General features: G+C 45.5%; 1 protein-coding gene across 1 annotated transcript; it reads left to right on the top strand.

Annotated features, from left to right (window-relative positions):
* The first annotated feature begins 26,214 nt into the window (after positions 1 to 26,214).
* Positions 26,215 to 128,985, top strand: STX1B (syntaxin 1B). Its single transcript, XM_077447228.1, has 10 exons — positions 26,215 to 26,545; positions 108,538 to 108,612; positions 111,196 to 111,295; positions 114,363 to 114,437; positions 119,639 to 119,712; positions 119,819 to 119,927; positions 120,604 to 120,677; positions 125,342 to 125,479; positions 125,561 to 125,671; positions 128,578 to 128,985. The coding sequence occupies exons 1-10, from the start codon at positions 26,516 to 26,518 to the stop codon at positions 128,656 to 128,658; spliced, it is 867 nt and encodes a 288-aa protein (XP_077303354.1). The 5' UTR covers positions 26,215 to 26,515; the 3' UTR covers positions 128,659 to 128,985.
* The last annotated feature ends 3,348 nt before the right edge of the window (positions 128,986 to 132,333 follow it).

Here is a 132,333-nt window from a genome sequence, read left to right as displayed (position 1 = left end):
CATACTGTATAACACACAGAGCACTGAAATCATAATAATACATAGATAATGGCAGGTGAAGGCAAACCTCCACATTCTACAGTGGAGGAGGGTGGGGCTGCCAGGGATATTATTGCTATAAATGTCCCCTGGAGGAAATGTCCCCTCACTTCCTGTCCTACCTAGAACAGGAAGTGAGGGGACACAGACAAGAACAATAGATGTCCCAGTACAGCAGGGAGGGTCAGAAACTCTCAGTTTATATTGGTGTTGGTGTCTCCATGAGGAGCTTTCCTCTCACTTTCTGACCCCTCTGTATCTATCTCTGTACAGCAGGGGAGGGTTTAGAATCCCTCAGCTCATGTATTGCTGTCAGTGACCCCATGAAGACATTTCCCCTCACTTCCTGTCCTAGTTCTGACCTCTCCCTGCCCCCAGGACAGGAAGTGAGGGGACCTAGGAGTAACAAATATCTCTGTACAGCAGGGGAGGGGTTAGAAACCCTCAGCTCATGTATTGCTGTCAGTGTCCCTGTGAAGAGATTTCCCCCCACTTCCTGCCCTACCTAGAACAGGAAGTGAGGGGATATAGGCAGGAATAATAGAAGTTCCAGTACATAAGGGAGGGTCAGAAACTCAAGCGGTTGTATGGGTGTTGATGTCCCTATGAATGGCTTCCCCCTCACTTCCTGACCCTCTGACCCCTCCCTTCCCCCAGGACAGGAAGTGAGGGGTCACAGGAATAACAAATATGTCTGTACAGCAGGGGAGGGGTTAGAAACCCTCAGCTCATGTATTGCTGTCAGTGTCCCAATGTAGATATTTCCCCTTGCTTCCTGCCCCACATAGAACAGAAAGCCCCCCTACCTAGAACAGGAAGTGAGGGGATACAGGCAGGAATAATAGATGTTCCAGTACAGCAGGGAGAGTTAGAAACTCTCAAGAGTTTGTATGGGTGTTGATGTCCCTATGAATTGCTTTCCCCTCACTTCCTGTCCCTCTGACTCCTCCATACCCCCAGGTCAGGAAGTGAGGGGACGCAGGAGTAACAAATGTCCCTGCACACTACAGTGGGGGAGTGTTAGAAACTCTTAGGTCATGTATTGCTGTTGGTGTCCCCATGAAGAGACCCCCCCCCCCTCACTTCCTGTCCTACCTAGAACAGGAATTGAGGTGGCACAGGCAAGAATGATAGATGTTCCAGTACATCAGGGAGGGTCGAAAAATCAGAGTTTGAATTGGTGTGGTGTCCCCTTGATGAGCTTTCACCTCACTTCCTGTCCCTCTGACCCCTCACTGCCCCCCAGGACAAGAAGCAAAGAATATCCCTGTACAGTGGGGGAGGGGTTATTAGAAACCCTCAGGTCATGTTTTACTGTCAGTGTCACCATGCAGAGATTTCCCCTCACTTCTTGTCCTGGATGTGGTGGGGGGTCACTGGGACAGAAAGTGAGGTGACAAAGCCAGGAATAATGTTACAGTACAGCGGGGGAAGGTTAGATACTCTCTAAGTGTTTGTATTGGTGTTGCTGTACCCAGGAATCGATTTCCTCTCACTTCCTGTCTTGACAGGAAGTGAGGTAACACTGTCAAAGATAATGTTCCAGTACAGCGGGGAAGGGGTTGGAAACTCTTTGAGGGATTTTAATGGTGTTGGTGTCCCCATGAGGAGATTTCCCCTCACTTCCTGTCCTGGCGGGATTGGTTGGAGAGGAAGTGAGAGAAGTATCTCTGGAGCCTTACCGCACTTTACCACAACACGAAAGTGTAAATGGACCCTTAGGGGGTTTTAAATGCTGTCAGTGTCCCCCGTGAAGAGGTTTTCCCTCACTTCCTGTCCCAATGGGGGAGGGAGTAGGATAAAAAGTGAGGAGACAGAGCCAGGAATAGCGAATATTCTAGAACAATGGGGGATCTGTTTGTTTGTTTTTTATCATGGAGGGTACTCCTGGTCAATGGAGAGGGGGTGGTTACTCTTTGGCAGCTCTCTGGAGATCTAGCTCCCACATCATGGTGAGTGTTTCCAGGTAGATCAATGTACGGGGAATGGTTATTGTGGCAGCTCTCTCGGGATCTTATATCACAGTGGGTGTTCCTTGTCAGGTAGAGGGCATAGTCATCCTTGGGTACCTCTCCCAGGATCCTAATTTCATATCATTGGTTATTGTCCCAGTCAGGTCAATGTAGAGGGATGGTTACCCTTTGGCAGGTCTCCCAAGATCTGGATCTCATATCATGGTTGGTATTCCTTGGTCAGGAAGAGGGGTTGGCTACCCTTTGGCAGGTCTCCCGAGATCTGGGTCTCATATCATGGTTGGTATTCCTTGGTCAGGAAGAGGGGTTGGCTACCCTTTGGCAGGTCTCCAGAGATCTGGGTCTCATATCATGGTTGGTATTCCTTGGTCAGGAAGAGGGGTTGGCTACCCTTTGGCAGGTCTCCCGAGATCTGGATCTCATATCATGGTTGGTATTCCTTGGTCAGGAAGAGGGGTTGGCTACCCTTTGGCAGATCTCCCGAGATCTGGGTCTCATATCATGGTTGGTATTCCTTGGTCAGATAGAGGGGTTGGCTACCCTTTGGCAGGTCTCCCGAGATCTGGATCTCATATCATGGTTGGTATTCCTTGGTCAGGAAGAGGGGTTTGCTACCCTTTGGCAGATCTCCCGAGATCTGGGTCTCATATCATGGTTGGTATTCCTTGGTCAGATAGAGGGGTTGGCTACCCTTTGGCAGGTCTCCCGAGATCTGGATCTCATATCATGGTTGGTATTCCTTGGTCAGGAAGAGGGGTTGGCTACCCTTTGGCAGGTCTCCCGAGATCTGGGTCTCATATCATGGTTGGTATTCCTTGGTCAGATAGAGGGGTTGGCTACCCTTTGGCAGGTCTCCCGAGATCTGGGTCTCATATCATGGTTGGTATTTCTGGTCCAGTAGAGGAGATAAATACTCTTTGGCAGGTCTCCCAAGATCTGGATCTCATATCATGGTTGGTATTCCTTGGTCAGGAAGAGGGGTTGGCTACCCTTTGGCAGGTCTCCAGAGATCTGGATCTCATATCATGGTTGGTATTTCTGGTCCAGTAGAGGGGATAAATACTCTTTGGCAGGTCTCCAGAGATCTGGATCTCATATTATGGTTTGTGTGACGGGAGTCACTTTTGGCGAGGGGACCATGGAACCCAGAATCCCTTGGGGAGGTTGGGAAACCCTTGCTCCCCATGCACCTCCTATGTTTAAGTCACCCTGTGTCTCTAATGGGACACAGGGTGACAGAGAACCCCAGTCTGATCTGTACTAATCGGACTCGTACAGCCACACTGGAATGTTGTGTGTGTGTGTGTGTGTATATATATATATATATATATATATATATATATATATATATATATATATATATTGTATATTGTTTCATACTATGGTGTGCTCTGTGTTGGATCGTTTGGGGTGTGGCTGTATTCCATTGGCCTATTGTGTCTGTCTGCCTTGGGTATTATGGGATGTGTATTTAGATTAGCTGTGAGAGGGGAGGGGGCAAATTCATCCAACAGCTCTCCTTGCTAATTGGACAGTCTAACTGAAGTTTGAATATCTCTGTGTGCCTGTGTTTCAATAAACAGTTCCATGTGGCAGTTTTGTAACTGAGCTAATTTTGCTTGGTTCTTACAATATATGGGCTGTAATATCTGAAGTTCCAGGCTGGAGGAAGCAGTGTGAGGACGAAAGCACGCAAGCGGAGGGTGGGACCTTCCGTTACATTGGTGGCAAGTAGTGGGACGCTTCCTGCAGTCTGGGACATCCAAACCTCCACCTGGATCCAAGATCAGGATAGAAGACTTGGGTCACCACCGCGGAGATATGAATCTGGCATCAGAGTTCCCGGGGCTGGTGATGATCGTCCTTTTGGCATACTCCAGGACCGTGTCTGTGGATGAATACCTGGAGCTCAGGCAGCAGATTTGGGTGGAGCTCTGGATTGGAGCCCTCCAGGTTCGCTGGTATGTAACAAGGCAGAGCTCTGCTAACCTCTGCCCAGCACCGTTAACATCTTCTGAGTTCTACGGACATGGTGAACCTCTATGCCCAGACACCAGTTCCAGAGGGTTTTAATAGACTTCTCTGCTGAAGAAGGACAACCTGGTGAGCGTCCAGCAGGAGAGCTGGCATCAGGGCCAAACACCACTGAGCTCTCCCCAGCACCAACAGCAGCATCTGTGGAGTTACCAGAAACTTCTCCAGCTGAAGCGCTGACAACTGGACAGAGGGTCCAAGACCTCTGCCCCACACCTACAGCAGTGCCGGAGGCCCAGGATGAGAAGGAGATGGTCACTTCCCAACAGCAGATTAAGATCCAGGGGGAGAAGGGAGAGGAGGTGTTCATCCTCCCTTCCAAACAGTCGGCCAGGGTGGAGGAAGCGATCTTTCTTCCCCAGCAAAGATCAGTGCACCTGGGAGACAGTACCAGAGACATGTTGTTCCAGCAGCTAGATGAAGGTAAGGGGGATGGAGCAGCCAGCTCCCCTTCCCAGCAGCAGACAGCACCCCAGAATGATACCACCAACCCAGCAAAAGAACTGGCAACAGAGCAGAGTGCTGCTGGCCTCTGCCCTCAACTAACAAAAGATGCGGTATCCACCTGTATACTCCAGGGATGCTGGGCGGTCGGCCCAGATCCCCAAAAGCATGATGAAGTGAACCCAGCCACCTTGTTTTCTTTCCAGCGGCTGAAAGGACTCCAGGGAGAAGGGCCAGTCTGCACTTCTCCCCAGCGGGTGGGTATGTTCTCTGAGAGAGGCAGAGGTTGGCTGGTTGAGTAATGCTATGTTTGGGACAATTTATTTGGGGTACTGTGTGGATACCGGCATTGGGGGGACTGGAACTACTAACTAACTTCGGAGTCAACCCGTCTGGGGTTTCCTCCTTTGTTAGTCTGCTGCCGAAAGCGGAGAGATGTGACGGGAATCACTTTGGGCGAGGGGGCGGGGGGCCCGTGGACCCCAGAATCCCTTGGGGAGGTTGGGAAACCCTTGTTTCAGCTCCCCATGCACCTCCAATGTCTAAGTCACCCTGTGTTTCTAATAGGGGCACAGCATGACCGAGAACCCCAGTCTGATCTGTACTAATCGGACTCACTGTACAGCCACACTGGAATGTTATATATATATATATATATATATATATATATATATATATATATATATATATATATATATTATATTGTCTCATGCCATGGTGTGCTCTGTGTTGGCACGTTTGAGGTGTGGCTGTATTCCATTGTTCTATTTTGTCTGTCCGCCTTGGGTATTTTGGGATGTGTATGTGGATTAGCTGTGAAGGGGGAGGGGGCGAATTCCTCCAACAGCTCTCCCTACTGATTGGACAGTCTCCTGATGAGAAGTTTGAATATCCCTGTGTACCTGCGTTTCAATAAACAGTTCCATGTGTCAGTTTTGTAACTGAGCTAATCTCACCTGGTTCTTACAATATATGGGTTGTAATATCTGATATCTGAAGTTCCAGACTGGAGGAATCACAGTGGGTGTTCCTTGTCAGGTAGAGGGAATAGTCATCCTTGGGCACCTCTCCCAGGATCCTAATTTCATATCATTGGTTATTGTCCCAGTCAGGTCAATGTAGAGGGATGGTTACACTTTAGCAGGTCTCCCAAGATCTGGATCTCATATCATGGTTGGTATTCCTTGGTCAGGAAGAGGGGTTGGCTACCCTTTGGCAGGTCTCCCGAGATCTGGGTCTCTTATCATGGTTGGTATTCCTTGGTCAGATAGAGGGGATGGTTACCCTTTGGCGGGTCTCCTGATAACTGGATCTCATATCATGGTTAGTATTTCTGGTCAGGTACTGTAGAGAGGAGGGTTACCCTTTGGCAGGTCTCCCGAGATCTGGATCTCATATCATGGTTCGTATTCCTGGTCAGGTACAGGGAATGGTTACCCTTTGGCAGGTCTCCTGAGATCTGGGTCTCATATCATGGTTGGCATTTCTGGTTCAGTAAAGGCGACGATTACACTTTCCTGGTCTCCCAAGATCTGGATCGCTTATCATGGTTGGTATTTCTGGTCAGTTAGAGGGGATGGTTACAATTTGGCAGGTCTCCCAAGATCTGGATCTCAAACCGTGGTTGGTACTTTTGGTCAGATAAAGGGGATGGTTGCCCTTTGGCAGGTCTCCCGATATCTGGATCACATATCATGGTTGGTAATTCAGGTCAGGGGTAGGGGATGATTACCGTTTGGTAAGTCTTCCAAGATCCAGATCTCATCATGGTTGGTATTCATAGTCAGGTAGAGGTAATGATTACTGTTTGGTAAGCCTCCCAAAATCTAGATCTCATATCATGGCTGGTATTCCTGGTCAGGTAGAGGTGATGGTTACACTTTGGCAGGTCTCCTGAGATCTGGATCTCAAATAATGGTTGGTATTTCTGGTCAGGTAGAGGGGATGGTTTCCCTTTGGCGGGTCTCCTGAGATCTGGATCTCATATCATAGTTGGTAATTCTGGTTGGGTTAAAGGGATGATTATCATTTGACAAGTCTCCCAAGATCTGGATCTCATATCATGGTTGGTATTCCTGGTAAGGTAGAGAGAATGATTACCATTTGGTTGGTCTCCCTAGAGCGGGATCTTATATTATGATTAGTATTGTTGGTCAGGTAGGGGGGATGATTACCTTTTGGCAGGTCGTCCAAGATCTGTATCTCATATCATAGTTGATATTTCTGGTTAGGTAGAGGGGATAGTTACCCTTTGGCAGGTTTCACGTGATCCAGATCTCATATCATGGTTGGCATATCTGGTCAGGTAGAGGGCATTGTTAATCTTTGGCAAGTCTCCTGAAATCCAGATTTAATATCATGGTTGGTATTTTTAGTCAGGTAGAGGGGATGGTTACCCTTTGGCAGGTCTCCTGAGATCTGGATCTCATATGACATTTGGTATTACTGGTCAGGTAGAGTGGTTGATTACCCTTTGGCAGGTCTCCTGAGATTTGTATCTAATATCACAGTTGATATTCCTGGTCAGGTACCCTTTGGCAGGTCTCCTGAGATCTGTATCTCATGTCATGGTTGATATTCCTGGTCAGGTACAGAGGATAATTACCCTTTGGCAGGTCTCCTGGAATCTGAATCTGATATCATGGTTGGTATTTTTGGTCAGGTAGAGAGGATGATTACCTTTTGGCAGGTCTCCCATGACCTTGATCACTTATCACAGTTGGTATTCCTGGTCAAGGCAGCATAGAGGGGATTGTTAACTCTTTTGCAGCTCTTTTGCCGAAATATGGTTCATGTGGAATGATGTGCTTTCTTAGTCAAGGCAGACTAGAGGTGATGCTACCCTTTGGCAACTCTCCTGGGATCTGGATCTCCTATCGTGGTCAGCACTCCTGCTCAGGTAAAGGGGATGGTTATGCTTTGGTGGCTTTCCTGGGATCTGTTAATCATATTGCGGCGGGTATTCTCATTTAGGTCACTGTAGGGGGAAAGGTTTACCCTTTAGTGTCTCTCCAAGGAATGATGAACACAGGTCAGCTCCTAACACAAGCATGGACTGTGCAAAGAAGAAAATCAGCCAGAATACGTAAAGGCCAAATTTAAAGCAGAACTCCAGCCTTTCGACATTACCATTCCTGCCAAGTGTAACTGTTGCAAGGTGGTGTTGACTATTTACCCATGAAATATGACTGCTGTGAGTTAGTTTGACTTTTTTACATAATACTCTTTTCCTTTTGGCCCGGTCTTCATGAGTACTGGAGGCAGAGCTCACTTTTGGACCTTTTGTATCGTTTTTGACATCCATGCGGACTTATGGCCTTTTGGGCAGCTGCAATCTGCAACTGTAGCACTAGAGGTCACTGTTGGCTATCTATGTGTATGCAGCTTTTCCTAGCCAGAACCCTTCTAAGTGATGCTTGTATCAAACAAGTCATGTGACCCTCTCCACCACCAACCAATGTCATCTCAGAGAGAAGAACACAACATATCTTAATTATGGGATCCCCATTCCTTTCATTCAGTCATACACATGTGGAAGAGTTTCAAGAAACATAGGAGGACAGCTGAATGATACCATTATCATAGCTATAACCAGGGGGGACACAGACTTTGCATGACACCCACTAACTTCATGGTGGACATAGACACCTATCCTGGGTCATCTTGGCCCAAAAAATGCTGTTTTCTATCATTTGCAATTGGCTTCTGTGCTCTAAGGGGCAATCATTGTCAACGCAAGAATACATTTTTTTACATTTTAATTTTATTACTGGCTCTTCCATGTCACTATCCTTTTCACTATTAAAGCTGTCAAACCGGACCGGTGCCTTTAAAGATTGTCAGTTACTTAAACCAGACATCTTCCCTATTGTAATGTTTGATAAAAAGAAGGGAAGGGGATAAAAAATGGGCAACGGGACTTTATATGAAACAAATTACTTAGGGTAAATTAATTCAATCAATATAATATATTAAATTACTAATTTATTGGAAACACATCAAGAGGTAGTACAGTGGGTATATTGATAATAATCAAATATATGATATACAGAATTAAATAATATAATAAGTATAATTGTCACATAGTCCAATAAATGCACTGTCAGTTTCCTGTTTTCTATGTCATGTTCATTATTATCATCGTATCATGAATTTTATTGGACTATGCGACAATTATACTTATTATATTATTTAACCACTTGCCGCCCGCCCTATAGGCAATTGACGGCTGCAAAGTGGTTTCATAATCCTGACCGGACGTCATATGACGTGATCAGAATTATGAGCCGCTGCGCGCCCCCGAGGGCGCGCATCGCGGCGATCGTTGTTGCAGGGTGTCAGTCTGACACCCGGCAACTACGATCTCGGTAAAGAGTCTCCGACGGAGACTCTTTACCACGTGATCAGCCGTGTCCAATCATGGCTGATCACAGTGTAAATGGGAAGAGCCGGTGATCGGCTTTCCCTCACTCGCGTCTGTCAGACGCGAGTAGAGGAGAGCCGATCGGCTGCTCCTCTGACAGGGGGGGTCTGTGCTGATCGATTATCAGCACAGCCCCCCCGAGTGCCCTGTATTGAAGTGGTTAATTCTGTATATCATATATTTGATTATTATCAATATACCCACTGTACTACCTCTTGATGTGTTTCCAATAAATTAGTAATTTAATATATTATATTGATTGAATTAATTTACCCTAAGTAATTTGTTTCATATAAAGTCCCGTTGCCCATTTTTTATCCCCTTCCCTTCTTTTTATCAAATATCGGGGATGGAGTCCTGTGTACTGGATGGTCACGGCTCATATAAAGTCCTACTTGTTCTCGCTTTTACTTTTATTTTTTCTATTGTAATGTTTGTCAAGACAACAAGCTTTGACCATATCTACATGGTTCATGTTTGCAGGCCACATAATGTGCCGCTTTTATTTTAGGTCAGCTAAATGTATTCCAGGGGCATCACAGCAAAGACGTTCATTGTTTTATAGTTTTAATGTCTTTTATTTAAGCAGCCACAGCCTGTGGAGGTCCAACACGCTAGAGCTCTCCAGTCCGTTCTCTCCGCTGAATGGAGAGCTCTGACTCTAAATCAGTAGGGGGTGAGTCAGACCTCTGCAAAGAGATCATTGATTCCACACAGAGATCAAGCGTCCTTCTCGGCAGTATGCTGGCAGGGGACAGGCTTTTCTGCTCAGGCTGTGAATTTTTTTCCCTTTTAGAACAAACGTGGACTTTGCACAATTAAGTCCAGGTATCACATGAGTGTTCTTCAAGTTTAGTTTTCCTATGTGTTCTACAACAACGTCTGTGGCAGAGACTTGTTCCTGAGTTAAGCACCTTGTTGGCTGCTATGCCTTGTGAGAGAGGGACCGTCCAACTTGAGTGAACATCCAGTTGCGAATGGCTATTCTCTGGATGCAGTCAAAGTAAACAAGTTCTTCAACATTTGACTTTGCCACTAATGCCACGTACACATGATCAAACTATCAGGCGGACCAGAGTCCGCTGGACAATCCGCCCGTGTGTGGGCTCCGGCTGACTTTTTTTCCCCCAAAAGTCCGGCGGACTTAGAAAGTAATTTTGACTCAAAAATTGTCCACCGGACTGCGAGTCCGGCGGACAATCCAGCCGTGTGTGTGCTAGTCCGCTGGACTTTTGAAATGAACGGACTTTCCCGCACACGGAGGAAAGTCCGTTAATTTTGAACGCAGCTCCAGGTGGACTAGCGAAGGAAGTCAATGTCGCTGCCTTCATCGACGAGATTGACACGTCGCTGGCCCCGTCACCTGGTATGGACTTAAAGGGGAATCCCTCCATCGAAAAAACGGTGTGGGGGTCCCCCCCCCCAAGGTCCATATAAGACCCTTATCCAAGCACGCAGCCTGGCCGGTCAGGAAAGGGAGTGGGGACGATCGAGCGCCCCCCCCTTCCTGAGCTGTACCAGTCCGCGTGCCCTCAACTTGGGGGGGTGCTTTGGGAAAAGGGGGGCCGTGCGCCCCCCCACCCCAAAGCACCTTGTCCCCATGTTGATGAGGACAAGAGCCTCTTCCCGACAACCCTGGCCGTTGGTTATCGGGGTCTGCGGGCGGGGGGCTTATCGGAATACGGGGGCCCCCAGATACCAGCCCCCCACCCTATGTGAATGAGTATGTGGTACAATGTACCCCTACCCATTCACCTGGTGAAAAAAAAAATGTAAAAAAAAACATAACACAAGGGTTTAAAATAATTTATTGCACAGCTCCGGTGGTCTTCTTCCGTCTTGGGGGGGTCTTCTTGCCGGACTCCTCCTCTATCTTCTGCTCTTTTACTAGCTCTTGAAATGAACGGACTTTCCCGCACATGGAGGAAAGTCCGTTCATTTTGAACGCGGCTCCAGGTGGACTAGCGAAGGAAGTCAATGTCACCGCCTTCGGTGCAGAGATTGACACGTCGCTGGTCCCGTCACCTGGTATGGACTTAAAGGGGAAGCCCTACGCCGAAAAAACGGTGTGGGGGTCCCCCCCAAGGTCCATATAAGACCCTTATCCAAGCACGCAGCCCGGCCGGTCAGGAAAGGGGGTGGGGACGATCGAGCGCCCCCCCCTCCTGAGCCGTACCAGTCTGAGTGCCCTCAACATGGGGGGGTGCTTTGGGTAAAGGCGGGCCGTGCGCCCCCCCCCACCCAAAAGCACCTTGTCCCCATGTTGATGAAGACAAGGGCCTCTTCCCGACAACCCTGGCCGTTGGTTGTCGGGGTCTGCGGGCGGGGGGCTTATCGGATTACGGGAGCCCCCTTTAATAAGGGGGCCCCCAGATACCGGCCCCCCCACCCTATGTGAATGAGTATGGGGTACAATGTACCCCTACCCATTCATCTGGTGAAAAAAAATGTAAAAAAAACACAACACAAGGGTTTAAAATAATTTATTGCACAGCTCCGGTGGTCTTCTTCCATCTTGGGGGGGTCTTCTCGCCGGACTCCTCCGCTATCTTCTGCTCTTTTACTATCTCTTTCACTAGTGGAGGAGCCCGGCTTTCTTCTTCGTCACCGTCGCCATCTGGGGGTCTTCTTCTGACTTTGGGGGTCTTGTCCCCCTCTTCAGGGGTCTTGTCCCCCTCTTCGGTTCTTCATGCCGGGCCTCCGCTCCTTCTTCCAGCTCTTTTACTGGCGGTGGCCTGGTCTTCTGTCGCCTTCTCTTCTTCTGTTCTTCTCTTCTTCTTCCTTGAGATATTGACTCAATGCTGTCTCTGGCTGTAATGACAGGGACGTGTTGCGCGGCGACTTTTATAGGGACAATGGGCGGGGTCACGGATGATGTCACAGTCCCAGAGGATGCCGAAGGCGGCGACACTGACTTCCTATGCTAGTCCCGGCTAACTGGAGCCGTGTTCAAAATGAACAGACTTTCCTGTCCAGTCGTGTGTGGGCAGGTCTGCTCATTTGGAAAGTCCGGCGGACTTTCCGGCGGTTTGTCCGCCAGACTAAGTCGGCCGGATAGTCGATCGTGTGTATGCGGCATAGCGTACCTGAACTTTCCTTTCCAACCCTCTGATCCCAATTTAAGAGACTGTTCATTGTCTACGTTTTGCAAATAAAATCCATTCAAGTGGATCTGTTGTCAGTCTCTCGAGTTACTGGGCCATCTATCACGGGACACCCCTAGACGTGAAGTGAGGAGAAAAGAAGGTAACGGTAAGCCCAAATCTAACCAGCAGCTCCTTCAGGGGTTAGTGCTACATGTGGGGGCTCGTCCGGGATTTACCGTTACCCCGCAAAGAACTGTACACGTGATAAAATATAGGACAGAGGGTTGCGTTTTTGAACTGCGCCATCAGCGCCATCTTTACTCAGACGTTCACTGAGGTGCGTAAGCGTGGGAGGAGCCCTTGTCTAAAAGCCAGCAAAGTTACGCAGCCCAAGCAATCAGTGGGTGAAGTCTGCGCTATTCTTTTCCTGCACTAGTCACCACGTGAGAGCGTGTTGCTGAAGGAGAAGAAGCTGGTCTAGTTTTCCTCTTAAAGTGTTGAAGAGAAAATTCCTGAGAATGTACCATGCTTCGGGTGTGCAGTCTGTATCAGGACCCAGGATGCCTACTGAAAGAGGTCCCACAGGCATGCAGATGCCCGGTACCATGTTGACAGACATGGACATTTGCCTGCTGCCGCAGGGGCAGTCTGTGCTATATACCACAGGAGATATTGAGGGCCTCGGCATGTTGTGTGGGAAGTGTGACGGCCTGATTGCCAATCCTCGGCCGTTTGCAAGGTGCAGAATGTGTGGAGAGTACACCTTTAAAGTGGAGCAGCCCACCGAGTTGCCTCGGGCCTACCACATGAACTGGGTCACGGGCATAGCAACTGAGGAGTCGATTGTTTATGCCCTAGCATCATCCATTGGTGCCTGCACTGCAAGAAGGGATGTTGCCCCCTCCGAAGTTCAGGAGACTACCCCAGAGGTTGTGGAAACGACCTCAGCTGTGAGTACTGCAGCTGAGGTACTCATTTGCAAAGAGGGAGAACAACCCAGTGCTCCCCATCGTCGCGGAGGCAAGCCATCCCCATGCCTCCCCAGGCCAAATATATGGAAGAAGGTATCCATGGACAAGCACCGGAAAACTGTGGGTGTCACCATTGGAAACTGTCGGCCCGCAGGGGAGTCGTCACAGAATTCAGGGACTAGTTCTGGCTCCGACGAAGTAGATGACTGGCACTTTGAGCCTAAGCTGCTGTGAGTACTTTTAAACTTTTTGAAAGGCCTTTAAGTTGTTCTGTGATTTTAAAAGAAAAAAAAAATTGCCGATTATGACGAGATCGATCCCGGTCTCAGAGACTTTTGAATAAGTGAGTGGCAACAGAATGTGGGGTTGGAATTCCCCTATGTCGCAAGAGACATTATGAATATTATTGAGGAGAACCGCGTGGTATGGTACGAGGACGATGTTTGGAACTACTTAAAAGTACCAAAGTCACTTCGCAAAAAGGCCTTTTCACCAGAGCTGTATGAATGGTTTGTCGGATGTCTACAGCATTGGAGTTATGGTCGGCACATTTATGGAGACAAAATTGTGATTTGCAGACCGGACAAAAACAGTGCTGTTTATTTCATTACCACTGTGGATGCACAGGGGAAAGATTTAACTTTGCCTGATCCCCGTTTCTACTGGTGAACTGTTCCTGAGTCAAGTCTTTGAATTTGCAAGGAGAGTTTCTCTTGGTCTTTATCTCTTTGCATTTTTCTTTGGAACTACTGAACTATGGGGTAGTTAGACAGGGCCAGTTACAAAGAGAAAGAAACATTCGTCGTGTCAAGATTACTTTACTGGACACAGAACCTGTTCTAATAAGAGACTGCACCTTAGCGGCGCATACCACTAGGTGGCACGAGTCGGCGCAATTAGCACTGTTTTATAAGTAGAGAAAAAAAATAATACGTCTTAAAAGTTTAAGGTTTAGAGGAGAGGGATCCATTGAGATTGGATGGAACCCTGCCTTCTAATAGTCTGTGTACAGTGTATTGTTTACATGTTTTTCTTTTCTTTCAGGATTCGCCAAGGAGCATCTATCAAGCTGCCGGAGAATGGGTGGTTTAGGTAGACAGGTTTGGGTGGATCTTTATGTATGATAATTCTGTGTTTAAACAATGTCTTCACACAATACTGAAAGTTTATTGTTCTCCTTCCCTTTCCCATTCCTACCCCAACGGTCAGGTACTCTAGATTTTTTTTTTGTTAGAGCTAGTTGTTATCTCTGGGTTTCTTTTTCCTGTCTTTCCCAGACTATGAGGACATCATCTAAATAAGCAGGGGGAGTGTGTAGCGGTGGCTCCTGAAGAGCACGCGCTATGCGTTTTTCAAAGTTAAGGTTATGCCTAAACTGCAGTTTGGTTTGGATATTATTGTCTAAATTGGACTTCAGCATCAGTCTGACTGGACTATGAAATGTTCCGCCTGACCACAGGGGACACTGTCTCTTCTGGCAGGTATGGAACTATGGTCTGGTTGGGTGTTTAAGTTACTCTCTCTCTGAGCTCGCCTAGTGGGAATGGAGCTTTTGCTGTGCTTTCTGGGAGAGGGTAATTAAGATGCGGACGTCACGTGGGAAGGTGTTCTGGTCCAGAAGGATTTACTGACTTCATGGTCCTGGTCCTCCTGACCAGCCCCCAGGAAGGCTATGGCCTGGGGTGCGGATCCACCCGATCTTGATGTCTCGGGGCTGGCTAGCCCGAGGCAAGGAAACGAAAGGAGGATTCTGAGGTGGTTGGGTGCTGTCTCCAGTTTGGGAGAGACCCACTGTACTTCAAGCATTCCAGGGTAAGACACTTCAGAAGAAGACCACGTACGGGTTGGTTTCTTAGTAAGAGCCTGAAAGGGCTGCAGTAACTGAAAGAATCCGGTCTCATGGATATCGCCAAGCTGGCTGAAAGATCGAGGTATCACACGAGTGTTCTTCAAATTTAGTTTTCCTACGTGTTCTACAACAACGTCTGTGGCAGAGACATATCTTGCATGTTCTACCACGTCTGTGGCAGAGACTTGTTCCTGAGTTAAGCACCTTGTTGGCTGCTAGGCCTTGTGAGAGAGGGACTATCCAACTTGAGTGATCATCCAGTTGTGAATGGCTATTCTCTGGATGCAGTCAAAGTAAGCAAGTTCTTCAACATTTGACTTTGACACTAAGAGTACCTGAACTTAACCTTTCCAACTCTCTGATCCCAATTTAAGAGACTGTTCATTGTCTACGTTTTGCAAATAAAATCCATTCAAGTGGATCTGTTGTCAGTCTCTCGAGTTACTGGGCCATCTACCACGGGACATCCCCTAGACGTGAAGTGAGGAGAAAAGAAGGTAACGGTAAGCCCAAATCTAACCAGTAGCTCCTTCGGGGGTTAGTGCTACATGTGCTTCCACTGACTCCTTTGTCTTCTTTGATACTTGTGCATTCCTGTGTCTCTAGTGACTTCCATGTCTTCATTGACTTCTGTGCTCCAGTGTGTCTACAGTGACCCCTGTGTTATCCAGTGCCTCCACAAAATCTTCAATGCTCCATACAGTTGTCTAGCTTGCTGTGCTCCACCATCAGTATCCTCTGCTGCTTTTCCCCCTTCAGGTATGCAAGCCTGTGTTTCCAGTGACCCTTGTGTGCTCCTGTGTTTTCAGTGACCCTTGTGCATTCCTGTGCCTACAGTGATTCCTGTGTCTCCAGTACTCCCATTGCGCTTCAGGGCCTCCATTGACTCCTATGTCTCCAATGGCCCCTGTATACTCCTACATCCACAGTGGCTCCTGTGTCTCCAGTGACCACTTTGGGTTCCTGTGCCTCTATCGACTTCTGTGTCTTCAGTGACCCCTGTGCCTCCAGTGACACCTGTGTCTCCAATAAACCCCATTGCTTCCAGTTTCTTCTGTGTCTTCCATGACCCCTGTGTGCTCCTGTGCCACCAGTGACTGCTATGTCTCCACTGACTCCTGTGTGCCCCTACATCTCCAGTAACTCTTGTGTTTCCAGTAACCATTTTGTGCTTCTATGCTTCCACTGAGTCCTGCATCTTCATTGAGCCTTGTGTGCTCCAGTGGCTCCTGTGTCTCCAATAATCCCATTAAGCCCCAGTGACTTCTGTGTTTCCCATGACCCCTGTGTGCTCCTGTACCTTCAGTGACTCCTATGTCTCCAATGGAACCTGTGTGCTCCTACATCCCCAGTGACTCCTGTGTCTTCATTCTCTGGTATGTGCTCCTATGCCTCTATTGACCCTGTGCACTTCTGTGTCTCCAATGACTCTTGTGTGCTCCTGTGACTCCAGAGTCTTCAGTATCCCCATTATGTGGCCGTGCCTTCACTGAATCCTTTGTCTCCAATGACACCTGCATGCTCCTACATCCCCAGTGACTCCTGTATCTCCAGTGCTCTCTTTGTGTTCCTGTGCCTCCACTGACTCCTATGGCTTTATTTAATGACTTTGTTATATGTTTTCAGTGACCCCTATGCCTTTGTTTATCCAGTACACTCCTGTGTTTTAAATAACCCTTGTGAGCTCCTGCTTCTTCAGTGACCCTAGTGACCTCTGTGCACTCCTGTGCCTCCAGTGACTCCTAAATCTTCAGTAATCCGGTTGTGTGCCAGTGCCTCCACTGACTCCTATGTCTCCAATGACACCTGCATGCTCCTATATGACCTGTGACTTATGTATTTCCTTTCCCTGCTTTGTGTTCCTGTGCCTCCACTGGCTTACTGTTTTTTCAGTGACCACTGGTCTCTCCTGTGCCTCCAGTGGCTCTGGTGTCTCCAATAACCCTATTGTGCTCCAGTGACTCCTGTGTCTCTTGTAACCCCTATGTGCTCCTGTGCCTGCAGTGACTATTATGTTTCCAGTGACACCTGTGTGCTCCTACATCCCCAATGACTCCAGTAACCAATTTTTGTTCCTGTGCCCCCACTGACTCCTGTGTCTTCGCTGACCCTTGTGCGATCCAGTGCATACAGTAACACCTGTGTCTCAAATAACTCCACTGTGCTGCAGTGACTCCTGTGTTTAAGGTAACCCCTGTGTGCTTCTATGCTACCAGTGACTCCTATGTGTCCAGTGATTCCTGTGTCTCCCATGAACCCTGTGTGCGCCTGTGCCTCCAGCGATAACTATGTCTTCAATGACACCCGTGTGCTCATACATCTCCATTGACTCCTATGTCTTCATTGACCCTTGCGCACTCCTATGTCTCCCGTGCCTCCTGTGTGTTCCTGTGCCTTCAGTGACTCTAGTGACCCCTGTGCACTCTGGTGCTTCCAGTGACTCCTGTGTCTCAAGTAACCCCATTGTAATTCAGTTACTCCTGTGTCCCCCATGACCCATGTAAGCTCCTTTACCTCCAGAGACTCCTATGTCTCCAATGACACCTATGTCTATATCCCTAGTGCCTCCTATGTCTCAAGTGACACCTGTGTGCTCCTACATGCCCAGTGACCCCTGTGTCTGAAGTGTCTACAGTGATACCTGTGTGCCTTCAGTGATTGCTGTGTCTCCAATAACCCCCATTGTGCTCCAGTGACTCCTGTGTCTCCCATGACTTTTGCGTGCTCCTACATCTCCAGTAACTCCTATATATCTAGTGGCCCCTGTGCGCTCCTACACTCCTGTATCTCAAGAAACCACTTTGTGCTTCTCTGCCTCCACTAACTTCTATGTCTTTAGTGACCCTTGTGTTTCCAATTACTCCATTGTGCTGCAGGGACTGCTGTGTCTTCAGTGGCCCTATGTGCTTAATTGCCTCCAGTAAATCCTATGTTTATGATGACACCTATGTGCTCCTACGTCTCCGATGAGTCCTGTGTTTCCAGGAGCCACTCCTGTGCCCCCACTGACTCCTGTGTCTTCAGTGACCTCCAAACCTGCACTGAGTTCCTAGGTCTGCACTCCTGCTGTGTTCATTATGAAGTGTTCTTATTAACCCTGTGCTGAGTTTCCAGGACTGCACAACTGCTGTGCCCATTATGAGAGGTTCCCACCATCCCTGTGCTATGTTCCCAGGTCTGCACAACCATTGCGCCAATTCTGAGGGGTTCTCACCATTCCTGTGCCAGGTTCCCATGTCTGCAAAACTACTGTGCCCATTATGAGAGGTTCTCACCATTCCTGTGCTAAGTTCCCAGTTCTGTGCACCTTCTGTGCTAATTATAAGGGGTACCTACATCCCACCATTCCTATTCTGAGTTCCCAGCTTTGCACATCTGATGTGCCCATTATGAGGGGTTCCCACCATCCCTGTGCTGAGCTCCCAGGTTTGCACAACTGTTGTACCCACTACGAGTAGTGCCCACCACCCCTTTACTTGAGTTCCTGGTTCTCCACACTTGCTGTGTCCATAATGAAGGGTTCCCACCATCCCTATGCTGAATTCCCAGGTTTACATCCCTGTTGTACCCACAACACCTCTTTGTCAGAGTTCCTGAGTCTGCACATCAGCTTTGACCATTATGAGGGTTTTCCTCAAACCCTGTGCCGAGTTCCCAGCTTGGTACACCTGCTGTGCCCATCATGAAGGGAAATCACCATCCCTGTGCTGAGTTCCGAACTTTACACACCTGTTTTGCCCATTATGAAGGGATCCCACCAACCCTGTGCTTAGTTTTCGTTTCTGCATACCCGTTGTCCCCATTATTGAAGGGTTATCACCATCTCTGATACATTTTAATTGACATTCTAATTTGAAGACTGTAAAAAAGCTGCTGGAAAACACAAAGAGGGTCGGGAACACCCAAAACTCCAAGGTGGACAGTAGAAGAGTCAAGAATTAGGGCAAGAAGATCTTTCAGTTGGGAGTATCCAAGACATAAAATGTCAGAGAACCTCAGGTAGCTGGGGCAACTCTTACTTGAGATGCCTGTATTTTTGCTGATTATGGGAAAATAATATTGTGTTGCTTATAAATATACAGAGGAAAGCCTCCTCTTCACCCCTGGCACCTATCGCCACAGCAAAACCAGCAAACACTGCGCTATCCCAAAAAAATAATGAAAAAAGCTGCTAACACACCACAAGGATATTTAAAAGTGAAAAAATGTAAATTCTATACAATAGTGTAGCGCTAAAGGAAACCTATCAGCACAGGCCTACTCCACGTAGTACTAGATCCAGCCTTGGCTATAAGGCCTTCTTACTATTAAAATGACCCATCCTAGGGACAAGACTCAAACAGCCAGCATGGCTTTTTGGAAGTGACATTGTGAGGGAATACAGCAACGTAAGACATCCTTGGATTCTGTTGTTCTGGAGTTTGAAGATTCGGCATTATGTCTTCACTCTGCAGCCAGAGGGGGGGAATACAAATGCAGAAACATCATTGTGTGTCACATATAGGAACCACTCTGCTGGAATGTGAGACCAGAGGGCAAACACAGCGCTGCAAGTCCATGCATATATATATATATATATATATATATATATATATATATATATATATATATATATATGTATGTGTGTATATATATATATATATATATATATATATATATATATATGTGTGTGTGTGTGTGTGTGTGTATATATATATATATATATATATATATATATATACCAGAAAATATGTGTACTACACCAAACACATCCACACCAAGCATCACTGTGTGCAGATATCAGCAAACTCACCAAATCAACTGAGTGTCTGACACCTAAATATATGCAAAAGAATACAACACTTCAGAACATGTACATCATAATATATACAATGTATCCAACAGAGAGATAGAGATGACACACAGATGAGGGCTACATAGAGAGAGAGATAAATAGATAGATAGATAGATAGATAGATAGATAGATAGATAGATAGATAGATAGATAGATAGATAGATAGATAGATAGATAGATAGATAGATAGATAAATAGTTAGATAGATAGATAGATAGATAGATAGATAGATAGATAGATAGATAGATAGATAGATAGATAGATAGATAGATAGATAGATAGATAGATAGATAGATAGATAGATAGATAGATAGATAGATAGATAAATAGTTAGATAGATAGATAAATAGATAGATAGATAGATAGATAGATAGATAGATAGATAGATAGATAGATAGATAGATAGATAGATAGAAACCAATCATCTTCCAGTCTTTTTTTTTTTTTTTTTTTTTTTTTGTCAAAGCTTAATTGAACAAGCTGAAGTTAGAATCTGATTGGATACCATGCACGGCTGCACCAGATTCTGAGTGGTCCAGTTTTAGTAAAGCAACACCACAGGATAGAAAGATAGATGGATAGATAGATATATAGGTGAACAGATCGATCAATATTAGACATAGATGCGCAGTGACAGGTCAGATGTTTTCTCTTTCTCTGCAATGATTATGGTCAAATGATCCCGACCCCTCCTCATTACTATGTACTATGGATGTCTACTGTCTATGGGATGTCATCATAGGGTCCTGTGACCATCTGACCCTCTCCTCCATCATGTGTCCTATAGATAACCACTGTTCCCACACATGTCCCTGTCACTTTCACATATACAATATAACCCATAGAAGGCGAATCCTAAGATATATTTCCCCACCATCACCATGCAGTGAATATAGGGAATGCTATAGAAGATATATACTATGGAAGATATGTACTGTACATAATATGTACTGTGGATTATGTGTACTATAGATTATATATACTATAAACAATGTGTACTAAGGATTTTATGTACTATAGATGATATACAGTGGTGTGAAAAAGTGTTTGCCCCCTTCCTCATTTCCTGTTCCTTTGCATGTTTGTCACACTTAAGTGTTTCGGAACATCAAACCAATTTAAACAATAGTCAAGGACAACACAAGTAAACACAAAATGCAATTTGTAAATGAAGGTGTTTATTATTAAAGGTGAAAAAAAATCCAAACCATCATGGCCCTATGTGAAAAAGTGATTGCCCCCCTTGTTAAAACATATTATAACTGTGGTTGTCCACACCTGAGTTCAATTTCTCTAGCCACACCCAGGCCTGATTATTGCCACACCTGTTCACAATCAAGGCATCACTTAAATAGGAGCTGCTTGACACAGTAAGGTCCACCAGAAGATCCTTAAAAGCTACACATCATGCCGAGACCCAAAGAAATTCAGGAACAATTGAGAAAGAAAGTAATTGAGATCTATCAGTCTGGAAAGGGTTATAAAGCCATTTCCAAAGCTTTGGAAATCCAGCGAACCACAGTGAGAGCCATTATCCACAAATGGCGAAGACATGGAACAGTGGTGAACCTTCCCAGGAGTGGCCGGCCGCCCAAAATTACCCCAAGAGCGCAGCGACGACTCATCCAAGAGGTCAAAAAAGACCCCACAACAACGTCCAAGGAACTGCAGGCCTCACTTGCCTCAGTTAAGGTCAGCGTTCATGCCTCCACCATCAGGAAAAGACTGGGCAAAAATGGCCTGCATGGCAGAGTTCCAAGGAGAAAACCACTGCTGAGCAAAAAGAACATCAAAGCTCGTCTCAATTTCTCCACAACACATCTTGATGATCCCCAAGACTTTTGGGACAACATTCTGTGGACCGATGAGACAAAAGTGGAACTCTTTGGAAGGTGTGTGTCCAAGTATATCTGGCGTAGAAGGAACACTGCATTTCATAAAAAGAACATTATACCAACAGTAAAATATGGTGGTGGTAGTGTGATGGTCTGGGGCTGTTTTGCTGCTTCAGGACCTGGAAGACTTGCCGTGATAAAAGGAACTATGAATTCTGCTGTCTACCAAGAGATCCTGAAGGAGAATGTCCGACCATCTGTTCGTGTACTCAAGCTGAAACGAACTTGGGTTCTGCAGCAGGACAATGATCCTAAACACACCAGCAAGTCCACCACCGAATGGCTGAAGAAAAACAAAATGAAGACTTTGGAGGGGCCTAGCCAAAGTCCTGACCTGAATCCTATTGAGATGTTGTGGTATGACCTTAAAAAGGCCGTTCATGCTCGAAAACCCTCTAATGTAACTGAATTAGGACAATTCTGCAAAGATGAGTGGGCCAAAATTCCTCCAGGACGCTGTAAAAGCCTCATTGCACGTTATCGCAAACGCTTGGTTGCAGTTGTTGCTGCTAAGGGTGGCCCAACCAGTTATTAGGTTTAGGGGGCAATCACTTTTTCACACAGGGCCATGATGGTTTGGATTTTTTTTCACCTTTAATAATAAACACCTTCATTTACAAATTGCATTTTGTGTTTACTTGTGTTGTCCTTGACTATTGTTTAAATTGGTTTGATGTTCCGAAACACTTAAGTGTGACAAACATGCAAAGGAACAGGAAATGAGGAAGGGGGCAAACACTTTTTCACACCACTGTATGCTATGGGTGATATATGCTATAGATAATATGTACTGTGGATGTTATGTACTATGAATGGCAGGTACTATAGATGATATGTGTTTGACTGATGTGTTCTATGGATGGTGTTTACTATGAAATGAATGGTAGATATTATTATTATTATTATTATACAGGTTTTATATAGCGCCAACAATTTGCTCAGCGCTTTACAACATGAGGGCAGACATTACAGTTACATTACAATTTGGTGCAAGAGGAATCAGAGGGCCCTGCTCGTTAGAGCTTACAATCTAAAAAGGAAGGGGCAATTGATACATATTAGATATTATGTATGGTATGTATTTTGGATGGTATGCACTATGGCGCTATGGCGGGTGTGTATTATAGATGGTGTGTTTTATGGAGGGTATGTACTATGGAGGGTACATAGTATAGATGGTATGTAGTATAGATGGTATGTACTGTAGAAGGTATGTACTGTAGAAGGTATGTACTGTAGAAGGTATGTACTGTAGAAGGTATGTATTATGAATGATATGTAGTATAGATGGTATGAATTATAGATGGTATGTATTACGGATGGTATGTATTATGGAGGCAGGGTTGCCAACCGCCAGTAAACTTACTGCCAGTAAATCTCGGGGGCTGATCATTTAATGCTGTGTTGACGTCTTAGGTGTAAATCAAGCAAATTACTTTGTTATATGTATTGTTAGTGTTTCCATATCATGTTTATACTGTTCAAATATCCACTGTGTTAGTTTTCAATAGGAGTTTTGTAGTTTCTCAGGTTTCCAGTAAAAAATGTGCTCCGCCAGTAAATTTTCCATGTTTTGTCACTAAATAATGCTGCGGGAGGTTGTCAACCCTATATGGAGGGTATGTACTATGGATGGTATGTAGTATAGATGGTATATGGAGGGTATGTAGTATCGAGGGTATGTATTATGGAGGATATGTAGTATAGAGGGTATATGGAGGGTATGTACTACAGATGGTATATGGAGGGTATGTATTATGGAGGATATGAACTATAGAGGGTATATGTATTATGGAGGGTATGTACTATGGATGGAGGGTATGTGCTATGGATGGTATATGGAGGGTATGTACTATGGATGGTATATGGAGGGTATATGGAGGGTATGTACTATGGATGGTATGTATTATGGAGGATATGTACTATAGATGGTATATGGAGGATATGTATTATGGAGGATATGTACTATAGATGGTATATGGAGGGTATGTATTATGGAGGATATGTACTAGAGATGGTACATGGAGGGCATGTACTATGGATGGTATGTATTATGGAGGATATGTACTATAGATGGTATATGGAGGGCATGTACTATGGACATTGGACGGTATGTATTATGGAGGATATGTACTATAGATGGTATATGGAGGGCATGTACTATGGACGGTATGTATTATGGAGGATATGTATGTAGCACTGGCTCCTGAAGAGCATGCGCTATGTGTTTTTGTCATTTAATATTCCTGGAATCGCAGTTTGGTTTTGGGTTCAATTACACTAAATGTTGGCCTCAGTACCAGTCTGGCTGGACTGCATGGTGTTCTGCCTCACCATAGGTGGCGCTGTCATCTCTGGCAGGTGATGGAATGCAGTCCAGTTGGGTGCATTGAGTGCCAGTTCTCTCTCGGAACCAGCCCAGTGGCAGTGTCACTCTTGCTGTGCATTCTGGGAGAGGGTACTTAAGGTGCTGTTGTCACATGTTTCGGGGTTCTGGTCCAGAAGAACTTTCTGTCTGTTTGGTCCTGGTCCTCCTGACCAGCCCCCCAGGGCTCTCATGGCCTGGGGTGCGAATCCATCCAGCTCCAAGTCTCGGGGCTGGCTGGCCTGGGGCAAAGTAACTGAAGGTAGGATTCGAAGGTGGTCTGGTGCCGTCTCGGGTATGTGGAGAAGCCCAGCAACTGGAGAAGCATCCAGGGGAGGATTCTTCGGGAGAAGGCCACGCAAAGGTTGGCTTCTCAGAAAGAGCCTGGAGGCTCAGTTGAAAGACCCCAAGCAAATCTGATCTTGTATGGTATCGTCGGACCGGCTGCAAGATACTGGTACCGTATGAGGGTTCTCTAGGCTGTATGCATCTTTCAGTTACTCAAGTGTTCTACAAGTCTGTGGCAGAGACTTTATTCAAGTGTCCTATAGCAAGTCTGTGGCAGAGACTTCATTTTGTTGAGCACTCTATTGGCTGCTAGGCCTAGTGAGAGAGAAGGTCTGTCCGATAAGAGTGAGGATCCAGTGGTGAATGGCTATTCTCTGGATTTCCTAAGGTGAGAGACTCTCTTTTAATTCACTAAGATTCAAGAGTACCGGGACTTTCTACCTAAACCCTCTAACCCTACTTTGAGAGACTGTGTTTCGTTTACTCTTCTTTGCAAATAAAAATCCCTTAAGCGGATCTGGTGTCAGTCTCTGCACTTCTTGGGCCATCTACCTCGGGAAACCCCTAGACATACACGAGGTCAAGAAGGTAACAGTAAGCCCAATCAAATCAGCTGCTCCTTTGGGGGTAAGTGCTACTTGTACTATAGATGGTGTATGGAGGATATTTACTATAGATGGTATATGGAGGGTATGTACTATGGATGGTATATGGAGGATATGTATTATAGATGGTATGTATTATGGAGGATGTGTACTATAGAAGGTATATGCAGGGTATGTAGTATAGATGGTATGTAGAGGGTATGTATTATGGAGTGTATGTACTATAGATGGTGTATGGAGTGTATGTAGTATAAATGGTATGTATTATGGAGGATATGTACTATAGATGGTATATGGAGGATATGTATTATAGATGGTATATGGAGGATATGTACTATAGATTGTATATGGAGGATATGTATTATAGATGGTATGTGGAGGATATGTACTATAGATGGTATATGGAGGATATGTACTATAGATGGTATATGGAGGATATGTACTATAGGTGGTATGTGGAGGATATGTACTATAGGTGGTATGTGGAGGATATGTACTATAGGTGGTATGTGGAGGATATGTACTATAAATGGTATATGGAGGATATGTACTATAGATGGTATGTATTATGGAGGATATGTACTATAGATGGTATATGGAAGGTATGTATTTTAGAGTGTATGTACTATGGATGGTATGTATTATACAGGGTATTTACTATGGAGGGTATGTATCATGGAGGGTATGTATTATAGATGGTATATGGAGGCTATGTACTATAGATGGTATGTATTATGGAGGGTATGTACTATGGATGGTATATGGAGATTATGGAAGGTATGTACTATAGATGGTATATGGAGGGTATGTACTATAGATGGTATGTATCATGGAGGGTCTGTCGTATGGATGGTATGTATTAAGGATGGTATATGGAGGGTATGTACTATGGAGGGTATGTATTATGGATGGTATATGGAGGGTATGTACTATGGATGGTATATATTATGGAGGGTCTGTAGTATGGATGGCATGTATCATGGAGGGTCTGTAGTATGGATGGTATGTATTAAGGATGGTATATGGAGGGTATGTACTATGGATGGTATGTATTAAGGATTGTATATGGATGGCATGTATCATGGAGGGTATGTATTATGGATTGTAAATGGATGGTATGTACTATGGATGTTATGTATCATGGAGGGTATGTACTATAGATGGTATGTAGTATGGATGGTATTATGGTTGGTCTCCGCCCCCGTGGCCCCAGCAGGTGATGACACATCTATATATATCTATGGCGGTATATCTATAGATAGATGCGGGATATAGATAGCTGTCACTGATCTATTCCTGGCCATATGCTGAGCAGCTGCTCCTCCCTTTGGAGACTACAAGTCCCATCATCCCCCGGGGCAGTCCGGACTCGGCGCCTGCGCACTGCCGCCCCTCTCTGTCTCTTTTTCTCCCGCATCCTCGTCTGCAGCATCAGCACCAGCGAGGAGGACAGCTCCACCACCTCCACCAACCACCTCCTCCTCCTCCTCCTCCTCCACCATCATCATCACCCCCGCCACCGAGGATCGGAGCCCCGCTCCCTGCTCTACCGGGTGCCCCCGATCCTGTCCCCGCCGGGTGTGTGCGGTGTGTCCCCTCTGTCCTCCCTCTCCTCCCCTCCCCGGACTCTGCAGCAATAGGGGGAGTCAGCAGCAGCAGCAGCACAAGCAGCATCAGCAGAGAGCGCCGCATCCCCTCCTGCACCAAGGATGAAGGACCGGACCCAGGAGCTGAGGAGTGTAAGATACCCCCCCCCCCAACATCTACCCTACCCATCCCCCCCACCTCATCCCTACAGGGGACCCCCCTAACCCGGGGTGTGTGTGTGTGCCAGAGTATGGAGGGGGCTGGGTGGGGGGCATGATGGAGGAGGAGAGGAGAGGAGAGGGTGCATTGCGGGTCTGTGTCTGACTGATTTATGAGCTGAGTCTCTCAGTGCTGGAGACCCCCACCCCACCCCCATCATACTATATATATATATATATATACACTGACAGGGGGGCTGCCTGCATGGCTGGGGGGCTTCATACATAGTATAGGAGGTGGGATCTATACATCACATACACTACACTATAGCTGTACAATCACATACATGCCTGGATAGTATAGAGAGAGAGAGAGAGAGAGACATATCTCTATATGTATATATATATATATATATATATATATATATATATATATATATATATATATATATTCTCTAGATATATATCTAGATATATAGATATAGTACTAGTCACTGTATTACTCATAGATGGTCACCTCCATAGTGGGACTGGCTGCATGCTTAGGGGTCTTCATATAGATACATAGTATACATTATATAATCATTACATCCTATACACCAGGTCTACACTACATCTGTATAATCAGATACATACTGTATATGCCGGGATAGTATACATCCCAATTGTGTTCTAGTCACTGTATTATTGATAGGTGGAGATTTCCATAGTGGGACCGGCTGCGTGGCTGGGGGGGCTTCATATAGATACATAGTATAGACTGGAGGTGGGATCTATACATCCTATACACCAAGACTACACTATATCTGTACAATCATATATATATATATATATATATATATATATATATATATATATATATATATATATATGCCTGGATACTCTCTCTTTCTCCCTCTCATATATATATATATATCATACATGTCACTGTACTGCAGATAGATGGGCATTTCTATACTGGGACTGGCTGCATGCTTAGGGGTCTTCATGTAGATACATGGTATAGACTGTAGAATCATTACATCCTATACACCAGCACTACACTATATCTGTACAGTTAGATACATACATGCCTGGATAGTATATATCTAGATAGTATATATCTAAGTATTGTACTAGTCACTGTATTATTGATAGGTGGAGATTTCCATAGTGGGACTGGCTGCATGCCGGGGGGGGGGGGGGGGGGGCTTCATATAGATACATGGTATAGACTGGAGATGGACTCTATACATTCTATACATCAGGACTATACTACATCTGTACAGTCAGATACATATACGCCTGGATAGTAAATATCTAAATATTGTACTAGTCACTGTATTATTGATGATAGGTGGATATTTCCATGGTGGGACTGGCTTGGGGCTCTTCCTATGGATATATATAGTATAGACTACATCAATACACCCTATACAGCAGGACTTTATTTTATCTGTATATATGGATACATACATGCCAGTATATTGTACATAGATTGTACTAGTCACTCTATTACTGATATGGATATTTCCATTGTGGGACTGGCTTTAAGCTTTTCTTATGGATATCTAGTATAGGCTACCTCTGTGCAGCCTATACACCAGGGCTATATTATATCTGTATATATGGATACATACATGCCAGTATATTGTACATACATTGTACTAGTCACTAAGAGATGGATAATTCTTAATGGAACTGACTGCATGCTTGCCAGTCTTTTTATAAATACATAGTATAGACTGTAGATTGAATCTTTACATCCTATACATTCTATATACCAGAGCTATATTATAGCTGTATATATGGATACACATATGTCTGGATATGTATATATATATATATATATATATATATATATATATATATATATATACATATATGTATATATGTCACCCTGTTACTGATAGGTGGAGATATCCATAGTGGGACTGGCTGCATATTGGGAGCTCTTCCTATGGGTATATATAGTATAGATTACATCTGTACACCCTATACACCAGGGCTATATTATATCTGTAAATATGGATACATACATGTTTGTATATAATATGTATATATTATACATGTCACTCTATTACTGATAGGCGGAGATTTCATTATATATGGATACATACACATCTGTATATAATAAGTATGTATTGTATTTTGTTGTATTATAACTGTGTCTCCTTTTTATATTGTAAAGCGCTGCGTAAACTGTTGGCGCTATATAAATCCTGTATAATAATAATAATAGTCATTTCTATAGTGGGACTGGCTGCATACGAGGGCTCTTCCTATGGATATATAGTATAGGGTACATCTATACATCTTATACACTGGGGCTATATTATATCTGTATATATAGATACACGATTGTATATGTGTATATTATACATGTCACTCTATTACTGATAGGTGCAGATTTCCATGGTGGGGGGGCTGGCTGCATACTGGGGGCTCTTCCTATGGATATATAGTATAGGCTACATCTATACATCCTATACAGCTGGGCTATAATATATCTGTATATATAGATACATACATGTTGTATTATACCTAGGTTGTACTAGTCACTAAAAGATGGATATTTCCTAATAGAAATGAATGAATACTTGTGGGTCTTGCTATAGATACATAGTATAGCCTGTAGATTGATTCTCTACATCCTATACCCTGGGGCTATATTATATCTGTGTATATGGATAGACTGTAGATTGAATCTTTACATCTTATACATTCTTTACACCAGGGCTATAGTATATTTGTATATATGGATACATACACGTCTGTATACAATAAGTATATATTGTACAAGTCACTGTATTACTGGAGATGAATATTTCCATAGTGGGACTGGCTGCATGCTGGGGACTCTTCATATACATACATAGTATTGCCTGTAGACTGAATCTATACATCCTACACATCTATACACACTGTACACCATGATTATATTATATCTTTATATACAAATACATACATGCCCCTATATTATACATATACAGTATATTGCACTAGTCACTGTAGTACTGACAGATTGATATTTCCTACTGGAACTGGCTGCATGCTTAGGGGTCTTCCTATAGATACATATTATAGAATAGAAAGTGAATCCATAGATCCTATACATATATGGATACATACATGTCAGTATATTATACATAGATTGTACTAGTTACTAAAATATGGATATTTCTTAAAGGAAATGGCTCATGATTGAGGATAGATACATAGTATAGACTATAGATAGAATCTTTACATCCTTTACACCTATACATTCTATACACCAGGGCTATAGTATATCTGTATATATAGATACATGCATGTCAGTATACTATACATATATATATATATATATATATATATACATACATGTCAGCATATTATACATAGGTTGTACTAGTTACTAAAATATGGATATTGCTTATGGAAACGGCTCATGATTGATGATCTTCCTATAGATACAAAGTATAGCCTGTAGATTGAATCTTTACATCCTATATGCCTATACATGTATACACCAGGGCTATAGTATATCTGTATATATGGATACATACATGTCTGAATATTATACATATAGTATCATTAGATTTGATACATCAAAACTATACAATATATGGATACACAAATGTCAGTATATTATATATAGGTCACTAAAGTCAGGAAACAATTGACATTTTCTGCTGGAACTGTCTGTATACTTGGGATCCTTCATTTAGGTATAATAGTATGGCCTGTAGATACAATCTACACATCCTATACAGCAGGCCTATTCTATGTCTGTATATATATATGGATGCATATATGCCTATATATTCTAAATATATACATTGTACTAGTCCCTAAAGGGTGGACATTTTCTGCTGGGACAGGCTACATGCTTGAGTTTTTTTTTTATATAAGTACTAAAGCATTGTCTGTAGATTGACTTTAAACATCCTATACAGCAGAACTACACTATATATCCATATATATATGGATCCATACATGTCTGTATATGGTACATTTATTTTGTACCAGCCACTGTTATTACTGAAGATGGATCTATCTATAGTGGACCTGGCTGTATGCCTGGGGTTCTTCATATAGATACAAAGACTGTGGACTGAATCTATACATCCCAGGACTTTACTATATATATATATATATATATATATATGTGTCTGATGTATATAAATGCCTGTTTGTTATACACTTGTACTATGTACTGTGAATGCATTACTTCTAGATGAATGTTTCTATAGTGGAGCTCCCTGCATTCTGTATAATGTATCACTGTATATACCTATATAATGTAGGACTGTTAGAATGCCTTATAGCTCTGTCTGTCTATATATTGATTGATTCTAGATAGATATATAGATCTATCTAGGTATATAGAAAAAAAAATCCTGTATAATAATAATAAAAATAATATATATATATATTTATATATCTATATATATATATATATATATATATATATATATATATCTATATATATATATATATCTATATATACTTACTACAAGTGTGTCACATATGGGCATCCCATGGGATGGTATAATGTACATAGAGATAATAGAAATAACTATATATGGTGATATTTGTGTCTAAAAAGATTATAGATATATTATATATATATATATATATATATATATATATATATATATATATGTATATACTGTATTCATACACAGATATATACAGTATGTATTTTATCTATACCTCCCTGGTCCATCAATAGATGTATATCCTACCGGAAGAAATGTATTGCAGAGGATTGTATTGTACATAGTTATATAGTAGAGTTATATAGTAGAGTAGTAAGGTTGGATACATTGTGAGATCATTGTTACATTGTTACATTGTATTTAGGGACGGTTGTTATATGGCCAGAGGGGGCTGCTGCATAATACGTCTCTCTCTCTCTTGCATATTGTATTGATCGGTAGCGCCTGTTGGATAAGATGATATGATCCGTCCTCCTGAGCCGGGGGCGATGGAGTGTGCGCGCGTGTAATGGACAGCAATCTCGTTGTGAATTAGGTGTGAATGTGTGCAATTGTCCAAGCGTGCGTAAAAAAAAAAAAAGCGCCAAACTTGTGAATTTTATTGACCCATCCGAGATGCGATTGCTACCGCCATCGGTGTGAATTACAAATAATGATTATGTAATGAAGGCGCCCTGCGTTGGCCTCGAAATGTTGCCCCCCCCCCGTGCTAATTGCGAATGTGATCGCTTTAATGAATACAATAAGGGATCCGTGGCACGCCGCCGACGTATATATATATATATATATATATATATATATATATATATATATATTCTTGTCTACATCGATACCGGTTCACCAGCTGGTGGTGTGGGCTGCGGCACCCCTTCAGGCTTTTTCCCGGGAAGGAATGTAATGGGGATAAAATGAGTGTCCAGTGATGTGAGATTAGAAAAAGCCGCGTGCGTGGCCCGTTTGCTCGTGCGTGTGCGTGTGCGTGTGTGTGTGTGTGTGTGTGTGTGTGTGTGTGTGTGTGCCCTGCGATCCCGAACGTGTGAGACTGAGTGTGTCTGTCGTGTCTCTCTCTCTCTCTCATTCATGCTGCATGTGTACTACACAGCGCACAATCACACACAGCTGTGCCTCCATTCATGGCGCTGTGTGTGAGTGTGGGGTGAGCCCTCCGTCCAATCCTGTGAGCGAAGGGAAGGGGGGGGGGGGGGTAAGGGCCCTTCGTGTACTGCAGCGCGCACATGCATGACACGGGTGTGTGGGGAAGCTCATTATCATTCACTGCACGTCCCCCATTAGCATGCTATTTGCACAGCTGTGCTGCGTGTGTGTGTGTGTGTGTGTGTGTGTGTGTGTGTGTGTGTGTGTGTGTGTGTGTGTTTTTCCCCCGATGGTTTTTATGAATCATTTTGTAGCCGGTCATGTGCACAGAGACGCGGACACGGCCTTCCATCTTCCCCCTTTTTTTTTTCCTCATTCGGAGGTTTGGGGGACGAGCCTAGATCTGCACCTGAGTTCTGCCATGTAATGCGTTGCAGTATACACGGGCAGGGCGGGATGTCATCACGCTGCGGCTGACGGGTTGCTGCCCTTTACGGTCTGACGGGTTGCTGCCCTTTACGGTCACACGTGGGCGGTTCGCCGCCGGGCGTGAGATTTCGGGAGCGGGCTATCCGCTCTAAGGAACACGGGATTTATCCAAAAGACATCATCTAATTTATTATTAATAAGGAACCCTTATAGATCTAGGGGCGTGTGCGTAGACGTGCGTTTCTTTCTTCTTCCATAGCAGTAGCGTGCGTCTCCTTTATGTGCGTCGGCTTGCGTTATTGATGTGTATTGACGCACACGTCCAATCGTTTTTTTAATTTTTTTTTTTATTGAAGTTAGAAGTTGAGTTGATGGAGTAGTATTTAAAGCTTTATTTATTTATTTATTTTAATGAACGCATGAATAAAATTCTATGAAACATTGCTAGCTCATACGGGCGGTAAAAGCAGACGGTTGAGCTATGGTTTTAATGCCCCCCCCCGGATTGCCCACCTAAACCAAGAAATGCAGGCATTCAGGGAGGTACTCGTCTAGTGGCAAAAATTTTAAAAAGTGGACGGTTGAGCTATGGTTTTACTGTCCGCCCCCCCCCCCCCCCGACTGCCCACCTAAATCAAGAAATGCAAGCATTCAGGGCGGTACTCGTGCCGTGGCAAAAATTTAAAAAAAGCAGACAGTTGAGCTATGGTTTTACTGACCGCCCACCCACCCCGACCCCCCCCCCCCCCCCCGGATTGCCCACCTAAACCAAGAAATGCAGGCACTCAGGGCAGTACTTGTGCCATGGCAAAAATTTCAAAAAAGCGGTTGCACTATGGTTTTACTGCCCTTCTAAACCAAGAAATGCGGGCATTCAGGGCGGTACTCGTGCCGTGGCAAAAATTTTAAAAAGTGGACGGTTGAGCTATGGTTTTACTGTCCGCCCCCGACTGCCCACCTAAAGCAAGAAATGCAGGCATTCAGGGCAGTACTCGTGCCGTGGCAAAAATGTTAAAAAAATGGACGGTTGAGCTATGGTTTTACTGCCCCCCCCCGACTGCCTACATAAACCAAGAAATGCAGGCACTCAGGGCAGTACTCGTGCCAAGCAAAAATTTTAAAAAGCGGATGGTTGAGCTATGGTTTTACTGTCCCTTGCCCCCCCGCCCCGTGGCTGCCCACCTAAACTAAGAAATGCAGGCACTCAGGGCAGTACTCGTGCCGTGGCAAAAAATTTAAAAAAATGGAAGGTTGAGCTATGGTTTTACTGTCCCCCCTCCCCCGACTGCCCACCAAAACCAAGAAATGCAGGCGGTACTCGTGCCGTGGCAAAAATTACAAAAAGCAGTTGCGCTCTGACCATCTTTCGTATCAAGTCGGCAAACCTTGACCATCTCTTGTAACAAGCCTGTAGTCTCTCACCATCTATTGCAGCATGTCTACACTCTCTGACCATCTATTGCAGCATGTCTACACTCTCTGACCATCTCTTGTAACAAGCCTGTAGCCTTTCACCATCTCTTGCATCATATCTTCACTCTCTGATCATCTTTTGTATCAAACCTGAAATCTTTGACCATCTCTTGTAACAAGCCTGTAGTCTCTGACTGTCTCCTGAGGCGTGTTTTCACTCTCTGACCATCTCTTGTATCAAGCCTGCAACCCTTAATTATCTCTTGTAACAAACCTGTAGTCTCTGACCATCTTCTGCAACATGTCTACACTCTCTGACCATCTCATGTAACAAACATGTAGTCTCTGATCATCTGCTGCAGCATGTCTTTACTCTCTGACCATCACTTATAACAAACCAGTTATCTCTGATTATCTCCTGCAGCGTGTCTACACTCTCTGACCAAATTTCGTATTGAGTCTGCAATCCTTGACCATCTCTTGTAACAAGCCTGTAGTCTCTGACAATCCCCTGCAGCATTTTTACACTCTCAGACCAACTATTGTAACAAGCCTGTAGTCTCTGACCATCTCTTGCAGTATGTCTTCACTCTCTGACCATCTCTTGCAGTATGTCTTCACTCTCTGACCATCTCTTGTAACAAGCCTGTAGTCTCTGACCATCTCTTGCAGTATGTCTTCACTCTCTGACCATCTCTTGTAACAATCCTGTAGTCTCTGACCAACTCCTTCAACATTTGTACATTCTCTGACCATTTTTTGTATCAAACCTGAAGTCTTTGACCATCTCTTGTAACAAGCCTGTAGTCTCTGACTGTCTCCTGCGGTGTGTTTTCACTCTCTGACCATCTCTTGTATCAAGCCTGCAACCCTTGATTATCTCTTGTAACAAACCTGTAGTCTCTGATCATCTGCTGCAGCATGTCTTTACTCTCTGACCATCTCTTGTAACAAACCAGTTGTCTCTGACAATCTCCTGCAGTGTGTCTACACTCTCAGACCATCTCTTGTAACAAGCCTGTAGTCTGACTGTCTCCTGCGGTGTGTCTTCACTTTCTGACCATCTCTTGTATCAAGCCTGCAACCTTTGATTATCTCTTGTAACAAGTCTGTAGTCTCTGACCATCTTCTGCAACATGTCTACACTCTCTGACCGTCTATTGTAACAAGCCTGTAGTCTCTCACCATCTTTTGCAGTATGTCTTCACTCTCTGACCATTTTTTTTATCAAACCTGAAATCTTTGACTATCTCTTGTAGCAAGCCTGTAGTCTGACTATCTCCTGCGGCGTGTTTTCACTCTCTGACAATTTCTTGTATCAAGCCTGCAACCCTTGATTATCTCTTGTAACAAGCCTGTAGTCTCTGATCATCTTCTGCAGCGTGTCTACACTCTCTGACCATCTTTTGTATCAAGTCTGCAATCCTTGACCATCTCTTGTAACAAGCCTGTAGTCTCTGACCATCTCTTGTAACAAGCCTGTAGTCTCTGACCATCTCTTGTAACAAGCCTGTAGTCTCTGACCATCTCTTGTAACAAGCCTGTAGTCTCTGACCATCTCTTGCATCGTGTCTACACTCTCTGACCATCTCTTGTGACAAGCCTGTAGTCTCTGACCATCTCCTGCGGTGTGTCTTCACTCTCTGACCATCTCATGTAACAAATCTCCAGTCACTGAATATTATGTGTGCCCCTTTGGTAAAGTCAGGGGCTGCGATTGAGACCCCCCCCCCCCCCACCTTATGAAAAGAGCTGACCACTCATGCTGTACAGGCTCTGAAAACATTGGCTTAGTCAGGGCTATTAAAGACTGACCATACACTATACAATCTCCTTTAGATCTGCCATTACGGCCTGCTGAATTTGATATTCACGGAAAGGATTGTGTAGGTTTGTTGTCACATTACATCGTTTTAGAAAGTCTAAAGGAGATTGTACAATCAGATTGTATAGTGTATGGTCCCCTATAAGAATGACAGATCATCCAGAATGTCTGAGACCTCCTGGTGGTAACAATGTATCGGCTCCTGCTATTGAACACAGTGGAGTTGATACTTTTCTCTTTTTTTTTTTGTCCTAAAAATGAACTGTTGGTGCCAATATATGTATCACAGACAGTATTGCATCACCGTGGCTACAATCTGCATCTGTAAAGGCAATTTTTTAATATAATAACAAAGATGTCTATACTACTTCCCTGCTCTGTTTAATAGTTTTGCACAGAGCAGCCCCAATCCTCCTCTTCTCGGGTCCCCCATCATGTTCTAGGCCCCATCCCCCTTGCTGAGCGGCCCAATAGCAAGCTGCTTGCTGTGGGGGGAGGGGGGGGTGTTCTAGTGCATGCTCCTACAAAAGACAGAGAGCACAGCTAAGGCCCGCCCCCACCCCCTCTTGACTTGGCTGTGATTGACGGCAGGAGAAGCAAATGGCACCTGCTACTGCATCTCAGCCAATGAGGAGGGAAAGGCCTGAGAGAGCCGCTTCTCTCATGCAACATCACTGGATCGAGATGGGGCTCAGGTAAGTATTGGGGGGGGGGGCTGAGGGGGAAGTTGCACACTGAAGGTAAGAAAAAAACCCAAAAAACTTTAAAACCAAAAAAAAGTGGAACAAAACTAAATTCCCCCTTATTTTTTATCATTTTTTTTTTTTTAGAGGGGGGGGGGGGGGCACTTTGTGGGAAACAGTGACACTAATACGGTGATTAGTGCTAAAAAAAAAAAAAAAATGCACTGTCACTGTACTGACGCTGGCTGGGAAGGGGTCAAACACCTAGGGCGATCAAAGGGTTAAATGTGTGCCTAGCCAGCAGGGCCGGACTGGGACAGAAATTTGGCCCTGGACTTCATCCAGACCGGCCCACTTACATTTTGAGTGTCCCATCAGCAGCCCACTTACATGAGAGTGTCCCATTACCAGCCCCCTTACATGAGAGTGTCCCATCAGCAGCCCCCTTACATCAGAGTGTCCCATCAGCAGCCCCCTTACATCAGAGTGTCCCATCAGCAGCCCCCTTACATCAGAGTGTCCCATCACCAGCCCCCTTACATCAGAGTGTCCCATCAGCAGCCCCCTTACATCAGAGTGTCCCATCAGCACTCCCTTACATCAGAGTGTCCCATCACCAGCCCCCTTACATCAGAGTGTCCCATCACCAGCCCCCTTACATCAGAGTGTCCCATCAGCAGCCCCCTTACATCAGAGTGTCCCATCACCAGCCCCCTTACATCAGAGTGTCCCATCACCAGCCCCCTTACATCAGAGTGTCCCACCACCAGCCCCCTTACATCAGAGTGTCCCATCAGCACTCCCTTACATCAGAGTGTCCCATCAGCACCCCCCTTACATCAGAGTGTCCCATCAGCACTCCCTTACATCAGAGTGTCCCATCAGCACTCCCTTACATCAGAGTGTCCCATCAGCACTCCCTTACATCAGAGTGTCCCATCACCAGCCCCCTTACATCAGAGTGTCCCATCAGCAGCCCCCTTACATCAGAGTGTCCCATCACCAGCCCCCTTACATCAGAGTGTCCCATCACCAGCCCCCTTACATCAGAGTGTCCCATCAGCAGCCCCCTTACATCAGAATGTCCCATCACCAGCCCCCTTACATCAGATTGTCCCATCAGCAGCCCCCTTACATCAGAGTGTCCCATCACCCGCCCCCTTACATCAGAGTGTCCCATCAGCAGCCCCCTTACATCAGAGTGTCCCATCACCCGCCCCCTTACATAAGAGTGGCCCACTGAGCCATCGGACCACCGGGAAACTCCCTGTAGTCCCGATGGCCAGTACATGCCTGCTAGCCAGTGTTTATATGTGTACTATGAGGTGCTTTTACTAAGGAATGTGATGGATTTTATTCATAAAAACAATACCCAGCCCATCCCCCACTGACAGGAAAGAGCTCTGCATTGTTTACACTCACAGAGCTCTGTCCTGTCTTCCTACTTACCGATCAGTGGGTCATCCATTGGCTGGCACTGGCTAATCGGCTTGTGCTGTGTCCAACCGCAGCACACCAGGCATTGATTATTAGAAAAATATTGAGAGGGTTACAAGCTTCAAGGGAGGTCACTGGTGATTCCAGATAAGGCAATACAACTAGCAATGAACTTAACGTGATGGCTCATGCAACAGTCCACAATGCCAGGAGTAGGTGGCAGAGTATCTTCTCACATTAGAGACACCCAAGTGGGTGTAGCAGATATGCGAGGGCTTGGGAAACCTCTAGAATCATTAGGTAGACATAGATTGAAGGATAAGTTCACCTTTTCACAAAAAAAATAATAAATGCACAATTTTTTTTGCAGGTAAAAAAAAATGTGCATTTTGTTATTTTTGTGTTGCAGGCGCCTGTAAAGCATTGCACCAGTGATCAGCAGATCGCTGATCCCATACAGGTCTCCTGAAGACCTGTCAGTCTGTCAGCTTGATTGTACCTTCATTGAAAACTATAAGCCAAGAGCCGCAAAGAAGATTTGTGCTAGAAGGAGGGATTTTTGGGGGGGGGGGGGGCATTTGGGCCAGAGGGTAGATTTGGGAGGAGGGGGGATTTATGGAGGAGGGGGTAAGCATGCAGATAAGTGCTAGGAGGGGGATTAAAGGAGAATTTGAAGTGAGGGGGGAGAAAATGTGTACTAGGAAGGGAAATTTTAGGCGTAGAGGATTTGAGCTAGGAAGGGTGCATTTTTTTATTTGGGGGGTGGGTGGGGCAAAGATTTCTGCGGAGAGGAGGGATTTCAGCAAGGGTCTCCCCTCCCTCAGTGATCAGACTAGAACATTGTAACTTTTGTGGGAAGCCAGGAGCTGCGTCAGGGGCTGATCTGCGTCAGATATTTGTGAACACATCCTCCAATTGCACAGGCTCCGTGATTTACATGATTCTATCATCTCTGTGCCAGCATCTCAGTCCAGGGAGTAGACGCCGGAGACCCTGGTTGATGCTTGAACAAATATGGCCCCGTCCTTCCGGAAGAAAAATAAATAAATAAGGCTGGCCGGCAGTGTCAGGGGAGTCCTGTGATCTCTGTGGGGGGGGGGGGGGGGTAATAAAAGCCTGGAAGTGTTACACTGACACAGTGCTGAGCATGCTGCATAGAGCATGCATTACTTTAACTGACAACTGCGCGGTCATGCGACACTACACCCAAATACAATCGACTTCCTTTCTTACACCCCACAAATAGAGCTATATTAGAGGTATTTGATCACCTCTGCTTTTTTTTTTTTTGCTCTATAAACAAGAAAAGGCCGACAATTTTGAAATAAAAAATAAAATAATAAAAAATGTGTTTAATTTCTGCTATAAAACATATCCAATAAAAGAAAAATTAAAAAAAAAATCGAATTTCTTCGTAAATTTAGGCCAATATGTATTCTGATAAATATTTTTGGTGAAAAAAATAAAATCCCAATAAGCGTATATTCATCGGTTTATGCAAAAGTTATCACGTCTACAGACTATACTTTTAGTTTTTTTATTTATGTACCTTTTAAAATTTGTTTTTATTTATTTGTTTTACTAGTAATGGCGGCGATCAGCGGCTTATACTGCGATAGTATGGCGGCCAATCTGACATTAACTGACACATTTGACACTAATACAGTGATCAATGCTAAAAAAAATATGCACTGTCACTGCACTAATGACACTGGCTGGGAAGGGGGTTGACTCTGTGGCTAGCCAGTGTTTTTTGTGTTTAATGTGTGCTGCTTTTACTAAGAGATGTGCTGGATTTTATTCCCTGCTTTGCAGGGAAAGAAGATCCGTCACTTCCCCTTCTGCCAGAACAGAGCTCTGCCTTGTGTACATAGGGAGAGCTCCGCCTTGTGTACATAGGGAGATCTCTGCCTTGTGTACATAGGGAGAGCTCCGCCTTGTGTCCATAGGGAGAGCTCCGCCTTGTGTACATAGGGAGATCTCCGCCTTGTGTACATAGGGAGAGCTCCGCCTTGTGTACATAGGGAGAGCTCCGCCTTGTGTACATAGGGAGAGCTCCGCCTTGTGTACATAGGGAGAGCTCCGCCTTGTGTACATAGGGAGAGCTCCGCCTTGTGTCCATAGGGAGAGCTCCGCCTTGTGTACATAGGAGAGCTCCGCCTTGTGTACATAGGGAGAGCTCCGCCTTGTGTACATAGGGAGAGCTCCGCCTTGTGTACATAGGGAGAGCTCCGCCTTGTGTACATAGGGAGAGCTCCGCCTTGTGTCCATAGGGAGAGCTCCGCCTTGTGTCCATAGGGAGAGCTCCGCCTTGTGTCCATAGGGAGAGCTCCGCCTTGTGTCCATAGGGAGAGCTCCGCCTTGTGTCCATAGGGAGAGCTCCGCCTTGTGTCCATAGGGAGAGCTCCGCCTTGTGTACATAGGGAGAGCTCCGCCTTGTGTACATAGGGAGAGCTCCGCCTTGTGTCCATAGGGAGAGCTCCGCCTTGTGTCCATAGGGAGAGCTCCGCCTTGTGTCCATAGGGAGAGCTCCGCCTTGTGTACATAGGGAGATCTCCGCCTTGTGTACATAGGGAGATCTCCGCCTTGTGTACATAGGGAGAGCTCCGCCTTGTGTCCATAGGGAGAGCTCCGCCTTGTGTACAAAGGGAGAGCTCCGCCTTGTGTACATAGGGAGAGCTCTGCCTTGTCTGACTCCTTGACAATCAGCAGATGCCGGCGGACATCCATTGGCTGGCACCCACGGATCGGATTCTGCTGTGGCTAATCGCAGCAGAAGCAGCGCGCCCCCTACCCAGAAGTGCAGAATCAAAAGTGAGTACACCCCTAAGTGAAAATGTCCAAATTGGGCCCAAAGTGTCAATATTTTGTGTGGCCAACATTATTTTCCAGCACTACCTTAACCCTCTTGGGCATGGAGTTCACCAGAGCTTCACAGGTCACCACCGGAGTCCTCTTCCCCTCCTCCATGATGACATCACAGAGCTGGTGGATGTTGGAGACCTTGCGCTCCTCCACCTTCCGTTTGAGGAGGCCCTACAGATGCTCAATAGGGTTTAGGTCTGGAGACATGCTTGGCCAGTCCATCACCTTCACCCTCAGCTTCTGTAGCAAGGCAGTGGTCATCTTGGAGGTGTGTTTGGGGTCGTTATCATATTGCAATACTGCCCTGCGGCCCAGTCTCTGAAGGAAGGGGATCATGCTGTGCTTCAGTATGTCACAGTACATGTTGGCATTCATGGTTCTCTCAATGATCTGTAGCTCCCCAGTGCTGGCAGCACTCATGCAGCCCCAGACCATGACACTCCCACCACCATACTCGATTGTAGGCAAGACACACTTGTCTTTGTCCTCCTCACCTGGTTGCCCCCACACACGCTTGTCACCATCTGAACCAAATAAGTTTATCTTGGTCTCATCAGACCACAGGACATGGTTCCAGTAATCCATGTCCTCAGTCTGCTTGTCTTCAGCAAACTGTTTGCGGGTTTTCTTGTGCATCATCTTTAGAAGAGGCTTCCTTCTGGGACAACAGCCATACAGACCGATTTGATGCAGTGTGCGGCGTATGGTCTGAGCATTGACAGGCTGACCTCCCACTCCTTCAACTTCTGCAATGCTGGCAGCACTCATACATCTATTTCCCAAAGACAACCTCTGGATATGACGCTGAGCACGTGACCTCAACTTCTTTGGTCGACCATGGCGAGGCCTGTTCTGAGTGGAACCTGTCCTGTATGGTCTTGGCCACCATGCTTCAGCTCAGTTTCAGGGTCTTGGCAATCTTCTTATAGCCTAGGCAGTGATGGAGAACCTTGGCACCCCAGATGTTTTGGAAATACATTTCCCATGATGCTCAACTATAGTAGTTCCAAAACATCTGGGGTGCCAAGGTTCTCCATCACTTGCCTAGGCCATCTTTATGTAGAGCTGCCATGTTGAACTTCCAGTGACCAGTATGAGAGAGTGAGAGCGATAACACCAAATTTAACACACCTGCTGCCCATTCACACCTGAGACCTTGTAACACTAACGAGTCACATGACACCGGCGGAGGGAAAATGGCTAATTGGGCCCAATTTGGACATTTTCACTTAGGGGTGTACTCACTTTTGTTGCCAGCGGTTTAGACATTAATGGCTGTGTGTTGAGTTATTTTGAGGGGACGGCAAATTTACACTGTTATACAATCTGTACACTCACTACTTTACATTGTAGACAAGTGTCATTTCTTCAGTGTTGTCACATGAAAAGATAGAAGAAAATATTTATAGAAATGTGAGGGGTGTACTTACTTTTGTCAGATACTGTATATATACGCGATTCTGCACAGAATCGCCGCCCTCTAGCAGTAAATCTTCTATAGGGCGGTCATTAAAGTGGAGTTTCACCCATTTTGTACATTTTATTAAAAGTCAGCAGCTACAAAAAGTGTAGCTGTTGACTTCTAAAAAACAGACACTCACCAGTCCCGCGGTCCAGCGATGTGGCTCCTGAAGTCTCTCTCCCTCCTCTCCGCGGCGCTGGCATTGTAAGTTTGGGCGCCTGGCTGTGACAGCTTGCAGCTTCACACCTGGGTGCGCATGCGCGAGATGCGCTGCGCTCTCTTAGTGGCCAGGCAATCTTCTGGGACCTGTGACGTGTCCCAGGAGGTTTCAGAGAATGAGGGGGAAAGGAGGAGTCACCTAGGGCGGAGAGGAGGAGTCGTCTAGGGGGGAGAGGAGGAGTCGTCCAGGGGAAGTGGAGGAGTCGCCTAGGGGCAGTGGAGTAGTCGTCTAGGGGGAGAGGAGGAGTCGCCCAGGTGGAGAGGAGGAGTCACCTAGGGGGAGAGGAGGAGTCACCTAGGAGGAGAGGAGGAGTCATCTAGGGTGAGAGGGGAGGGGTCATCTAAGGGGTGAGGAGGAGTCACCCAGGGGGAGAGGAGGAGCCACTCAGGGGGAGAGGAGGAGTTGTCTAGGGGGAGTGGAGGAGTCGCCCAGGGGGGAGAGGGGGAGCCACTCAGGGGGAGAGGAGGAGTCGTCTAGGGGGAGTGGAGGAGTCATCTGGGGAGAGGAGGAGTCACCCAGGAGGATATGAGGAGTCACCCAGGTGGAGAGGAGGAGTCGTCTAGGAGGAGAGGAGGAGTCGCCCAGGGGGAGGAGAGGAGGAGTTGCCATGGGGAAAAGGAGGAGTCACTCAGGGGGAGAGACGGAATTGTCTAGGAGGAGTGGATGAGTCGTCTAGGGGGAGAGGAGGAGTCATCTAAGGGGAGAGGAGGAGTCGCCCAGGGGGAGAGAAGGAGTTATCTACGAGGAGTGGAGAAGTCATCTAGGGGGAGAGGAGAAGTCACTCGGGGAGAGGGGGAGTCGTCTAGGGGGAATGCAGGAGTCATCTGGGGGAGAGGAGGAATCATCTGCGGGAGAGGAGGAGTCGCCCAGGGGGAGATGAGGAGTCACCCAGGGGGAGAGGAGGAGTCGCCAGGGGGGAGAGGAGGAGTCACCCAGGGCAAGAGGAGGAGTGGCCAGGGGGGAGAGGAGGAGTCGCCCAGGGGGAGAGGAGGAGTCGTCTAGGGCGAGAGGAGGAGTAGTCCAGGGGGAGAGGAGGCGTCGCCCAGGGGGAGGAGAGGAGGAGTTGCCTAGGGGAAGAGGAGGAGTCACTCAGGGGGAGAGCAGGAGTTGTCTAGGGGGAGAGGAGGAGTCATCTAGGGGGAGAGGAGGAGTCGCTCAGGAGGAGAGGAGGAGTCGCCCAGGGGGAGAGGAGGAGTCACCCAGGGGAGAAGGAGGAGTCACCCGTGAAGGAGGAAATGTCGTCTGGGGGAGAGGAGGAGTCACCCAGAGGGAGAGGAGGAGTCGACCAGGGGGAGAGGAGGAGTCGCCCAGGGGGAGAGGAGGTGTTGTCTAGGGGGAGAGGAGGAGTCGCCTAGAGGGAGAGGAGGAGTCGCTCAGGGGGAGAGGAGGAGTTGTCTAGGGGGAGAGGAGGAGTCGCTTAGGGGGAGAGGAGGAGTCACTCAGGGGGAGAGGAGGAGGAATTGTCTAGGGGGAGAGGAGGAGTCATATAGGGGAAGAGGAGGAGTCGCCCGGGGAGGAGGAGTCAGCCGGGGAGAGGAGGAGTCGCCCAGGGGAAGAGGAGGAGTCACCTAGGGGGAGAGGAGGAGTAGCCCAGGGGGGAGAGGAGGAGTTGTCCAGAGGGAGAGGAGGAAGTGGGAGCTGGGTACCTGTCAAAACAGTGATCAGTGATAATATGATATACGCTGTCACTGTACTAATGACCCTGGCTGGGAAGGGGTTAACATCTAGGGGTGATCAAGGGGTTAAATGTGTGCATAACAATGTATAATGTTTGCTGCTTTTCTAATTGATCTCTCAGTTTCTCATCCCTTTGCAGGGATGAGAAGCACAGAGATTGTTCTCTGTGTAGAAAGCTCTGTGTTGAATGTCAGCACAGAGCTCTGGGCTGTGATTGCACACAGCTGATCAGCAGGTCCCGGCTGTGAATCATTGGGCGGGACTTGCTGACAGGCTCCGGCTGTGTACAAGTCGATTTGCCTACAGCCGCCGCTCGCCGGCAGTACAGCGCAGCCGGGTGGTTGGCACTCCGGCAGGTGTACCACTCCAATGTTTTGGTTTATATATTGTAAACAATGTAATACAATGTAGCAATGTATACAACATTCTTTTCTGTACACAAAAGGTTACCATTTAAATTTGCAATGAATACTCACATCACCAAAGATAAAACATTGATCAATCAGGGAAAAGCAGTATTATATAACTAGGTTTTCAGCTTCCCAAGTGTTAGGGCCCTTCCTGGTGGGAACCGGCCCTTAAAGCTTATATGTGTACTGTATATTCTTTAAGACATTTGTAAGCAGTAGGTAAGAAGGCGGCCAAACATTCACTGGTGGGCAACCAATCACTATCATTCAAAACACATCTGCCAGGTAGATTCACCTTCAGTGAATGTCAGATTAGCTACTATCCATTTGCCCCTTAGTATGTCTCTTCTGCACTGAAAATAGCAGTTTTTTGTATGTCCTGTAGAGTCAGAAACCCCTCAGGTCTGACTATTGGTGTCCCATAGAGTCAGAGCCCAAAGGCCCCCTCAGGTCTGACTATTGGTGTCCCATAGAGTCAGAGCCCAAAGGCCCCCTCAGGTCTGACTATTGGTGTCCCATAGAGTCAGAGCCCAAAGGCCCCCTCAGGTCTGACTATTGGTGTCCCATAGAGTCAGAGCCCAAAGGCCTCCTCAGGTCTGACTATTGGTGTCCCATAGAGTCAGAGCCCAAAGGCCCCCTCAGGTCTGACTATTGGTGTCCCATAAAGTCAGAGCCCAAAGGCCTCCTCAGGTCTGACTAATGGTGTCCCATAGAGTCAGAGCCCAAAGGCCTCCTCAGGTCTGACTATTGGTGTCCCATAGAGTCAGAGCCCAAAGGCCTCCTCAGGTCTGACCATCACTGTCCCATAGAGTCAGAGCCCAAAGGCCCCCTCAGGTCTGACTATTGGTGTCCCATAGAGTCAGAGCCCAAAGGCCCCCTCAGGTCTGACTATTGGTGTCCCATAGAGTCAGAGCCCAAAGGCCTCCTCAGGTCTGACTATTGGTGTCCCATAGAGTCAGAGCCCAAAGGCCCCCTCAGGTCTGACTATTGGTGTCCCATAAAGTCAGAGCCCAAAGGCCTCCTCAGGTCTGACTAATGGTGTCCCATAGAGTCAGAGCCCAAAGGCCTCCTCAGGTCTGACCATCACTGTCCCATAGAGTCAGAGCCCAAAGGCCCCCTCAGGTCTGACTATTGGTGTCCCATAGAGTCAGAGCCCAAAGGCCTCCTCAGGTCTGACTATTGGTGTCCCATAGAGTCAGAGCCCAAAGGCCTCCTCAGGTCTGACTATTGCTGTCCCGTAGAGTCAGAGCCCAAAGGCCTCCTCAGGTCTGACTATTGCTGTCCCGTAGAGTCAGAACCCAAAGGCCCCCTCAGGTCTGACTATTGCTGTCCCATAGCGTCAGAGCCCAAAGGCCTCCTCAGGTCTGACTATTGGTGTCCCATAGAGTCAGAGCCCAAAGGCCTCCTCAGGTCTGACTATTGGTGTCCCATAGAGTCAGAGCCCAAAGGCCTCCTCAGGTCTGACTATTGCTGTCCCGTAGAGTCAGAGCCCAAAGGCCTCCTCAGGTCTGACTATTGCTGTCCCGTAGAGTCAGAACCCAAAGGCCCCCTCAGGTCTGACTATTGCTGTCCCATAGAGTCAGAGCTCAGAGGCCCCTCAGGTGTGACCATCGCTGTCCTGTAGAGTCAGAGCCCAGAGGCCCCCTTAGGTCTGACGATTGGTGTCCCATAGCGTCAGAGCCCAAAGGCATCCTCAGGTCTGACCATCTCTGTCCTGTAGAGTCAGAGCCCAGAGGCCCCCTTAGGTCTGACCATTGCTGTCCCATAGAGTTAGAGCTCAGAGGCCCTCTCGGGTTTGACCATCACTGTCCCATAGCGTCAGAGCCCTGAGGCCCCCTCAGGTCTGACCATTGGTGTTCCATAGAGTCAGAGTTCATGGGCCACTAAGGTCTGACCACTGCTGTCCAATAGAGTCAGAGCCCAGAGCCCCCCTCAGGTCTGACCACCACTGTCTTGTAGAATCAGAGGCCCCCTCAGGTCTGACTATCGCTGTACAGTAGAGTCAGAGCTCAGAGGCCCCCTCAGGTCTGAGTCTGACCACCACTGTCCTGTAGAGTCAGAGGCCCACTTAGGTCTGACCATCGCTGTCCCATAGAGTCAGAGCCCAGAAGATCCCTCGGGTCTGACCATCGCTGTCCCATAGAGTCAGAGCCCAAAGGCCCTCTCAGGTCTGACCATCGCTGTCCCATAGAGTCAGAGCCCAAAGGCCCTCTCAGGTCTGACCATCACTGTCCCATAGAGTCAGAGCCCAAAGGCCCTCTCAGGTCTAACCATCCCTGTCCCATTACCTGCCTGAAATCAGACTGATAGCACGCTGTCTTCCAGTTCCTGGGGCAGCATAGCAGGATTGGGCAATGGAGCCCTGCAGTTCAGTGTATGCAAACTGATACATCAAATAAAAAGTCACCATTTAAGACAGAATGCTCAGATTCTAGTGTGACCGGTTCTCGTAAAGATCTATAAGTAAATGGTAACCTTGTGGAGCTTCGTAATGGTCTTTAGTAGTCTACGCATTTTGCGGATGTCTGTGAAACGCGTAGTCTACACATGACAGTTACAAGGTAATAGCCGGGTTTGCAATGGCATTTTGAAAACACAAAGTGGATTTATATTCTTGGTGGGTATTGAGGATTATATTTAAGTGAAAGTTCTTGTTCTCGGAGTTCAGCTTTGGTGTACGAATGATGGGAGGACTTGTGATTCATGGCATGAGAAAAGGTCAGAGGATGTTCTAGAATGAGCGGAATCTTCCGGTAATGATCAGGGAGATGAAATGAAACGTCGGCGTTTCGCCTTGTCACCCCCCCCCCCCCCCACCTCCTTCTTGCAGCATATGAGGTCACCCTGATGATGTCATTCTCGGTGCAGTATAACGCACAGGGGGTGTCACATGACATCGATCAGGTTTCATTGCAGATCTTCTCCGTAGATCCTCCGTCACCTTCATAGGAGTCGTCAGATTTACATCTGATCACACAGGTCATCCCTAAGCCGAATTCCCGAATTGTGTAATCGCTTCCTGGGGTGATCTGGAGGGAGACCCGTCAGTGGGCTGCTAATACTAGAAAGCTAGAAAAAAGATTTAGAGATATTATATTGCAGCTAGATTCAGCAGGCTTTTCACAGTGCTTCTAGGAATGTCTTCTTGTCACAGGATCAGGTGTTGCTGTGCAGCCTCCCTCTCTGGGTACTGCACAGGTACAGTTTGTCGCTATCCTTGGATTCAGCACTATTCAGGATACATTGTTGCGATTATATGCTGTAGAGATCACTGCACCTTAGGGATGCGTTCACACAAAGTCGCACGTTTTCCCCCCCCGACCTGCACAGATACGGCACCGCCCTTTAGCAGACGCGGGGCGGTGCCATTTAATGCACAGGCGACCCATTCATTTCGATGGGCTGCCGTACGCACGACTAATGCTGCGTACACGCGATCGAAAATTCGGCCAACAAAAGACCGTTGAGAGCTTTTGGTCGGAAAATGCGATCGTGTGTATGCTCCATCGGACTTTCGGCCTGCAAAATTTTGGCCAGCAAAAGATTGAGAGCAGGTACTCAATTTTTCGGTTGGAAAAAGTTCCTACCCGAAAATGCGTTCGTGTGTATGCAATTCCGACACGCAAAAGCTCACGCATGCTCAGATTCAACTACGAGACGGAAGCTGATGGCTATTGAACTTCCTGTTTCTAGTCCCGTTGTACGTGTTGTACATCACCGCGTTCCTGACAGTCGGAATTAGGTGTGACCGTGTGTATGCAAGACAGCTTGAGTGAAATCCCGTCGGAATTCTGTCGGGAAAACCATCAGAGTTTTTTCCAACCAAAATTCCGATCGTGTGTATGTGGCATAACAGGTTTGCTTCTAAGGCCGCGTACACACGGGCGGACTGTCTGACGGACTTGGTCCGCTGAAACGTGTTTCAGCGGACAGTCCGCTCGTGTGTGGGCTTCAGCGGACTTTTTCAGCGGACAGTCTGGCGGACTAAGTCTTTCGGAATTTCCGTAATATTGTCCGTCCAACTTTGGTTTCAGCGGACAGTCCGCTCGTGTGTAGGCAAGTTCGACGGACTAAGTATGGCGCATGCTCAGAAAGGATTTACACGGCGAAAGGTTGCATTGCAGTGTATTGGACGTCGTATTTCTAGTCCCGTCGTACGTGCCGTACACGTCATCGCGCAAGTTTTCGGCGGACTGTCTGTTCATCGTGTGTGGTCAAGTCCGTTCATTCGAAAGTAGGACGGACTGTCTGTCGGATTGTCTGACGGACTTAGTTGGACGGACAATCCTCTCGTGTGTACGCGGCCTAAGATTGCCCTGTATTTGTCTCCATCCATCTTCCCATCAACTCTGACCAGCTTCTCTGTCCCTGCTGAAGAAAAGCATCCCCACAACATGATGCTGCCACCACCATGTTTCACGGTGGGGATGGTGTGTTCAGGATGATGTGCAGTGTTTTCTGCCACACATAATGTTTTGCTTTCAGGCCAAAATGTTCAATTTTGGTCTCATCTGACCAGAGCACCTTCTTCTACATGTTTGCTGTGTCCTCCACATGGCTTCTCACAAACTGCAAATGGGACTTCTTATGGCTTTTTTCCAACAATGTCTTTCTTCTTGTCACTCTTCCATAAAGGTCAGATTTGTGGAGAGACGACTAATAGTTGTCCTGTGGACAGATTCTCCCCCCTGAGCTGTGGATCTCTGCAGCTCCTCCAGAGTTACCATGGGCCTCTTGGCTCTTCTCTGATGAATGCTCTCCTTGCCCGGCCGGTCAGTTTAGGTGGACGGCCATGTCTTGGTGGGTTTGCAGTTGTGCCATACTCTTTCCTTTTTTTGATGATGGATTGAACAGAGCTGCGTGAGATGTTCAAAGCTTGGGGTCATTTTTTATAACCTAACCCTGCTTTATACTTCTCCAAAACTTCTTCCCTGACCTGTCTGGTGTGTTCCTTGGCCTTCATGATGCTGTTTGTTCACTAAGGTTCTCTAACAAACTTCTGAGGGCTTCACGGAACAGCTGTATTTATACTGAGATTGAATTACACAGGGGGACTCTATTTACTAATTAGGTGACTTCTGAAGGCAATTGGTTCCACTAGATTTTAGTTAGGGGTATCAGAGTAAAGGGGGCTGAATACAAATGCCCCCCCCCCCCCCCAGACTTTTCACATATTTAGTTGTAAAAAAAAAAAAAAATTGAAACCCATTTATAATTTTCCTTCCAATTCACAATTATGTGCCGTTTTGTGTTGGTCTATCACATAAAGCGCTGCGCAAACTGTTGGCGCTATATAAATCCTGAATAATAATAATAATAATAAAATCCCCAAAAAAACATTTACGTTTTTGGTTGTAACATGACAAAATGTGTAAAATTTCAAGGGATATGAATACTTTTTTAAGGCGCTGTACAAAAAACGATTTTTTTTGTAAAATGTGAACGATGATGTTACGCTGATTAAATAGATAGGAAACTTGTTACGCTTTAAAATTGCGCACGCCTGTGGAACAGTGACAAATGCTGTAAGTTTTACTATCCATAGGCAATGCTTTAGAAGCCTTTACAGGTTACTACTTTAGATGTAAAGAGGAGGTCTAGTGTTAGAATTACTGCCCATGATCTGACATTCGCAGTGTGTGGGGCGATCGCTGTTTGCGTGCATGCGTGCTTTTGAACGTGAGCATGGGGGGGACAGATGCACTTTAAATTTTTATTTTTAAATATTATTTATATTTTTTTTTGTTTTGGTTTTTACACTGTTGCTTTAATTTTTTTTTTTTTTTAATCACTTTTTTTGCTGTCGTAAGGAATGTAAAGATCCTCCTGACAGCAATAGGCAGAGACAGGTCCTTTTTATGGAGAGATCCAAATCCCTCCTCTGCCCTTAAAAGCATTCAAAACACCAACATCAGTGTTTTTGAACGCTTTTGTTTTTTTTTAAATGGCGCCGTTGACATCCGCGGGAAACCTGAAGTAATGTCAGGTCATCGCTTTCGGGCTACTATAGCCGAGAGCCGATCAAAGCCAATCCCAGAATTGTTCGGTTGTCGCTCGGCAGCTGCAGGCATCATCCCAGTATAACCACCTGAAGTCCAGTGTTGTACCCATCATCCTGGTATAAGCACCTGAAGTCCAGCAACGTACCCATCATCCCGGGATGACCACCCAAAGTCCATCAATGTACCCATCATCCCAGGGTGACCACCCAGAGTCCAGCAATGTACCCATCATCCCAGGGTGACCACCAAGTCCAGCGACATACCCATCATCCTGGTATAACCACCCAAAGTCCAGCAACGCACCCATCATCTCAGTATAACTACCTAAAGTCCAGCAACATACCCATCATGCTGGTGTAACCACCCGAAGTCCAGCAGCGTACCCATCATCCCGGTATAACCACCTGAAGTCCAGCGATGTACCCATCTTCCCTGGATAACCACCCAAAGATCAGTGACGTACCCATCATCCATGTATAACCACCCAAATTCCAGCGACGTACCCATCATCCCGGTAAAACCACCTAAAGTCTAGCGACATACCCATCATCCCGATATAACCACCTAAAGTCCAGCAACATACCCATAATCCCGGTATAATCACCTAAAGTCCAATGACGTACCCATCATTCCGGTATAACCACCTGAAGTCCAGCAACGTACCCATCATCCCGGTGTAACCACCCAAAGTCCAGCAACATACCCGTTATCCCAGTTTAACCACCCAAAGTCCAGCAATGTACCCACCATCCCGATGTAACCACCTGAAGTCAAGCGGCATACCCATCATACCGGTATAAACACAAAAAGTCCAGCAATGTACCCATCATTCCGGTATAACCACCCAAAGTCCAGCAACGTACCCATCATCCTGTTATAACAACCTGAATTCCAGCAACATACCCATCATCCCGGTATAACTACTCAAAGTCCAGCAATGTACCCATCATCCCGATTTAACCACCTGAAGTCCAGCGACGTACCCATCATCTCGGTATAACTACCTAAAATCCAACAACATACCCATCATTCTGGCGTAACCACCATAAGTCCAGCGGTGTACCCATCATCCCGGTATAACCATCTGAAGCCGAGTGACATTACGGTAGTGGCTACTGTGCATTGCAGCAAGCTGCATTATGTAAAAATATATTCACTTTTTTTGATACGTTAAGCAGCCCATTCAAATGAAGTGGCTGCCCTAACACTACGCATGTTAACACGCATCATAACACACTGCATCAGTATGAATGAGGTCGTGGACGAACATGGCGGATGACAGCGCTGTACCGCACAACAGGCAACCAAGAGCACATCCAGTTGCCCTATTTGGTTCCCTTGAGCTGTGATCTGGAATGTCATGCAGGAGCCTCCAATCACCAGGGGAAAATGGGATTTCTGCTGACAGCTGTCACAGTTGGTGGAGAATGCGGGCGTGAGAATGGCAGATTGTCATGTCCATGTAAAGGGAGCCTAAGAAGACCCGGAATTAGCCAGCAAGATAGCCATGGGCGGAAGGTAACAACCAGGTTGGAAGCTGGAACTGGTTTACAAGCAGAATATTCCGGTTTGGCTGGAGTACCCCTTTAAGGGCTTATTCAGATCTTGGAGTCTCGCTGTGTTGCTTTGGCATGCATTTTATCACGTGTTATAATACGTTGCATTAAGATTAAGGCATTTCACTTTTAAAACTCCGAAATCTCCAAAAAAATAAATAAAAAAAAGGAGATACGTCATGGATGGCGCCACAACACATTAATGTACACAAGTTAGTATAAGGCGTATGCTACCACGGTGCACCCCTAAATGGGCCCTAAAGGTTATATGAGGCACAACTTTTAGGATCCATTCACATTTTTTATTTTCTGGTCACAGAGGCCTCGCTTTCCACTCTGAAGGAGCTTTAGCTCAGCCCCCCCCCCTCTGTTTTTGGCTGCGTCAAAACATGCGATTGAAAACGCCCCTAAAAAGGTACGCAAGCTTCTTTGACACGTTTGTCGCACATTCAGCAGTCCATTCAAATGACTGAGCGAGAGGAGACTGAGGAAATGCTTCCTCCTGCCTGCGGCAGACTCAGCCTAGGTAAAGTCGATGACTGGAGATCAAGATCTGATTTCTAACGATGAAAGGCGGAGCTTTTATTTCAAAATCCTACTGCTGTATATGGTGACGTGTCAGGAATGTAGTCATACAGCCCCCCGTATGTCGATGGAATTATCTGTATATTCACACACCGCGCTCAGACATACAACGCCTTCTGACTTCATTGTAGTAACGTCTGGCTGTGTGAGGTGGTAATGACGGTGTACCATGGGCGGCCATTGTATGGAATAAATGACGATCGCAAATACCCGGCAGTGGGAAGCAATCATTCAGTTATTTATCTTATAATTGCCCCCCTGCAGTCTGGAGTGTAATGTGGAGGGAACGGCTTACTCGTGACTCACATCAACCCAGCATGGCTGTTCTACTACACAGGAACCACATGGACCAGCATGGCCTTTTTATTACACAGGAACCACATGGACCAGCATGGCCATTCTACTACACAGGAACCACATGGACCAGCATGGCCTTTTTATTACACAGGAACCACATGGACCAGCATGGCCATTCTACTACACAGGAACCACATGGACCAGCATGGCCATTCTACTACACAGGAACCACATGGACCAGCATGGCCATTCTACTACACAGGAACCACATGGACCAGCATGGCCTTTTTATTACACAGGAACCACATGGACCAGCATGGCCATTCTACTACACAGGAACCACATGGACCAGCATGGCTGTTCTACTACACAGGAACCACATGGACCAGCATGGCCATTCTACTACACAGGAACCACATGGACCAGCATGGCTGTTCTACTACACAGGAACCACATGGACCAGCATGGCTGTTCTACTACACAGGAACCACATGGACCAGCATGGCCGTTCTACTACACAGGAACCACATGGACCAGAATGGCTGTTCTACTACACAGGAACCACATGGACCAGAATGGCTGTTCTACTACACAGGAACCACATGGACCAGCATGACCTTTCTACTACACAGGAACCACATGGACCAGCATGGCCTTTTTATTACACAGGAACCACATGAGTCAGCATGGCTGTTCTACTACACAGGAACCACATGGACCAGCATGGCCTTTTTATTACACAGGAACCACATGAGTCAGCATGGCTGTTCTACTACACAGGAACCACATGGACCAGCATGGCCGTGCCACTACACATGAACCACATGGACCAACATGGCTGTTCTACTACACAGGAACCACATGGACAAGCATGACCTTTTTATTACACAGGAACCACATGAGTCAGCATGGCCATTCTACTACACAGGAACCACATGGACCAGCATGGCCGTGCCACTACACATGAACCACATGGACCAACATGGCTGTTCTACTACACAGGAACCACATGGACAAGCATGGCTGTTCTACTACACAGGAACCACATGAACCAGCATGGCCTTTCTACTACACAGGAACCACATGGACAAGCATGGCCTTTCTACTACACAGGAACCACATGGACAAGCATGGCCTTTCTACTACACAGGAACCACATGGACAAGCATGGCCTTTCTACTACACAGGAACCACACGAATCAGCATGGCCTTTCTACTATAAAGGAACCACATGGACAAGCATGGCTGTTCTACTACACAGGAACCACACGAATCAGCATGGCCTTTCTACTATACAGGAATCATATGGACCAGCATGGCTGTTCTACTACACAGGAACCACATGGACCAGCATAGCCGTTCTACTACACAGGAACCACATGAGTCAGCATGGCCTTTCTACTATACAGGAACCATATGGACCAGCATGGCTGTTCTACTACACAGGAACCACATGGACCAGCATGGCCATTCTACTACACAGGAACCACATGGACCAGCATGGCCATTCTTCTACACAGAAACCACATGGACCAGTATGGCCGTTCTTCTACATAGGAAACACAGGGGCAACATGGCTGTTCTCCTACACAGGAACCAGGTGATGAGATGTGCAGAATAGTTTGTGATGTATGTGGTGGCGTCTATGCGGAGTTTGTACGCTCCAGTCACCACACACCTTCTCATTATTTCCTGCAGTATACTGGGGGATGGGGCTGATATCAGTTCACATTACATCTTCCTGACCGATATCCTGGAAAGATTATATATGATATAGATAGATCCTTCTATCATTGCCAACGTCTTATCATCTGTCTATCTATCTATCTATCTATCTATCTATCTATCTATCTATCTATCTATCTATCTATCTATCTATCTATCTATCTATCTATTTCTCAGTTGGTTATCTATCTATCCATTTATTTATCTGTCAGTTATTTATCTATCTCTCTACACTATATTACCAATTATTGGGACGCCTGGCTTTACACGCACATGAACTTAACTGGCATCCCAGTCTTAGTCTGTAGGGTTCAATATTGAGTTGGCCCACCCTTTACAGCTATAACAGCTTCAACTCTTCTGGGAAGGCCGTCCACAAGGTTTAGGAGTGTCTATGGGAGTGTTTGACCATTCTTCCAGAAGTGCATTTGTGAGGTCAGGCTCTGATGTTGGATGAGAAGGCCTGGCTCGCAGTCTCCGCTCTAATTCATCCCAAAGGTGTTTTATCGGGTTGAGGTCAAGAAAGCAAGGTCCATTAAGACATGGATGAGCGAGTTTGGGTGAAAGAACTTGACTGGCCTGCACAGAGTCCTGACCTCAACCCGATACAACACCTTTGGGATGAATTAGAGTGGAGACTGCGACTCTCTCTCCTTATCTCTCTTTCTCCTCTCTTTCTCTCTCTCTCCTTCTCTCCTCTCTCTCCTTCTCTCTCTCTCCTTCTCTCCTCTCTCTTTCTCTCTCTCTCCTTCTCTCTCTCTCCTTCTCTCCTCTCTCTTTCTCTCTCTCTCCTTCTCTCTCCTCTCTTCTCTCTCCTTCTCTCCTCTCTCTTTCTCTCTCTCTCCTTCTCTCTCCTCTCTTCTCTCTCCTTCTCCCTCTCTCTCCCTCTCTCTCTCTCCTTCTCTACCTCTCCTTCTCTCTCTCCCCCCTTCTCTCTCTCTCTCTCCCCTTCTCTCTCTTTCATTCCTTCTCCCTTTCTCTCTCTCTCTCCTCTGTCTCTGTCTCTCTCTCCTCTCTCTTTCTCCTTCTCTCCTCTCTCCCCTTCTCTCTCTTTCTCTCCCTCTCTCTCGCTCTCTCTTTCATTCCTTCTCTCTTTCTATCTCTCCTTCTCTCTCTCTCTCCTTCTCTCTTTCTCTATCTCTCTCCTTCTCTCCTCTCTCCTTCTCTCCTCTCTCCCCTTCTCTCTCTCTCTCTCCTTCTATCCTCTCTCTCCTTCTCTCTCTCTCTCTCCCTCCTCTCTCCCCCTCTTTCTCTCTCTCTCTCTCCTTCTCTCTCTCCTTCTCTCTCCTCTCTCTCCTTCTCTCTTTCTCCTTCTCTCTCCCCCCTCTCTCTTTTCTCCTTCTCTCTCTTTCTCTCTCTTCTCCTTCTCTCTCTCTCTTTCTCCCTCCTTCTCTCTCCTCTCTCTCTCCCCTTCTCTCTCTTTCTCTCCCTCACTCTCCTCTCTCTCTTTCATTCCTTCTCCCTTTCTCTCTTTTTATCTCTCTCTCTCCTTGTCTCCTCTCTCTCTCTCTCTCTCCTTCTCTCTCTCTCTCTCTCTCCTCTCTCGCGCTTTCTCTCTCTCCCCTCTCCCCTTCTCTCTCTCTCTCCTTCTCTCTCTTTCTCTCTCTCCCTCTCCCTCTCCCTCTCGCTCTCTCTTTCTTTCCTTCTCCCTTTCTCTCTCTCTCTCTCTTTCTTTCTCTCTCTCTCTCCTTCTCTCTCTTTCTCTCCTCTCTCCCCCCTCTCTCTCTCTTTCTCTCCCTCTCTCTCTCCCTCCCTCTCTCTCCTTCTCTCTCTCTCCCTCTTTCTCTCTCTCTGTCTCTCCCCCCTCTCTCTCCTCTCTCCCCCTCTCTCTCCCCCCTCTCTCCTCTCTCTCTCTCTTTCTCCTCTCTCCTTCTCTCCCTCTCTCTCCCTCTCTCCTCTCTCTCTCTCTCTCCTTCAAATTCAAATAAGCTTTATTGGCAGGACCAAATACATGTTAGCATTGCCTTCTCTCTCTCTCCTCTCTCTCTCTTTCTCTCCTCTCTCCCCTTCTCTCTCTCCTTCTCTCTCTTTCTCTCCTCTCTCTCTTCTCTGTTTCTCCTCTCTCTGTCTCTCCTGTGATCTCTCCGGTGAACATGGCTGATTTGGTGATGAATTCTTTCTGTGGCTCCTCCAGATGTCTTGAAGGTCAGAGGATGGTCAGGAGATGAGTAGGCCTCCTCTCGGTGAAATCCTAGCCTGTGCTGGCGGTGTAATCACCGCCATTGTCTCATACAATCACTTTAAGAGAAGAAAGGTAAAGGAAAGTATAATTGGAGGTCAGGCAGGTCCTGGTTCCTGGAGGGACCGTCATTCCAGAGAAGATTAATGGCAGTCAGCCCATAAGAAGCCCCTTGCGGGTGTTCCGGGGGCCCGGCGCTGTTGCGGGGTTGTCAGGAATATAATAATCAGGGGCTCTCGGGGGTCAGCGGCGTGGGTTTGGGGTAATGACGATTAATTGTCGCACTCTATGTATTGGTGGTTTGTGATTTAAACCGTTGGGGGGGGGGTGGGTGGGTGGTTATACGTCTCCGTGTCAAATGACAGGCCGCGGTGGCGCGCTCCTTGGGAGGACGCGCCGCACAACAGAGGTCGGGGGAGGGGGGAGTTCAATAAAGGTGTTCCTCTAATTAATTGAACGTCATGCTCTAATAGGAGATCCGGTGAAATGAATTCTGCCCTCTCCTTTCTATCGTAGACGGACCCTGAGTTACGAAGCGGAAAATTAATGTGACTATCCACAACCCGCCGCGGTGAAACTTCACAAAGCGAGCGCCATTATCGCCGCGTATCGCGCTCTGCCTGCGTCTGCTAGGAGGAAAAACATTTAAATTACTGATGAAAATGAAGTGAATGGGATGCAGCAAAGTACAGCGGGAGGGAAGGGAGGAAAAGGTTACACTCCTGCATTTGTTACAGAACCCAAGACATAAAGGCCGGCACTTCCCCTGATTCCCCCCCAGAAGGACAGCACCATCTTTGTTCAGGCATCATCCATCTACTTCAATCATTCCCAGCACTGTCTTGCACTGATAGTTATATTGTAAAGCGTTGTGAAAACTTTTGGCGCTAAATAAATCCTGTTTAATAATAATGGGCATCTTAAATTGCTACATTCATTGGAAAATATTGCAGCTAGCATGCGTGCCTGGATCTGACCTAGGAGAAATGGGGCAGTGCTAGGAGAAATGATACTGAAAAGGAACACGCTGACAGGAGGAGAGAGCAGAGGGATGACCTTATCAGTCCTCTACTGCTCCATCACTGTTCAATCACAGCCTGGGAGGCGGGACACACACTGCACATGCCTAAGTCAGGTCAGCAGCCTGCTGTCTAGTAAGGCTGTGAGTGGACAATACTGATAATCCAGTGGCAGTTATTTCTCAGATGTGTAGAGCATACAGGATGCAAGGGTCAGGAGTGCATAACACAGAGTTGCAGGGGTCAGGAGTGCATAACACAGAGTTGCAGGGGTCAGGAGTGCATAACACAGAGTTGCAGGGGTCAGGAGTGCATAACACAGAGTTGCAGGGGTCAGGAGTGCATAGGACAGAGTACAGGGGTCAAGAGTGTATACCATACAGAGTACAGGGGTCAAGAGTGTATACCATACAGAGTACAGGGGTCAAGAGTGTATACCATACAGAGTACAGGGGTCAAGATTGTATAACACAGAGTACAGGGTTCAGGAGTGTATACCATACAGAGTACAGGGTTCAGGAGTGTATACCATACAGAGTACAGGGGTCAAGATTGTATAACACAGAGTACAGGGTTCAGGAGTGTATACCATACAGAGTACAGGGGTCAGGAATGTATACCATACAGAGTACAGGGGTCAGGAATGTATACCATACAGAGTACAGGGTTCAGGAATGTATAACACAGAGTACAGGGTTCAGGAGTGTATACCATACAGAGTACAGGGGTCAGGAATGTATACCATACAGAGTACAGGGGTCAGGAATGTATACCATACAGAGTACAGGGTTCAGGAATGTATAACACAGAGTACAGGGTTCAGGAGTGTATACCATACAGAGTACAGGGGTCAGGAATGTATACCATACAGAGTACAGGGTTCAGGAATGTATAACACAGAGTACAGGGTTCAGGAGTGTATACCATACAGAGTACAGGGGTCAGGAATGTATACCATACAGAGTACAGGGGTCAGCAATGTATACCATACAGAGTACAGGGTTCAGGAATGTATACCATACAGAGTACAGGGGTCAGGATTGTATAACACAGAGTACAGGGTTCAGGAGTGTATACCATACAGAGTACAGGGGTCAGGAATGTATACCATACAGAGTACAGGGGTCAGGATTGTATAACACAGAGTACAGGGTTCAGGAGTGTATACCATACAGAGTACAGGGGTCAGGAATGTATACCATTCAGAGTACAGTGGTCAGGAATGTATACCATACAGAGTACAGCGGTCAGGAGTGTATGCCATACAGAGTACAGGGGTCAGGAATGTATACCATACAGAGTACAGGGTTCAGGAATGTATAACAGAGTACAGGGTTCAGGAGTGTATACCATACAGAGTACAGGGGTCAGGAATGTATAACAGAGTACAGGGTTCAGGAGTGTATACCATACAGAGTACAGGGATCAGGAATGTATACCATACAGAGTACAGGGGTCAGCAATGTATACCATACAGAGTACAGGGTTCAGGAATGTATACCATACAGAGTACAGGGGTCAGGATTGTATAACACAGAGTACAGGGTTCAGGAGTGTATACCATACAGAGTACAGGGGTCAGGAATGTATACCATACAGAGTACAGGGGTCAGGAATGTATACCATACAGAGTACAGGGTTCAGGAATGTATAACACAGAGTACAGGGTTCAGGAGTGTATACCATACAGAGTACAGGGGTCAGGAATGTATACCATACAGAGTACAGGGTTCAGGAATGTATAACACAGAGTACAGGGTTCAGGAGTGTATACCATACAGAGTACAGGGGTCAGGAATGTATACCATACAGAGTACAGGGGTCAGCAATGTATACCATACAGAGTACAGGGTTCAGGAATGTATACCATACAGAGTACAGGGGTCAGGATTGTATAACACAGAGTACAGGGTTCAGGAGTGTATACCATACAGAGTACAGGGGTCAGGAATGTATACATGTATACCATACAGAGTACAGGGGTCAGGATTGTATAACACAGAGTACAGGGTTCAGGAGTGTATACCATACAGAGTACAGGGGTCAGGGATGTATACCATACAGAGTACAGGGGTCAGGAATGTATACCATTCAGAGTACAGTGGTCAGGAATGTATACCATACAGAGTACAGCGGTCAGGAGTGTATGCCATACAGAGTACAGGGGTCAGGAATGTATACCATACAGAGTACAGGGTTCAGGAATGTATAACAGAGTACAGGGTTCAGGAGTGTATACCATACAGAGTACAGGGGTCAGGAATGTATAACAGAGTACAGGGTTCAGGAGTGTATACCATACAGAGTACAGGGATCAGGAATGTATAACACAGAGTACAGGGTTCAGGAGTGTATACCATACAGAGTACAGGGGTCAGGAATGTTTACCATTCAGAGTACAGTGGTCAGGAGTGTATACCATACAGAGTACAGGGGTCAGGAATGTATACCATTCAGAGTACAGTGGTCAGAAATGTATACCATACAGAGTACAGGGTTCAGGAGTGTATACCATACAGAGTACAGGGTTCAGGAATGTATAACACAGAGTACAGGGTTCAGGAGTGTATACCATACAGAGTACAGGGGTCAGGATTGTATAACACAGAGTACAGGGTTCAGGAGTGTATACCATACAGAGTACAGGGGTCAGGAATGTATAACACAGAGTACAGGGGTCAGGAATGTATACCATTCAGAGTACAGTGGTCAGGAATGTATACCATACAGAGTACAGGGGTCAGGAATGTATACCATACAGAGTACAGGGGTCAGGAGTGTATACCATACAGAGTACAGGGGTCAGGGATGTATACCATACAGAGTACAGGGGTCAGGAATGTATACCATACAGAGTACAGGGGTCAGTGATGTATACCATACAGAGTACAGGGGTCAGGAATGTATACCATACAGAGTACAGGGGTCAGGAATGTATACCATTCAGAGTACAGGGGTCAGGAATGTATACCATTCAGAGTACAGGGGTCAGGAATGTATACCATTCAGAGTACAGGGTTCAGGAGTGTATACCATACAGAGTACAGGGTTCAGGAGTGTATACCATACAGAGTACAGGGGTCAGTGATGTATACCATACAGAGTACAGGGGCCAGGAATGTATACCATACAGAGTATAGGGGTCAGGAATGTATACCATACAGAGGACAGGGGTCAGGAATGTATACCATACAGAGTACAGGGGTCAGGAATGTATACCATACAGAGGACAGGGGTCAGGAATCTATACCATACAGAGTACAGGGGTCAGGGATATATACCATACAGAGTACAGGGGTCAGGGTGTGTAACATAAAAAGTGTAAAGGTTAGGAGTATGTTATGTACATTGTGCAGGGGTCAAATGTGTATATCACAAAGTGCAGGGGTCAGGAGTAAATAACACATGGAGTGCAGGGGTCAGGAGCGTGTATTGTACAAAGTACAGGGGTCAGGAGTATGTATTGTACAGAGTGAAGCAGCCAGGAGTGTGTATCTTACAAAGTGCAGGGGCAAGGAGTGTGTATCATAAAAGTGCAGAGTTCAGGAGTGGGTATCATACAAAGTGCAGGGGTCAGGGAATTGTATTTTACTAAAATGCAGGGGTCAGGTGTGTGTAACATAGAGATTGCAGGAGTCAGGAATATGCAATGTACATGAACATGTAATGTGGTTAGATGTGTATAGAAACAATTTGCATGGGTCAGGAGTGCATAAAGCATGGCATACATGGGTCCGGAGTGTATCCTACAAGTTGAAGGGGTCAGGAATGTGGAATATAGAGAGTGCAGGGGTCCAATGTATATATAGCATACAAGATGCAGAGGTCAGGAGGGCAAAATTAAGTACAGGGGTCAAGAGTCTGTAATGTACAAAGTGAAGGGGTCAAGAGTGTGTTTCATACAAAGTGCAGGGATTAGTAGTATGCATTATACAAATTGTAGGGGTTAAGTTTGTAGTGCAGAGTACAGTGGGTTAAGAGTGTGTAAAGTACAAAGTGCAGGGGTCAGGAGTGTGTATCATACAATGTGCAGGGGGTTAGTAGTATGCATTATAGAAATTGTTGGGGTTACGTTTGTTTAAAGTTCCTCTGGATCAATTGTGGGTATAGGATTGGGTATATAATATGATGTTTCTTTTTTATGGTTGAACTAGATGGACTTGTGTCTTTTGAAGATTGTGCACAGTTCAAAGTGCAGGGGGTTACGAGTGTGTAAAGTACAAAGTGCAGGGGTCAGGAGTGTGTATTGTACAAGATGCAGAGGTCAGGAGGGCATAATGAAGTACAGGGGTCAAGAGTGTGTAACATACAAAATTCAGGGGTCAAGAGTGTGTATCATACAAAGTGCAGGGGTTAGTAGCATGTATCAAACAAAGTGCAGGGGTTATGATTGTGTAAAGTAAAAAGTGCAGGTGTTAGTAGCATGCATCAAACAAAGTGCAGGGGTTATGATTGTGTAAAGTACAAAGTGCAGGGGTTAGGATTGTGTAAAGTAAAAAGTGTAGGGGTCAGGAGTATGTAACGTACAGAGTGCAGAGGTTAGGAGTATGTAATGCACAGTGGGGTTATTTACTAAAGGCAAATCCACTTTGCACTTGGAATTGAAGTCGCTGTAGATCCGAGGGGGACATGCATGGAAAATAAAACTTTGTCCGATCGGAATTCTCTACACATGATCGGACAAAGTCCGATCGGATCATGTTGTCAGAAAATTTTATAGACAAGTTGGAAAACTTTGTCGGTCGGATACTCTGATGGAAACAGTCTGATGGAGCCCACACACGGTCGGATTGTGCGACAACACGGTCCGATCGGACATTGTCCATCGGAATATCCGACCGTGTGTACAAGGGCTTAGACATAAAGGGACAATAAGCCTTAAATAAAGTTGCTCATAACTTAAACAATTGGATATAAGTTTGCACACCTATACAAAAAAAATGAAATATTTACCGCCGACGTCACTTTCCAGCGCGGCCGATTGTTCTTTGTTGCCATTTTAGGCTAAAGGAGGCTTAAAAAGCGACAGCTGGCAGTATTAGCCTCTGTGGGATTACCGGACGGGACGGTGGCTGGGTGTTGGGAGAAAATAGATTTACACAATTCAATTTGAAGTATCTTCGGGTCCTGATGGGTTCCTGGAACCTGCCCCCGTTTATCCGCGCGTTGTCACCAAATGCCGTTATAGATATTGAAATACGATTCGTAAAAATAGACGCAGTGAACGCGCTGTGCTGCGCCGTACCTGATGTGTTATCGGAGGGTTATGTTCTCTTTCACGGAATTGTCACAAAGGTTGTACCGGCGGGGCGCTTCTCGTGAGCGCGGCGTTGCGTTACAGCTCGGTCGCAGTTCTGAGGGTGCAGATGGAGCGTGCCCCCCGGGAAATAAGACAGCAATGCATATATTTATTGGACGTTAGAAAGTCTTCTTTTAGCGCCAGTAGGATGATGACATCAGTCTGCTGCAGGCAGGAGGAAGCTTTTCCTTAGTCTCCTCTTCCTCATCGATCAGACTGAAGCATTGTCATTTAGTAGCAAGTCACAAGGTGAGACGCTGCAGAAGGGGGGTGTGGCAATCATTTTGCATCTGTAATTTTTAGTAAAATGAAATATGGCAACCTGTGGGCATTCTGTACCCAAGTATCTCACCAAAACTGAAAAAGTTTGTTGCAGGGGATGCCCAAAATTTGACTTCTGGGAAAATCAGTGAGCCAATCACTGCTTTCCAAGCAGGAAATTACATCTCTGGGGACATCGTACCGTCCCTAGACATGTCATTTCCTGCTTGGAAAGCAGTGATTGGCTCATTGATTTTCCCAGAAGTCAAATTGTGGGTATCGCCTGTAACAAACGTTTCTTTTTTTGGTGAGATACTCCCAAAGTGTTTATAACATCTAAGGGGATTCAGTCTTTCAATGGGGACATATGTTCTGGTGACAACTAAGAGAGGATTTCCCTCACCCTGGAGAGATTTTGTCTCACTTCTTGTGTCTACAGGACGGGGAATGAAGGGGAAAAAATCTGGATGGGGTTTTAACCATTCCCAAAGTATCTATATTTCAAATCTGAATTCCAGGATAACAAATATCATTCTAAATACATTTGTTATGTATTCATCCTGAATCCTGGTGAGCTTTATGTATTTCTCTCCTTGTGCAGGGTGACTGGTCTGGTGACTGGTCTGGTCTCCGCCCCCTCCTGTAGTTTTCTGCAGGAAGCCTGTGGTGGGTGGAGCCTTTTGGACCCCTCCCATGGTGCTGCACTCTGCAAATCCATTGTGTATTTCTTCCTGATGTGTGCAGTCATCCAGCATGAGACTTCCTGTAATAAAGACCGCTCACTGCTGCCCGCTCTCCTTGGGCAGGGTGTCTGGTCTTGCTTCCGCCCCACTGCTGTCATTGTCTGCATGCAGCCTGTAGTGGGTGCAGCCTGTAGTGGGTGGAGCCTTCTGGGCCCCTCCCACAATTCTGCTTTTTGCACAGGCTATGTACAGCACAGTGATGATGTCACTGCTACTTTTACAAGGTAATATCTGGGTACGCAAAAGCATTTAGTGCACACAAAGTGGATTGATCCCCTTTGTAGTTATTCAGGAATATGTTTGAATACATTTTTTTTGTCCCTGGAGGTCAGCTTTAACCACTTGCCGACCGGGCCATAGCCAGAAGACGGCTACACCGCGGTCAGCAGGTTGTTCTGGGTGGGCATCCATGGACATCCACCCGGAATCTTGCTCTCGCATGACCCCCCCGGGGCACGCTCCCGCAAACATCCGTGACCGCCGGGTCCGGAAGACCCGGTGCATCACAGATTGCGGTAAACAGCCGCTGGTAGCGCTCGTTTACCATGTGATCGCTCCGTCAAATGACGGAGCGATCACTTGTAAACAAACCGGCGTCATGTCATGACGCCGGTTCCTCCCTCCCCTCTCTTTACCTCTCTGTACAGTGAGAGGGGAGAGGGGGAGAGATGGCAGCAGCGCTGTGGGCTGGATGTGTAGTGCCCACAGCGCTGCTCTGTGCCAATAATCTGCAATACTCTTCCCATACTGTTCCAATAATCTGCAACACTGTGCAATACTCTGCAACACTGCAATACTCGCCAATACTCGCCAATATTTGCCAATACTCTGCAATAAATTTTAACAGAAACAAAGAATTTTATTTTATTTTTTACAGAATTTTCTGTCTTTTTTGATTCATAGCGCAAAAAATAAAAAACCCAGCAGTTTTTAAATACCACCAAAATAAAGCTCTATTTGTTTGAAAAAAAGGACAAAAATTTCATATGGGTACAGTGTTGCATGACTGAGTAATTGTCATTCAAAATGTGAGAGCGCCGAAAGCTGAAAATTGGTCTGGTTAGGAAGGGGGTTTAAGTTGAAGCTTAGGTATGGATATTTTTGCAAAGTTACATTGGTCCAAGTTGGAGCAATCTAAGTATAGATATTCCATTCCATAGTCCTGACCTCAGCCTGATAGAATGATGGGATGAATTAGAGCGGAGACTGCGAGCCAGGCCTTATCATCCAACATCAGTGTCTAACCTCACAGACGTGCTTCTGGAAGAATGGTGAAACGTTCCCATAGACGCACTCCTAAACCTTGTGCAGATCCTTCCCAGAAGAGGTGAAGCTGTTATAGCTGTAAAGGGTGGGCCAACTCAATATAGAACCCTACTGACTAAGACTGGGATGCCATTTAAGTTCATGTGCATGTAAAGGCAGGTGTCCCAATACTTTTGACAATATAGCGTACATGTATGTGATTTTGCCTGCTTGTGCCGACCTGCTGCAGTATATGTACTGTGGCTGGTTGGCACGTGGTAAATAGTGCCTGTGCCAGGCTGACAGCCTCCTGTGTTCAGAATGCAGCAGGGCGGGCACTTGGCACAGGAGGGACGTGGAAGCCAGTGGAGATCACTGGAGTAGTGGGGTCTTCAAGCTTCCCCAGGCATCGGCCAGGTATTGCACATGCATATGTCTATGGCAGTGCCGGGACAAGGTTATCCAGCGCCCAGGGCAAAGATGCCAAACTGCGCCCCCCTTTCCCTTAGGGTTAGGGTGCCCCCTACCCCTGCAAAAAAACATTGCGCCAGGGGCAGCCGTCCCTCCTGCCCACCCCTTGTCCCGGCTCTGGTCTAGTGGACCAAGCTTGATCAATGTAACTATGCAAAGATATCCATACCTAAACTGAAGAAAGATGGCGCCTCCTTCTGGAGAGGAAAGCGTTGTGGTGGGGAGTCCTGTGATCTGGGTGTGCGGTCATACATACCTGGAAGTGTCACAGTGACACATTACTGAAAAAATAAATAATATGAAAAAAAGAAATACATCTGATGACCGGTCAGCTTTAAGCCAATGACCTTTGCATACACATGTTGTATGAAACATATAAAAAGCGATCGATACGGGTGGCTTTTAGCGGTGCAGATAGGAGGGTGTCGCAGGACTGCGTCTGTTGCGCCCCGCCTGCGGCTCGTCTTCTCGTCTTCTGATAGGTGACGAGAGTCGGGGCGGCTATGCATTTGAAAATCAAGGCTCCCGATCGTTGCGGCGTGGGATTAAGAAATCATGGCGATGTGCACAGAGAGGCACCTTTCCCTCTGATGAGAGCAGTGCCTGTGTATTGATCACTGATCGTCTCAGGATATCCATACAGAGAGAGGGGGGGCGACCCTGGGCCCATCAGCCGCAGGGCTATCGATCCGCTCAGCCATTGTGGCTTGTTAAGGCGGCATTAGAAGACCTCCTGACCTCTGCAGTGGACCAGTGGGGTCTGAAGCTGTGGGGGTATTGGAGACATGGGGGGAAGGGAAGGGTGGTGCGTGGGATGGACAGAAGGACGGCAAAGGACAACAGATGTTCGAGAAATGCTCAGCCGCCGCAGCTAGAGCCGTTCACACTTCTCCTCTCACAGCGTTCATCACCTGTCCATCTGTCCATCTAATTATTCTATAATCTACAAATCTCCTCTCCGCGCCTTTCCCCTGATATGTCATTCAGCGCTCCTTCATTTTGTCCTTAATCTGTCCCTCAGTGGGGACCTGTCACCTCTCTTCTTCCCGACTCCCCCGATAATGGATGGCTCTGCCCTCCGCTCCTCTTATCTCTACCTCTACGAGCCTTCCTTTCTCTCTCCTCTCTTTTCCTTTTATTCTCCTTCTCAATGCCATCCCTCTCTACTTTCTCTTCTCCATCCTTCTCTACCTTCTCCTCTCCATCCCTCTCTACCTTCTCTTCTCCATCCCTCTCTACCTTCTCTTCTCCATCCCTCTCTACCTTCTCTTCTCCATCCCTCTCTACCTTCTCTTCTCCATCCCTCTCTACCTTCTCTTCTCCATCCCTTTCTACTTTCTCATCTCCATCCTTCTCTATCTTCTCCTCTCCATCCTTCTCTACCTTCTCCTCCCCATCCTTCTCTACCTTCTCCTCCCCATCCTTCTCTACCTTCTCCTCTCCATCCCTCTGAACCTTCTCTTCTCCATCCCTCTCTACCTTCTCTTCTCCATCCCTCTCTACCTTCTCTTCTCCATCCCTCTCTACCTTCTTCTCCCCATCCTTCTGTACCTTCTCTTCTCCATCCCTTTCTACCTTCTCATCTCCATCCCTCTCTACCTTCTCATCTCCATCCTTATCTACCTTCTCCTCTCCATTCTTGTCTACCTTCTCCTCCCCATCCTTCTCTACCTTCTCCTCTCCATCCCTCTGTACCTTCTCTTCTCCATCCCTCTCTACCTTTTCTTCTCCATCCCTCTCTACCTTCTCTTCTCCATCCCTCTCTACCTTCTCTTCTCCATCCCTCTCTACCTTCTCTTCTCCATCCCTCTCTACCTTCTCCTCCCCATCCTTCTCTACCTTCTCCTCTCCATCCCTCTCTACCTTCTCTTCTCCATCCCTCTCTACCTTCTCTTCTCCATCCCTCTCTACCTTCTCCTCTCCGTCCCTCTCCACCTTCTCCTCTCCATCCCTTTCTACCTTCTCTGCTCTGTCCTGCTCTACCTTCTCTCTCCATCCATCTCTTCCTTCTCCTCCACATCCCTCTCTACCTTCTCCTCCCCATCCCTCTCTACCGTCTCTTCTCTATCCCTCTCTACCTTCTCTCTCCGTTCTTCTCAATCTTCTCCTATCCATCCCTTCGTAATATCTCCTCTCTGTCCCTCTCTACCTTCTCTCTCCGTCCCTCTCTACCTTCTCTCTCCGTCCCTCTCTACCTTCTCCTCCCCATCCTTCTCTACCTTCTCCTCTCCATCTCTCTCTACCTTCTCTTCTCCATCCCTCTCTACCTTCTCTTCTCCATCCCTCTCTACCTTCTCCTCCCCATCCTTCTCTACCTTCTCCTCTCCATCCCTCTCTACCTTCTCTTCTGCATCCCTCTCTACCTTCTCTTCTCCATCCCTCTCTACCTTCTCTTCTCCATCCCTCTCTACCTTCTCCTCCCCATCCTTCTCTACCTTCTCCTCCCCATCCTTCTCTACCTTCTCCTCCCCATCCCTCTCTACCTTCTCTTCTCCATCCCTCTCTACCTTCTCCTCCCCATCCTTCTCTACCTTCTTCTCCCCATCCTTCTCTACCTTCTCCTCCCCATCCTTCTCTACCTTCTCCTCTCCATCCCTCTCTACCTTCTCTTCTCCATCCCTCTCTACCTTCTCCTCCCCATCCTTCTCTACCTTCTCCTCCCCATCCTTCTCTACCTTCTCCTCTCCATTCCTCTCTACCTTCTCTTCTCCATCCCTCTCTACCTTCTCCTCCCCATCCCTCTCTACCTTCTCCTCCCCATCCTTCTCTACCTTCTCCTCCCCATCCTTCTCTACCTTCTCCTCTCCATCCCTCTCTACCTTCTCTTCTCCATCCCTCTCTACCTTCTCATCTCCATCCTTCTCCTCTCCGTCCCTCTCTACCTTCTCCTCCCCACCCCCTCTACCTTCTCTTCTCCACCCCCCCCCCTCTACCTTCTCCACCCCATCCCTCTCTACCTTCTCCTCTCCGTCCCTCTCCACCTTCTCCTCTCCATCCCTTTCTACCTTCTCTGCTCTGTCCTGCTCTACCTTCTCTCTCCATCCATCTCTTCCTTCTCCTCCACATCCCTCTCTACCTTCTCCTCCCCATCCCTCTCTACCGTCTCTTCTCTATCCCTCTCTACCTTCTCTCTCCGTTCTTCTCAATCTTCTCCTATCCATCCCTTCGTAATATCTCCTCTCTGTCCCTCTCTACCTTCTCTCTCCATCCCTCTCTATCTTCTCCTCTCCATTGCTCTCTACCTTCTTTCTCCATCTTTCTCTACCCTCTCCTCTCCGTCCCTTTCTTACTTTCCCACTGTCTTTCCCCCATCTCTTTCTCTCTCTTCTATCTCTATCTTCCTCATCTGACGCTACTCCTGTCTCTTTTGCTCTCTCTCTCTATCCCTCTCTCTGTCTCTCTCCCCCGGTCTCTCTCCCCAAGTCTCTCTCTCTCTCCTCGTCTCTCCCTCTCTCTCTCTCGCTCTCCTCTCCCCCTGTCTCTGTCTCTCCTTCTGTCCCTCTCTCCTAGACTCTGTGTCTCTCTTCCCCAGTCTCTCTCTATCTCTCTCCCCAGGTCTCACCCCGTCTCTCTCCTCTCTCCTCCCTGTCTCTCCCCCCCTCTCTCTGCCTGTCTCTCTCCTCTCCCCTTGTCTCTCAATCTGTCTTGCTCTCCTCTCCCCCTGTCTGTCTTTCTCTCTCTGTCTCTTTCTTTCTCTTTCTCTGTCTCTCTCTTTCTCTGTCTCTCTCTCTCTCGCTCTCTCTTTCTTTCTCTCCCCGTCTCTCTCTCCCTCTGTCTCTCTCTTTCTCTGTCTCTCTCTTTCTCTGTCTCTCTCTTTCTCTGTCTCTCTCTTTCTCTGTCTCTTTCTCTCTCTCGGTCTCTCTGGCCATCTCCCATGCTGTCAGTCTAGGTTGGTGCAGTGCATACATTGCAGAGCTCTGTACACTGGCAGAATGCAGATATGATGTGGAGAGAGGACTCAGCAAGACAAAGGCAGGCGAGGATCGGGCGGACACCCCGCCACCCTCATCCCTCCGCCGGCCTCGCTCCATGGATGTGTGCGGTGTACTATTTGTCATCATCATCCCTCTGGTGATAGAGGGGACGGCCGGTCGCCATTGTCATTGTACTCTGCTGCAAATACATCAGACTAATGCAGAGACAGAGAGGACAAAAGAGACAGTTATATAATATGGAGGGATCTCCTAACTGGATCTTAATATCAGGACAGGATCAGACAGCCTGGGATGTATAATAGAGATGTGACCGGATCTTATTATCAGGACAGAATCAGACAGTCTGGGATCTATAATAGAGAGATGTGATTGGATCTTATTATCAAGACAGGATCAGACAGTCTGGGATCTATAATAGAGAGATGTGATTGGATCTTATTGTCAGGACAGGATCAGGCAGCCTGGGATCTATAATAGAGAGATGTGAGCGGATCTTATTATCGGGACAGGATTAGAAAGCCCAGGATCTATAATAGAGAGATATGACCGGATCTTATTATCGGGACAGGATCAGACAGCGCGGGATCTATAATAGAGAGATGGGATTGGATCTTATCAGGATAGGATCAGACAGCCCAGGATCTATAATAGAGATGTAACCGGATCCTATTATCAGGACAAGATCAGGCAGCCTGGGATGTATAATAGAGATGTGACCGGATCTTATTATCGGGACAGGATTAGAAAGCCCAGGATCTATAATAGAGAGATGTGACCGGATCTTATTATCGGGACAGGATCAGACAGCGTGGGATCTATAATAGAGAGATGTGACCGGATCTTATTATCGGGACAGGATCAGACAGCGTGGGATCTATAATAGAGAGATGTGATTGGATCTTATCAGGATAGGATCAGACAGCCCAGGATCTATAATATAGATGTAACCGGATCCTATTATCAGGACAAGATCAGGCAGCCTGGGATGTATAATAGAGATGTGACCGGATCTTATTATCAGGACAGGATCAGACAGTCTGGGATCTATAATAGAGACATGTGATTGGATCTTATTATCAAGACAGGATCAGACAGTCTGGGATCTATAATAGAGAGATGTGATTAGATCTTATTGTCAGGACAAGATCAGACAGCGTGGGATCTATAATAGAGAGATGTGATTGGATCTTATCAGGATAGGATCAGACAGCCCAGGATCTATAATAGAGATGTGACCGGATCCTATTATCAGGACAAGATCAGGCAGCCTGGGATCTATAATAGAGATGTGACTGGATATAAGGACAGGATCAGACAGCTGAATATCTATAACAAGGAGATGTGACTGGATTCTATTATCAGGACAGGATCAGACAGCTCTAGGATCTATAATGAGATGTGACCATGTAGCGCCCCCTGGCTGAGGAGTCATGGCCAGGTTCTTCCAGCCAGTGACCCACAGTGAAATATGCACCATTGGCACATGACCACAACCCAAGGCCACCCATAAGCCAGTGCCTACTCAACTTTGCAGGAAAGGAGAGACAAAGCCCAATCCCATCCCACCAGATCTATTACAACCAGAGGTTCCTACCACATCTTCACCATCAGGTCTAATCGGGAGCATATAATACTTCCATACTCAAGGCCTTACATTCTCGGAGATCTGGTCCCTAGGCTTAGCCTTCAACATGTAAGAGGACAGCGTTTCAGTAGCCCAAACATCCGAGTCCATTGGATCTATTTGTTCACTCCACTACCAGACTGCCATTTCCCGACCTGAGCTACTAATCCTAGACATACGTAGACCAAACCGCTCACTCCTGAGAAATAAAGGGAAGACTAAGTCCAACTTTTGTGGTAACATTTATGTTTATGTAAGAAAGGGTCGTCACAATGGTGTTCTTCTATATATGCCGTATTTTTTTGGGAAGGTCCGTAACAAATAGGGGAACAGATTAATTTCACGCAGCAAAGGTCACTCGCTGGTCCTCATTCGATTTTTAGGCCTTTCTCGCTTGGCAAGGTATCCAAAGGCCTCACGGTCCTGACTTGACCCAGAAAGAAAAGCCACAAGTGCAGGTAACCCCCAAGAATCCCCCTTTTATTAAAACTAGTCACTCCTTGCTAGCCCATGCCAGAGAGAGCTTCTGCTCCTCCCCATCCTCCGAAGGGAAGCCCAGGCTAGGGTCTCCACATGCTGCAGATCCCTCATAAGAAGAATAAAATTAGTTACAAGGTGGGTACTCACAAGGCATAAATAGTCCATATTTCAAGGGTCTCTCACATCCCTCCCCTAGGGGGCAGTCACGTGTCTCAGTCTCTAATTTACATGATGGATCTGTTTCCTCAGTCTGTTCCCATGGAAGAGCCCCTATAAGACACACAGCATGTCATATATATATATATATATATATATATCTTGGACACACAAAAATGGCCACCAGAAACGTGACACAGGCTTCTCCAAGATGGTTGCTGTAAGCCCAGTGCAGAGGACAAATTTGTTCTACATTGGGCTCTCCCATTTTGAATTAAAGGGAATTAAGGACAGGTGGAGACATCTAGTGGCAGGGAATATCAATGGAAGACAAATGCCGCGTATACACGACCGGACTTTCTGTCAAACTAGGTCCGGCGGTCTTCCCAGCGGACTTTCGGCAGAGTTACGATGGACTTTCAAAACGAATGGACTTGGCCACACACGAACGGACTAAGTCCATTCGAAAGTCTGTTCGTTTTGAACGTGATGACGTAAACGGGACAAAAAAAAAGGAAGTTCAATAGCCAGTGGCCAATAGCTGCCCTTGCGTCGTATTTGGTCCGTCGGACCAGCACACAGACATGCGGTTTTCACGATTTTTAGCCCGTCGGAAATTGAGTCCGTCGGATAGATTTGAAACATGTTCTATTTCTAGGTCCGTCAAATTATTTTCACCGAAAAACGATCGGATTAGCCCACACACGATCGGATTGTCCGATGGACTAGTCCGGTCGTGTGTACGCGGCATAACTCTCTGCTTCGACCGGATCTTATCATCAGCACCAGAGGGGTAACTTTAGTCATAGCAGTCCATACAGCTTCTATGGGACCTGGGGATTGGAAGGGGCCCATTACGGAGGCTATTAAGGCAAATTTAAGTTCATCTAAACCCAAGAACAAACATGTAATATACAGTATTTACGTAGCAACTTACCACTTAGATGTGGATTCTTCATTCGTTCTCCCTTTTTCAGGCTTTTTTCCCTTTATTATCACCTGGTGATCCTGCCAGCAACACACTTCCTGTTCTAGGGTGACAAGGCTCACTCACCCTCCTTTATCTATGGAGAAGCAGCATGGTCACCCTGAAGAACGTTTGAACTACAGAACACTTCCCTCTCTTCTCATCTCCATAATATGGTGGGGGAGGGGTGTATTCTGTAGTCCACAGAGAGAGCTATGAACAATTGATAAGAGTGCAGCACAGTTGTAAAACAAGGCAGAGCCCCGTTCTGACGGGGTGGGGGTAAGTGATGGACTTTGTGTCCCTTCAAAGCAGAGGATAAAGTCCATCACTTCCCTACATACAGTACACACATAAACACAGGCTAAGTACACATTTAACATTTCATCTTTGATCATCCTAGATGTTTATCCCCTTCCCAGCCAGTGTCATTAGTACAGTGACAGTGCATATTGTTAGTACTGGTCACCGTCTTAGTGTCACTGGTTCCCACAAAGTGGCAGTTAGCGTCCATTTGTCTGCCAGAATATCGCAGTCCCGCTATAAGTCGTTGATCGTCGCCATTACTAGTTTTATTTGGGTACAAAGTCGCACGGCCGCACAATTGTCAAAGTAACGCAGTGCCGTATCGCAAAATAAATGGGCTGGTCATTAAGGGGAGTGGTTCTTCCAGAGGTCACGTGGTCAAATCACAGGCCAAAAGGGAGACAATTAAGAGAAGTTCATGGTTAGGGTTTTATATACACTTAAAAGAGAATGTTTGTGTACATGTAAAGTAGAGGTTGACGTTGATGTTGACCAGTGGCGTCGCTAGGGGGTGGCTTTTGGGGCTATAGTCCCGAATCTGGGGCCCAAAACCCTTAGTCTCTCAGAGATGGCCGTGACCTCTCTGCGGCCAGGCTTGCTAGTGCGGCGGACAGCACCGGAGAGCGGGTAGGCAGCACGGGAGAGCTGGGCAGGGGAGAGAGCAGAGAGATGACATCATCTCTCACTACCCGCCCTCTCTGGTGACCCTGATGCAAGGAGCGGCTCTCTAGGGACTCTGAGGTAAGGAGAGGCTCTCTAGGGACCCTGATGTAAGTGGGGGGCTCTCTGGGATCCTGATGTAAGGGGGGCCTCTCTGGGATCCTGATGTAAGGGGGGCCTCTCTGGGGACCCTGATGTAAGGGGGGGCCTCTCTGGGGACCCTGATGTAAGAAGCGGGGTCTCTGGGGACCCTGATGTAAGGGGGGGCCTCTCTGGGGACCCTGATGTAAGGGGGGGCCTCTCTGGGGACCTTGATGTAAGAGGCGGGCTCTCTGGGAACCCTGCTGTAAGGAGGACCTCTCTGGGGACCCTGATGTAAGGGGGGCCTCTCTGGGAACCCTGATGTAAGGGGGTCTCTCTGGGGACCCTGATGTAAAGGGGGGCTCTCTGGGGACCCTGATGTAAGAGGCGGGCTCTCTGGGGACCCTGATGTAAGGGGGGGCCTCTCTGGGGACCCTGATGTAAGGGGGGCCTCTCTGGGGACCTTGATGTAAGAGGCGGGCTCTCTGGGAATCCTGATGTAAGGGGGACCTCTCTGGGGACCCTGATGTAAGGGGGGCCTCTCTGGGAACCCTGATGTAAGGGGAGCCTCTCTGGGGACCCTGATTTAATGGGGGGGGGTTCTCTGGGGACCCTTATGTAAGGGGAGCCTCTCTGGGGACCCTGATGTAAGGGGGGCCTCTCTGGGAACCCTGATGTAAAGGGGGGCTCTCTGGGGACCCTGATGTAAGGGGGGGCCTCTCTGGGGACCCTGATGTAAGAGGCGGGCTCTCTGGGGACCCTGATGTAAGGGGGGGCCTCTCTGGGGACCCTGATGTAAGGGGGGCCTCTCTGGGGACCTTGATGTAAGAGGCGGGCTCTCTGGGAATCCTGATGTAAGGGGGACCTCTCTGGGGACCCTGATGTAAGGGGGGCCTCTCTGGGAACCCTGATGTAAGGGGAGCCTCTCTGGGGACCCTGATTTAATGGGGGGGGGTTCTCTGGGGACCCTTATGTAAGGGGAGCCTCTCTGGGGACCCTGATGTAAGGGGGGCCTCTCTGGGAACCCTGATGTAAGGGGGGTCTCTCTGGGGACCCTGATGTAAGGGGGGGCCTCTCTGGGGTCCCTGATGTAAGAGGCGGGCTCTCTGGGGACCCTGATTTAAGTGGGGGCCTCTCTGGGGACCCTGATGTAAGGGGGGTCTCTCTGGGGACCCTGATGTAAGGGGGGCCTCTCTGGGGACCTTGATTTAATGGGGGGGGCTCTCCCTGGACCCTGATGTAAGTGGGGGCTCCCTAGGGACCTTGATGTAAAGGGGAGGCTCTTTGGGGACTCAGATGTAAGAAGGTGCTCTCTGGGCACTCTGATGTAAGGGGGAGGGCTCTGTGGGGACCCTGATGTAAGTGGGGGGCTTTCTGGGGACCCTGATGTAATGATTATATATATATATATATATATATATATATATAATTAGACACACGTATATTATATACGTGTGTATGCCCGCCCAAGCGTATGACTTTCTTTACTTCGCTGCTATGGGCTCTAGCCCCCAGATATTTTGTAGACCCAGCAACGCCCCTGATGCTGACACTGACCCCCGTAAAGTCTCCAGCCTTGAAGAGCCGATGTCAAACATACAGGAGGAGTCATCAGGATCACCAATGGTCACAGATCTTCGTTGCTTGCTTGATGCAGCAAGCATTTGCTATGAAGGCTGTTGGGTGTCCTGGCCCTATGGGTGAGGGGCTGGGCTGATTTATTGCCCTCAGAGCTTATGCTCCAGCCCCGCCACTTTCACATTAACCCAGTATGCCTGAAACAATTTACAGGATGTGTGCTCAAAAGCGCCTAGTTCATCTCGCATGGAACTTCACTTAAAATATTAAATAATTAAGAGCATCAAATATAGTCAATACATTTCGGGAGGGGGGGGGCATTCCTCTTCTTCCGGGCATATTACATATTATATTACATATTACATATACATATTACAAAATGGTATGTAATAGAAAGCCTGACTTCAAGGGGAGCTTCACCTTCCCTCCCCCCCAGCTATTGTCTTCCTTACATGCTGCATAAATATTCTACATAAGCCCAGAAGATCCAGCGTTTTCCTCTTCTCCTGTCCCACTCTTCTTCTACATGCCCTGTCCCACACCGCCGTCTTCCTCCTATACAACATCAGGGTGGGGCAGCCACCTTTTTTTAGGGTTCTTGCAGCTGACCTTCTGCTGATGGTCAATGATGCATGCGCATCTGTTGAAGATTGTCCTGAAGCCTCCTGAGATAGTAGACCCGGATATCCCAGGAGGCTACAGGCAGCCGGGAAAGAAAGGCAGAAGCACCAGCTGTTGACGAAAAAAAGGACTTGTTAAAAAGAAAAGAACTTTATAAAGTTTTATACTTTATGTTATGTGTGATTGTGTTAAGGGAAGAAGGAAGCACTAAAATTACTTGAAAAACGAAGGTGAAGGTCAACTTTAAGGCTAGATCATGGTTGGAATCATCAGCATGTCCAGAAAGCAACTTGAGCAGCTGACCGCTCCATTGTTCAGGGTTTAGACGCGCTTTAAAGAAATCAATCTGTTTGCAAGTTAAGTCACAGTTTTCATTGATGCTCAAACTGTCTCCCTGTAAAGTCTCCAGCCTAGAAGAGATAAGTGTCAAACAAACAGGAGGAGTCATCAGGATCATCAATGGTCACAGATCTCCATTGCGTTCTCAGTGCAGTAAGAATTTCCTTAACCACTTGACCTCTGGAAGATTTACCACCCTTCATGACCAGGCCAGTTTTTGGGGTACGGCACTACCTTACCTTAACTGACAATTGCATGGCCATACAACGCTGTACGTAAATTCAATTTATGTCCTTTTTTTTCCCACCACAAATAGAGCTTTCTTCTGGTAGTATTTGATCGCCCCTGCATTTTTTTATTCTTCAGGCTACAAACAAAAAAATACTGACAATTAAAAAAAATATATATATATTTTTTACTTTCTGCTATAAAACATGACCAATAATTTTTTTTTAAGAATCACATTTCTTCAGAAATTTAGGCCAATACGTATTCTGCTACATATTTTTGTTAAAAAAAAAATCCCAATAAGCGTATATTGATTGGTTCACGCAAATGTTATAGCTTCTACAAACTATGGAGTATATACGCAAATGTTTATTTATTTAATATTTTTTTAGTACTAGTAATGGCGCGAGCAGCAACCTATAGGGGGACTGCGATATTGCAGCGACCGATCCGACACTAACTGGCACTTTTGACATTTTGTGGGAACCAGTGACACTAATACAGTGATCAGAGCTAAAAATATGCACTGTCACTGTGCTAATGACACTGGCTGGGAAGGGGTCAAATATCAGGGGGCAATGAAAGAACTGTATGCCTAGCCAGTGTTTATGTGTACTGTGGGAGGTGCTTTTACTAGGGAAAGTAATGGATTTTATTCCCTATCTTGCAGTGACACAAAATCCATCCCTCCCCCCCCCTGTTAGAACAGAAATCTGTCTTGTTTGCAGATCCCCGTTCTGTGTGTTTTTCCAATGATCGGCGGGTGCCGGCAGACATCCAGTGCCCAGCACCCGCAGATTGGCTTTTGCTGTGACTAATCAGAGCAGAAGCGAACCCGTGTGTGCACCCCCTAGACGGAAGTGCAGAATCACGTATATATATATACATGTTCATGGAAATCTGCTATAGGGCATTCTAGAAGTGGTTAAAGAAAACAATCCGTGTGCAAGTGAATTTGCATTTGTCATTGACGCTCAAGCTGACCCCATGTAAAGTCTCCAGTCTAGAAGAGCTGATGTCCACCAAACAGTTTGAGGAGTCATCAGGATCATCAATGGTCACAGATCTCCATTGCTTTCTCTGGGCAGGGAGAATTTGTGTAAAAGACTGTTGGGTGTAGTCGCATGCGTCCCTTGTGTGCCCTAGCCCCCCGCTCATTTTACTATCTGATATGGAGCTGCCCTAACATACAAACCTACTGGATTCAAGTAGTCCGCTTCCTCCATGACAATATGGGCTCCCCAGCGGTCCTTGACCCAAAGCTTTGTCTGCTGGGCTTACTACCAGATGCAGAAGTTGATAAATACCAAGCTATATTTATGTATGAAATGCTATTCCTAGCATGAAAAGTTGTGGCCAAGGCGTGGTTGCAGGCGCTACTAATTATCTATACCCAAATGCCGCATACACACGATCAGAATTCCGGCCAGCAAAAGACCGATCATCGGAAAATGCGACCGTGTGTACGCTCCATCAGAATTTAGCTGGCCGAATTCCCACCAGCAAAAATTTGAGAGCATGTTCTCAATTTTTCCAACGGAAAAGCTTTCTATCGGAAATTCCGATCGTGTGTATGCAATTCAGACGGGCAAAAACTCACGCATGCTCAGATTCAACTACGAGAAGGAAGCTATTGGCTACTGGCTATTGACCTTCCTTCCTTTTTCTGTCATACGTGTTGTGAGTCACCGCATTCTTGACGGTCGGAAATTGGTCTGACCGCGTGTATGCAAGACAGCTTGAGCGGAATCCGGTGGGAATTCCGTCTAGATAACCATCAGAGCTTTTTACGATGAAAATTCAGATGGTGTGTACGTGGCAAAAGAAGTTTTATACAAAAATATTCCAGAGTATGGGATAGATGGCTGGAGGACAGGGAGACAAGTACCCAACCGACCTACACCCAAGTGTGGGGAAAAGATAATGATACTAATATTGTAAAGATCTTATACCTTTCACATACGTTGTATGATTTAGTAAACTCTCATCGGTCTTTTGCTGGCCGTAATTCCGATCGCGTGTACGCGGCATTTGGGTATAGATCAGTTTTCTAAATGGAAGGGTGTCGTTATGCTGCGTACACACGACCATTTTTTTCCATCATAATAAACTCTGACAGTTTTTCTGACCAAGTTCCGACGGAGTTCCGCTGAAATGACCTACACACAATCACACCAAAGTCCGTTTGTTTAGCACAGCCTTTCTCAACCTTTTCAACACAGAGGAACCCTTGAAATAGTTGGTCTCGGGGAACCCCTGCTAAAAATTAGAAATCTACAACTCATGATACATTAGTGTGATGGTCAGTGGGAAGAATGGTCCTTACACTTGTGGTCATTGGGAAGAATTACCTCCTTACAGAGAGCTAAAAAGATCAATAGTGTCGGTGGGAACTTATCTGAGAGGCAGAAATTGCCCAATGCTGAAGGAACCCCTACAACCTCTGGAGGAACCCTGGTTGAGTATCACTGGTTTAGAACGTGATGACGTACGACAGGACTAGAAAAAGGAAGTTCAATAGCCAGTAGCCAATAGCTGCCCTTGCGTTGTTTTTGGTCCGTCGGAATAGCTTACAGACTAACGGTTTTCCCGATAGGAATTGATTCCGTCGGAAAGATTTAAAACATGTTCTGTTTCTAGGTCCGTCAGAATTTTTGAAAAAAAAAAAAAGTCAGATGAGACCCACACAGGATCGGAATGTCCAATGAAATGATTCCGTCTGACCTTTTCTGCAGGAAAGTCCGGTTGTGTGTACGCGGCATTAGGAAAATTTGTACAATTGTCAAAGCATTCAAGCGTCATTCCAATGGTTTTAACATTTGATTGTGGAACGAGTGGACTTCACGGAATGAAAACCACATACACTTTTAGAAATGCGTTCGTTGGAGAAAAAAATGTCCACCTTTGAATTTTCTCATCACTGTGGTTCGAGACCGAATGTCGATTTGACCCCACTAATGATTCGAAAACTGGACAAACTTTCATAGAACTTTCTTTTCCTAAGAATTTTCATTCAAAATTCTACCCATTCTATGGCCAGCTTTAGCTGTACGGGGTGGTAGCTTTATTGCCCTTAGGGCTTCTGTTGTAACCCAACCACTTTAGCATTAAGGCCGGCCATAGGCAGAGCATATTTCTTTCCTGCAACCACTGGGGAATCCCTCCTGTCCAGCCATTGTGTTCTCCCGGCGGGTGGGTGGCAGAAGAAGCTGTCCCCACTGGGAGAACACAGTGATTTATAAAAGCCACTAGCGATCACCACATGTAAAAACGGGCATGCTGGTCTGATCGATCGATCAAGTTGGGTTCATTCAGCTTGCCCTATACATGGTTTGAATCTCGACCGGTTCAGCCAAGATTCAAACCATCTATGGCTGGCTTTATTCTGTATACCTCTGGCTAGCCATGCACTGATAAAATTATCTTGTTCAGCATGTAAATAGGCCCTAAATAAGCAGTAATTCTAACTGTGAAACGCGTCAGCTGCTCAGTACACCCTAGCATTTGTTCAATCTTCTAAAAATTTGTATAACTTCGGTAATTTGTTCCATGACCAACATTATTTTAACCTGTATATTTTTTGCAATAAATACATTTTTAAAATATCCTTTATGGTTGTGCTTACCTCATGACAGATATATGCATCTTTAAAAGTCCCAAACCACCATTAAGGGACAGGTTTTGATCTGATCCCCTTTTTTTCTATTTGTTACTTATCAGGGATGTGGATGCAATGCTCTGTCTCTAGATACTGGCCATAAACATTGCTATATACTCCTGCTAAGAGCCTTTTCACACGGGGGCACTTTTCAGGCATTTTAGCGCTAAAGATAGCGCCTGTAAAATGCCTGAAAAGTGCCTCTCAAGCCAGCCCAGTGTGAAAGCCTGAGTGCCTGCACACTGGGGCGGGGCGCTTGCAGGATGGGGAAAAAAGTTCTGCAAGCAGCATCTTTGGGGGCGTTGGAAGAGCGGCAAATGCACTCCTCCACTGTCCCTGCCCATTTAAATGAATAGGCAGCGCGGCCGAAGCGCCTGCAAAGTGCTTCGGCAGCGTCGCAACGCATGCGCTATTAACCCTTTCTTTGCCTGCCATTGGGGGTTAAAAGCACCCCCCGCTAGTGGGCGAAAAGCACCGATATAACAGCGGTAAAGCGTTACTAAAACTAGCGGCGCTTTACCGCTAGCGCCCACACCGCCCCAGTGTGAAAGTGGTCTATATATAACGAATACCGCCCATGTGGATGGACTCTAACCCAATTCACTGTAATCCCAGAGTGTGTAGGCACAATTTAAAGACGTTCGTATTATGGTTATTTAGCAATTGTGTGCAAAAGTACGAGTACTAAGTAGTAAGAATGATATAACAATATAAAAAGTACATTGATGGTCATTATTATTAATACTATTACTGTCTACGGCAACTCTTAATTCCTGACATTGCTATCCTTCCCTTTTCTATCCACAACCAGGGCTATTGATGGGGGGGGGGGTACTATTGGGCCTCCCGTAGGAGGCAAGGGCACACAGGGGGGGCCCGGACAGCAGGAGGATCGGTGCGGCACGACTGGAGGACAATCAGAGAACAATGGCAGCAGCTGAAAGCTGGCTTTTCCCCTCTCCCTCCTGCTGGCTTTCAGCTGCTGGAGGGAGAGGCACAGGCACAGTGCATTGTTCAGTGATTGTCCTGCTGTCCGGCTGCGACGATCACCCTCCTTGCGTTTCCCCCTCTGTGTGCCTGGGCCCCCCCACCCCGCAGCAGTGCTGGCTTTCCTTCACCGTCGGCTGCTGCAGGTACACAGGCGGTTGGAGAGTAGGGAAAGGGGCCAGTAAATATGTAATTTACCTTCCCCTTCCTTTTCCAAATTGGACACAGTGATCTATCTGTACCAATCGCCCCTGTGTCCATTGATAACTGAGCATACTAAAATGTTTACTATGCTTTAGTTTATGAATGAAAGGGAGCCTTTGTCCCCTGTTCATTCACCTTCAGTGCAGCTGAGGCTACAGAGAATGGAGCTGGAGAATCCGTGTCCTCAATTCCTTTCTCAGTCTCAAAGGTGAGATGTCAGGGGCCTGTATAAAACCCTGATATTTCAGTTAGGACCCTCCCCCTCAACAGCGTTGTAAAAAAAAAAAAAAAAATAGTAAAAAAAATAAAATAAAATTTTTTTAAATTCTCAAAAAAAATATTTTTAATTGGAAAAGAAATAAAAAAATAGTAATTTTTGCGATTCGGGGGGTCCTGTCAGGTAGGCTGTATGGTGGCCCTGTGATTTCTAATGGCAGCCCTGTTCACAGCTCTTGTCCCTTGTTGTGTCCTGACTATATTTACAGTTCTCTGATGCCAGTCCTTGATTTAGGTACACCCTATGTGAAGATCAATGACAGTATTGCCAGGTTCTGTCCCTGATCTGAACAGGATCAAACAGATCTGGGCTCTATGTGACCTCATGATATAGTCAGAACATAATGAGATGCTGAGACCTCCAACAAAGGACTGGATCCCGCTGAGCGTCCTGCAAGGTTTGCAGTTGTTTGGTAGTTATCCTTTTGTGTAGCTGAATATATAAAGTTGATGCATGGCATTACTGGGCGGGCTGGCTGCTAGTTAATGTAATCCATTAGAGGGGGCTCATGGGACTAATGAAATATTTACATGTTCTAATGCACTCGCCATAGTGGGAAGAAAACCATCCGTCAAACCGAAGTCAGGACAGGGCCGAAACATGCAGCTTCTCTCTATTTATAGGTCACGGAGTTTCTTATTTCTTGTCCCGTATTCCACATAAAAAATCAAATTTGTACCGTCTTTTGATGATGTCATCATCTGAGGCCAATGAAACATCAGCCAATAAACGCCAGTGATGCTGTAGAGCAGAGGTCAGCGACCTTCTCCACATTAAAAGTCACTTTACAGGAATTAGATAACCGGCATTCCGGTGAACAGTGCGTGCTGTAGACCTCAGATCAATTCCTGACCTTCACCCCTCAGATCAATTCCAATTCCTGACCTTCACCCCTCAGATCATTTCCAATTCCTGCACCTTCACCCCTCAGATCATTTCCAATTCCTGACCTTCACCCCTCAGATCATTTCCAATTCCTGACCTTCACCCCTCAGATCACCCCCAATTCCTGACCTTCACCCCTCAGATCATGTCCAATTCCTGCACCTTCAGATTTCAGAACAGCTCAATTCCTCCACCATCACCCCTCAGATCATTTCCAATTCCTGACCTTCACCCCTCAGATCAATTCAAATTCCTGACCTTCACCCCTCAGATCAATTCAAATTCCTGACCTTCACCCCTCAGATCAATTCAAATCCCTGACCTTCACCCCTCAGATCAATTCAAATCCCTGACCTTCACCCCTCAGATCAATTCAAATCCCTGACCTTCACCCCTCAGATCAATTCAAATTCCTGCACCTTCAGATTTCAGAACAGCTCAATTCCTGCACCTTCAGACCTCAGATCACCCCAATTTCTCCACCATCACATCTCGGATCACCCCAATTTCTGTACCTTCACCCCTCAGATCACCCCAATTCCAGCACCTTCAACCCCTCAGATCATCCCAATTTCTCCACCATCTCATCTCAGATCACCCCAATTCCTCCACATTCACACTTCAGATCCCCCTAATTCTTGGACTTCCATGCATCAGATCACCCCAATTCCTGCACCTCTACACCTCAGACCATCCTCAATTCATGCACCTTCATACCTCAGATCATCCTCAATTCCTGCACCTTCACCCCTCAGATCATCCCAATTCCTGCACCTTCACCCCTCAGATCATCCCAATTCCTGCACCTTCACCCCTCAGATCATCCCAATTCCTGCACCTTCACCCCTCAGATCAGCCCAATTCCTGCACCTTCACCCCTCAGATCATCCCAATTCCTGCACCTTCACCCCTCAGATCATCCCAATTCCTGCACCTTCACCCCTCAGATCATCCCAATTCCTGCACCTTCACCCCTCAGATCATCCCAATTCCTGCACCTTCACCCCTCAGATCATCCCAATTCCTGCACCTTCACCCCTCAGATCATCCCAATTCCTGCACCTTCACCCCTCAGATCATCCCAATTCCCAAACCTTCACACCTCAGATCACCCCAATTCCCAAACCTTCACCCCTCATCAATTCCAATTCCTAACTTTCACCCCTCAGATCATTTCCAATTCCTGCACCTTCAGATTTCAGAACAGCTCAATTGCTGCACCTTCAGACCTCAGATCACCCCAATTTCTCCACCACCACATCTCGGATCAACCCAATTTCTGTACCTTCACACCTCAGACCATCCTCAATTCCTGCACCTTCACCTCTCAGACCATCCTCTGCTCCTGCACCTTCACCCCTCAGATCACCCCAATTCCAGCACCTTCACCCCTCAGATCACCCCAATTCCAGCACCTTCACCCCTCAGATCACCCCAATTTCTCCACCATCCCATCTCAGATCACCCCAATTCCTCCACATTCACACTTCAGATCCCCCTAATTCTTGGACTTCCATGCATCAGATCACCCCAATTCCAGCACCTCTACACCTCAGACCATCCTCAATTCATGCACCTTCATACCTCAGATCATCCTCAATTCCTGCACTTTCACCCCTCAGATCATCCCAATTCCTGCACCTTCACCCCTCAGATCATCCCAATTCCTGCACCTTCACACCTCAGATCATCCCAATTCCTGCACCTTCACCCCTCAGATCATCCCAATTCCTGCACCTTCACACCTCAGATCATCCCAATTCCTGCACCTTCACCCCTCAGATCATCCCAATTCCTGCACCTTCACTACTCCGATCATCCTCTGGTCCTGCACCTTCACCCCTCCGATCATCCTCTGGTCCTGCACCTTCACACATCAGATCACCCCAATTCCTGCACCATTACACCTCAGATTGCCCCAATTACTACACCTTCACACATCAGATCACACAATTCCTGTACCTTCACCCCTCAGATCACTCCAATTCCTGCACCGTCACACCTCAGACTATCCCCAATTCCTGGACATACTGTACATGTATTCTATTATATTTCTGGTTGGACTGAGGCTGGACCTCCACAACTGCCACAGCTCTAGCACTTAGTCCAGGACACACCCCAGCCTGTAATTGGACGATGAAAGAGCAGGACAAGAGTGATAGTCATTCTTTCTGTTCACTTATCCTATCATTATGTTGTTTCTCAGTACCAATGAAGAGTTGGATTGGTTGTTAACTGTATTCCATCCTCCCCTGAGTTAGAGCCTCAGTCAGGGGTTTATTGCTGTGTTAGCCCCCGCTGGGGAGATTCAGTATAGTCACCTCCAGGTTGGTCATGGTGGTACAAAGCTCAGTCATGTCATAGGACTCTCAAACACATTAGACTCGTTACCATTTGATTGCACGGTCTCCTTTAGATCTAGTAACAACTATGCAATGCAAGGGCAATCAGCAGTACCAGGACAGGGTGATCCAGCACCCAGCGCAAGGATGCAGAATTGCACCCCCTCCCCCACTATTAATACATGCCGTAGAATGGGTGTCCCACCCTGTGGACATTTTTTGCCCCTTTGCTTCACTGTGCCCAGGGCAACTGTCCATCCTGCACACCCCTTGTCCCGGGCCTTGCTCATCGAGAATGCTCACCCTACCAGCTATTCTACATTAGCCCAAAACCGACTTTTACATTTCACCAAAGCCCGGTGACCAAGGTTGTGCCAAAACCTTTCAGTGTACTCCGAAACGACAACTTCCCCTCACCCCCCATCCCCCCCCGTCCCCGAAATCTCCAGTGTTTCCTCAGTCTCCTCCCTCCCCATCTTACCCCTCTCTACTGCTGACCCAATTGCTACCCTTAGACTACATCCCATCCCCAGTACTGGACGTGGGCACTACCTAAAAATGTATTTCTTTTCATTTTCGTTGAAATTGTTTGTTTTGTTCCCTTAACCAGTCATTCATGATGACGGCATCCGTTACTTCGGATCATTCGTAACTTTGGATGCATTCGAATTTGTTCCGCTCCATTCGTTTAGATGCGGCATTCGTAACTTCTGATCATTTATACCTTCGGATGCATTCACTAAAGGCCCATACACACGATCAGACTTTTCGACAACAACGGTCCAACGGACCTGTTTTATTGCACAATCCGACCGTCTGTATGCTCCATCAGACAATTGTTGTTGCTTTTTCAACTGAAAAATGTTCACTGTGCATGCTCTGAAACTTTTCGACAACAAATGTCTGATGGAGGATAATCCGATTGTGTGTACACAAGTCCATCGGACTAAAGTCCAAAGTACAAACACGCATGTTAAGAGCCAATGCTAATCAGCCAACAATAGCAGAAGTTGCTGAAAAGGGTGGTGGTAAAGAGCTGAAAAACCACGTGGCTTGGTGAAAGATGGCTGAAAATGTTCTGCCGTGTGTATGCAGAACAAGTTCACGGCCAACGCCCGTTCGGACACAAATCCATGGAAAAGTCTGATGGAAGTCCGATCGTGTGTATGAGGCTTAACAGTTACTTTAGCCGAACATGAAATTAAATTCCAATAAAAATGTAAATCTAATCTATCCCCAATTAGCTGCTATGGTGTAGAGACACGAATAGAAGAATTACTGACTTCAGCTATTCTACCTATAATTTAATCGGTTTTTAATAATACATAATAATAATTAATAAAAACTATAATAATAGTTAATAATTTTATTATAAAAGAAAAAACAAAAAATTGAATTATCCGAATGTAATCGGTTCGTTAAACTCGTAGGTTGAATCGTTTTTCGTTCGAATGGATTGACCGTTCCATATTCTGTGTTTTCTTTATTGATACTGAGATTGCTAAATAATGAAACAAAAAAAAAGATTGACTGCATAGAATAGATAGATCCCCATATTATATGGTTTTGCTAAATCTAAGCCCTTGTACACACGGTTGGACATTCCAACCCTAAAATCCGTCAGATTTTTTCCGACGGATTTTGGCCTAAACTTGTCTTGCATACACACGGTCGCACAAAGTTGTTGGGAAATTTGATCATTCTGAACGAGGTGATGTCAAACACGTACGTCGGCACTATAAATGGGCCAGTAGCCAATAGCTTTCGTCTCTTAGTTTATTCTGAGCATGCGTGGCACTTTGTCCGTCGGAATTGTCTACACATGATCGGAATTTATGCGATCGGATTTTGTTGTCGGAAAATTTTAGATCCTGCTCTCAAACTTTGTGCGCTGGAAAATCCGATGGAAAAAGTCGGATGGAGCCCACACACGGTCGGATTTTCCAACAACATGATCCGATCGCGCATTTTCTGTCGGAAAATCTGACAGTGTGTACAGGGCATAAAATAGATTTTATAAAGGATATAAGGTCACACTGTAACATGCATAGTGAGCTTTAGTACAGCCAAGTGATTTCTTTGGTAAGCGAGAACTAGATTTTTTTGTATTATTTTTATTTTCTCCATATTTACTGTATATAAACGTGTACTGTCACTTTAATTTGTAACCATTATTTAAAGCGGAACTAAACCCTCCTATCCTTTTCAGCCAAGGAAGCTGCCATCTTAGCCTCTGTTTGATCTGCAACTGGTGCTGCCCATGTGATCAGTTATGACTCCAGACATTTGATGGTTTCTCAGTTTGGTTGAGAGCACAAGCAAATGTGACAGTTAGCAATGGCAGTCAGCCTGGATTGTACAACTGTTTTGTGAAACCATTAAATCGATGGGTTTAGTTCCGCTTGAAAGCGGAGCTCCACCCAATAGGGGAACCTCTGCTTGCCTGCCTCCTCCACCCTCTGCTGCTACATTTGGCGTCTTTTGGGGGGAGGGAGAGCGGGTACCTGGTTTTGACAGGTACCCACTCCCAATTCCAGCCGAACTCAGCCGGAAGTTCGGCCCCCCTTCTCCTTTCCCTACAGCCAGCCCATTCACATTCGCGCTTCGCACATGCACAGTAGGGTACTGGTTGTGAAGCCAAAAGGTTTTACCGCCACTTTCCCTTAGTAGAGATGGCAGCACCCGAGCAGCCAATTGAAAAATCAGCTCCGGGTGAGGTCACTGCTGGATTCCTGCACAGGTAAGTACCCTGATATTAAAAGTCAGCAGCTACAGTCTTTGTAGCTGCTGACTTTTAATTTTTTCTGAAGGAGCCTGGAGCTCCTCTTTATGGTATTATTTTATGGTAATAGATGCACTTTGACCAGTAGACATAAATGAGTCAGTAGTTTGTAAAGGATATCCCTGTTCTCAGTGATGCAAAACTGTCCTGCCGATGGCCAACTACTATTGAACTCGTATTAAGAATTAAATTACTGCAGATATTACAGCAATATCAAACTACCAGCTGCAGGACATTTTAATGAGAAAGAATTGTCCAAAATGTGCTGGAGACAAAGAATGCCGGCATTGATGTAGATCAGTGGTCGCCAACCAGTGGTCCATGGTTCACTGATGGTCTACAAGAAAATGTTGGCAGTCCCCAGGGGTTTTGCCGCAAGTCAACATTGTGGTGGATGTATACCACCCAATGCTGTTTTCAGTGTTGTTCTGAATGCGCGACGACGGTCAATACTGTCAGCACACATTGATACTCCATGCTTCCCCTGTAGTTCAGGCTCCTGTGAACTCAGAGGGAGGCGCCGGGACTAGTGCAGAGAGCAGGAAATGAAGAAGGAGGGGACTTCCAATGGCAGCGCTGATAAGGGTGGGAGCACAGAGCTTGAGCACATAGCTGGATAAGGGGGTGAGATACAGTGATGTCCGTGTAAGGCATCAATGTGATCCAGAGTGTGGGGGGGGGGGGGTGGCAGAGAGTCAGAGCATTGTGTGTATATGGCAACAGTGTGATCCAGGAGAGCCGGAGTATTGTGTGTATAAAACAGCAGTGTGATCCAGGGGGAGGGGGGCCGAAAGCCAGAGCATTGTGTGTATAAGGCATTATTGTAATCCAGATGGAGGGGGGCAGAGAACTAGAGCATTGTGTGTACAAGGCAGTAGTGTAATCCAGGGGGAGGGGGGCAGAGAGCTGGATCATTGTGTGTAAAAAGCAGCAGTGTGATCTGGATGGAGCAGAGAGCCGGAGCATTGTGTGTTCAAGGCAGCAGTGTAATCCAGGAGGAGGGGGGAAAAGAGACCGAGAATCATGTGTATAAGGCAGCAGTGCAATCCAGGGGGAGGTGGGCAGAGAGCCAGAGCATTGAGTGTATAAGGCGTAAGTGTGATCCAGGGGGAAGGGGGCAGAGAGCTGAAGCATTGTGTGTATAAGGCAGCAGTGTGATCCAGGGGGAGGTGGGCAGAGAGCCAGAGCATTGTGTGTATAAGGCAGCAGTGTGATCCAGGGGGAAGGGGGCAGAGAGCATGAGCATTGTGTGTATAAGGCAGCAGTGTGATCCAGGGGGAGGTGGGCAGAGAGCCAGAGCATTGTGTGTATAAGGCAGCAGTGTGATCCAGGGGGAAGGGGGCAGAGAGCATGAGCATTGTGTGTATAAGGCAGCAGTGTGATCCAGGGGGAAGGGGGCAGAGAGCCAGAGCATTGTGTGTATAAGGCAGCAGTGTGATCCAGGGGGAAGGGGGCAGAGAGCATGAGCATTGTGTGTATAAGGCAGCAGTGTGATTTAGGGGGAGGGGGGAAGAGAGACAGAGCATTCTTCAGCAGGGACAGGGAAGCTGGTCAGAGATGATGGGTGGATGGATGGAGCCAAATACAGGGCATTTGTAAAAGAAAACCTGTTAGCCCTTGTACACACAGTCGGACATTCTGACGGAAAATGTCCGATCGGATTGTGTTGTCAGATAATCCGACTGTGTGTTGGCTCCATCGGACTGTTTCCGTTGGAATATCCGATGGACAAAGTTTTAGAGCTGGGCTATAAAACTTTCCGACAACATGTTCCGATCGGACTTTGTCCGATCATGTGTAGAGAATTCCAATTAGACAAAGTGCCACGCATGCTCAGATCAAATTCCTAGACCAAAACTATTGGCTACTAGCCTGAACGTAGTCCCGACGTAACGAAATAACGTCATGAACAATCGGATTTTCTGACAACTTTGTCCGACTGTGTGTATGCAACAGTTTCGGACAAAATCCGACGGATTTGGTTGTCGGAATGTCCGGGCTTAGAGTCTGCAAAAGAATTGAGACGGAGGTTCGCCATCCAGCAGGACAATGACCCTAAACATACAGCCAGAGCTGCAATGGAATGGTTTGGATCAAAGCATATTCATGTGTAAGAATGGCCCAGTCACAGTCCAGACCTAAATCCAATTGAGAATCTGTGGCAAGACTTAAGATTTTCTGTTCACAGACACTCTCCATCCAATCTGACAGAGCTTGAGATATTTTGACAAGAAGAATGGGCAGAAATGTCCCTCTCTAGATGTGCAAAGCTGGTAGAGACATCCCCAAAAAGACTTGCAGCTGTAATTGCAGCGAAAGGGGGTTCTACAAAGTATTGACTCCGGGGGGCGCCATACAAATGCACCCCCCACACTTTTCACATATTTATTAGTAAAACATTTTAAAAACCTTTTATCATTTTTCTTCCACTCCACAATTATGTGACACTTTGTGTTGGTCTATCACATGAAATCCCAATAAAATACATTTATGTTTTTGGTTGTAACATGACAACATGTGGGGAATTTCAAGGGGTATGAATACTTTTTCAAGGCACTGTATGTTGACATGTGACCCGTTGACTGGTGTGAAGCGTAAATTCTGATGGCAGATTAATGACGTCTTTGTAGACCTCTCTGTTTGCAAATAAATAACTCTGTTGAGCAACGTTCTCATTGAGGCAGCTAAACACAATGGCGCTCCTTCTGCCTCGCCGGCTCGGGTATAGAATAACTGGCATTACAATATCACGCCATACATCTTATTTCACGAAGGCAGCCGTGGGGCTCCCTCAGTAGATGCTCGCCTTGGCCGTAAAGCGTCCCCACATCATCTGCTTTGCAAACTTCTACACGACGTATGAGATATGAGACCTTCGTGTGTAAAATGACATTTTGATGCAGCCACTAAGGCGGCAATGACTCAGAGTCTTTGGCATTACCGGGGCCCATTGATGCTGGGAAGAAGTCGTAGTGAATGGCTACGCACGGATATTATCGCTGGGTCCCCCGCCGTTACAGCGGACGTCCTCCTTTGTTCCCGGCCCCCCTACGGCGCCCTCTGATTACAGCCTCTACAACCTGACTCAGTGTAAATTCTGCAGCATTTTCCACCCACTCCGGAAAAATGAAAAAAAAAAAAACGGATCTCGCGCTTTCTCTCCATCGTGTCCAATGTGCAAAGCCATTATTATTACTCTGGACGGCGAACATGAGTAAAAATGTATCAATTTGCTTTTTAATCTCCCTAATTAAATCCCCTCGTTATCTTCTCACCGTTTCCCGTGATCGAACCCACAGCTGCTTAATAATTAAAGGGCCACGCTCATTAAATTTCTTGCATAATTCTCCTTCTGCTTTGCCACAACCTGCATTAAAGCATTGCACGTCTATCTCCTTTTAATGTTGTCTGTAAGACTTAAAAGCTTTGGTTTTTTTAATTATATGTGTGTGTGTGTGTGTGTATATATATATATATATATATATATATACTGTATATACACTATGTTGTCAAAAGTATTGGGACTCCTGCCTTTACATGCACATGAACTGTCCGTAGGGTGCAATATTGAGTTGGCCCACCATTTTGCAGCTATAACAGCTAAATCATCTCAAAGGTGTTCTATTGGGTTGAGGTCAGGATTCTCTGCAGGCTAATGAAGTTCCTCCACCCCAAATGTCTTTATGGACCTTGCTTTGCGGACCTGTTACAGTTGCAAAGTGTGGATCAACTCCATATTGAACCCTACGGACTAAGACTGGGATGCCATTAAAGTTCATGTGTATGCAAAGGCAGGCATCCCAATACTTTTGGTAATATAGTGTGTATGGATACATATATATATATATATATATATATATATATATATATATATATATATATATATATATATGTATATATATATATATATATATATTTATATTTATATATATATATGGTGTATATTTTTGTATTTTATATATATATATATATATATATATATATATATATATATATATATATATACATATATATATATATATATACATTTATATATATATGGTGTATATTATTGTATTATATTATTATTGTTTATATATATATATATATATATATATATATATATATATATATATATATATATATATATATATATATATATATATATATATATATATTTATTTATATATATATGGTGTATATTATTGTATTATATTATTATTGTTTTTATATATACATATATATATATATATATATATATATATATACATTTTTTTAATATATATATATATATATTTATATATATGATGTATATTATTGTATTATATTATTATTGTTTTAGGGAGTTACTGTTACTGGTAGCTAAGACATTCACCTGATACAAAACCATTTTTTTTTCCTTTTGTGGAATTATATTGCAAATGAATGGTTAACTTAATTTTATGTGTACTACTTGAGCGCCGCAAGATTTTACCCCTTTAATGGCTGGGTGGGCCATTTTTTTACTATTTAGCACTGCGCTACATTAACTGAAAATTGATGCAACGCTGTACCAAAATGTAATTTATATAATTTTTTTTCACACACATAGAGCTTTCTTTTGGTGGTATATGATCACCACTGTGTTTTTTTTTTTTTTGCACTATAAATGAAAAAAGACCAAAAATTTTGAAGAAAAAAAATATTTTTACTTTATTTTACTTTGATTTTAAAAATCACATGGTATATATACTGTAACCTTTTTTTTTTGCTAGTAATGGCAGTGATCACTCAACGATGCTGGGGGTGAACTGACTAACTGACATCACCAGTGACACTAACACAGTGATTAGTACTAATAATCTACACTGTCACTGTACTAATGACACTGGAGGGGAAGGGGTTAACATTTAGAGGAAATCAAGGGGCTAACTGTGTGCCTAAAAATGTTTTCTGTGCACCGTGTGCTGTTTCTATTAAGCTATGTGTCGGTTTTTGCTCCCTGCTTTGCAGGGAGAAAAAGATGGCACAACTCTGCTGTCTGTAAAGAGCCCTATGTTGTTTACCAACACAGGGCTCTCTGCTGTCATTCGCTCAGCCGATCAGAAGATTCCAGGAATAAATCATTGGCCGGATCCGCTGATTGGCTTGTGCTGTAGCGAATGACAGCACAGTGTTTTTTCCTTTTGTGGAATTATATTGCAAATTAATAGTTAACTTAATTTTTATGTGTACTACTTGAGCGCCGCAAGATTTTACCCCTTTCATGGCCGGGCCATTTTTTTACTATTTAGCACTGATCAGCAGATTCCAGCCATAAATCATTGGCCGGATCCGCTGATTGGCTTGTGCTGTAGCAAATGACAGCACAGTCGGGGCAGCGAGCGTGCGTGCGCACCACCTACCCAGGACTACAAATTCACATACATACGTACATTATCCAGTGCTGAAGGGTCGCCCTGCCAAAGTATAAGTGCGGTGGGCAGTCCTGAAGTGGTTAAGAAGGAAATTGCCGAGAGCTAGTGGTAGTTAGTCACATTCAACTGGATTGTTCTGTACTGTTGAAAATGTTTTGTAGCTTCTCCAAGCCCCTCCACCAGTTTTAATGAGTGTCAGGAAGATACTCCAGCATTTACTGTATGTCCACACAGGTTGCGTCAACACTTTAGTCCAGTCACCACGGAATGTGCAAATGTTACTTGTCCGAGAACAGAATGGACAACCAACATCTACAAGAACACATCTTGTTCTTGGACAGTGTTTATCGGTATTGAAGATGTTTTGTAGCTTCTTTAAACACCTTCTATAGTTCTAATGAGTAGGGATGGGTGGATTTTTTGCATTAATACATGTCCCCTGGGGCAGGACCCAGGTCCTGAAACACTTTTTATGACAATAACTTGCATATAAGCCTTTAAAATTAGCACTTTTAATTATTCATGTGCGTGTCCCATAGACTTTAACGGTGTTCGTGTGTTCTGCCAAATTTTTTGCCTGTTCGGTATGTTCTGGTGCGAACCGAACTGGGGGTAGATGTTGGTTGTCCAAGAACAGGATAGACAATCAAGACTGTCTGTTCTAAGCCCTTGTACACACGGTCGGACATTCTGACAACTAAATCCGTTGAATTTTGTCCAACGGATTTTGTCCGATGGATTTTGTCTGAAACTGCATACACACGGTCGGACAAAGTTGTAGGAAAATCCGATTGTACATAACGTGATGACGCTATTTCGTTACGACGGGACTACGTTCAGGCTAGTAGCCAATAGCTTTGGTCTAGGAATTTGATCTGAGCATGCGTGGCACTTTGTCCGTCGGAGTAGGCTACACATGATCGGAATATGTCCGATCTGAGCATTTTGTCGGAAAATTTTACGGACAAGTTGGAAAACTTGGTCCGTCGGATACTCCGACGGAAACAGTCTGATGGAGACCACACACAGTCGGATTATCCGACAAAACAGTCCCATAGGACACATTCCGTCGGAATCTCCGACCCGTGTGTACAAGGGCTTAGACAGCGTCGATTTAGATTGAGGATATTTTGTAGTTTATCCAAACCACTTCTTAATTTCCAAACAGTGTCGGGAACATACCCCACTATTTATATTTACACAGAAACCTTAATCCAATGACCATTGCATGTGTAGATGTTGATTGTCCAAGAACAAAGACATGCAGGCAGGTTAATTGGTTTCTGTCCAAAATTGGCCCTAGTATATGAATGGGGACCTTGGATTGTGGGCTCCTTGAGGGTAGGGACCTATGTGAGTGTGCAATGTACAGGGATAGGGACAATTGTAGACACTCACTCAGGTTGAACTGGATGGACTGGTGTCTTTATTCAACCTTACTAACTATGAAACAGGATGGGTCGGTGTGAAAGTTGTGGAACCTTCCTATGTTGTCACATAATCTTATCCTTGGTGGCAGAGTGTCTGCACAAATGTAATTTCTTAAGCCCTTGTACACACGGTCGGACATTCTGACAACCAAATCCGTTGGATTTTGTCCGACGGATTTTGTCCGAAACTGTTGCATACACACGGTCGGACAAAGTTGTCCGAAAATCTGATTGTACATAACGTGATGACGTTATTTCGTTATGACGGGACTACGTTCAGGCTAGTAGCCAATAGCTTTGGTCTAGGAATTTGATCTGAGCATGCGTGGCACTTTGTCCGTCGGAGTAGGCTACACATGATCGGAGTATGTCCGATAGGAGCATTTTGTCGGAAAATTTTACGGACAAGTTGGAAAACTTGGTCCGTCAGATACTCCGATGGAAACAGTCCGATGGAGACCACACACAGTCGGATTATCTGACAAAACGGTCCGATAGGACACAATCCGTCGGAATCTCTGACCGTGTGTACAAGGGCTTAGAGTTATTCCTTTACGTGGCTGTGGGTGTGGATTGTTTTTTAATCACCAGGGTAGAGATGTTAAAACAGCATTATAAATGGAAGAAGTATGGCGCCAAAGGCCCTAAGCTCTGTTCAGGGATTGTTGTTCCTGTCTGAAGTATAGATGGCCTCATTCATACCTGTAGACAAATCACGGGGTAGAGATTTAAAAAAAAATATTATATGTGGGAAAACAGATGGTATCCAAGGCACCCCACCCCTGTTCGGGGATCGTTGTTTCAGTCTGACATACAGTAAAGGGCCTTTTTCAGTTGTACACTCCATCAAAAGCATGCACCTCGCTGTCTTCAGTCGTTTTTATCACTACCAAGATATATTTTCAACTATTTTTTTGCAGTGAATAATAGGTAATATACAATCTGCTTCCCAATAAAGTTTCAAAACTTTGTGCAGGTTACCACCAGAGCCTATACAGGTACAGACCAGGAAAAGCTTCAAATGCATCATGGAAGTTAAAAATGTATTATAACTTTCAAATGTGTTCAACTGCAACTAGGTTTACCATTTTGTTGGTCCTTCACTAGCCCGGTTGTCAATAACAAGCCTTGAAAACAATGTAACAAATGGGATCATAATCTAGAAAAGATGGCCTTTTTAGCTGCATCAGACCCTTGGTGAAGCATTAGTGTCATAATTAAATAAAGCCATGGATGGTTACTATAGGAAAACTATGGTGTAGGTTGATGGAACTTTCCTTAAACATCAACCAAAATGGCTTCTGTCTTTTGATCGATAGAACCTTCCCCAGATGTCAAACCAGGTGGACTTTCACTTCTTGGGTTGATAGAACCACCCTCTGATATCAACCAAAAAATTTCTAAACCCAAATTTGGTAGAATCATTCCCTGATGTCAACTAAATTTGACAATTCCTTGTGAGTTGATAAAACTGTCTCCAAGCATCAACCAAAATAGCTTTCACCTCCTGAGTTGATAGAAAAGTCCCCAGACTTCTGCTTTCTGGGTTAATGAAAATGTCCCCTGAAGGCAGCCAAAATGGTTTCTGTCTCCTGTATAACCGATCCCAGATGTCAACAAAAATGGGCTCTTCCTCCTGGGTTAATAGAAACGTCCACATAAGTCAACCAAAATGGCTTCCACCTCCTGATTTTCTAGAACCATTCCTAGATCATAGAGTTAGACCTCCCAACACATCATGGAATCCACAAATATGTTATCTCTTTTAGACATGTTCAGTTACAAATGTATTTACTAAATTTCTTTCACTAGCCTCACTGTCAAAAAAAGACTTGATGCAAGTGTTATTAATAGGTAAGAGGTGGAAGACAGTTGGTAGAACAGTTCCCAGATGCCAACCAAAATGGCCTCTTCCTTGTAGGTTGGTAAAGCCGTCCCTAAACGTCAACCAAAATTACTTCCCTCTCCTGAATTGATGTTAACCAAAAGGGATTCTGTTTTCTGTGTTGATGCCAAAGTCTCCAGATGTCAACCAAAATGGCTAACCCTCCTGAGTTGATAGGACAGTCCCCAGATATAAAATAAAACAGCTTCCTCTCTCTGGGTTGATAGAAACATCTGCAGACATCAACCAAAATGGCTTATGCCTCCTGATTAGGTGGACTCATCCCTAGATTTATTCCAAAATGGTCTCTTCCTGGGTTGATAAAACAGTCACTGGATGTCACGTAAAATGGCTTCTATCCATCAATTTGGTAGAACCATCCCTAGATGTCATCCGAAATAGCCTCTTCCTTTTAGGTTGATGGAACAGCTACTAGAAGTCACACAAAATGGTTTCCTGTTGGGTTAATAGAAATGTCCCAAAGCATTAACCAAATAGTCTTCCAATTCTGAGTAGATAAAATAGTCCCCAGTTATTAACCAAAACAGCTTCTTCTTTCTGGGTTTATTAAAACATCCATAGATGTCAACCCAATTTTCTTCCACCAATTGATTTGGTGGATCCACCCCTAGATGCCATCTAAAATGGTCTCTTCTTCCTTGGTTGATATAACAATCACTAGAAATCACCCAAAATGGTTCTACCTCCTGATTTGGTAGCACTGCCCCTAGATGGCATCCAAAACAGCCCCTTCCTTCTAGGAGGATGGAACAGTCCCTAGAAGTCTCCCAAATTTCCTGAGTTGATAGAAACGTCCCCAGGTGTCAACCAAATTGGCTTCTACTCCTGAGTAGATAGAGCGATCCTCAATGTCAGCTAAAATGGCTCCTGCTTCCTGGGTTGATAGAACCAGATGCCAACCAAAACATCAAGCATCTTCCTGGGCTGATAGAACATTCCCTAGACCAAAATTGTTCCCATATCCTGTGTATTTCCCTAATTGGATCCTGTGAATTTTTCTTTACATGTTGCAATAGTCACAAAGCATGCTGTTTCACTAATACACTGATTCTGGTTGTATCCAGATTTTATAAAGCAAATAAAATTCTGATGGTTGTGCCACCCTTGAGCCCTCATACTCATCAATGCTCATCCATCATGCTTAAGCCCTGAAGAAGGGGGACATCTTTGAACCCCCAAAATGCATTGGCTGGTTTATGTTGGGTTTTTTTTGTGGACAGATATCAGGTTTAATAGATTTTGGAATGTCAGACCTTTTGTTTGCTGCTCTCATTGAACTTTTTACACATGATGGTAAAGCATGCAGCCATCTTGTTGTGGCCCTGGACATTTTTGCTTGGCGTTTGAGGCTTTACTTGCAGGTTTTACTTGTCAACAAGGCCTGATAGGTGTCAAGCGAATGATAAAACCATCTCACCGACAGACAGCGTCTGTGCAGTGATTGGTGGCTGTCTCACTGTCTCTTAGCGAAGAGGTTTTTGTTACAAGCTGCCGCTGTGACCTTGTCCGTATGGCTGAGGTCTCTGTCCTGTGATGCCTCAGCAAGAGGACTAAATATACCCTCAGAATACTTCAACATGCAACTCCACCTCTGAGCCAAGTTTTCAGGAATAACGCAGTTTCATTTTGGTATACTAGTTCTCGTTTTTTTCCCGTTATCCTTCATTCCACTCCTCCCCATGTGCTTGTAGTCTGCAAATGCATGTATACCAACGGTGAAACCACTTCTTCTGAAACAATTGTTCTGGATCAGTAACTTGCCCAGACAAGGATATTAGAAACTCGTTCACATGTGTTACTTTCTCCGTTTTAGGCTTATTAAGGCATTGCGGTTATAAAGAGGACCTGTAATTGAAAGTCACAGTTCACATGAATCAATACAGCATGTTAGTATTACTTCATTTCAATATTATGTTGGGTTAAAAGTACCTCTGGTCATGGACCGGTGACTTTTGGAACTCATTCTTGTTACCCAAGACCCAAGCAGGCTAGGTCATAGTGTATAAAACTAATAGGGCATTGTGGGTGATTCACTTCATTAGAGACTGCAGGGAGTCTTTGGTTTTACATAAGACAGGCACAGCACTGCAAAGCAGGAAGCAGGGACTGACTATTTAATGAGCAGATATGACTGCCGACATGTAAATAAATAATGACAAACTATATGAAGTACAAAACACACGCATTCACACATACAGTGACATGATATGTGTATATATATATATACATTGTGATATTGGGTGAATATGCTGATGTAGTAGGTGGTTTTCCAATGAGTTATGCCAGTTCAAGCTGCTTGTTTAGGCAAGGCAGACCACTTTTATTAAACAGAATTGAGCGATTCACATAGAAATCTGTTGTCCACACAGGGGTTTCCATCCATCAACACCAACAGTCAACTGAAAATACAGAGCCACCTGGCTCCTTTCACAGCAGCACCGCTGCTCTTCTTCCCAGTCCCTCTGACTGTGTTGCCCAGCTCTCCTGGTTCTCTCAGCTGTCTTATCCCTTAGTCGCAACAGCCTGCTGCACAGCCCACTCCTGGCCTCTGGACGGTGGTTTTCCTGACACCCCGATGGCAGCCTACCTGACTCCTTGGGCAAGACCTCATGTCTCCTGGCTGCTGGCTGGGGTACCTCTGAGACCTGGGTGAGATCTCCTGTCTCTTGGCCACTGACTGGTCCACCTCTGACCCCTGGGGGAGACCTTACTACCGGCTGGAGTACCTCTGACCCCTGCATGAGACCTCCTGTCTCCCGGCCACTGGCTATGGCACCTCTGATCCCTGGATGAGACCTCCTGTCTCCTGGCTGGTGTACCTCTGACCCTTGGGTGAGACTTCCTGTCTCCTTGCTGGGGCATCTCTGAACCCTGGGTGAGACCTCCTGTCTCCTGGCTGGTGTACCTCTGACCCTTGAGTGAAACCTCCTGTCTCCTTGCTGTGGTACCTTTGACCCCTGGGTGAGACCTCCTGTCTCCTGGATGCTGGCTTGGGGCCCCTCTGACCCCTGGGTGAGACCTCCTGTCTCCTGGCTTGGGTACCTTGGACCCCTGGGCAAGACCACCTGTCTCTTGGCCATTGGCTGGGGCACCTCTGACCCCTGGGGGAGAACTTCTGTCTCCTAGCTGGGATACCTCTGACCCCTGGGTGAGACCTCCTGTTTTCCCGGCTGCTGTCTGGGGCACCTCTGATCCCTGGGTGAGACCTCCTGTCTCCTGGCTGGTGTACCTCTGACCCTTGGGTGAGACCTCCTGTCTCCTTGCTGGGGCACCTCTGAGCCCTGGGTGAGACCTTCTGTCTCCTAGCCACAGGCTAGGGCACCTCTGACCCCTCGGTGAGACCTCCTGTCTCCTGGCTGGTGTACCTCTGACCCCCGGGTGAAACCTCCTGTCTCCTTGCTGAGGCACCTCTTACTCCTGGGTGAGACCTCCTGTCTCCTGGCCACAGGCTGGGGCATCTTTGACCCCTGGGTGAGACCTCCTGTCTCCTGGCTGGTGTACCTCTGACCCCTGGGTGAGACCTCCCGTCTCCTTGCTGGTGTACCTCTGACCCCTGGATGAGACCTCCTGTCTCCTGGATGCTGGATTGGGCACCTCTGACCCCTGTGTGAGACCTCCTGGCTAGGGTACCTCGGGATCCTGGGTGAGACAAACTGTCTCTTGGCCACTGGCTGGGGTACCTCTGACCCTTGGGTGAGAACTTCTGTCTCCTACCTGGGCTACCTCTGATCCCTGGGTGAGACCTCCTGTCTCCTGGCTGGTGTACCTCTGACCTCTGGGTGAGACCTCCTGTCTCCTTAATGGGGCACCTCTGACCCCCCTGGTGAGACCTCCTGTCTCCAAACTGGGAGCCCTGAGCTATCCTCAGGCTTCAGTATACAACTACCCTTCACACAGGCTGCAGGCACCCAGTAAAATTCAGACATAGCAAGAGAGGCAATCACTTTATACTGGAAAGAAAAAACCCTTCTCCTCCTTCAATTTGATACTGGCAACAGTTGCTGAATGCCACTTTTCCCCTCTACGAGGATACAAATGCTAACAGAGGTTGTTTGAAGAAACTTGATAAAGCGTGGGCAGGCTGGTTACATAGTGCTTCTACTGCCTGGATGCCTGATTCAGCATTAGTGATGTCTTTTGTAATTCTTTCTTATTGTTAGTACAACCCCATGGCTATATTCCTCCTTGATCTGATCCCGGTTGTTTGACTCAACCAATGGGCTTTGTATGATAATCTTCATCTCTGCTCAGTGTGAACCACACACACTTGCATTGGAAAATTTGTATTTTATTTGTCTTCTCTATTTTTGTTATATTTTTCCCAACTCTGGGTACTGCCCTTTTTTCTTCGTTTCAGCCAGTTGGTACGCCGTGCTAACCAAGTGTTTTTGCGTTTCTTCTAAAATCTTCAATAACGAGAAATATATTTAAAAAATCCAAAGTATTGAAGGTTTGGACCCAACCAAGACACTGTGGAACCTTCAGGCTCCAGGCCCCAATTTGGCACTACAGAATCTGGAGAAAACCAAAAACACAGCTTTCTCCACTCAGAAACGATCGTCTGGAACTTCACATTAAGCCTTAAAGTGGTTGTAAACCCTTACAAACCACTTTGAGCTACAGGTAAGCCTAGATTAAGGCTTACCTGTAGGTCCAAGAAATATCTCCCAAACCTATATGGTTTAGGAGATATTTGCCCGAAGACGGGCACCGCTGTCTACGGCGCACGCACCGCAGACAGTGGTGCGCAGGCGCACTGAGCGTGGCATCGTCGATGACGAAGATGCCGCACAATGCAGCGCGTCTCGGCTCCCGTGCGCATGCGCGGGAGTGACGTCATCGCTGCTCCGGCGAATCACAGCGCCGGAGCAGCGAGACCAATGGAGACCCACCAAGAAGATGGACGCTCGGAACTACAGGGGACAGCGGTGACTTCGCTGGCTCCTGTGTCAGGTAAGTGACACATAATGGGCTACTATGCGATGCATAGTAGTCCATTATGCTTTGCCTTTGCAGGGATTGAAAGAGGAAGTAAACTCATCAGGGTTTACTTCCTCTTTAAAGTGGTTGTAAACCCTCCCCCACATCTTTGTTCCATGTAAATCAGCATAAAAAACCCTAATGATCACTGCTTGTAGATATCGCCTTACTTGCTTAGTATTGTTGTAATCCTTTTTGTTCTTTAGAATGACGTCACTGAGCATGCCCAGATCTCCCCTGATTTACGGCACACTCTCTATGTCTTATCTATCTGTTATCAGGACTTCCTACGGCACACAACACTGAACTCCCAGGAGGCTGCAGAGTCATTCAGAGATTTCTCCTACACACCATGTGACCATGTGACATCACATGCAGTGTAAAGCAGAGCATGGGACAGAAATAACTGCAGTCTTATCAGCTGAAGCTGACAGGACTCATACAGGCAAACACTAGGTAATCAGCACAAGTAAATACTATGAAATAAAACAATCAGCATGAATGAACAGGGAAGCAGGGTTGCCATAGAAACATTGGATTGAGAAGGAGGCTTGGTTAACAGTACAGGAAGTGCTCAATGTAAGGGCGGAAATACACTCCACTGTGGACTCAGAAAACAATACTTAAGATGGCGCTGCCTAACCCCTGGAAACAAGATTTTTAAAGTTTCTTTAAACAGTAAGTAATATGTGATTTGCTCTGGATTACAGTGGCTATAGTCTGATAATTACTTATTATAATGGACTAAATGAAAATAAGCATCAGAGTTGGAGAGTTTACTTCCTCTTTAAAGAGTAACTGCAGGCTGCTCACATAATTTGTAATAAAAACATCTTTGCCATTCTGAAGCTTCTCTCCAGCCACTTTGCATATTATTTTATATATACTGTGATTCTGTACTTGCCAAATATGCTGCAGAAATCTCCCTCCACTGAATCTGGCTGCAGCCATTTTAACTGTGGGCAGCTGAAGCTGCTGCCTGTTCACTTCCTGGATTTACACAGACGCACAAAGGCACACCTCCAGCTCTGCAGCTTTCATTGGCCCCTTTATGACTCATCCCCTCTCCCTTTCTGGCAAACTCTCATGAGAGTTAGAGAGAGATCTGTGCATGATGTCATAAGCCTAGGCTAATGACCAGACAAGAAATAAGAAGTGGACTGTATAACGTATTTACTGGCAGAGAAAAAAAATATTGTTTAGTATCCAATGTTAAAACAAGGGCAGAAGATTTAACAGAGGAAAAAATGACTGAAGGTCTACTTTAATGTGAATCCTACACTTTCACAGTGGCAGGGCCTTGCACTATCAACCAAAAAAAATATATAAATATGAAACATAAAAAAGACTGCAATCATCATCAGATCATCAGGTTTGTTTAGCACCTGGGGCAAGGATGCAGAACTGGGCCCCCTCCACTGTTAATTCATGCCATAGAATGGGTTTTACTGCCCTGTGTCCAATCTCTGCCCCTCCCTGCTTTTCTGTGCCCAGGGCAGCTGCCCCTCTTGGCCACCCCTTGTCCCAGCACTGACAACAGTACTAAGGTTGGGAGAGGGTGGGATCATAGGAGTAGCCAGTCAGGCTCTGCTTCATGCACATGTGGCGGCAGGAGCATACAAGAGGAGAGGGTAGAGGGGGCATGGTTGGTGACTTCATGACTGTCCAATCAGCATGCAGTGGGGGGGGACACCACTGTATTCATTGACTCCGAAAGAAAAGGTGTCACCCTCCTGGCTTTGTCATTTGGTAGTGGTGTATGGATTGTAAAAGTGGTTGGACAAAGTTGCAAACCTCTTGGCAGATAAAACCATTCATGTGTATGAACTTAGCTCTGGGAATTGAGTTTAGTTTGAAAAATAAGTAATAAAGGCACGTGCGTCTTTGAGAACACAGGTATGAATAACCTCCTTGGTATTCTGAAAAGTCTGTGCACTGGAATGACTAGAGTTTTATTACCGTTACCAGAAGATCTGATCCGCAATTAATCTATTTTGTGTTCAGCACCAGCCAATTCGTCATCATCACATGGGGAGCAGATGCAGAATATTGGGCGAGTAATCGTCTAATTCCCAACACCTCCTGCCACCTGGGACTTCCTCCCGTAAGATGGCGCCATGACGGTACAAAGCACCTGCACTGTCGTGGCACTAGAAGGATTTATTTCTAAAAACTGGCTCAGCACAGAGATAATCTCATGGCATTAAGAAAGGACATTAAAATGCAAATTTGTTTAAAGGGAGCCAATAAGGGCAGCTGATATGTGTCAAACCCGAGGCTTCCATCCAGCCCATGGTGACTGCTGTCAGCTGATCTTCCAGAGATGGCTCCACCATTGCACACAGTGAAAACCATGAAAAACTAGCACCAGCCCCTAGATGGGAGCCTGACAAAGGCTGCGTTGACAGGTTCTCTTTAAAATTGGCTCACAGGGAACCAACTGGATTCATGTCCTCAATGGGCTCATGGCCCAGGGACATCTGTTCAAAGGTGGTCCACTATCTCTTTGTCTCAGATTGCAAAGAAATAATGGCAGAAGAGGAAGTATCCATGATGGTTCAGCACTTGTGTTCTTTTGTGCGGTTGTCATGTGACTACGCAGAAGAAAAGTTAGGTTGGGAGTGGCGCTGGATTTCCTAGGACTTTGGAAATTTTGGAGACCAGCAGTTTATTGAGGTCTCGGTGATGTTCCTTGACCATGCTTCTAAAGTGCTTACAGAGCATGGTTGTTTTTGATGAGTAATCTCATGAAAAAAAAACTTTAAGCCAGTGATTCTCAACCAGGGTTCCTCCAGAGGTTGTAGGGGTTCCTTCAGCATTGGGCAATTTCTGCCTCTCAGATAAGTTCCCACCGACACCATTGATCTTTTTAAAAATCTGAAAGGAGATAATTCTTCCCAATGACCACAAGTGTAAAGCCGCGTACACACGGGGCGGACTGTATGGCCAACTTAGTCCGTCAGACAATCCGACGGACAGTCCGTCCTACTTTTGAATGAACGGACTTGACCACACACGGATGCACAAACAGTCCGTCGAAAGCGTGCGCGATGACGTGTACAGCGCGTACGACGGGATTAGAAATAGGAAGTCCAATACACAGCAATGCAACCTTTCGCCGTGTAAATCCTTTCTGAGCATGCGCCATTCTTAGTCCGTCGAACTAGCCTACTGATGAGCGGATTGTCCGCTGAAACCAAAGTATGACGGACAGTATTACGGAAATTCCGAAATACTTAGTCCGCCAGACTGCACGCTGAAAAAGTCCGCTGAAGCCCACACACGAGCGGACTGTCCGCTGAAATGTGTTTCGACGGACTAAGTTGGCCAGACAGTCCGCCCGTGTGTACGCGGCTTAAGGACCATTCTTCCCACTGACCATCACACGAATGTATCATGAGTTGTAGATTTCTAATTTTTAGCAGGGGGGGGTTCCCGTAGACCGGAGAACTATTTCAAGGGTTCCTCTGTGTTGAAAAGGTTGAGAAAGGCTGCTTTAAATGTAGAACAAAATTGAGTGCTTCAAAGATGAAGAGATGAGTTGCTCAAGTTGAAGCAATCATAGTCATGAGAAGTTATCAGAAATGTCTGTAATAGTTATCATTTATCGAGGTAATGGCATATCTAGTAGTAATTAGTCACATTAACCCTTTCAGGACCATAAGATTACCGTAAAAAAAAAAACATTTTTTTAAGTTCGTCCTGAAATGGATATTTTGATGATAGGCAACTCCTATCCTCATATTGATTAGTGGTTCCAAATTAATAACTACTGCAGTAGGGAACAGACACAAAAGATACGCTCAGCATCTTTCCAAATAACCGTTCTCCTTTATTATGACGCATTTGAAGGTTTTTATACACATGATTACGTAGGTATCACATTAATATTACAATTGTACGTTTATGGTAACAAGGGGCGTTACATAGGCAGGGTAATTCTAATCAGGACTTGAAAGAATGCAAAACATGTACTGAAAACATTATTAGTGCCGTGTGCACAGTGAGGGCATCGTGCAATACATATAAAATAGAATACAATTATATACAGAACCTAAAAATTTCCATTACAGTACACTTCAGTTTCTGTAATTAAGCCATTTCATGAAATAACTGGCAAAAAGTTAGATCCATTTGTTGATAAGAACTTTGACTCAAACCAAAAAAAAAAGTATTTTAAGTTCTTAATCAGATGATACAGGCAATTAAAAACATGGGACAAATACGTCCCTTGGTCCTCAAAGGGTTGATTGTTCTATATCAGTTTTCTCAACCAGGGTTTCATTGAACCCCAAGGTTCCTGTAGACCAGTGATTCTCAACCAGGGTTCCTCCAAAAGTTGCTGGGGTTCCTTCAGCATTGGGCAATTTCTGCCTCTCAGATAAGTTCCCACTGACACCATTGATCTTTTTAGCTATCTGTAGGGGGTAATTCTTCCCAATGACCACAAGTGTAAGGACCATTCTTCCCACTGACCATCACACTAATGTATCATGAGTTGTAGATTTCACATTTTTAGCAGAGGGTTCCCCAAGACCAGAGAACTATTTCAAGGGTTCCTCTGTGTTGAAAAGGTTGAGAAAGGCTGCTGTAGAGGTTGCTAGGGATTTCTTGAGCAATTAGCAATTTCTGCCTGTCAGATAAGTTCCCACTGACACCATTGATATTTGTAGCTATCTGTTAAGTGGTATTTCTTCTCAATGTCCACAAGTGTAAGGAGCATTCTTCCCACTGACCATCACACTAATGTATCATGAGTTATATATAGGAATTATTAGTAGGGGTTCCCTGTGACCGGAAAGATATGTCAAGGGTTCCTCTGTGTTGAAACGGTGGAGAGAGGCTATTCTATATGTTTAAGATCTTATGTAGTGTATCCAAGACACTTTTTCAGTTTTGATGAGTGTCAGGAAAATACCGCACCAGTTATAGCCACACGTGTAGCGCAGACACCCTAATCCAAGCACCATGAAATGTGTAGACGTTGATTGTCCAAAAAACAGAATGGGAGGTTTGAAAGTTGAGGAACCCTCCTATACTAGTTGCCAGGGCCGTCTTTAACATTGATTGGACCCTGGGCAAACATTTTCTTGGGCCGCCCTCCCCCATGCAATTTCCCTCTCCACCTGCTCTGAGACATACAATAAATAGCAGCTAGACTTAAAATCAGTTTTCTGTATCAGATCAAGCAGAAATTGTGATTGGTTTTCAGCAGTTACAGCATATCATTACTGCTTACTGACTGGTTGCTAGAGGTTACAGCACACATTATGGCTCACTGATTAGTTGCTAGAGGTTACAGCACATCATCACCTCACTGCAGGGGACCATGATATACATATGAATGCTGCCTTTATTTACATATCAATGCAGCCGGCCGCATCTATTTACTTACTAATGCTGCTGCTATTTACATATGAATGCCGGTTATTTACATGTAAACACAGGGTCTGCAGGTGAGTTACTTGTATACAACAATAGGGCAGAGCTGGGCAGCATTAGTACCAGAACTTCACACTGAGATATCGGGACACAGCACAGGACTAAAACTTCAAGGGACAAGGGAATTTAAACTGGGATAGTTGGCAAGTATGGGACAGCTGCTTTGGGCCCTCAACAATGACAGGACCCAGGGCAGCTGCCCCTTTTGCCCTGCCCTAAAGACAGCCCTGCTAGTTGCATCATCCCATCCTTGGTGTCAGGAAGGCATCATAGTTGTTAATTCCTCCATTTACATGGCTGTCGGTGTGTTATCTAATTGCCAAGACAGGGATAATGAATTGGCAAGAAATGTTGAAGACAGATGGTGTTGAAGGCCTCCACAAACATCCACAAGGTCAAGCAAAGACAAGGGACCATCAAATAGAGGGGAGAAGCAGAACACGCAGAGTAATATGGTCATTCCATATATAGCTGGAGTGTTGGAAAAATTCAGAAGGATTTTTTGAGTCCAGCAATACACTGGGTCAGATTGCAGAGAACAGGATTTGTATTAATGCAGAATCCAGTAACTCAGAACAAACCCATCAGGAAGGTACCCGACTGGGAACACTTACGGCAGTATCAGCAAGGTGTAGTACAGCAGGTCTCAGAAGTGCTGACAGCGTCTGCCTTGAGGGGGGGGGAATGTGGCCTAGCTGGTCTGAGCCCACCTGGGGAGGTTTCCAGAAGGATAGTGTGTCCCTATCCTTTCCCTACTTGACTGGAATTTTTCCCTGTCCCTTTCAGACATGTCCCTATACTACCCACATGGAAAATTCGCACCATGCCTGGGAGCTAAGGCCTTAAATAAGCCCTGCCTGACCCAAGATGGCTGCTAGAGTCACATGGGGAGCGCAGCATCCAATCAGATAGCTTCAAAAAGTGACCCAGGAAACCATAGAAGAATTATGTTCCTCTTAAATTCCTCTCCCCCTGCAATGCCTTTAGTGAGATCCATACAATATGGTTGATATGGGCGTCATCAATGGCACAGATGTATAGGTGGCCGTGTGTTGCGGGTATGAGTGCCAGTGTCGGGACAAGGTCATCTAGAGCTCGGATGTTCCCCCATCCCCCCTCCTAGCACAAATCCCTCTAAATCACCACTCCTAGCAATTCTTACCCCCTGCCTCCCCCTCAAATTGCCCTTCCCAACACAAGTCTCCTTCCCCTCAATCTGCTCACAGCACCCCCCCCCCACACACACGTGAAACCATGGTGCCTAGGGGGGCAGCCTCCCCTCCCACCCCTTGTCCCAGCACTGATGAGTGTGTATGGGGCTGGATGAGAGCAGAGGGTCCATCATGGGTTGTGTCGGCTCTAACTCTTTCCGAATTCCTTTACAGGCTAAAGACAGCGATGACGATGAGGAGATCGTACATGTGGATCGGGATCATTTTATGGATGAATTCTTTGAACAGGTAGTTCCACTTTAATTTCTGTTTATGTGTGTATGCCTAAGGTATAGCTAAAACTTATTTTTCTTTTGCATAGAGTGGGGAATGATTTGTGTTCCACTGTGTGTCCCAATTTGAAAACTTTATCCTCTCTATATGTCCAGGCCACCATGTCACCAGGCCTGGAATAGAAGAAAAGTTTTCCAATGTGGACACCAGTTATGGTAACAACTATTTACAAGGGAACTTTAGCTTTGGAATTTTCACTTCCTACTGGCCTCCAGGACAAGGAGTAAAGAAATGATATCCCCAATAGAAACCCTAAAAACTGCCGGGGTCCATCTATGGATGTTTCTAGGTGGGGTGCAGCACGGTGCTGCAGGCAATAACACACACAGTCCAAGTTTGATGAAATAACTTGTACTGAAATAATGCAACAACAGTTCACAAAAAACCCAGTGGGAAGGCAACCCAACTGGGAAACACAGATCGCAAAGCCTGTAAAAAGCAGGTTTGAGCTGAAATGACAGCACCTGTTAGTGCGGCCTGACCGTCTCTACCCCAAGCAAAAAGATGTGCTTTCCCTCCTTGTCAGGAATCTTTCCCTGCCGCTAGTTCTGACCCTAACAGACGGGGTGCCTGTCCCTACTTTACCCACTTACAAAACGCCTTCCAAACCTGGAAGCCAGGTCCCTAAATAGGCTCTGCCTGACCCAAGATGGCTGCCAGAGTCACACGGGGCAGCAACATCCAATTGAATAACTTCCCCAGTGCAACTGGAAACCATAGAGGAACCATGTTCCTCTAGACCAGTGGTTCTCAACTCCTGTCCTCAGCACCCACTATATGGCCAGATTTTAAGTATTTCCTTGGGGAGATGCAGACTAGAATTCTGCAATCACTGAGCAGCAAATTATATCACCTGTGATGTATTTCAGTTATCTTGCAGACCTGGCCTGTTAGTGGGTCCTGAGGACAGGAGTTGAGACTTCCTCTCCAACTGCAGTGCTGCTGTGGAAGAGCCCCACCTGCAGAGAAAGTAGACTGCCCCTGCCTACATAACTTCTTCAAGTCACTCCTTCATGTCACCTACCCAAGCCTTATATCCATATAGGTAGCACAGCCGCCTTAATCCAATCACCATGGAATGGGTCAAGGAAGATGTTGTTTGTCCAAGAGCAGATTGGACAAACAACCACCAGATTGGACAAACAACAACCACCACCACATTCTAGTGACATGATCCCATCCTTGGTGTCAGGAAATCTATGTAGGTGTTAATTGTTTAAGTTGCACAGCTCTAGAGGTGAATTGTTAAATCGCCAGGATAGAGATGGTAAAATTACATTAATTGTGGAAGACAGATGGTTTTGAAGGTGTCCACCCCTTTTCTTAAAAAGAGTGTCTCTTCCATGGGTGCTCAACCTGTGGCCCTCCAGCTGTTGCGGCCCTCCAGCTGTTGCGGCCCTCCAGCTGTTGCGGCCCTCCAGCTGTTGTGGCTTTCCAGCTGTTGCGGCCCTCCAGCTGTTGTGGCCCTCCAGCTATTGCGGCTCTCCAGCTGTTGCGGCCCTCCAGCTGTTGCGGCTCTCCAGCTGTTGCGGCCCTCCAGCTGTTGTGGCTCTCCAGCTGTTGCGGCCCTCCAGCTGTTGCGGCTTTCCAGCTGTTGCGGCTCTCCAGCTGTTGCGGCTCTCCAGCTGTTGCGGCCCTCCAGCTGTTGCGGCTCTCCAGCTGTTGCGGCCCTCCAGCTGTTGCGGCCCTCCAGCTGTTGTGGCCCTCCAGCTGTTGCGGCTCTCCAGCTGTTGCGGCCCTCCAGCTGTTGCGGCTCTCCAGCTGTTGCGGCCCTCCAGCTGTTGTGGCTCTCCAGCTGTTGCGGCCCTCCAGCTGTTGCGGCTCTCCAGCTGTTGCGGCTCTCCAGCTGTTGCGGCCCTCCAGCTGTTGTGGCTCTCCAGCTGTTGCGGCCCTCCAGCTGTTGCGGCCCTCCAGCTGTTGCGGCTCTCCAGCTGTTGCGGCCCTCCAGCTGTTGCGGCCCTCCAGCTGTTGTGAAAGTCCCATCATTCCTCTACCTTTGGGAGTCATTCTTGTAACTGTCAGCCTTGCAATGCCTCATGGGACTTGTAGTTCTGCAACAGCTGGAGGGCCACAGGTTGAGCACCCATGCGTAGTCTCGATGTGTAGAATTTGCCCTCCTACGTTGGGCCATCCAGTTGTTTGATTTGTAGATTGAGTTGCTTTCTGCCTTATTATGTGAATGCTTTCCCTCCTGCAGGCCATGCCTTCTTCCCTTCCAAGTCCACCTTATTAGCTTCCCCCGTAGTTTATTGTCTTCTAATTCAGACATCAATCATGGCGTCTCTCCTATCACCGTCCTCGGCACTCTTTCCTTCCTAGCTGGCACCTTTATAAAATTTCTGCGCTCGAGGTATCGCGGAATTCACCTGTCACTGCCGCGCTCATGACAAATTAAAGTAATTACAGCTAAGGAGTGTAAATAAAGAGGTTTAATTCCCTCAACACTTTTCCATTAATATTAACGTCCCTCAACCAGCGGTCCGTAACTTTCCTCTACTCCCGCCAAGAGAGGTAAAGACTGTGCTTCTCTGTCTACAGGTGGAAGAGATCCGGGGCTGTATAGAAAAGCTCTCAGAAGATGTGGAGCAGGTGAAGAAACAGCACAGCGCCATCCTGGCCGCTCCAAATCCTGATGAGAGTAAGTGCCAGCGGACGATGGGGAGGGTCTACTTTAAGGGAAGGCAGGTTGGAAATGCTGCATATAAGTAAATATTTTCTATTGCTCTTAAGCCCCATATAGAGGATCCTTCTCTCTTCTAGCTGGGTGCAACATTTAGAGGGGTGCAGACAGGGTCAGCACCACCATAAGGCAGCCTGGCAGCAGGCAAACTACAACCTCCACGCTGCAGCGGTAGGAGAGAGGGCACAGTGTGGAGGTTTTAGTTTGCCTGCTATTTAGCTGCTGTCACTGAGAAAGCAGGGAGAATGTCCCCAAGCATGCAGAGGAGGGTGGAGTGATGGGCGGATGCCAAACCCGATGGTGTGCAAGCAGTGAGCGCCATGCTGTGCGGGGATGGAAGGGGGGGTCTGACGGGGGGGGGGGGTGCCCAGAGTGATCAGAGTGAAGGGATAGAGGGGTATCTGGGAGTGTGATCAGAGTGAAGGGATGGAGGGGGATCTGGGGGTGTGAACAGAGTGGAGCGATGGGGGGGGGGGTTCTGGGTGTGTGATCAGAGTGGGGGTATCTGGGGGGGGTGATCATGGGGGGGCATCTGGGTGGTGTGCTCAGAGAAGGACCTGCACCCTGTATATACCGCGCCGTGATCCCTGCACCCTGTATATACCGTGCTCTGATCCCTGCACTCTGTATATACTGTGCCCTGATCTCCGCACTCTGTATATACCGTGCCCTGATCTCCGCACTCTGTATATACTGTGCCCTGATCTCCGCACTCTGTATATACTGTGCCCAGATCTCCGCACTCTGTATATACCGTGCCCTGATCCCCGCACTCTGTATATACCATGCCCTTATCCCCGAACCCTGTATATACCGTGCTCTGAACCCTGCACTCTGTATATAACGTGCCCTGAGCCCCACACTTTGTATATACCGTGCCCTGATCCCCGCACTCTGTATATACCGTGCCCTGATCCCTGCACTCTGTATATACCGTGCCCTGATCCCTGCACTCTGTATATACCGTGCCCTGATCCCCGCACTCTGTATATACCTGCCCTGATCCCTGCACTCTGTATATACTGTGCCCTGATCTCCGCACCCTGTATATACCGTGCCCTGATCCCTGTACCCTGTATATAACGTGCCCTGATCCCTGCACTCTGCATATACCGTGCCTTAATCCCTGCACTCTGTATATACCGTGCCCAGATCCCTGCACTCTGTATATACCGTGCCCAGATCCCTGCACTTTGTATATACCATGCCCTGATCCCTACACTCTGTATATACTGTGCCCTGATCCCTGCACTCTGTATATACAGTGCCCTGATCCCTGCACTCTGTATATATACCATGCCCCGATCCCTGCACTCTGTATATACTGTGCCCAGATCCCTGCACACTGTATATACTGTGCCCTGATCCCTACACTCTGTATATACCATGCCCTGATCTCTGCACTCTGTATACACAATGCCCTGATTCCTGCACTCTGTATAAACCATGCCCTGATCCCTGCTCTCTGTATACACCGTGCCCTGATCCCTGCACTCTGTATACACTGTGCCCTGATCCCTGCACTCTGTATACACCGTGCCCTGATCCCTGCACTCTGTATACACCGTGCCCTGATCCCTGCACTCTGTATACACCGTGCCCTAATCCCTGCACTCTGTATACACCGTGCCCTAATCCCTGCACTCTGTATACACCATGCCCTGATCCCTGCACTCTGTATATACCGTGCCCTGATCCCTGCACCCTGTATATACCGTGCCCTGATCACTGAACTCTGTATATACCGTGCCCTGATCCCTGCACTCTGTATATACCGTGCCCTGATCACTGAACTCTGTGTATACCGTGCCCGGATCCCTGCACTATACCGGCCGGCTTGATTATAATATTTAATTGCTATATGGAATGTGGAGGTGCTCAAACCAGAGCACCGGTATTCCCAGCTCCAAATGGTCAGGGTGGTTGAGTACCGCTACTTCGTTTCTTTAGAAGAGGGAGTCGGGTCCCGATGATGTCAGAGAAGAAGATGGCAACGCTGAGTGAGCAGCTGCAGATCCCTACAGACCACTGCTGGAGGCCTTGGAGTACTTTATTCATGCAATGGCACATCATTTTGAGGCTGGATGTCTCTTCATGGTTCTTGCAATCACCCCCCTGAGGATGCACCGTGGTGCACATGCTTCATCAGGGAAGCGGCTGCAAGAACCCAGAAGGGGGAGCCAATTGAACAGTATAGTCAAGCTGGCAACTCTGTGTCATCCATAGATATGAATCTTTATTGGCTACATAGTAAAATACAGGGTAGAACTGGCTAATGCATTTCGGCTATAGAGCCTTACTCATCTTACTTGAGTAAGGCTCTACAGCTGAAACACGTTAGCCTTTTCATCACTGTATTTTACTATGTAGCCAACAAATATTTATATCTAATGGGCGAGGCCGGCTTGACTATACTGTTTGATTGCTATATGGAGTGTGGAGGTGCTCTAGCCAGATCACCGGTATTCCCAGCTCCAAATGGTCAGTGTGGTTGAGCACCGCTACTTCGTTTCTTTAGAAGAGGGAGCCGGCTCCCGATGATGTCAGAGAAGAAGATGGCAACTCTGTGCTGAGTGGGAAACTGCAGATCCCTACAGACCACCGCTGGATTCGCTGAGTATGGTTCTTGTGGATAACCCAGTGAAAAGGATAAGAAGGGGTAAAAACACGGGGGGTGGAGCGACATTCAGCGTGAGCAACATCCATTGATAACACTCTAATTGTACCATCTGCTTTATAGTGACCACCCAATATGTGGCGAGAAGGACTTCCTGACTGCTTATTAAATGAATACATTCTGCATTCCCTCGAATTACATAGTTGGCAATAAATCTGAAAGAGCTTGTACAGAGAATATGCAATCAGATTGTAATGTGTGTGTGGTCAGCTTTAGCCCCAGACGAGAAATGAGTCATGTTGGGACTTTATGGATCCTTCTACTTTGTTGTGCTCAGAGCAAATGCTCTTTGCCTCTGTAATATATCTTTCATACCTAATTGTATTTTTCTATGCTTTTTTCATGCAGAAACTAAACAGGAGCTGGAGGATCTCACGGCCGACATCAAGAAAACGGCCAACAAAGTCCGCTCCAAGTTGAAAGGTCAGTCCACCGGTGTCGTAATTATGGTGCAGCAGACCCACAATGCAATGCTCGGTGGCTCAGCACCGGGATGGGGGGGAACCAGAGATGGATCTTTGTGTAACTCCTACATTTAACCATTACAACAAAACAAACTATTACAGCTGAATGTCAAGTAGATAGAAAAGATACAAAGGAATTCAACCTCGTATTCCATTAATAAACCATTGCATACATTTTTGTTTGTAATACAAGCAGTGTAAATACCTTAATAGCCCACACAGCAGAGCTCAGACTAGTAGAAGGAGAAGCAGCACAAGGAGCCAGTCAGGTGTGCTGTAGTACCCATGTGCTGATAAGGAGGTAAGAACAGAGTGACAGAGAGATGAGCCTATGAGTCTGCTGCTTCTACTTTTCACTCATGGGGGGGGGGGGGGGGGGGGGCTCCCATCCTGCCAAACAGGGCTGTTTTGTATGGCAGAGGTGTGTAAATCTCAGGACTGGCTAGAAAAAGTACAAATGCTTTGGCAGGACAAAACAGCTCCCATCTTTTATGAATTGAATTTGTGTATTTTGCCTTTAAAGTCAATAAAACCCATAAACCGGAACCAAATAATGATCACAATTGGAAAAAAAATATATAATATATAAAATATATTTAAAAAAAAATTATATATACAGTATCTCACAAAAGTAAGTACACCCATCACGTTTCTGTAAATCTTTTCTTCTATCTTTTCATGTGACAACACTGAAGAAATGACACTTGTCTACAATGTAAAGTAGTGAGTGTACAGCTTGTATAACAGTATAAATTTGCTGTCCCCTCAAAATAACTCAACACACAGCCATTGAAGGGGTTGTAAAGGTTCAGGTTTTGCAATACTTACCTCCACTGTGCAGTTGGTTTTGCACAGAGTGGTCCCAATCCTCCTCTTCTGGGGTCCCTCAGCAGCACTCCTGGCTCCTCTTCTTGAGTGTCCCATCAAAGAAGCACTCTCCTACAGGACCCCCACGCTCCTGTGTCCTGCTGCTGCGTCTGTTGACACAGACAGCAGGACTCAGCTCCGCCCCCCCTGAAGCCCGCATCATTGGATTTGATTGACAGCAGCAGGAGCCAATGGCATGCACTGCTATCAATCTATCCAATCAGGACATGAGACATCAGCCGGAGATGGTGTGCTCGTTCTGAATGCTGGCAGCACTCATATGTCTATTTCCCAAAGACAACCTCTGGATATGACGCTGAGCACGTGACCTCAACTTCTTTGGTGGACCATGGCGAGGCCTGTTCTGAGTGGATCCTGTCCTGTTGAACCTCTCTCTGTATGGTTTTGGCCACCGTGCTGCAGTTTCAGGGTCTTGGCAATCTTCTTATAGCCTAGGCCAGTGATGGTGAACCTTGGCACCCCAGATGTTTTGGAACTACATTTCCCATGATGCTCATGTACTCTGCAGTGTAGCTGAGCATCATCGGAAATGTAGTTCCAAAACATCTGGGGTGCCAAGGTTCACCATCACTGGCCTAGGCCATCTTTATGTAGATCAACAATAATTTTTTTTCAGATCCTCAGAGAGTTCTTTGCCATGAGGTGCCATATTGAACTTCCAGTGACCGGTATGAGAGAGTGAGAGCGATAACACCAAATTTAACACACCTGCTCCACATTCACACCTGAGACCTTGTAACACTAACAAGTCACATGACACCGGCGGAGGAAAAATGGCTAATTGGGCTCAATTTGGACATTTTCACTTAGGGGTGTACTCACTTTTGTTGCCAGCGGTTTAGACATTAATGGCTGTGTGTTGAGTTATTTTGAGGGGACAGGAAATTTACACTGTTATACAAGCTGTACACTCACTACTTTACATTGTAGACAAGTGTCATTTCTTCAGTGTTGTCACATGAAAAGATAGAAGAAAATAGTTACAAAAATGTGAGGGGTGTACTCACTTTTGTGAGATACTAGGTATATATATATATATATATATATATATATATATATATATATATATAATTTTTTTTTTGTTTTTTTCTTCTTTTGATTTTGATTTACCTATAAAAAAATGTTTTTTAAAAAAAATAATAAATAAATAACAAGAAATAATAAATAGATAATAATAAATAAATAACAAGAAATAATAAATAAATAACAAGAAATAATAAAGTCGTAATAATAAATAATATTACATAATAAATAAATAACAAGAAATAATAAAGTCATAATAATAAATAATAAATAAATAACAAGAAATAATAAAGTCGTAATAATAAATAATATTAAATAATAAATAAATAACAAGAAATAATAAAGTCATAATAATAAATAATATTAAATAATAATGATAAATAATAAAGAAATAAGATTGCACTTGTACCCGTATTACCCACTAAACTTTTTTGCATGAAAATGCCAGTAGCGAAACATCTACACCTAAAAATTCAGCACCAAAATGAAGGCAACAGAAAACATTGATCATTTCAGAGGATATTCTTAATATCATTTAATATTATGATATCATTAATATCATAATATTATTCTCTTACATCTAAATGATAATCAGGGATTTAACTGTAATGATTAACCCAGAGCCCATTCCCTCCCATCCCTGTGGGATCCGTGCCATGCCTATTTGTTGGCAGGAAAGGCACGTCTCTGCGCCTATCTGTGCCGGTTATCCCGCCATTCTGTAAAATATGCGCCGAGTCTGCAGCCGCTGCCAAATGACTGCAATGTGATATAGGACAGGAGCACCACCCTCTGGCAGATCTCAGTACTGCACTCTGCTCTGAAATGTATTTTATATCATTGAACTTATTCCAAGAGGACCTGTCACACATTAAAAAAAAAAAGTTTTTACAAATATGTAATTTAAGGAATTTGATCTTTTATTTTTATAGTTTGTAGAAATATGAGCATCATTCTCACAGCACATACTTCATTAGCTTCTACCTAGACTAGCCTTTTCTCAATTTCTTTTTACCCCAGAGGGACCGTTGAAATGCTTTTCAGGTCTCAGGGGAACCCCGGCTTCAAATGATTACATTCACAGATCACAGTCTGGGATGATGTGTATATAATTAAGAATGTAATAATTAATGAATAGATAAAAGAATGTGGCATACCTAGGGTATTGGGCACCCGATGTGGATCATATTTTAACACCCCTTGCTCCAATTCGGGGGGTCTCCAAACTTTGGCCTATGCAATACATAATATTAAACCCCGATGGGACTTTTAAATCTCATTCTTCCTTTAAAAGTCCCATTGGGGTTTAGTATTGGGTATTGTATGTATTTATAGGGATGTTGGCAGAACATCGCTTTGAGCAACACCCAGCCTTGTTATACTTTAACTATGCCCCATAGGCCTAATTCAGCACATTCCTCTCATGTAAGAGGGAACTGTGATAGTGTCCCCGATTCAAGGGGGGCTCTGATGAGGACTCTCATGTAAGGGGGCTGTGATGTAAGGGGGCTGTGATTGGAACTCTGATGTAAGGGGAGACTCTAATGGGGTCTCTGCTATAAGGGGGGGGGGGGCTCTGATGTAATGCAGGGTTCTGATAGGAACTCTCATGTACAGAGGGACTCTTATGGGGATTATGATGTAAAGGGAATCTCAGATGTTAGGGTGAATGTTGATGGGGGTCTCTGATATAAGGGGGCTATGATGGGAAGTCTGATGTACAGGGGGACTTTGATATTATGCAGGACTTCGATGGGGACTCTGGTATATTGAAACTTTGATGGAAACTCTCATGTACAAGGGGACACTGACGGGGACTCTGATGTCAGGGGGATCTCAGGTGTATGGGGGGAACGTTGACGGTGTCTCTGATATAAGGGAACTCTGATGTATGGAGGGGCCTGGATTGTAATGTGGTACTTTGATGGGTATTCTGACATAAGGGGCTCTCGTGGGAACTCTCATGTACGAGGGGATTCAAATGGGATCTTTAATGCAAGGGTTAACTTTGATGGGGCCTCTGATATGAAGGAGTCTGCGATGGGAACTCTGATGTACAGGGGGGACGCTGATCTTATGCAGGAGTTTGATGAGGACTCTGATATACCTCAGATGTAAGGGTGACCTTTGATGGGAGTCTCTGATTTAAGGGGGCTGTTATGTGGACTTGCATTTACAGGGGGACCCTGGGGGGATCTCTGATGTAAGGGTAAACTTTGATGGGGTCCCTGATATAAGGAATAAGTAGAATACGTGGAATTTTATTGTACTGAAAATGCACCTTTGTCTGAGTAGACACAAACCCTTGCACTGGCCTTGAGTGAAGGAACCCCTTAGATTGTGGTCAGTAAAAAGGAGGTATGCCTTAACGTTTCTGGGCATTGAAAAAGTGGCCACTTACCTCTTCGTCATGAGAGAGGTGCTTCCTCACAGTGAGAAGAATACCCGTTAAGTCTCATACACATGGGCTGAACATTGGGCGTTATCGGCCGGTTCAATGGAAACCGGCCGACATTTGGGCCGTGTGTATGGCAGCTGGTCCGGCAGTAGCTAGCTGAACATCTGGCTTCTGTCAAAGGGCCATGACCGAAAAAGGTCTGCCGATCGGCCTCCATCGATTTCTGCCAATGGTTGAGACCAGTGTTCTGATGCCCCCCCCCCCCCCGCCGTCAGAACACAATAGCTCAGCGGGGAGATTGCTGTACTAACATCAGATTGTTAGTACAGGATCTCCTCCTGAGCTCTTCAGATTTCTTTTCATTCTGCCCGCTGGGTTGAATGAAAAAAAAGTTCTACTGTGTACCAGGCTTTACATTGGACGTCATTTGAAAGAATGGATCATATCATTGAATGAATGAAATACTTGTATAGCGCACAATGCGAACTGAATCGCCTCTAGGCGATCTGGGGATCGGAAGGAATTATGCTCCCCTTTTAGACAGCTAAAAAGTTCCTTGGTGTCATGCCAAAAGTTGTTGGCCTCAGAACCATGCAGGCACCATCAGATAGCAGATCACTTAGCCACAGCTCAAAGTACTAGCAGCTACCTCTGGAGGAACCTTAGGGTTCTACAGAACCATGGCTGACCTAAACCAACCAAGCTGTGGGTCCTATTTTATGATTAGATTGTGAGCTCCTTTGAGCAGTACCTGTCAAAAGTCCACTATAACTTTAGCAATAAATACCTTCAGCTCGTGGATAGAAGGTGGTTTTAAGCCCTTTAATGATCATCTCTTCCATTTGTTGTAGCAATTGAGCAAAGCATTGAGCAGGAAGAGGGTTTGAATCGCTCCTCGGCCGACCTGCGTATCCGGAAAACACAGGTAACCAATGAGAAGCTTTTAGCGTGTTGCCATGTCTTTAGTGTTGGTCTCCCTTGCCTTTTGATTCAGAACCACTTTTTGTTCCTTTTCATTATGTTTTCATCAGCACTCTACTCTGTCCCGCAAGTTTGTGGAGGTGATGACAGAGTACAATGCAACGCAGTCAAAATACAGAGACCGCTGCAAGGACCGCATCCAGAGACAGCTGGAAATCAGTATGTATGATGATGAGTGATGGGATTTAAGGGATTTAGGCTTTTTGGAAGGTAGAAGATCATTGTCCACATAGCTGTCCAAAGTTTCCAGATCTGGGAGGTCACTTTTTTATTTTTGGTTGATCCAATTGCTCAATTATAAGCTGATTGGGGATGGAGAGTTTGTAGGATTGGGAGGAACGCAAAATTATTTCGAGTGAAGGTGATTGGACTGGTCCATGGTCTAGGATTCAAAGCACATCCTTAACCATGCTAGAGCTATGCTGTTTGGGCAGGCATGAGTATTTTTTACATATTCCTTCTAAAAGGATGTTCTCCACAAAACACCATTCCATTTCTGAATGAATTACAATGGTTTGACCATCCTTGGCTTGCTAAAGGCCTCTGGAACCCTGGGGGGGCACCTGCTGAGACACACTTTCATTTAACATTGCTGTGTTGTCACCGACTCCATGCCGGGTGCATCATAGGACAGTGTAGTTAAGCTAGCTTAGACTTTACTGATTGGTAGATCCCTACTACAGTGATGATTATATGGTAACAAGAGGTTTGGACTTTTGCTTGTAAAAGTCCCAAGGACATGTGGGCATATTTGGATAGACTCTTTAGATGGTGGGAAATCTGATGTTTGCCTACTGATGCTTGGAATCCTTGTAACACCTATTTCTCTTGACAGCTGGTAGAACTACGACCAATGAAGAGCTGGAAGACATGCTGGAGAGCGGGAAGCTGGCCATATTCACAGATGACGTGTGTAATGGGGCTGCTGAGGGGACTATGGGGAGGGTTGTGTGCAGTGTAATAACCATGATCAGTTGTTTATTAAGAGATTCCAAGTATAGAGGAAGCAAATACATTACAATGTATCAGAAACCCACGATTTTGTTAAAGGTATAGAAGGGTGACAGGGAGCATCTCTCTGGTTGTAACGTGGGGGGATTGTTTGAACCATTCAGACACTTTGGGTAACAAGGGTAAAGCCCATTAGGCAGCAGTCTGGCATCCCACTAAACACACAGCTTCTTAACGAATAGGAAACCCCTTCATAAATGCTAATTTGACCATAAAATAGTAGCCATTGGGCTTGTGGGGAGGTGCAGCACGATGCGGCGCCAGTAAACACAGAGATCAAGTTGTAGAGAACAGAACTTGTATTAATGCAGAATCCAGTAATTCACTACAACCCGGCAGGAAGGCACCCGACTGGGGGCACTCACACAATATAACAGCACTGTGTCACAGAGAAAATTTCAGATGTGCCGACAGCATCTGTCTTGAGGGGCGAAATACAGCCTGGCCGGTCCCTACCCAAATGGGAAGGTTTCCACGAAGGATGGCATGTCCCTATCTTTTCCCTATTTGTCTGGAACCTCTCCCTGCCTGTAATCACTGCCCCTGGCAGATGGGTGACCTGTCCCTACACTACCCACATGCGAAATGTGCACCAAGCCCGGGAGCCAGCAATGACTTAAATAGGCTCTGCCTGACCCAACATGACTGCTAGAGTCACATGGGTCAGCATTATCCAATTGCATATCTTATCCAGTGGCCCAGGAAACCATAGAGGAACCATGTTCCTTTTGACTTCCTCTTTCTCAGCACTTCTGCTGCGGTTGACCGCCACCTGCAGTGGAGAAAGTAGACTGCACCTGCTTCAGGCTTGTATCCCAGGATGTTTCCCCAGTGACCCAGGAAACCATTTTCCTCTTGACTTCCTCTTCTCCTGCAATGCAGCGGTGGTTGAGCACCATCTGAAGTGGAGAAAGTAGACTGCACTTGCCTACAGGCTGAGGGAGGCCGGTTTGCGGGTAAACTGTTGCCTCCCTGTACAGCAAGACTTCCTCTACTCATTTCTTTTATCAGATCCAGTGAAAACCCAAAGAGGTTACCAGGACATTCTTTATTCTTCTGTTGGCCGCAGAAACTATCATCTTAGAAGGACCTCGCTCTGAGCAAATCCTTACAAAATGCATGATTTTAGAGAAACCCCGGTGTCATCAGGGTATATGAGGAAACTGTATAATTAAATAAGCCTTTTGACTTACTGCTAATGAGCATTTACATGCAAACACAAGCAAAGGGAGAAATCATGTTTGATTAGCTTAGAATGGTGATGCTGGCTGATTACAGATGATTGCAGCAGAAGATGATCGTTACCATGGAAGGTCTGCTATTGAAGTGGCAATTTCATCTTCAGTCCAGGTTAAATCAGGAAGTCTTGTGATATCTCGTATGCAGTGTCCAAGATCCCTGATTCCGATAGCACCGCATATTAGTATATTAGTGAGGCTAATGAGGCAAGAGTGATGACCCTTCTTTAAAGAACCTCAGAAAAAGAACTAGAAATCTGACAACGTTGTTCTATTATCACTGGTTGACATAGTAGCTCTAACGAGATAATACTGATGAACTAACAAATTACAGCATATGAATAATCATGCCAGGAGTATTTGATTCTATTGCAAGTATCAGTTTATTACTGTAAAAGAGTCTGTGAATTACAGTGCAAAAGTCTTATGCCGCGTACACACGATCGGAATTCTCGTCGGAAAAAGCTCTGATGGTTTTCCCGATGGAATTCCGCTCAAACTGTCTTGCCTACATACTGTCACACCAAATTCCGACTGCCAAGAATGCGGTGACGTACAAAACGTACGACGGGACTAGAAAAAGGAAGTTCAATACCTAGCAGCCAATAGCTTCCATCTCGTAGTTGAATCTGAGCATGCGTGAGTATTTGCGTGTCAGAATTCCATACACCGAAGTTTTTCCATTGGGAAAATTGAGAACATGCTATCAAATTTTGTGTTGGCGGGAATTCGGCCAGCTAAATTCCATTGGAGAATACACACGGTCGCATTTTCCAATGAAAAGCTCTCATCGGTCTTTTGCTGGCCGAAATTACAATTGTTGTGTACGCCGCATAAGACAGTTGTGCAAAACTGCTGAAAATTAAGAATGCTTCCAGAAATAGAAGTGATAATAGTTTATTTTTTTATCAGTTAACCAAATGGAAAGTTAATGAACAGATGAGAAATCCAAATCATATCAATATTTGGTGTGACCAGCCTTTGCCTTCAAACCAGCATCAATTCTTCTAGGTAGACTTGTACACAGATTTTGGAGGAACTTGGCAGGTGGGTTGTTCCAAACATCTTAAGCCCCATACACACTATCAGATTGTCTGCTGATTTTTTCTTCAGATTTACCAAAACCATGTAGTGCAAGGGCCAGCCTGATTGCATAAAAATTGAAACACCTAAGGTTTGACCTCATATTATATGGTTTTGGTAAATGTGAAGAAAAAAATCAGCAGACAATCTGATAGTGTGTATGGGGCTTTAGAGAACCAAGCACAGATCTTCTATGGATGTCGGCTGCCTCAAATCCCTGTGTCTCTTCATTAAATCCCAATCAGACTCCATGATGTTGAGATCGGGGCTCTGTGGGGGGGCCAAACTATGACTTCCAAGACACCTTGTTCTTCTATACGCAGAAGATAGTTCTTATGGACATTGGCTGTAGGTTTGGGTTTGTTGTCCTGCTGCAGAATAGATTTGGGGCCAATCACACTCTGCCCTGATGGTATGGCATGAGGGATAAGTATCTGCCTGTATTTCTCAGCATTGAGGACACCATTGATGCTGACCAAATTTCCAACTCCATTTGCGGAAAACTTACAGGGAACCTCCACCATGCTTCAGTGTTGGCTGCAGACACTCATTATTCAGCCTTCGTGAACAAAACTGCCTCCTGCTACAGCCAAATATTTCACATTTTGACTCACCAGTCCAAAGCACCTGCTGCCATTTTTCTGCACCCTAGTTCCTATAATTTCAGGCATAGTTGAGTCATTTAGCTCTGTTTCCATGTCGGAGGTATGGCTGTTTGGCTGCAATTCTTCCATGAAGACCACTTCTGACCAGACTTCTCCAGACAGTAGATGGGTGTACCTGGGTCCCACCAGTTCTGTGCTGATGGCACTGCTATACATCTTCCAATATGGAAGGGAAGTAAGCATCTTTCATCTGCTGCATTAAGTTTCCTTGGCCGACCACTACATCTATTGTCCTCAGCGTTGTCCGATCAATGGTGTCCTCAATGCTGAGAAAAACAGGAAGGTACTTATCTGCCATGCATATGATTGCCCCCATATGTATTCTACAGCAGGATAATGACCCCAAACATGCAGCCAAATATTGATTCAATTTCGATTTTTCTTCTGTTCGCTCACTTTGCATTCTGTAAATTGATAACAATAAAACTATTTGTTTTTCAAAGCATTCCTACTTTACAGCATTTCTTCACACCGGCCTAAAATATTTGCGGAGTATTGTACATCTTCTTTAAGGTTTAAAGGATCACTGAACCCAAGAACAAAAATGTAATATATTGCAGATTACAGTCCTTAGATGTGGTGGCAGCATTCATTTTTTTTAAGCATTTTCAGCAATTAGAGACAATGCCTGTGGATCCTGCTGGAAATCCTTGTAACTTCCTGTGAGCGGCACAAAAGAATATATTCTCCAGGATTTCCCCAGAGCCTCTCCCATCCTCTGGAACTCGCTACCTCAACCTGTCCGGCTATCCCCTACTCTTGCTACCTTCAGGCGATCCTTGAAAACTCATCTCTTTAAGGAAGCCTTCTCCAACTAATCTTTTACCACTTCCATCAGCTCATTTCCCACAGTTACAACCTTTTGTACCACCTGCCCCACCCTATTTCAATTGTAAGCTCTTCTGACCAGGGCCCTCTTCATCCTCTTGTATTTTATTGTATTATAACTGTATTGTCTCCCTTTTATATTGTAAAGCGCTGAGTAAACTGTTGGCGCTATATAAATCCTGAATAATAATAATAACATTCCTTCTTAGTTATCTTCTACAATCTATCAATGGCCCTGCCCCACCATGTAATGGAGATAAAGAGATATGGACATGTTTGTAGCCCATATCAGGAGAGCTGCCTAGGGTGATAGCCAGGGTTTCCTTCATAGACACAGTGGAGGAATAACCATCCAGGGAAGTGTGTTATTTGCAGGGTTACCTGGTGAAAATAAGGCAAAAGAAGCTTAATAATGAAAACAAATGCAACCACCACACCAAGGACTGGTAGGTTGCAATATGTTACATTTTTTTGGTTTGGGGTTTTGATACACTTTAACTTTACCGTTTTAACCATACCATTTGGTGTATAAGTTTTTAATTCATTTTATTGTTGTGGCATTCATTAAGGATCTCAATGCGAGATCTACTTATTTTATATCTAGTCCCACTTATGGCATTCAATTGAAACAAAGAAGTGACTATATCTTACAATAAAAATTATTTGGTAAAAAAAAGTGACTATAAACAGCACATAAATACCTGTCCGAAATGTAACATCTGACTGATCTGCTCTCCACCAACTGTAGATCAAGATGGACTCCCAGATGACCAAACAAGCTCTTAACGAGATTGAGACACGACACAACGAGATCATAAAGCTGGAAAATAGCATTCGAGAGCTGCATGACATGTTTGTAGACATGGCTATGCTCGTGGAGAGTCAGGTGAGGGGACAACGAAGTGACACTGGTGACCTGAGTGAGTCAGTGGGCCCTATCTAATCTCTTTCCATTCCTACTTTCTAGGGGGAGATGATAGACCGTATTGAGTATAATGTGGAGCACTCCGTGGACTATGTGGAACGAGCGGTGTCTGATACCAAGAAAGCTGTGAAATATCAGAGCAAAGCACGAAGGGTGAGTGATTTCATGATGGACACAAGACACTTATACCAGAAATAATGGCAGATATAGAGAAGGAAAAATTAACTGTATATGCAGTAGATAGATGGGCACACATTATGTTACTTGGGGGGAACTGGGAGGCTCCCAAGACATGTAGATCCTAGAGATGAGGGAACTATTAAAATATCGGCTCATTTGCCAATACTTAAAAAAAAAAAAGTCAAATTCAATATTTTTAAATTGGGTGTTTTATTGAAGTCAATGGGAATCCAACCAGGTTCCAAGAAAATATGTATTATAGAGCATCAAACGGTGTATAATTGTGTAGAATGGTTGAAGAAGCTCCCGGCAGCCTTGGCTGATAGGTGGATGGGGCCAAAACACCCGCAAGAAAATTCTTTCGAAATTCTAACAAAGATAGAAAGGTGGAACCTGGTGGCCCTGGCGGTCAAGCTAAGCATACCCTGTCAACAGTAGAAACAGATATAAGGCAAAAACCACCTTTAAAGAAGTCTTCAGTCCCTATTAGAGCCATTTGGAGATGCAAACCACCAATAATAACACTGAAATTCAGATTCAGATTTGGCCATCCAAATCTGTGAAATTCGCTCTGGCTTTTATACTGTGCAGAAGCAAGCCTAGTGGATCCACAGATGTAAAACCAAAGCTTAAATGGATGGACAGATGAGAAAATAGGTTAAGGCACAGTAAAAAAATAAATAAATACAGTAAATGCCAAACCAAAAGGAGATATTTGTCCCCCCACCAAAGCACATTTTAAAAGTGCAATTTCTTTTCATAGTCCGCCAGTCTGGGTACATTTGTCCGGTTGGGTTCTGTTAGATATTAGAAAGTTGTACTACTCCAGATTTCCAACATTTCTGCTCTTGAGTTTTTGGGTCTGAACACTTTCCACAAAGAGGTTCCACTCTTCACGTTGGACTTTTGATATTTTATACATGACGAAAAATCTACCAGAAATAGTGGGAGTGGTCAAAATGGGGCAGGAACATTTAGATGGACAATGTGATCCCACTACAGGAAGCCCAACGGGATATAAGAGATTAGGAGAGAGTTTTGATGTAGCTCAGCAGAAATCATGTAAAGATGAAATATCGTGTTCATGTAGGCAACCTTTTGTGGACATGCCTGGTAGATATAAGCAGTTACAGATATTGGTATGACTGTTTTCTAAATTTATGCCTATCTCTATCCACGTAATACTTCTGACGATTTCTTATTTTTTCTCTCTTCATTTTCTTTGATTTCATCTTCCAACACCTTTTATTCCACCTACATTATACATCCATATCCTTCTACCTCTGCCTCTATTCTCCTCTTCCTGTGTGTCCCTTCTTCCTTACTTGTTTCTTGTGTCCCTCTTTCTTCTATGCCATTTTATCACCTTTTCTGTGTTGCTCTCTCCCCTGTTTTATCCTTCTTATGATTCACTTTTCCTTGTTGACTACGTTCCTTCTCTGCCACTCTTCTTCTGTTTTTTTTTATTTCCCTCATTGCCTTTGTCTCCCTTTTCCCGTCTCACCCTTCTTCTACTTCTGCCACTCTGGCCCACCTATCTCAAACTTCTACCACTTCTACCAAACTTCTATCTCAAACTTCTACCACTTCTACCAAACTTCTATCTCAAACTTCTACCACTTCTACCAAACCTCCACCTCCTCTTATTTGCTCTTCCTGTCTTATTCTTTTTCTTCTGCCTCCATCCCTGGCCAATTCTATCTTATTCTTCGACCACTTTCTCTTTTTCTTTTCTCTTCTCATCTCATCCTTCATATTCTGCCTCTTTCACTGACCCATCCTATCTCATTCTTCCTTCACTTCCTCTCTCTTCCTGCCTCACAAATTTATCTTCTGATTTTTTTCTCTGGCTCTTCTTATCTTATTCTTCCTCCGTTTCCTTTTGCTATTCTTGTCCCTGTCTTATCCTTTCTCTTCTGCCTCTTTCCCTGGCTCTTCATATCTCATTCATCTCTCTCTTTCTGTCTTGTCTCACCCTTCCCTTTCTGTCTACCTCCCTTACCCTATCGCATTCTTCATCCACATCCTCTCTTCTTTTCTTCCTGTCTTACCCTTCCTCTTTTACCTCTCTTCCGGGCCCCTCCTATCTTATCTTTCCTCCACTTCCTGTCTGTTCTTGTTCTTATCTCATTCTTCCTCTTTTGCCCCTCTCTCTGGCCCTTCCTATCGTATTCTTACTTCACTTACTCTTTCTTCTTTTTCCGTTCTCATCATTTCTCTTCTGCCTCTCTCCCCTGCCTTTCCTATGGCATGCTTCTTCTACTTCCTCTCTTTCCACTTCCTCTCTCTTCCTTCCTCTTCTGATTCCCTCTATGGCACTTCCTATCTCATCTTTTTCACTTCCATATTTTTCACTTTCTCACTTTTTCTCTTCCTGTCAAACCCTTCTTTTTCTGCCTCCCACTTCGGGCCCTTCCGATCCTCCACTACCTCACTCTTCTTCTCCGATCCTCCACTACCTCACTCTTCTTCTCCGATCCTCCACTACCTCACTCTTCTTCTCCGATCCTCCACTACCTCACTCTTCTTCTTCTCTATCTCATTCTTCCTTTTCTGCCTCCCTTTTTTTTCTCTTCCTGTTTCTCCCCTCTCGTTCTTTTCCTTTCTCCTCACCTACTGGTTTCCCCTTCCTATGTTGTTCTGTCTTTCTCCACGCTCTTGTCTTACTTTTCCTCCCCTTCTTGTCTTCTGTCTTTGCCCTAAATCCTATCTTACTTTTCCTTCCTATGTTTCCCATCCTCCACTCTTCCATGTTTTTCGTTCCCTTCCTATGTCACCCTTACCTCATTCCCACCGGTTTCTATCTCTGCCCCTTCCTTCCCATCCGTTGTTTTTTTTACTTCCCCCCCTCATGCTTCTGATGGCGGTTGGGTATGTAGAAGAAAATTATGATCATCATCTGTTGTGTTGTGTTGGGTGTTGTCTTGGCCTCCTCTATCGGAGGGACGCTGGGATTCTGAAATAAAACAAAACGCACAATGCAGATTAAAAGGAGAGATAAAGAAGATAGTGAATTATAAAAAAAAAGATTAAAAAAAGAGATACAATATTATGTACATGACAAGTATTGGAATTGACGCACAGATCAGGAAGCTGTGAGTGCGTCAGCCCTTTTTTTGCCTCTGTGGGTTTCACTCAGGAGTTAGGTTACCATCAGCTAATCCAAGCTGGCTGGGCGCATATTAAGAAGTCAATCTGTTCCCGTCAATGGTGTTAACTGACGTCAACCTAAAGCCAAATCCTCAACTGTCACCCACAGTTGCTGGGGAGCAAAAATGCACCCCCCCCCCCAAAAAAAAATCCCAAATATTTTTTTTTCTTAAATGTCTGTTACCCGTATGTTTTTTTTTTTTTTTTTTTTATTATAATTTTTTTTTGTTACCCGTCTGTCAAGGTTTAAAAAAAAAAAAAAAAAAACCAACTGTATTTGTCGTTACTGGACGTGTTCCACAGGGACCCCCGGACATGTTGTGTTGGCAGAGGGTCCGACCTGGCGCTTTCTTTAGTCTTTTTTCTTGACTGGTGGCTGAGTGTGTTTCTGTTACTTGCCAAAGTCTTGTGTGTACGCGTCCGCCCGAATCTCTTTCGTTTTGTTGGTGGTGATGTGAGCGTGCTGGGGCGGGGAGGGGGTGGGAGGCGGGGGCGGTGGGGTGGGGTTTTGGGGGGGGGGGGGAGTGTGCATGTACGTCGGCTGTGTGTCCGTCTTGGGAAACTGGCGGTCTTAGGATCCCGATCGCTAGCCAAAAGAGACCAGATGCTGACCATGGGGTGTTGGCGTCTTTTTGTTTTCTGCAGTAATTAGCAATAGGTAGGGGAAAAACATTGTGTGACCATATTCCTCATTTCGAGGAGAAGAATCTGCTGCTCGATCTTCCACCTATTTTGTATTTTTTTTTATTTTTTATTTTTTACTTTATTCCTTTGCCAAAGTTTTTGTTACCAGTGTCACATCACCCGACAACTCATGAAATGTCTCGTACAGTCTGTTATTGTTACTTGATATTGGCTCTCCCGTCGGTTTGTGTACCTCCTTACTGTGCAGTGTTATATTCAGTACTAATCTACCCACTGACAAGATGTTACGCCCAATGACATACGCTCTTATCTTAGAATATTATCCATCTTTACTATCCTTAAAAACTAATAGACCCCTTTGCTTATCCCACCCTTTGTGTCTACATAATCTACTTGTTCTTATATACAGTTGGATTTCAGAAATTTGAAACTCCTCCTACACGATCATGCAAAAAAAAAAAAAAAAAAGACTGGTTTAGTTTTAAGGTGCAGGAAATTTTTTGGGAAATTTCCTTTTAATGAAAGCTATTTTTTTTTTTTTTTAGTGCACTGAAATATCCAAGGAAATATTCGAAGGGCATATGGATCAATAAATAGCACAGATGATGTAAAAAAAAAAATAGATTTACTTCTGTGAATACAAAGATGGTGCATCTTTAAAAAAATTAGTAAATACAAAAAGTTTACACATGTGAGAACTTTTACCGGGGGGGGGGGGGGGGGTCCCCTTAAGGTGCAAAGCTATATGGGTAATTTTAGGTTTACCCATTTGTATTTCAGCATATCGTTGGTGTGTCTGTTTTCGCGCTCGTTGACACTTTTAGTAAGTCAATAAATTTTTTTTTTTAAATGTTTTTAACTTTTTTTATTATTATTTTATTATTATTTTAATTTCCTTTTAATGAAAGCTATTTTTTTTCAGTGCACTATGGAGAAAAAATGTCCAAGGCACAATTTGAAGGGCACCTGGATCAAGACATAGCACAGATGATATAAAAATAGATTTACTTCTGTGAATATAAAGAAAGTGCAAAAAAAAAAAGTTTACACATGTGAGAACTTTTACCCGGGGGGGGGGGGGGGGGGTTGGAAAAGGGTCCCTTAAAGTACAAAGCTTCATGGGGAGTTTTAGGTTTACTCTTCTATATTTCAGCATATCGTTAGTGTTGTCACACTCTCTGCCACTGTTAGTCAATTTATTTTTTATTTTATTTTTATTTATTTTTAGCCAAAACACATATATATATAAATAGACCAAAGTCTGCCCCCCCATTCCCAATTTTTTGCCAGTGTAGGGGGAGGTCTCACAGCTGCTGACCCAATGCGCTAATGGCGATGGCTCGCCCTGACGGACTATCCTCCGATAACTAGTTAGCGCCTTCGTAAGAGATTTATCTTGTCATACAGCAATAAAGTATTCTGACCTCATAGCTGTTCCACTTGTGACATCACAGGAGAATGCCACAAAGGATGGCGGGCTAATTTTCTGAGGTTTAAGAGTGTTGTTGAGAATTTATTTATTTTTTTTTATTATTTTTTTTTTTCATATTATCACGTGAATAATTTTACTTGTGTTGTAGGATTATGTTCTGTGTGCACAGGTATTGCATGAGTGCGTGGAAAGGGCCTCTGGTGTCTTTGCACTGTGAGTCTACCAAAGTGAATTTGAAATGAGAGAGTCTTCTTAGTGATACTTCAGTATTCTGTATGCGAAAGGAAGAAAAAAAAAAAAAGTGCGATAATTTAAGTTACATGGCCTACCTGTCATGTGTCATTGCCATTCCCTACCAAAAAAAAAAAAAAATAAGTGGAGAGGTGTTATGAAATTTTATGCAGAAAAAAAAAACAAAGAACAAACTGTCAGCAGGACATAGCAGCCCCCTTGAAGCTCTTCCTCCGTTCTGTCTGTTTCGTCTCTCTGTTGCCTTTTTTTTGCATGAATATGAGCTGTCTCTGTGGATATTTCAAGTCTCTTTTGTCTGGAAAATAAAATGGAAAAAAAGTAAAAAAAAAAAAAAAGAAACACTTTTTCACTTCGGGGGGAGAGGAGAAAGGGACAGGCAGTTTCTCGCGTGCATGCAAGAATTAAGAACTGAAACCGTGGGGCGGCCATTTTGAACCGATTTTTTTTATTTTAATTTAATTTTATTTTTATTTTATTTATTTTTGTCGACATGCAAAAATGTTGTCTTCAGCAAGCGGCGTGTCAGGTAGAATCGAATCAAGTCTATATATATTTATATATTATTTTTTTTTTGTATATCCGCCAGGAGGTAGCCATTTGGGGGGGATGTTAGTGTTGGCCTTCTCAGTTGGCGTATGTCGTGCGACAAAAAAAAAAATGGCTTCCTCGACAGAGAGAAGGGTTATTTCTCCGTATCTATGCAGCTTTTCATTCTTATCACACCACGGTGAAAAGTGGTCTAACCTGCCTTCAGCTTTAATATTTAATAATTTAATATAAATAAATATATATATAGTGAAATAAAAATAGATATGAATTCTAATGTCAGAATAAAAAAAAAAATATTATTAATTCAGTAAAATAGGAAAAAAAAAAAAAACTTTACAGAGTAGGGAAGATGTCTTGTTAATTTGTCTAAATCTGATGTCTTCTGTGTAAACTGAATTTCGTTTTTGAGTGTCTAAAGGGGATATCTAGAAAAGTAAGTAGCTAACATCCCCTCTTGTATAATACATGTAATTTTTTTTGCTTTATTTTCCTTCTTATTTATTTTATTTAAAAAAGGAAGCCTAATTTGCTATTTTAACGGGCCTTAATCATAATAATTTTATTTATTTATTTTTTTTATATATTTTTTTTTTCTTTTGGAACAATT

This window comes from Lithobates pipiens, unplaced genomic scaffold (assembly GCF_037356315.1).
Source record: "Lithobates pipiens isolate NorthernLeopardFrog02 unplaced genomic scaffold, aLitPip1_a1.2 Scaffold_22, whole genome shotgun sequence".
In the NCBI taxonomy this organism is placed as follows: domain Eukaryota; kingdom Metazoa; phylum Chordata; class Amphibia; order Anura; family Ranidae; genus Lithobates; species Lithobates pipiens.
The sequence above is the reverse complement of the archived record's forward strand: the minus strand, read 5'-3'. Positions and strand labels throughout refer to the sequence as shown.

Coding starts and splice junctions, on each gene's coding strand:
- STX1B (XM_077447228.1), top strand. CDS start 26,516: ATGAAGGACCGGACCCAGGAGCTGAGGAGT. Junction 120,678..125,341: donor TGGCCATATTCACAGATGAC/GTGTGTAATGGG, acceptor CACCAACTGTAG/ATCAAGATGGACTCCCAGAT. Junction 125,480..125,560: donor CTATGCTCGTGGAGAGTCAG/GTGAGGGGACAA, acceptor CCTACTTTCTAG/GGGGAGATGATAGACCGTAT.